Source organism: Scardinius erythrophthalmus, assembly GCF_964197995.2.
Source record: "Scardinius erythrophthalmus genome assembly, chromosome: 7".
In the NCBI taxonomy this organism is placed as follows: domain Eukaryota; kingdom Metazoa; phylum Chordata; class Actinopteri; order Cypriniformes; family Leuciscidae; genus Scardinius; species Scardinius erythrophthalmus.
The window spans coordinates 31,768,487-31,884,897 of record NC_138227.1 but is presented as its reverse complement, the minus strand read 5'-3'; the positions used below and the strand labels follow the sequence as shown (position 1 = coordinate 31,884,897).

Below are 116,411 nucleotides of genomic sequence, written 5' to 3'. Positions count from 1 at the left end.
AGCAGTTTCTTGTTAATATGACATGTGGACTTAAATTGATCATGCTCTTGAGCACAATATGCAAGCAACATGCAGTACATTCAATAGCTTTTATTCTATACATATTCCAGTTTCATTCTACATCTTGTAATTTGTCAAGAGAATGAAAGCGGCGTTTTTAAAGAATGCTCATGTGCTCTAGTACTCCGGGAAGTGAGGTAAGAGAAAACCCACAATTAAATCATACATCTGGAAATAAACCAAAACAATGGAGATCAAAAGTAGTCCTTAGACACCATGTTCATTATTTACAGCAATAATCTGAGAATAAATAATCTTTGACCGGTTAATTAGTAGAAGTTATCACTCCACCACCTGAGGGACATGATAAACAACTGCTCTTTATTGTTGAACCAATGTGGTTTGAACAACAGTTTTGGCACAAAGTTACTACGGTTTGGGGAAACAGTCATAACAAGCAGGTTGATTTCTCCAAAGATGCAGCGTACTATGGTAGTTGCGCAGCGAGTTATGTTGTTGTACGGGAAAAGCACATCAAACTGTTTATTAGAAACTGGATCACCCAATTAATTAAAAAACAATTCATTCATACTCAAAGGAATGATTCATTCACCAATTGGACATTGCTATTTTTCTCACAAAGGAAAGATGTCTAGATTTTCAGTGAATTACGACCAATACGATTTTGGTCGGTTCTTACAGTCGTGTGACTTTTAGACTTGGAATGTAGTGCACAAGTTGTATAGATCACTTTTAATACACTTTTATGGTGTTTTGTGTGATTTTTAAAGCTTGAAAGCATCGGTCTCCATTCGTTGTAATTGCATGGAAAAGAGCGAACAGCACATTCATCAGAATTTCTCCTTTTCAAAAAGTTTTTGTGTTCCACAAAAAAGGTTGTCATACGCATTTGTTAAAGTTGTTCCTTGAACAAATGTAACGGAGGCAAGCTAGTTAGGTTCGAATCCCGCTCGGAGCGGGTTGAGTAGGACCAGTTATATTGGTGCCGTGACCCGGATGTGAGTGAAGTTTAGGAAGTTGGTTAACAGAGGCCAGCTAGTAAGAGCTGTGCGAGTAAACCTCACTCCCCTGGCCTCAAGAGGCACACTGGAGACTGCGGTCTTTAGCATCCTTGTAAGTGTGCTCGCATCCCATGCTGGAGACGCAGGTTTGAATAGTTTGAGTTGGACCGGTTTGACAAACATGATCCTACATTAGAGAGAACAGAAAAAGGAACATTATTCTCCTTTCTTTACTTTAATACTTTATTGTGTCCATCACAATGTTGTGCATTATGATGTTTCACAGGCCATTTTGAAATGTACCTTTTTGTACCTTCTACTCTGATGGATTTGGCTCTTGGGCTTGCGCTGAGGTGAAAAGTCTTCAACCTTTGCCTATGGTCTCAAGCTTTTCCAAAGATTGATCAGGACATCATGTATACCAGTTTTACTAGGAATATCTGCCTTTTTTCAAAGGAAAGCCACCCACCAGCAACCTTCTGTGCAAGCCGAGGCATTACTGTACTCGACACACTCAACAGGAAAACATCTCTACAGGCAAGTTTATGATGGACATGTCATTCAAATGAGGTAAATACTTTGTCATAGTTATATGGTCTAGGGGGTTAAATGTTGATGCAAACGTGATTTTAACAAGTACTTACACTTTTTAAGGTGGTTCATCCACATGTTGTAACCACTATACAAGGATGCTAATATTAGCATGGACTGACAATTCAGTAGTGTAAATGACTTGCAAAACTTCAACCTGCCGTCTTTACCTTCGTCTTCTCACTCATGTTTGTGAGAGAAAACAACCCTCATGCCTTCATCTCAGCTATCCTTGTTTACAGAAATCTCCGGAATGCATTACACTGTAAGAACTGCCTGTAAACTTGACGCCATAGGTATCAGTCATGGCTGTTTGTGTCTCTCTTCTCAGTGTGTATCATAAGTCTTCCGGTTGCTCTAACCCAGATAATATGCTTAAACTGCATTCACATGGACACTACTGAGGGCATTTGACCTACTTTGTAGAGACTTGGCTGCATAATATTAAACTGAAAGGTTTGCGAAAGTACTACAGAACATAACGTTAGCATTTTACGTTAGCAATGCGCTATCATGAGTACCTCACTTCTTGAAATGAAAATGCAGGCCTCTACAGAGATTTCTTGTTTATTATAATACATTCAGGGTCTCAAAGCCATGGTCTCAATACAGGAAGTTCTCTAGTTGTGAATAAGAACCTGAAAGTATTCAAACTGCACCTGTGCTTATCTTCCCTGAATGTCCCATAACAACTGTCCTGTATATTAGGTGGATCATTTGAACATACTTACGCACTTGCATTCTTGCTGACGTTGAGGTAAAAGTCTGGATTCAATCTTTGGGAACAGTAGAAATGAGTTAGGAAGTCACATTGTTCATGAATGTTCCATTATTTGATGTATTTAGGGGAAAATATACACGTTTTATTTTATGTCCAAGTGTACTTAGTAGTGCAGCTATTAGTGATTGCATTTTTATGAGTTGCTCAAATGACCATGATTGATTTTTATAAGAACATAAAATCATTATTTCACGTTATTCAGCCTTAACATTTGTGCAAACATAGAGCAAAAATGGCTGTTGCCATTGCAAACCATGATGGCTGATGTTATACCATTGTACTGGTGAAATTATTTCCTGCTCATTCTCAGAGAATCATTACCTCCCGTCTCAGTCAGAGATCTAGCTCAGGTTAGGAAGGTGCGTCACAAATGTCATTTCACAGTACATAATAATGTAAACTAAATGTACTGTATCTACAGTATATAATGTAAACTAAATGATACATTTGAAGGTTGGTGTCAATGTAATATCAGACTTGTAAATGTATTTCACTCAGCAATTCTCTGAATGAAATATTGAAATTTCAAACCAACTACTTGATTGCCGAGGAAAATGCTACTCTGTCAAGGTTCCTTGGGTGTGCGCTTGGATTATTTTCATCTCTGCTTTTGACATATAAATGAAAGGAAATCTTCATTTAACCAGGTTATGAAATGCACTGAGTTTTGTTTTTGTTTTTTTCTGTGTGTGTCCCATGGACATGATTATGGAATTTCTGAATGTTTCTTCGTATTCTTAAAGGAATAGTTCAGCCGAAAATGAACATTTACTCACTCTCAAACTCGTGTTATTTTTGTCCACAAAACGAGTTTTGAAGAATCTTACCCTTGTGGAAAAGAAGTGCACTTAATTGTATTGAATGTGCGCTTGTAGTGTACTTATACTAATAGTGTATAAGTGTATACTACTAGTGTAAAAATAATAATAATTTGGTACTGGCAGAAAATATAACAATTATAAAATAAAAAGCCACTTAAGTGTACTTAGAGTGCTTTTCAATTACTATTTTTATTAGCACACTTACGTGCACTTTTAAACATTTTACTTTAAAGTACATTTTAAATCATTGTTTAAAATACATATTACAGCACATACTTGATTATAACGAACTGTAGTGTGTTATTCAATATTACATTTAAAGTTAATATATTTAAAATTGAGTTAAACTTTATTTTAAGGTGTCAGTATTACAGTGTAATTATACATTTAAGTACTGAGTAATAAAAATTAACTACATGTACTTACTATAGGGGTTAGGATGAAGGTTTGGTTTAATTGTATGTAATTATGCATAATTTATAGTTATTACTACAGTAAATACATGTAACATGTGACACTGTAAGTACAAATATTACAAGGATTGCCAATTATTTTACATTTTAGCTTATCATAATTAGTTTTAGCTTGTCCATAATTTCAAAGACAATAGAATTATTAAATGATATATAAAGATGTATTTAAGTCCTATTTAAGTGAAAAGCTATTATGCATTTTTATTTAATTGCAAATAACACGCAATTAACTGTCTGAAAACATATCATTCAGTTAACTCTTAAAGGAGAACTCCGGTCAATTTTAACATTGAGCTCATTTTTTTGTACATTTGGAGTGCTGTCAATACAGAGAACAACGACAAAAATCGGTGTTGCCTACACCGAGTTATTCTATTTTTAAAATTTGCACCCTGTTGACTTCAATAGGGCAAGTAGTAAACCTGCTTTTAGCCTCTTAACATCCTTGATGTGTCATTACAAGTGCACAGAAAATGTGAGTGATTCCTTCCGAGTGAACACGAGTGGATCTGACTGCAGTAGATGTGAAAGATATGTATAAAAATGAAGTTAATTCAGCCAGCGCTCATACCTTTGTTTACATCCTGTTTTCGGTGGAACGCCATAGTAATCGATTGTCGAGTTCACGTGCGTGATCATTGGTAACTAAACCTATGCGCGTGAACTCGACAATCGATTACTATTACCTATGACACTTAAAGGATGTTAAGAGGCTAAAAGCAGGCTTACTACTTGCCCTATTGAAGTCAACAGGGTGCAAATTTTAAAAATAGAATAACTCGGTGTAGGCAACACCGATTTTTGTCGTTGTTCTCTGTATTGACAGCACTCCAAATGTACAAAAAAATGAGCTCAATGTTAAAATTGACCGGAGTTCTCCTTTAAGTATATTCATTTAAAGTGTGTTTTTCCATAAGTAGCCTACTCTTTTTATGCTAATGTATACTTCTTTTTCATAAGGGAATGTAGCGTTTTTCCATACAACAACATTTCTTAGTTCATCATAAAAACCAACATAAACATCATAAAATGTAATACATACTGTATGACTAGTGTGCTACGTTCCAAGTTTTCTAAAATCATACTCTGAACTGGCATTGTATCGGTGAAAGCTGCATCAAGACTTCAAAATTCTTACGAGTTTGATACAATATAAAGGCCGTTCACACCAAGAGCGATAACTATAATAATAACTATATGAGTGTCCACACCAATGAACAATATTGTTCTGTTTTTTCTAAGTGCGCACTGCAGTTTAGTCGTCCGTCACTTTAAATGCTCGAGCTCTTTAAAGCAGGATGGATTCTGATTGGCTGTCGATGTTTTTATCGTTCATCAGCTGGAAAAATGGTTATAATTTGGGTGTAGAATCTTTTATTATTTTATATTTAGAAAGAACTACATCTTTATCGTTATAATTTTCGTCCTTGTTGTGAATGGACCTTAAGGGTGACTAAATAATGACAGAATGTTTATGTTTTGATGAACTATTCCTTTAAATGGAATAAAAACACTACTGTCAGTTATTAAATATTTAAGGGAGGATTGTACCATGATTGTGTTAATGAAATGTCCTCTTGTTTTTTTTGTTTTTGTTTTTCTCTTCTCCTAATTTGTGTTGTACAGCTTATATGAGCTTTATGTGTGATCTATGTTACAACACGTTATTGGAAAAGCATGTCTTAATGCTGTGATATGCAGTCATTTGTTTGATTCAAACCTTGTTAGTGTAGCTAATCACTGTTGCGATGCATTCAAAAAACTCTTTTGATGATTATGTTGCACTTTATTGCACTTTGGGTTTAAATATTAAAAGATCATGTAAAAGCATCCTGTTTCTACTTTTAAATTAGCTGAAAGTCAGCTACAAGACTTTTGAAGTCTGTTAAAGAGTATATATAAATGTAGTCTGTATATATAAAGAGTCTGTATAAATCTAACTATATTACACCAGTTAATTTAATGGATAATGGCTGCGTTGTTTCTCACTGAATTCTCTTTCACCGTCACCATATTTCCATATAATACATTACACCACAAGCACATAATCTAAGAACATAATCTGGATTCATCAATTGTTTTTAGACATGAAATGCTGAATGATATCAATGGGCAAGGGGAAGATAATGGTGGAGTTTCTTTCTGCTGCGATTGTGTTTAGAGTCTGGAGGTATCGCAGCTGAAGAGCTGATGGAGACTCAGACATCACTAGAGACGCTTCCTTCAGGGCCCGCGAGGCGTTCATCTCACCCTCAGCTGCAATCACCTGCACACACACATAACAGTAATACACTTGAGATCCCTGAAGGCCCTTAGAGCATTGAGAAATCTCAAGACAAACATCTTAACTTAAGGGGAAAGTGGGTATTTTTTGTCATTTAAAAACCATTTTAAGGGGGTACAATATGGGGCCTGAAAACAAAACAAAAAATTAAATAAATAGTTTAATTTAATAGTTTATAAATAGTTATTAAGTCGAAATAAACTTATTCCATAAAATAAATATAATGAACAACGCAAAAGAATTTTGAAAGTCAAACATATTTCCTCCCTCACGCACGTTATCACGTCAGTCAAAAACTAAGGCTGGCTGTCGTGGAATATTAGAACTAAAAACATCAACACTCACTTGACACCCAGTCACTTCACTGAATATTATCCGGCTAAGAAATAAATAATTATTACCTAACAATCCATCTGTTTTCAAATTCACATTATTTGACTATCACGACATCAATGTCTGTCAAAAAATAACGCGCACAATACACGGTAGTATTTACAAGAAGCAGAGATCCAGGGAGTACACACTTTTCCTGGAAAACCCACACTTTTGAATGCGTCATCGCTTTCCGAGAAGAGGGAGAAAATGGCAGCTTAAGCGGCTTTAACATGCTGTCTGTCAGAGACGATAACGTGCATAATACATAACGTACTCAGATTTGGGAAATTAACAGGTGATTTTTATAAAATGTATTGTGATCACTTCTTGTTTAAAATATTAAGGCAATTATCAAAGTTTGATCAAATGTTTAAAGGGATGGTATAATGCCCTATTCAGAAAATGTAATATAAGTCTTTTATGTCCCCAGAGTGTGTATGTGAAGTTTTAGCTCAAAATACCCCACAGATATTTTTATATAGCATGTCAAAGTTGTCACTTTTTGAGGGTGAGCAAAAACGCACAGTTTTTGTGTCTGTCCCTTTAAATGCAAATGAGCTGCTGCTCCCAGCACAAGGGGCGGATCTACAACAGCTTATGTTCTTTTAAGTTTCAAAAACGTTTAGCCTTTTATGTTCAACCCGGAGTCAGACATTGATGGAGAAGTGACAACATGTAGAATGCGACAGGACATTTCTGAATGGTTAATTGACGAATTTATGTAGCTTATGTGTAGTTATCTTCTAGTCATTGATTAGCATATTCTGTCATGATAATCTATAAATCGTGTTCAGGGGGCGGGGTTTATGTAAATTCTACGGTTGGTGATGTCACTAACCCGGGAGTAATGTCCTGTAGTCCCTACCAGCCGTTTGTTGTAGTCCTTAAAAAGTGATTTCTTTAAAAGCAAATATCTCCCTTTGCTTTGAACTTTGTCTTTGAGCGTTGTAACTTTGCAGATGTTGTTTATGCTCAAACAGCAACATTACACACTAACTAAAGATAGAAAAGTGAAATCATAATCAACCACCCCTTTAATTTTCCAATAAAAGATGACATTTTTTACATGATTTGTTACATTTAATTAAATGGTAAGTGCATAGTATAGTTTTTGGAAAATCTGTTAGGACACAATCATTATCTTTATGGTTTATTTATTATGTATGCTGCCATTGTGTCTGGTGTGGATTGCATGTATTTGCTAAGACAATGCACTGCAACAAAACAAGGCTTCTTCTTTTACCATGTGTTATTGAAACTAAATATTCACTGTGCGCACCATTGTGTGATATCTTTGTTTCGCTTATTTTTACAACCCACATTCCCTTTATTTGGGCAGTATTGAGTTGACTTTCATAATGAAATACATAAAGCCCTGCATTAGAGTTGGTCTCACCTTGGCACGGGCTTCTCGAGTTGCTTCAGCCTCTGCAGCCATGGCTCTCTGGAGCTGTTGCGGCAGTTTAACATCCTTTATCTCCACTCGCTCCACTTTAATGCCCCACACGCCAGTGGCCTCATCCAAGGCAATCTGTCATCAAGATGTTACAAAGCTTTCAGGATCTGTGAGTATGATATACCCTTCTCAGGGGGCAGATGCTTGGGTTTAGCTTTACAGCTGAAGCATGAGTTTAACAGCAAAGAAATAATCCTGGGTGTCCAAAATGGCTCCTTATACCCGTGTGCACGGCACTATTCGCTAATTTAAAGCTGCAGTCCGTAACTTTTTTGGGTTAAAAATTATCCAAAATAACATTTTCAGCAAGTACATAACCAGCCAGTGTTATAATGTTTTTTAATTCCAGTGGTACTGGTGGATTTCCGCGGGAAATTCGAGGATGTCTTTGCGTCATTACGTCACAATCTGTACACATAAAGAAGGAGTCTCGGCTAGTAGGCTATATTGCGTGTGAGGATGTTGGAGGTGGAGATTTATAGCCTTTTCTTACAGCCCTTGATATAATTAAACTTATCAATTTGATGGCGGTGACTGACAGCCGCACATTCTCCTCAAAACATTGGATTCATCCACGCTGTGCCGTGGCACAACCCACGTAAAGTTGATAATTCCCCTAATAACTGCAATTGCAGATTTCAAACAGAGATGGCGACAAAGAGGAAAAACTACGGACTGCAGCTTTAAAATGTAGCGATTTTTTTTTTTAAAGCTTTTGCTGCTTTTTATTTAGTTGGCATGAAACGGAAGTTGTGATAGTGTTTTCTTCCCTATTGTGACGTATATCTGAGAGAAATAACTTCTCGAACAAAAACAAATGTAGGATGGGACTTGATATTGTCCATGGGGAATAGATTGGATGGTCGTGGTTTGCTATTGGTCGATCTCATGTGAGTGACAGGTGGCCCCGCCCTCGCGCCAGGAAACACGTCACCAGAGAGGAGAGTTCTTGTACCTGCATGCTAGATGAGATGCCCTCTCGGTCAGACAGCAGCTCAGACAGGTTCTTTGTGCCCAGGACATTTCTCAGGGTGGTCTGTGCCAACAGCCGTGTTGCGTGGTCTGCATTGGACACGTTGATCACGGAACAGATCGGGTCAAAGACACGAAAGTACACCACACCGTCCACAACCACAGTCACAGAGTCCTTCGTCAGGAACTGTTCTCACATAAACACATAGATGCTCATCAAATCCTGTTGATTTAATATTCTATTGGCATGACTGTTTTATTTGGCAAACTTTGGGTTGTCATAAGGGCTACATATCTGTAACCAGTGTTGGGGGTAATGCATTACAAGTAACGTGAGTTATGTAATTAAGTCACTTTTTCAGGACTATATTGTATACAGTATGTTACCTCTTGAGCAGGAATATCAAATGTCACAGTTCTCAAGTCCACCTTCCTGAATGTATCAGTACATGGCAGCACAAAGAAAATTCCTATAAAAGAAAAGTATAAACATTCAATGTTTCAAATATTCAAATGTAGAAAATGATATATATTTGATCAGGGATACTCTTTATTAATGACTAATTACATTATATAAATATGCACAGTCATGCGAAAAAGAAAGTACACCCTCTTTGAATTTTATTGTTTTACATATCAGGACATAACAAAAAATCATCTGGTCCTTGGCTGGAGCCTACACCATGATGGGAGTCGAACAAACTCAGGGTTGCAGGATTAGTTTCAAGTTGACGAAACCAAACCAATTCAATCAGTCTTTGTACAATTACACTGAATATCAACTTTCCCTGTCCACTCAGACTTTGATCCAGAGTTTATGGAGTGCACAAGAAAGTGTGACATCAGTAGCAAACAGCCAATCACATGCCTTGAAACATAGGGAAACTGGCGAAATGTTCCACTCACGATGGTCATGGGAACTTTGCAAAACAGCGGTGGCCAGAGAAGGATAGCATGCTGATACATCCATGCCTTGAACTTCCCTGGGAGTCCTGACTTATCCACTGTTGATAGCCATGCTTTCAGCTCCATACTGTGCACAGATTGACAGCAATATTGTAACAGTGGTCTTGCATTCCAAATATTCATTGCTTGATGACATCATTGATCCAATGTGAAAATCTGTGAAAAACTTCTATACATGGATGTCAATTGAGGTGAAAAAAAAGTATGTACAGTAAAGTATGATGAATATGTTAGTATAAGTATGATGAATATGTTAGTATTCTATTTTATAAACAAAAATTTAGAGTAAAATGTAGTTTTTATACACCAAAAACTATCTGTCCACGTATGTGGACGTCATGCATTAGTGGAGTCAGATTGCATAAAGTCTGATTTGATTTCTGTAACCTGCTAGTATATCTGTTCTATTTGTTCAAAGATGTATTATATTGTAATAAAATAGACATATCAACATAAATAACCATTAAAATTAATAATAATAATAATAATAATATATATATATATATATATATATATATATATATATATATATATATATATATATATATATATATATATATATATATATATATACACACACTGCCCTACAAAACCAAAAGGCAGTAACTGCATTTTTGGTCAAAAATTTGTTATTATCATTTTCATGACATTCAAGGCATCCTTTGTTATGTGACAAAACATCTTATCTCAAATGTGTGTCGTTTTGGAGAAAAATGGTAATAGTTTTTGGAGAATTTGTAGTTACTGCCTTTTTCCTTGGTATGGTGCCACGTTTTTGGTAAGTAATACAAAGCAAGTTTACAAAGCAAGAATACAGTAACGGCAAAAAAGGGGTAAAATATCAAATTAAATGAGGATTGATATGTACAAAGAATAAGCTAATATAAAGTAACAAAACAGCCGCATGTCCAATAATCTACCTACAACTACTTAGGCTGGATGACAGGATAACTTTAAAGTCATTTTTCTCAGTTCTGCACTCTGCGTAGTTACTGCCTTTTTGCTTTAGTATATATATATTCACTTTTTCACTCTTCAAAAAAATAATAATAAATAAATAAATAATAAGAATATATAAAAAATTATATATATATATATATATATATATATATATATATATATATATATATATATATATATATATATATACAGTGCAATGCATAAGTGAATACACCCATGCTAAAGTTGACTAAAAAGAGGAATAAAAAATCATCTTTTGGAAATTGAACTTAATGCCTTAATTTAAAAAATTAGGAAAAATCCAACTTTTAAGGACACCAATTTTCTTTGTGAATGAATAATGTATCGTAAATAAATAAATGTTCTTCCTTAAAATACATGGTGCATAAGTTAGTACACCCCTATGTTAAATTCCCATAGAGGCAGGCAGATTTTTATTTTTAAGTATTTTTATTTTTTATTTTTTTTAGGATACTATGCATCCTGATAAAGTTCCCTTGGCCTTTGGAATTAAAATAGCCCCACATCATCACATAGCCTTCACCATACCTAGAGATTGGCATGGAGTACTATCCATAAGATCATCTCTCAATGCAAATCAAACTAGCTATTAGGCTAACTGAAATAAAACCATGCCAATCTCTAGGTATGGTGAAGGCTATGTGATGATGTGGGGCTATTTTAATTCCATTTTAATGGGTCTGTAATATGAGCAGTGATTTGCCCATATTGCTACTAGGTTTCCGCATATATGTAACTACCGTTAAAATTCTTACAATATTATTGTTTTTAATAACTGAGCTGATATACATAGCATAACATTCCATAATAAAAACCCAATGTGCTATATTGTCATCTGTGGCTTTATGTGCCATTTTATGCCTTTGTTGCATGGTGTCCACATACGTGGACAGTTAAATAATTTTTAAATAAAAATTGCATTTCAATTTTAGCATCATAATAAAATAATAAAAAGAATCTTAAAAAAAAAATCTAGATAATGTTTTCCATAATTCATGCATGAAAGGTTAAGGTCCCGCCACAGCATTTCAGTCGGGTTGAGGTCTGGACTTTGACTGGGCCACTGCAACACCTTGATTCTTTTCTTTTTCAGCCATTCTGTTGATATTTGCTGGTGTTCTCGGGATCATTGTCCTCTTGCATGGCCAAGTTTCGGCCAAGCTTTATCTGTCAGACAGATGGCTTCATATTTGACTCTGGAATACTGTGGTATACAGAGGAGTTCATGGTCGACTCAATGAATGCAAGGTGCCCAGGGCATATGTCTACAAAACAAGCCCAAATCATCACCCCTCCACCACCGTGCTTGACAGTTGGTATGAGGTGTTTGTGCTGTGTTGTTCTCATCTGTCCAAAGGACATCGTTACAGAAGTCTTGTGGTTTGTTCAGTTGCAACTTTGCAAACCTTAGTTGTGCTGCCATGTTCTTTATAGAGAGAAGAGTCTTTCTCCTGGCAACCTTTCCAAACAAGACATAATTCTTCAGTCTTTTTCCAGTTGTATACTGACAGGAGCTTTAACATTTAACATATTAACTGAGGCCTGTACAGACTGAGATGTAGCTCTTGGGTTTTAGCAGTTCCGGACTGCTACTTACCCTCTTAATTCCTATGGAAGCAGTAAGGTGTAGCTTTTCACACATGGCTTCTCCATTTTGGCCTAGTTTTTGTTAAATAAATAATTACATGGTGTAATATGTCATGCGTTGTTGTTCATCTGAGGTTGTATTTACCTAATTTTAAGACCTGCTAAAGACCAAATGATTTTTGTTATTAAGTCCTGATACGTAAAACCATAGAATTCAAAGAGGGTGTACTTTCTTTTTCATACCTTCAACACTAACAATTTTGATTAATCTTATGTGTCCCATTTAACACCTGGATCCCGTTAATTTGAAAAATTGAAAATGAAAAGCTTTTTCATACCAGGTCCTTTTGGTTTCTTGTCCACAATACGACCTAATCGAAAAATCACGGCCCTTTCATACTCCTTCACAATCTAAGAGTGAGCCAATGAATACATTGTCCATACAATCAGTCATAATTTACATAGATGATAATTATTGTGTTGAACAAGACATTGATTGTATATAGAAAATCGTCTTAAAGACACACCTTACCTTGATGCACATAAAAATGGTAACAGGAAGCAATCCAATGGTGAAAATGATGGCGATTAAGATAATGAACCAGCCGAAGCATCCCAGTGAGGGCGGTTTATCATCTGAAAGACATGGAGCCAAACATTTTGAAGGACTTTTTGTTGTTGTTGTGGGAGATCATTCAGAAATCAGCTTAGCTGCAATGATAATGATGTTACACTCAACCCTGTTACAACTTTTCCCCAATCAATCAATCAATCAATCAATCAATCAATCAATCAAATGTAGACACTTTTCTACAGCACGATAGAAATACAAGTAATAAATTATATTCAATGTTTTGTTCTCTTGGCAGCATTTGTCAGCTCAGTCTTCAATCATGTTACTCAAGTAAAAAAAACACAAAAAAGTTTAATAATATTTCTTTCAAACTAGCTAGCCCTTGCTAAGTTATCTTAAATGTGACTAAATGTGCAACCCTATTACTAATAACAGTTTTGTTGTTTTGTGTGTTTGATTTTATTTTTATTTTTTTGCCTATTTGAAATTGATGTCAATTGCTAGAAAATTAAAAATTAAGTTTATATATTAAGAACAGAAAATGTTCATAATCTTTCATTTGACCTCCTGAGTTGGAGGAGAAGGTCCTACATCAGTATAACTGTATAACATATACATGTACAACTGAAACGCATCAATTAAATGTATAACTGAAACACATTTAAACTTTATTAAAGAAGCCTCTTGAAGATAATGCCCAGATATTGTTTAATCAATGGGATATTACATTTCATTTAACCCTGGATTACATGTCAGGTAAACATATCAAATTCCACAGAGACACCTCTCCTGACTCACGTGTGCTTACGATCACGTGTATACAACATGTATTAGCATCACTGTCCTTAGGAACTGAGTCATGTACAATTGACGGTGACATTATTGCATTTTTGTACAATAAACATAAACTCTATTTTCATGTTAATGGCATTGTGAATTGTTACAATCACAGTTTTTTTTTTTTAAAAGGAATGTTTTATTTAATATTGTTTTAATAATGTTTAAGTATTTTAAAAAATACTTTGTTTAAGATCTAGAAATGTAAACAGGCATACCTTTTATTATATGTCTGCCATGCTCAGTCTCCCGGTCTTGAACTCTGATTACGGTGGTCATGTTGAGGAGCGACACAAGTGTAAGATGTGTTATGGAAGACGGCAGGTAACAGAAGCTTTTAACGTGTACTCACCTTCCCATGAGGGTGTGTCCTGCTTCCCGCTAGACCACAGTACTGGAGGAGGGGAGCATTCAGACTCATTTGATATCAGATGTGACTGTGAATACCATGAACCTGAATATTGTGTAGTGGGAACTTTATAATTCAAAGATTTCTGCACCATCACAAGGAAGGAAATATGAGATGTGTAATCACATAACATACCATCATACATGAAAAATGCTGATATATGACCAGATATGACCTGTGTATTATGCCTGCTAAACTAAAAATCATATTATTTTGCTGTAATTGCTGGTTAAAGTGTTCATGACATAGATTTTTATTTTATTTTATTAAATATATATATATATGTGTGTGTGTGTGTGTGTGTGTAAAAACTTTTTTGTTTCTAACGTAACCTCGGTTCCCTGATAACGATAATGAGCATTGCATCAGTTTTGCTGACGCTATGGGGAAACTCTCTTTCTCTGAATACTGAAGACTGATTGGATCATGTTTGTGCACCTGCACAAATTCAAATGGCACATTTTCGCTGACGAAAGGTGAACGGCAAGAACAAGCCGGCCGCTGCACAGATGTCACCAATGGACACCCCACTTGACCACAACCAGGAGGAGGCCGTTTCCCTGGTGACGTGGGCCTTCACTCCGATAGGACACAGCAAGCCCAAGGAACTACAGGCCAGTGGTTTTGCTTCCACTATCCAACGAGACAGTCTCTGCTTTATGACTGACAGCCCCTCCGAAGCACACAAACAGCTGCTCTGATTGCCAGAACTGGCTAGACCGCCCAATATATAGTCTGAGGACCCAGACTGGGCAGAGCAGATGTAATGACTGCTCATCCTCAGAAGCAGGAAGAGCAGAGAGCATTATGACCTGAGCTCTGAACAGCGTGGAGAGTATCTTGGGGGCGTAGCCTCGCCTTGTTTTAAGGACGGCTTTACTGTCATTGGATCCAAGATAAGACTGACTGCAGGTCACTCTTAAGCGTAAGGGGGCGGAGTTCAGCCATCAGAAGCGGCTTGGACAGGGGGTCTCGAAGCACCCTAATGGCTACCACATACACTTTGAGCACAGCATTGGATGCATACACCATCTACAAGCTCTTGCAGAAATTACAGTATTGGCGCAATGCCACAAGATGGGGGATCTACATTCCGGACCGAGAGTACCAGTCAGAAAAGACAGTTAAGGACACATAGGCGAATAGTAGTGGGTGCCCTCGCCTCAGAGATAGTGTTCATGATGTTCTGGGAGAGGTGTGAAGGCTCCCGTTGAAGGGCCACAGATGGAGGCTCCACAACTCGGGTTGGGGATGCCAGATCATCCCTTCCGCTTGGGAATGGAGGTCCCTCCTTAGTGGAATTGGCCAGGGGGCTGTTGCCAGCAGTGGCACCATCCTCGGAAACCAACACTGGTTCTGCCAGAGCGGGGCCACTAGCGGGGCCGAGCATCTGTTCTCCCTAATTTGGCTGATGACCTGAGGGAGCAGAGCTACCGGATGGAAGGCATACAGGCGTGAACAGGGCCGCTCGTGGGCCAACACATCCTGATCCTTCGAGAAGAACGCTGGGGAGTGGAAGATGTCTTTTGAGGCAAAGAGGTCTACTTCCACTTGCAGAAGATACTCCAAATCATCTGTACCGTCTGGGGGGTGGTCTCCCTTCCATTAGAGACCGTCCATCCGGGACAGCATGTCTGCTCCCTTGTTCAGAGAGCCATGGCCTCACTGAGCGGAGGTTGTGCTGAGCCCGTAGGAAGAGGCGACTCACCAGCCTGTTCAGCAGGCATGACCCAAGTCCCCCCGGGTGATTTATGAAGGCCAGCACTGTCATGTTGTCCGATTGGACCAGGACGAGGTGCCCTGTCCGTTCTGGCTGGAAGGCGTTGAAGGCCATGAAGACTGCCATCATCTATAGGCAGTTGATGTGCCAGTTAAGCATCGGGCCCGTCCATGAGCCAAACACTGGCCTGTCGTCGCACAGGGCACCCCAACCCGATTCGTCCGTCACGACCTCCTTCCTTCTGGAAACCGAGCCCAGATCCACACCTGACTGGTACAGACAGGGTGATTTCCAGGTGACCCCCTGAAATTGAGGTGATGCCACCGACCCCGCCCTGACCGAATATTAGCCACAAATAAAGTGCCAAAGTGCAAGAAAGTTGCAAAACGCTTTCGGGTTCAACCCTTCATCAGTGCAATGCAGTGCAATTTTACTTGGCAAAAATATCAAAATGTTTAATAAATATAAAAAATGTAAATGATTAATTTAGATTTTTTTATATTTAATGAATATTTAATCATATCAAGTCAAAATGACTGCAGTTTACATGTTTGTAAAGTCGTCGAAAGACATTTATTTGTGTGACAATGCCCATGTGGCATTATGAGTGTATTTTATGTCAAAAACATGGCATGCGTAGAAGTAAAATACAGTATTGTTTGTTCACAAATTTGTTACACACATGACATGACTATTCAGCCGATTCAGCCAACTATTCAGTTGTTCAGATATGCATAAACCAAGACCTCATTAAAAGGAAACTAGTTGAACAATAAAAGCAGAGCTTTGGGTCTCTGGAGAACCGAGTGTAACATGCAGTCAAGAGCTACTCGCCATAGAGACAGGCTGTGTGTGTGTAAACCACAGATCAACTCGATGGAAACACTGAGCCACCATTACAATATATGTATATGAATTTGGCCATTATGACATAAGCTGCATCCTGTACTTTATGGACAAAGGTATTTTCTCTGTATCCTTTGCTGCCCATTTAACACAATCTTCTGGTTTCAACGGTTTCTAAAACTTTTTTTTGCGCTATATAATTAATATAATTTGAACATATATTTAAAACAACTACTTAATGCAACTCAAAAGTTTTAAAATAAATATTTGTATAACAAACAAACAAAAAGGAAAGTTCTAGCATGAGACCAGCAGATATAGACACTTGAAACTTTTTGTATTTTTAGTTTTCATGTTAATTTTAGCTCAGTTATTAGGAATTTCGGTATGTGCGTTTATCATGTTGCTAGTTTTTATTTATTTATTGCTATTTAGTTTTTTTCCCAGTTTTTATTTATTACCAGTTAATAATTTTAGTGCTTCAACTTCAACTTATTTCAGTTTATTGCCAAAGCAACATTTCTAATTTCTGTTTAGTTTTGTTAAGTTTTTCCAACTACTATTTATATTTTATTTTATTTCAGCTTTATTTCAGTTAACAAATGTTTATAATAGTTTTAGTTAACAATAATAACCCTGGTTTGAAACAGATTGATTTTCAGTTTTTTTATTCATTTAATATTCTTAACAGCACTTAGGTGGATAAAATGTCCAAGAGGCTTGTGCTCTGTGCAACTGGAAACACTAGATATGATTAAAACATTTCTGAAAAACCCCAGAGACTGAGAGATGAACTCAGTGATCAAACTTTTGCATCATGATCTTGCGACTGACTTCATAGGCCAAAAAGAGAGCTCCGTTGGCAGGAAAAGTTCGGATCATAGTCGGGGTCAAACCAGAATACAAAGGCGCCACTCCTGTAAACAAGACACCAGAATATTACATGCTGCAATTCAAGAACAAATTGTTTTGTTTCATCATATACAAAATCTGATTCAGTTTGAATCATGAAACTCGTATCGTGTGCTATATACTGTATCTCATGACGACGTACTATACTGATACCGTTAACAAATGTTAAATTTATTTTTAAATGTTTTTCATTGGAATATCAGCCCAAGCATGTTGAATAATAAAGTGAAATCTAGCTAAAAAACAATCAAACACTGATTTACACTGCTCACAAACGGACTCTCGAGGAAAACAAAGAAACGATAAAAAGGTAAATGTCGGGGAAAACGTCCATAGGACTTGATAAAAACAAATGTTCCAACTTCTCATCAACAGTTCTCATCGCAGCATCAAACCACTGCGTGGAAGGTGTGGTCAGGAGAAAAAGTCCATCTAACTTACATTTATTCACACATTCAAATTATGTCCACAAATTAGTAGAATGAGAATCTACTTATATTTTATTAGTAGCGCAATCAAACTTAAATATTTTAATTAAATTGTAATTAGATATCAAATCCGTGCTAACAGTGTACAAGCATCAGAATTCCATCTTACTTTCTGGCCATATAAATATCAGCAACTACACCAAATTGCATATTTTGCCTCAGTTTGGTCCTCTGAATGAGGGGCCGTTTACACAACATCATTTACTTTCATTTCCACAATAATGGCATTTGGGGCTCTTGAAAATGCTAGCTTTTCAGGCTTTTTTTAAGCTTTTTTTTTTTTTTTTTTGCAAAATGCAAGTTTTTGAAAACGTTATACATTATCATCACCGTGTAAACCACAAAAACACACATTTGTGAAAACGGTGACGTCATGCTCATGAGTATTAATTGCAGTCTATCCACCTTATTTTTTCAGGTAAGCGTGGGCGCCATTTGTACGTTTAATGTGTCTGGCTTCCGGTGTCATTCGCTTCCAGTTATTTTTAGCTGTACAAAACTGCTCGTTATCCTGTTTGATATTGCAACCTGGTATTCCTTACTATAATTTTTTATGTATTGTCTTAATTATAAACACACTGGTTTATAGCGCAAACAGTTTTACATTTACTGTAAACACATATGCACATATACAAAACACAATTTCTTTTTATAATTTGTAAAAATGTTCTATTATTTCAAATGTCAGGCTTTAAGGGTTAAGTGTATCATGACATCATATAAAATACATGTTCTGTCAGAAATGGTTTCCTGAGAATGACCCATTAAACACCAGTAGCATCATGCAATAAACATTCAAATCAGGAAAAAGGCATTATGATTTTTTTTTTTATTATGACTAAAAATGCTAATTATAAACTGGAAACACATATCTATTCAGAGGCTGTTTTCTGTGTCCTTAAAGGGATATTTCACCGCTGGAAAGATGAATGTTTATTTAAATTGGGTCATTTATGTAGTAGAAATGTGAAATTATTTTAGAAGTTGGTGCCTTCTAGACTGAGAAAAAACAGAAAATGTATTTTTGGCTCATGTGGATGAAAGACAACAACTCCCAGAATGCACTTGCTTCGCTGCCCTACGAGGCCACTCCCAAGCCACGCCTACCGGTTACAGAGGGCAGTATCGGAAGAAATGATACAACTAGGCTACTAGTTGACTTGAAACTGAGAAGACGCCGTTTTATCGTGAGATCCCCCTATGGGCGGGTTGAAAACATGTGGAACGAGCTCCTCCTACTGGCTGTAGTCTCTCGCCTCTGGCCAAAAAAGCCTCCGATGATGCAAAATGACGATATTTGCGTCATCTGAGGTTTTTTTACCAGACACACAATACAGAAATCTCTCATCTCAGGGGGACATGAGGGAGGGAAGCACGGCCATTTGAAAATACTACCAGGTTTCTACTGATGCAAAGCTTAATGCTAATTGGTGAAGTATCCCTTTAAGCCATTAGCCTAGCAACATGCAAGCTAAAAGTTTCCTGTGCCAAGAAACAAGGATAAATGCAGAAATCTCACCCTCATTTCGTAAAATCCCCATAAGAGTCTTGAGGAAACCTTCCTGCTTCCCTGCTAAAGACAGAACCTGGATGCGAGACTTCACACAGTCAATGGGATACACGACCAACCACAGACAGGCTCCGCCGAAACCACCACTGAACATCAACGGCACCACACCTGTCAGAAACACACGGATCGTGAGGAGCATTTCTTGCTAATTACACTGAAAAAAGTGAAAAGCCTGTGTCATTTATTTAAAGTGCATTTTAGTATTGGTCCTATTACCCATTACCCCATTATGTCAGTTTGACTAAAAGTAAATAACACTCCCCATCACTGCTGGTCTAGAATCAGGTTTCTCCATAAGCATATTGGCAAAATCTATTTTTTTACAATGTGTTTTTGCAGTGGTGAGAAATGTAGCCAATCACAGACATTTTTAGTGGTCATAGAGGAAAGCAGTCTTTGCATACTTTCAAGGCAATATATAATCCATTGAGAATTTGAATAATTTTGAAGAAAGAACTTTGCTGCATATATTTATGGTAAGAAAACAAACTAACAAAATTCTTCAAAAGTGAAACTTTAGCTTTTGTTTGAAATTAAGTTGTAAAAAGGCCAACAATTATTATATTGACCTACATTAAGTTACATTCTGGCTTATGTCTAAAGACAATATATTGATTAAATTTGGAAAACTGAAAAAATGGGAAAACATAGATTTTCTGATTTACTCAATCATTGTCATGTAAATGAACGGCCAAAACGCATAAAAAGTTGTGTAAACTGTCTCTTAATTGTTTTTTTCTTTGCTTTCAATTAATGTAATTAATTTGCAAATTGAAATCTATTAAGGCTCCGTTACACAACGATGATGTACTTAAAAATGGAAAAGCTTATCCTTTGTGTTTTTCGTGTACAGACGACAACGTTGTCAAAACGATCCCCGTTCATACGGATTATGAACAAACGCTGTATTATTAAAGGTGGTATCAGTGATTTCAGGCCCAAAAATATTTTTATCACATTCATCTAATCTTTCCTAACGATCCGCTAGATGCCCGCCCCATATGCATGCCGTCAAAAAACCGCGTCTCTGTAGGCAGCCTAGGCTCTGAGATCTGCACACAAAAACAAATGGTTTAGCCAAACACTCAAAACCAAAACAAATAGTGTTCCAACCAATCACCGACAGGGGGAGGGTGTTGTGAGGTTTTGTGCTTGTGCACGGCTGCACGCGAAGTCAGAGCTGAAGAAAAAGCTGGCTCAAAACCTCACAACACCCTCCCCCTGTCGGTGATTGGTTGGAACACTATTTGTTTTGGTTTTGAGTGTTTGGCTAAACCATTTGTTTTTGTGTGCAGATCTCAGAGCCTAGGCTGTCTACAGAGACGCGGTTTTTTGACGGCCTGCTTATGGGGCGGGCAGCTAGCGGATCGTTAGGAAAGATTAGATGAATGTGATAAAATATTTTTGGGCCTGAAATCGCTGATACCACCTTTAATGCCAGGCCAGTAGTTGGCGATGTCACTTTGTAAAGAAACACTGAACACGCGTGACGTAATTTTTTTCATAAATTTGCGTTTTTGCAGTTTACATGGAGGCGATAACGGTATCATTTGCACATTTAAACACGTTTTCAAAACTTTGCGTTTTCAGGCCCCCAAAACGCCGTAGTTGAGTAAATGAATGGCCAAAACACATAAAAAGTTATATCTTATAATGCATTGATATGAAAAAAAAAATATATATATATATATAATTGATTAAATTAAATCCTGCCAAGTGGCCATATAAAATTATTTTGAGACTATTTAATTTAGTCACTACAAAACATTCTTTTTTAAATGAATAGTCTTCATAATAAATAATATTTTTACTTTGTATAAATGTTTTTGTCATTAAATCAAAATTTAAGGTTTGAATCAAATAATAAATCTAATCTGAATATAATAAATTACAAATTATTTGGGCCCTATGTTAACGATTTAAAGGGCACCTATTATGCAAAATTCACTTTTACATGGTGTTTGAACATAAATGTGTGTTGGTAGTGTGTGAGCAAAACTACCCTAGAATGATAAAAATCCACCCAGTGGTTTTTTTACAATCTCAATAAATCATAAGCACTGTCTCAGAATGAGCTGTTTTCAGATTCGGCGCAATGTGACGTAGAATTGCACAGGCCCCTCCCACGACTGTTGAGTGACACTTTAGTTTGAGCCTAGACCCGCCCTGAGTGAGCTGGACACAAAGTCCGCCATTGTTCGACGCTTGAGCAGCTGTAGACAAGAATGTCTCCTAAGCGACTGAGGTGTGGTGTTGTTGGATGTAAGAATGAACATAGCAGTCTTCATTTACTCTCGTTGTTACTCGAGGATGGATCTGTACTGTTTGTGATCCAGCTTACAGTCTCCGGAGCGACAGGACTAACGTGACTGGACACGGCAGAAATGAAAGTGCGAGCGCGCTCTTTATGACAGCTCTTCGAGTCATTTTACGGATATAAGGTTTACCAGTTTATTTAGCACCCACTGAAAAGCTGTGTATATTTGTTTACTGTTAGTTGTAATGAGTGTTTTGTGTACTTCGCGCTGTGTATGTTGATGATAATGAAAGGGAGAGAGAGTTTATGGATAAGACTTTAATGCGCACTTCTTATACTGTGTTTATTCAGCTCTTACAGTGATTCTCTGGTGTAAAACTAAGGCTTCATCTTTTGTGTGATGTACAATAAACTTCACTGAACTCATCAGTATATTTTGGTCATCATTCGGACAGGGTCTGCCACAGCTTGTATTAATAGTGGATTAAAGCAGATGACAAGTAAGTTAAAAGTATACCTTTTCTATCTCAATACAGCATATATTTTCTGGCTCTGTGGGCATTATTTTCCGACTCCGAGTCGAAAAGATCACCGCAACTGAGAGTTTCTGTTCTGATATTGTCCTGGCTCTGAGCGCGAGCTCGTGAGGCTCCGCCCCCTGTGCGTGGAACCACACCTCATTATCATTTAAAGGAGACACACTAAAACAGCGCGTTTTTCTGAGCCCCAAAAAATGACAATTTAAACATGCTGTAAAAAATGATCTGTTGGGTATTTTGAGCTAAAACTTCACATACACACTCTGGGGACATCAGAGACTTATTTTACATCTTGTGAAAAGAGTCATAATAGGTGCCCTTTAAGCGCATGGTCTAAAACGCACGGCGCAAGTTCACTTACGGCGTGTCCGAATCCACTTTTGCAAGTTTAACGATGGGAAAAATGGTTGACTCTATTCTTTTGAAGAGTCATGGGTGTGTTTTGGGCGTAACGTGCAATAAACCAATCAGAGTCTCATCTCCCATTCCCTGTAAAAGCCAGTTGCGCTTGCGCCAAGGCGGATTCGGTATTTACATGGCGGAAAAACTGAATGCTTCTCCAGAGAGGAAACGGATCTGCTCGTGCACGAGGTTAAAGCTTAGTTGGTCCAAAGTATAATTTTTTGCAAATGGAAATGTCCAAGCTGTTCTTTTCCATACACTGAATAAAACTTGGACATTCTTCAAAAATATCTCTTCTTCTCCGGTCTCCCACACATGAAAGAACGAATGACATGAAGGTGAGTATGGTGTTCCTCTCGTGGGCTGACCTATGTGCTCTTTGTCTCTGTCCATGTGGTTGGCAAACATGGAACGGCTGAGTTCATATCCTCCGAAGAAACAGAAGTATCCAGGTACCTCACGGACGATAGTGGTGGTCAGACCCTGATAGAAACCCAGAGGACCGTTTGTCCGCAGCACATTTCTCACAACGGACCACACCGTGCTGAAAGACAGAGAGGAACTTCAACAAGATATGACAACTCTAGATGTTCCATTAGTTAACATTAGTTAACTACCTTAGTTAACATTAACTAAGAATTAACAATATTTATTAATGAACACCATTTATCAATCTTAGTTCACAGTGGAATTCCTGGTAAAAACATTTGATTTCTTATTTCAATTGAATGACTAAAAAATCTACATTGGAGCTTTAGTCTGAATAAACTCAAATAACATTGTACTTTAAAAAAAATTAAAACTAAAATACTTCTAGTAATGACCAAATTATTTGATTAACCCTTTATCATCCCTATTAAAATGGACATAATGTTACCACAGGCCTCATTTCTCATTTTCAATTACCAAAACCTCCTCTGTCCACACAGACCTTTTTTGTCCGCTGGCAATCTTGCCGGACGCCTCCATTTCATGCATGGCCTGCAGTCGGCATTTAACCAGTTCAGTGGGGCATAAAGCCAGAGAGGAGAAGACAGAGGCGACAGAGCCTGAACAGGCTTTCTGAATATCACTGAAAACACATAATCACACACACTTATTATGGTTAATCCTTTCAGGTCAAATCAAATGTAATATGAACGACTGGATTTGTATCAAGACATATGAGCCATTCCACCGAATGGGTGACATTTATGTCCCCAGAACATCATATGTAAAAAATTGCATGAAAATTAACTCTAAAATACATTTTATTATTAAGCAAAATGTCCTGCATATTAAGCTAACTACAAATTATAAAATTTATAATTAAAAACATTAATAAAAACTACATAGAACACAAAAAAATAGCATTTTCTGCATGTCCCCACTCTCTGTCTCTAAACTTTGCCATGAAATATAATGATTAAAATCCTTCAGAAATCTTAAGTTTTGGGGATTGTTGTATGACTTAATATCCAATGTATTTAAAATGTTTGTTTATTTTTATGAGAAAAAAATATTTTATCTAATATTTTAGATAAAATACACATTTTAGTCATGTCCCCGGGTTTTCACTCAGTCCTGTTACCCTAACACATCCCCCCCTCTGAAAAACTTGGAATATTCCACAAGACACATTTTCAACAGGAAGTTGCATCATCTTGATCTTCTAAAGGCAATGGGAAGATCATAAGTTAGTCCTCTTATTTTAATTTCTGTATATTTGATGAAATTGTAACTATGACTGAGAAGGTCAATCTCAACATACTTTCCTGTTACCTAAATAATTTCTTAGAATGTATTTGTTTATTTTAAAGATATTAACTTTTGTTAAGTCACTAGAATTTGCTCAGTGTCCTCATGCTATTAGCATGTATGCTATGTGGCCATATGTCATGTATTTGAGAACTTTTTGCTTAAAAACTCAATCCTGTTACTTTCAGTCCTGTTACTTATATGAAAAAATAACAGGAGTGAGTTAACGTAACAGGAGTGAGTAGAGTCCTCTGTTTTGATGATTTAATACTGTAAATATTATTTCTCTTTCCACCTCATTTGCTGTGAAGTACTACTAGCATATAGTACATCACTTCAACATAGAAATCTAATGCACACACAGTCATGTACACTCTCTCTCGTGCACACACATATGGACACTCATTCCTGTTACCTGTTCCTCATTCCTGTTATGAAATAGTTCATTCCTGTTACCAAGTGTTCATTACTGTTACTATTATTTATTTATTTTCTAAAAAAATAAAGTTAAACCACTTTTTTTATCAGTTTTGTTTGGTCCATCATTTATACAATTGTTTAATAAATGAAATTATAAAAAAAAATTATAAACTTGAGGCTTCGGTCTTCTTTAAAATGAAAAAATGGCTTTGTGTTTTTTATTAAAATACACTTTGCCTTAATATAGTGATTTTTTTGTCACAAATATCAGTTATTTGAACATATAACCAACAATATCTTTAAAATAAACACTTTCTTGTGGGGAAAACAAAGGAATAATTGACATGCTTTTAAACATGCTTTTTAAATGTCGCATGAGTTTCGGTAACAGGACTGTGAAAACATGCATCCATCTTCTGCTTAGAAACCTTGTAAAAAATTAAATAAAGTAGCCTGAGATTGACCAATACACATTTTGAATAGGTAAATATTTGAGTATTAGATTCAGTGTTGAAAAAAATAAAAAAATTAAGTTTAATTTTTAAGAGTTACAACAAGCAAATGTCACCCATTCGGTGGAATGGCCCATATACCATTTCTCAACAGTGACAACCAAACTAAACGGCTACATTTTTACATTTTCTAAAGAAAACAAAATCACATCTTTAAATGAAAAAGGATTAATACTGTCAAATTATATGAAATAGTGATGCACATGAAACATCATCAAAGATCAGTAGAAACCTCGGTTAGTTTTCACGCCAAGAGTTCAAAAGATAACCTCCATTCTATTTTTTGAGAAAAAAATGTCTAAAATGATTTTAAATATAATGTAAAAGCGATTCTTCATTTTTGATGTGGCGCCGAACTATAACAGATGTCCGGGTTTTTTAAGCATATATTTTATGTGTTAGAGGTTGAAGATACTGCCCAATAGTGCAGTCAATTGGCTTATTTTGTCGTAAATAAAACTCAAAGTATTGTGGTATTTCGACACTGACACGCCCCCAACTCGTTAAGATTGGAGATTAACGAAAATCCAGATCTTCCCACCCGTATTTATGACTTTGTGGTAGCATTCATGTGCATTCAACTCAGAAATACAATCTATCTGACATGACTTGAACGCACCAAGACACCGCCGAATCGTTGGCATTTGGGAATAAGATCGCGTGGGTGTTTGAATCGAGATGGCGATCTTTTAACGATTAGTCGTGCAGTTCTAATGTCCATACTACTTATGAATAGGATGTCTACATCATAAATAGTATGTGGAGATAAAATAAAAGTGTGGTGATATGGTTCTGATCCCTCAAACCTTATGTGGAAATGGATGAGTCCTTATATGGTCAGAAATGGTACTTGGATGTTTTCTAGTGGAAAAGTTTGGTACTGCGCCCAAACAAAATCTTACTGAAAGCTAACCTAAAATTTGGAACACTTGGAACTTGGAACAGTGGATTTTCTTGCCATTTTAGAGTTGACCATGTTTTGTTAAATATAAATATCATAAAACTTTTATAACTTTTAACAGTTTTTTTAACTTTACAGCTTTTTTGCAACCTTTAAACTTAAGTCTGTGCTCCAAAGTATTCAAGATTTAGAACAATTTAAGTTGGAAATGTCATTTTCAGAGTATGATTGACAGTTAACATATTAATTATAATGACCATCATACCATAATTAAATTAGTGGACATTTTTTTCAAAACATTTTCAGTATATTAAAAATTCAGTTTTTACTTTAGTAAAAAAATAAAAAAGTAGGACTACGTTTTTAAGTCTATGGTATTTTTGAAGAGCCTATATACGATATAGTAAATATCGTGGTTAAAAATATGGTAATTTAAGTACCATGGTAGACTATATCAAAGTACCATAGTATGGCCATCTGATCCCATTACTGTACCATAATGTACACAGTATTTTTTCAAAGACGTGACAAGAAAGAAACCCCTGTGTTAACTCTAAATATGTAATGTTTATGGAGTCAAGAAAGGCGTTCTGAACCCGCTGGCCGTGGGTCACATGACACAGCGTCTGTCCTTGAACATTGAATTGCATCATGCATATTGAGTAGAAGACTAGTGAAACATAAGCACATAAGAATTACTGTACAGTATACTGCAAAACGGGGTAGTGGAGTGTTCAACGCTTCAACACATACCATATAAATAACTCAGACAGCACACGAGTCTAACAGAGCTTTTTTTTTTACCGCTAGAGGCCGAAAAGTTACATACCTTTAAGTAATATTTTCACGCTCTTCTCATCATTTGACAAAATATTGTGTTGACAATTGATAAATACCATGGTTTTTATTTGTTTTCTTCACACAAGCCTTACACCAGTGATATATTACAACTTTATTAAAATGCTAAAAACACACAATCAAGTTTTTTTCGCCCTCTCAAACGATTATTTTTATTGAAGAACATTCAGTTCTTGAAACTTCTGGAATTACAAAATGAACTGTGCTAAATTTACACACACACACACACACACACACACACACACACACACACACACACACACACACACACACACACACACACACACACACACATATAGGGGTCCGGTCTTTGAATGTTTTGTTGGGACTTTTGGGCACATGGAGTCAAAGAGGTTGAGATTCACTCTTCACTTACACTTGGTAATCTATTTGTAATTTCTAAACTAAACTGTTTGGAGTAGTTCACTTTATCAGTAAATCACTTTAGAGAATTAACAAATCCTTTTCGAACCAAAAAAAAAAAAAAAAAAATACAAATGGGTTATCTTTAATTCACTATTTGTTTAGATTTTCGTAGTTGTTAACATAATAATTTAAAAAAAAATGTAATCATGGATTTTCATAGTTTAAGTGCCCAAAGTTTAATGTTGATTATAAAACGGATAGTTCCGGTCCTTGATTCTGATTGGTTGAGCCACGTTCAAAGCCGTTGTAAATTACCATAGACTGTAAAAAATATGGACAAAGCATCTGTAACGTCACCCATAGACTTTCTGAAGAACGGTTTTGAAGCCGTTTATGGGGGGTATGGGCGGCGCCATCTTGGAAAATCTTGGGAAATCCTAACCCCACCCACCTTCTGGCCAATCCATATATGGGTAAAGGACGCAGCGCGCGTCACTCAGCTCGCTCTGCTACTCCGGTTATCTCTGTTTATATTTTAGGCAACGAAATATGTTATAAAACACCATACTAACTCTTTTCGTTTTCATTTAAAGAAATCTTAAACATTATAGCCACACAAATGTGGTTCAGGGAACGCGTATTGATTATATTCACTGCATATAACGTTTGCCTATTTATAACAAAACAAAATATAAAACACAAACTTACCTCTTTTCGTTTTAAATATAATATAAAAATATTAAACATTTTAATATGGTCCAGGCAATATGTGCATTTGTACTAAACAACAGATTTTGCAGTAAACAGCATTACAGATCATATTCGTTGTATTAAAATTTAAAATGACAAAACTCAACCCAGTCTCTTTTTGTTAAATTTCAGTTTTATCCATATTAGCTATTATAAAAGTATAAGTAAAAGGTACAAGAAGCTATACAAATAAAGCAAACAATTCAGTCAAACATACAAAGTCAGCGCTCTAGTCTAACCATACAACGGTAAAGTTAAATAGTTTATAAAGTTATGAAACTTCCCCTCAGCCAAAACGATTGGCCAGGGAACAAATTATAGATTCACGAGACCAAATATCGCCCGTTAGATATACACAAGACGAATTATATCTCATGTTTAACCACTACAGAGACGCCAGAGTCAGCAGCAAACGTCAGAACGACTAGCCGAGGAAAGGCTGGTCCAGGCGGGGTACATCGCGCCAAGCGCCCGGTCATCGCTGGATCTCACAACTTGGATAAAATTTTCCTAAATCTTTATAAATAAACCACAGATTTGAGCTTTAAACAACTACATTCTCGCCTGAAAAACTCTTAAAACTACATTTCATGATACAGAAACATTAGTATTATATTTCAACTGTATTAAAAAATGGCGCTTCTTATGTTGTCATTCTCCTTGGCGCTGCCTTATCAGCTGTCAATCAAGCTGTCAATCAAAGTTAACCACGCCCTTATTTGTCATACATTTTATATCTAAATACGATCTAAACTAACGAGTTAGAAAAAAATTCACAGCCCTCACAGTTGTCAGGCACTCGGAAGCTATCGAAAAATACAATAAAAGTCCATGGGGACCAACCTGTGAAAACATGAATTTGTGCTGTGAAAACTGACATTTTAACATGGGGGCTATAATGGACATTTGCTCCCGTTTGGGACCTTCCTCTAGCGGATTTTCGATGTATTGCAGTTTTTCGCACTTCCGGGTAGTCTTCATTTTTCAGATTAGAATGTTGCCGCTTGTAAATTACTCAACAAACACACATGTACCTGTCACCGCATTACATTAGTATCACTGCGCAACTGCCGATTGTGATTCTTTGTTGCTGATTATTGTGTTGCTTAGCAACCTCTTTGGAACTACATTGTTTGGCGGAGTAATACATGTGTTTATTTGTTGCTGGTGTTTATTTTATGAATGAAATATATATTAGAATGAATATTTTTATGGAGTAACCGTTTTATAAAAGCAATAAGCCCCTTGAAGCCGTGTTTTACAGTGAATTTAGAACAGCTAAGGGGGTTTTAGGTTTTCCGTGCCTAACGACGCCCCTTATCTGCTCTAAATTCACTGTAAATCACGGCTTCGTGGGGCTTATTGCTTTATAATACCTCACCTGAGCTCTGTGCTTCGGTCCAGTCCTGAAACAAAGCGCACGACATTCTGGCAGAAGCCGTAGCTCATGAAGAGCACAGCGTTTTCAGCAATGTTGGCTATGAGGGCAGGTGTGGTCCCCTGATAGAGGCCTCGCAGTCCAACCTGTTTGTAGACAGAGGCGAAGCAGTGGACAAAACCTCTGTACAAGCCGGGGAAAGTCTGCATCTTCACCTTGGCTGTATCGAAGGGCTGCCCGCTAAACACACACGCAATCCCACCTCACAAAAAACAGGAGAGGAAACAGAACATGCTTCAATGTTTTTAAATAACTGATTCTATTGTGTTCCTTACATTAACAAAATTTCCCATCAACGTGCTAAATTTGTGCAATTCAGACTGGTGTAAAATACACTGCATCATGGCAGCCTGGCAAAATGACTCTGATGAAAATTGGGATTTTTAAATCTAATCCTGGTATATTAATGCAGACACAGGAAATGATGAATAAAGGCTGTTACCACATGCTCCAGCTGACAGATCAATGACGGCTTGAGTGACAGGATGTGGAGCCATGGTTAACTTCTGCAATATTGCATCACTTCCTGTGTAGGAAAAGTGCAGAAAAAAGTTTAACTCAAGATTCTTCCTCATTACCATACACGTCTGCCATCTTTCAAACACACACATCAATACAGAAAAAAATGTAGCCTAAACTATTACACACAATTTTTAGCATAAATAAATATACATACAGTGTGTGTGTGCATAATATATGTATATATGTATATATATATATATATATATATATATATATATATATATATAGAAAGAGCGAGAAAGAGAGAGAGAGAGAGAGATTTATATATCTTTATATATATATTTATTTATATATTTATATATACACAAACACACACACACACACACACACATAAATTTATACACTGTTAATCTATACATGGTTAAAAATTAAAGAATAGTGCAAATGCTCAAATTACAAACAAACCCATGTCAACCCCTGTAATTTTACTCAATAATTTGTCAGAAGTCATGCTTAATGTAACAATTCTATTGGAATCAGAATTCATGTAGAATCAGACATGTAGAATTTGCATATATATCACTCTTTTTATCTCATCAGTCAAACAGGTTTGCAAAAAAGGTCTACAATTGTTCACTATTCTGTTTGATCCATTCGAGTAATTCACTCACACACACTGTTTTCAGTGGTACCCAAAACATTTCGGGACACTTAAAAACGAAAACGCTGACTTTTTGGGACTTTAGCTTATTCACCGTATCCCCCAGAGTTAGATAAGTCCATACATACCCTTTTCATCGCCGTGGCCTTCAAAGGCCTTTCGCATATAATTTGTCAAGAAGCATATAGTGATCGACCATATCAAAGGCCTTGGTGAGATCTATTCAGTATTGCACCAGTCGACATGTTATTGTCTAGGGAAGATGAAACGTCATTGGTAAATTTTAGAAGAACAGTAGTCTTAGAGAAGTTTGGTCTGAAACCAGATTGATTTGGTGACAAAATAGAGAAATCAATAATATATTTGAATAATTGTTTAAATATTAGTTTTTCAAACACTTTTGCTTTACTACTGATGATGGAAATCTGTAGTTGTTGAGATCAAGCGCATCGCCACCCTGGAAGACTTCCACACTAATGGAACCACAGAGGTGGATAACGGTAAATTAAAGAAATCTGATAAAGGAAATGCCAGTACACGAGCTTAATAAACTTAATCTCCAGGCCATCAGGATCAGTACCATTACCTGACTTTAATTCAGAGATTGCCTGCTGAACGTCAGTAGGATTTATTATAGCAAATGAAAAGGAGCTCCTCTTCCAGACTAGAGTAAGAGAAATTAGAAAATTGTGAACTACAAATAGAGGAAAAGTGTTGGTTAAAAGCATTGGCAACCGCGGAAGGATCACTGATAATATCATTGTTAACTTGGTAGCAATGCTTTTAGTAGAATTGTTGAATAAAAAATTAAGACTTTTCCAAAACTTCTTAGGATTATTGAAGTTATTAGACAGAGAATTTTAATAACAATTCGATTTAGCATTTCTTGTTTTAGTCGTACACGTATTTCTTAATTGTTTATATACAGCCCCGTCTGCTGAGACCTTTGACAGGCGCTACTTTTCCCGTGCCGTATCTCTTTGTTTAAGAAGATGTATTAAATCAGCATCAATCCATGGTAAATGTCGGCCCTTAACCTTTGCCTATATCCAAGGGGCATGTTTATGAATTACTTTAAGAACTAGAAAATTCCAAGCATCTCCAACAAAAGGAATAAGGTAAAACCTATTCCAATTTATATCTAATAAATCTTGGATAAAAATCTCAGTGTTAAGATACTTTGCCTTACCCTGATCACCTTGGTTGGTAGGCAAGGTAATCTAATTTTCCATCCACAGAAAACCAATTCTGTTAGAGTCGGTGACAAAAAACCAGTCCAACAAAGATTTGGATCTGTGGTCAACCCGAGTGGGTTCTCTAATTAGTTGAGTCGGATTTAAGCTTTCAAAGACATTTCTATCATTTAGAGATGAACGATCTAACCAGTTAATGTTAAAGTCACCAAGGATAATCATCTCGTTTGAGCTACCCACAGATTTAAAGGGGTGGTATAATGCCCTTTTCACAAAATGTAAAATAAGTCTCTGATGTCCCCAGAATGTGTATGTTAAGTTTTAGCTCAAAATTCCCTACAGATATTCTTATATAGCATGTTAAAATTGTCACTTTTTGAGGGTGAACAAAAACGCACCGTTTTTGTGTGTCCCTTTAAATGCAAATTAGCTGCTGCTCTCAGCACAGGGGGTGGAGCTTCAAGAGCTCCTGTCCTTTTACCTCACACCGACATGCACTGGAAATGTCAATGTTTATGTTCAAACTGGAGTCAGACAATGATGGAGAGACTCAAGAAGAGGTGACAACATGTAGAAGCAACAGGACGTTTCTGAATGGTTAGTTGATGAATTTATGTAGCTTATGTGTAGTTATCTTCTAGTCAGTGATTAGCATATTCTGTCATGATAATCTATAAATCTTGTTCCCGGGGGCGGGGTTTATGTAAATTTTAGGGTTTGTGATGTCACTAACCCGGGAGGAATGTCCTGTAGTCCCTACCAGCTGTTTGTTGTAGTCCTTAAAAAACGATTTCTTTAAAAGCAAATATCTCCCTTTGCTTTGAACTTTGAGTGTTGTAACTTTGCAGATGTTATTTATGCTCAAACAGCAACATTACACACTAACTAAAGTCAGAAAAGTGAAATCATAATCAACCACCCCTTTAATAGTATATGCAGTGTATTGACTGAGTTTGGAGGTCTGTAGATGTTCCCTATCTCATGAAAGTGCGTATCGCACGAATGATATTTCTCATATCATTTAAATACGCCAAAACGAGTTTTTGCGTACATATGATACGCAGTTTTCGCGTGCATATGATACGCACTTTAGAGCAAGATCGTGTTGGTTTATTTACGTGAGAACTGATTTTTAACAATAAGACATTCAAAGTAAACAGGGTTTTCCTTAGGGGCTATAAACTCGGATAATAAATTTGAGGAGATATAAGTGCTATATGACATAAAAATGGCATTCCGAAAAACGCCAATTTTAAAAAAAAAAAAAAAAAAAAAACGAAAAAACTTGCGGGTTTTTTCATTCCACTGTCAGGGCTCATGATTTCAAAAGCAAAAACACGTTCTGTGTGAATAAGAAGTGAATATTTGCTTACAATCCATTGCACAAACAAAACTTCATTATGTTGAACAATGAATCCAGCTAACAGGGAACGTTCTCAGAACTTTAGCAAACATTCTGGTATTTTTCTGTTCTGTTATGAAAAAAAACGTTCCTCCAATAACGTTAATATAACATTAGTTCAGAGTTAGCTACCTGGTTATGCTCTTAAAACGTTAGCACAAAAAAGGTTATTTATTGCTGTAACATTTTATTTCTGAAGCACTTTGGACGTTCGTTAAACGTTTTTCAAATGTTACTACTTGAGCACTTACTAAGAGAACATTCAAAAGTGTTTGCAAAAAGATCAAATGGAAATATCTAGTTACCAACATTCTTTAAAATATCTTATTTTGTGTTCAACAGAAGAAAGAAACTCATACAGGTTTGGAACAACTAGAGGGTGAGTAATTTAAATTTATAACCCTTTATTTGCATTACGTTTTCTTAATTTAATGGGAACGTTGGCAAACCGTTCTTGGAAATATATATTTGTTTTTCTGGGAAGCAGCTCTTTATTGCGTGCTCAGTTTGCGAACGAATCTGTCCTGCAGGTAAAGACAATTTATCCATGACAGTATCAAAATCTGGACACTATTTTTTAATGGGCGGACGTCTGTGGAAATACCACACATTGCAACGGTATGTGAATTAATACAGTTTTGAGAATGATTAAACATACACACGTATAGAGAAACAGAAACATTTTGACCATATTACACACCACAGAACATTGCATACGTTTAGTGCCTCGGCAAGACAAGGATATTAATATCTGACCTGTGAGATCTCTATTAATAGCCAGCTATCTTAATCTTTAAACCAGATTCAGAGGGAACCCCACCCTGAACCTTCTCATCATGTGCCAAAATTCACATGCCAAGATCATAATGTCTTAGCAACATTACACTCAGCTGTTGCAATATTACTTATGTTCTGCATGATCACACAGTCCATGTATTCTCACACTCACCCGCCCTTCCTCAAGCACCCAGACACTTCTACAGACTAATGTGGTGCAAGAGCCTCGGAACGAAGCGTCCTGTGAAAATCAAAGAAGTATTCTTTCTACTGACGCAAAAACACACCTGAAGCCTGCAAACGCACACTTCTCGATCACACCCCGCCACAGGTGTGTACATGGCCGGGCAGGGGGTGTGTGTTGATGCGGGGGCTTCCTGGAAATAAGACAAGGCGGTCTTTCGTGTTTCTGTCATATCCTGCCTGTCATACTCAGAACAGAAGCCGTTGACTCATAATCAAGATTGTAACACAAGGAGATTTCATCAAACGCGATGTTCGAGCAGCGACAGTGAGGGATTTAATCCACTAGATGGCAGGATAGCCTCGAGCAAATGCCAGTTATCTAAGCATCTGCACAAACTTTTTTTCAGATTAACATGAGGTCCTGAATTCTTACAAACAAACGAGTAGGCTACAATATGGTCATTTTGTAGGCTATTAATGTAAGAAGAAAAAAAAACTGTCACACATTAGTTTTATACTGGAAAAAGTAATCAAATCAATAGATTGATTTAATGCATTGACATATTACATCATACAATTATTCCAAATTTCATTTCAGATTTTCATTTAAAAATCAATAAACTAAATAACACAACTGAATATATTTATTCAAGCATGTATTTTACTACACAAAGTGGCATGGGTTTTGCGTATTAATGAAAGAGCAGGCTATACTGCAAATAAATAAAGCCTTAATTATTGTATTTATAATAAATCCACCAAAATAAATGAGAGATAAATAGAAATATATTCAATGACCTCATTGGTTCCCCCTTATGTACAAAATAGTTAAAAATGTAAAAGAGATAAACACTACGGTTCATAAGATCTGCTGTTTCCAGAATAATTCGCATGTTATATAACAAGCTTTCCTTTACTATTGTGTTACAATATAATTAAACAAACCAAAAGAACTGCGTTTCTGTCGATACAATGTAGCTGGAAGCCACGCGGTCAAAACGAGTGAGTATTTCTGTTTTCATAATATCCAAACTCCGTGAAAGTTTGTTTACTAGTTTTCAAGAGGACGAAAACACGGCTTGTTTCGCTTTCAAAAGCGCGCCTGTGATTGGCTCTCGGCGCTTGTCAATCAAAGACGGGGGCGGTGTCAGGTGACATATGATAGTGAGTTCCAGTAAAGCGCACTTAGTTTTAGTACACAGACATTCAACAAGCGACAGCAAGAGCACTATCACACACTACTGGACTGGACTGGATTACAAAACTTCATAACAAACGTCAGTCTGATGCCGTTCTACCCGCGCTGTGACCTTTCCGTCGTTTCCAATGTGACTAAGTCAGCTTAAAGTAGGAACTCATTTCCTTTCTGTTATTGTTTCGCGTTTCACGTCATTTTTTTCTTTTCTTTTGACAATCATATGTGACATTTTAAGAGGCAAACAGTATTGCTGGTACCATGGCTGACGCAGCCCAAAACCAGATGGTCGAGATCGACCCGGACTTCGAGCCACTCTCCCGACCCCGCTCCTGCACTTGGCCGCTCCCGCGACCGGAGTTCCCTAACGCGGCCGCCGCGGACTCCAACACCTCGTCCCCGGCCCCGTCCGTCAAGCAGGAGCCCTGCAGCAATGCAGACTTCATCAACAACCTCAGTCTGCTGGAGGAGAATGAGGACTACCCCGATCAGAAGCCTCTCATGCTGTGCGGCGACTTCCAGTGCCAGGAGAACTGCATCCATCAGCAGCAGCAGCAGCAGCAGATCCCGAGTCACCAGCAACAGGTGCCCGTGCTCTCCTCTCCGGTGGCCGCAGCCGCAGCCGCGCAGCGCAAGAGCAGCTCGTCCCGGCGCAACGCCTGGGGGAATATGTCATACGCGGACCTGATCACCAAAGCCATCGAGAGCTCCCCCGAAAAACGGCTCACCTTGTCTCAGATCTACGACTGGATGGTGAAAAGCGTCCCTTATTTTAAGGACAAGGGGGATAGTAACAGCTCCGCCGGTTGGAAGGTATTTATGTTTTCATTTTGTTGGTCTATGCGTCACCCAGTTGCGCCAGGAGTTTTGCGTTTTTACGCGGGCATCTTTTCAAAACAACTTTTAACGCGTCTTGGTTACCATTGGCTCCCATTGAGTTGCGCTCCCTTCCAGCTGTTTTGAAAACAAAAAAGATGTTGTCTCGTTTCAGGGTTGATTTTTTTTTTTTTTTGGTGCATCCTTCACTTATTGTTTTAGGATTGTCATGGGATTGTCAATAGTCTCCATTCACTGTTGTGTAGGACAGATGATTGGCTCTCATTACAGGCAGCGCGTAGTGAGGTGGTTCAGCGCAGTCAATAGTTCAAGTGTTGACCCTTGTCACATGACAGGTCCCGAGGAACAAGTGTTATAGGTGCTTGTGGACTGCCAGGGCTTGTAGGATCTTTCAACATTTACAGGTAGAGGTCGTTGGAGTTAGGACAAGATCAAGATTTGGACCCAGACCATTGCCAGAGCCCCTAAAGTTGCAGTCACATTAATGAAATTTCAAGGGCAAAAGGGTGAACTGACTATTGTCAATATTGTAGCAAAGCTCACAATTCACATAAAGATGTCACTTTCAAACAAACAGCTTTTTGTTGGTTATTAGTGAATCCGCATGACTATAATCCTTTAAATTTTGAAATCTTTCGCCCTCACGCAAAATTCCCATTCGCGTTGATTCCTATTAAAATGACTGGATTTCACCCTTAAAAATTTGCAGAGCAACTGTATCTTATCTCAAATCACATAGTAGGAATTCATCGACACCCTCGTAACTGAAATAGTTGTTTTCCCATGGGATCTAATTTTTTTTTCTATCAGAACAGAGAATCAGGTTTCCGCCGTATTTTCTATTTTACAAAAAAAATAAATAATTAAAAGATCAAATTCATACGAAATTCAAATGAAATGAACACTCTTTAACTAAAATAGTTGTTTTTTCCTGAGATCTGGTTGAATTTATCGCTGTAGATTCTTTAATCAAGAGAATCAGGTTTTCATCTCATTATTCAATTTTCTCATGAGATCTGGTTGAATTTATCGCAACATTCATTTATCAAGAGAATCAGATTTTCAATTTTCCCAAAAAGAAAAATGGAAAGTTCAGATTCATACGCAATGCATACGAAATCTACACTTCGTAAATAAAATGGTTGTTTTATCATGAGATCTGGTTGAATTTATCGCAACATTCTTTAATCAAGAGAATCAGGTTTTCACCGTATTTTCAATTTTCTTAAAAAGAAAAATTGAAAAATGAAAGTTCAAATTCATACAAAATTCATACGAAATCGACACTCCTTAACTAAAATAGTTGTTTTCTCGTGAGATATGGCTAAATTTATCACAATATTCTTTAATCAAGAGAATCACCTCATTTTAAATAAAAATAAGATGTATTATATAATATAATTTTAGGATAAACTATCCTATTGGCATTGTCAATAAAAAAATAAAAAAGTTTAATGGGGTAAATAAACTTTTTGGGCTCATAAAAAGAAGTGAAAAGAAGTTTTATTGCTTTTCATACACAGGAACTAGAGTTGGACATAAGCAGTGACACATAGTGTGAAAGTATAAAACAGCTTTGTCATGGTTATATCTCATCAAGATTAAGACAAAGCAGAAGATGCGCGATAAGGAGGATCCTAATAAAGGTGACCTGCTTTTACCACCGGTATGCCTGAACAACCCTGGCAACCGGAGAAACAGGAAAACAGTGGTTCTCATATCCATGGAAACCTCATTGTTAAGTGGGTCCAAAGTTGTGTTGTTAGGTGTAGTGCATCATCACAAAACACGCTATTAATATCCGCGGGATTAACCGTCAATACCCCTCAGGTATTTGCCAAGTATGCTACGCGTGCAAGTAAGGATCCGCCCCGCACTCTGATTTATTGTGTCTGTGTGCCAGCATTCCACAATTGTCATGCTTTTGTGCGTCCCTTGTGGAGGCGTAGGCATTGATGACCCGAATACGCATGCGTGTGCCTACCTCTGACGACACATTACTCTTAGTAGCACGGGCAGCACTCTGTGGCGTTCGCATTGTTATCGGAAGCACATCTGATAAACCCAAGGTCAAATCTCTGTGTGTGTGTGTGTGTGTGTGTGTGTGTGTGTGTGTGTTTGTGTTGTGGTTGTAAAACTGATATGATCTGTTGAATCTGTGCCGTGATTGGATGCTCAGTATGTGACTCATAATGGGGCAATGTTTTTGAGAAACCACAGGAAATTTCCCGCAGGAACTGTTCAATTTTATTCTGATCTCATAAACAATGTGGCGCTGGTAATGATCAGTTTCCTCGGGGGCTTTTCACACACACGCATCTGACCGTAGATCAGCTTCTGTCAGTTCAAACCAGTGTGCTGAAAGGAGGGAGAGGCTGAGAGGAGTTGAACATCACTGAGTCGTTTTAAGTCATCTGGAAGAGTTACTGTAGAGATAGACGTCATTTAGTTTTTTTGTTGGGGAATGACTAATATAATCCACGAGTGTTAATGTGTTTAAGGTCGCCTTGTTTATTCGTACTGTTTATGTTGACTAAATGGGGTTAAAGTGAGCATTATATAGTGACTTTGTCAGGTCACTTGGCCACGGTCTCCATCCTGGATAATGCAGCTTTTTCATTGACACTACGAACATGCAGGTTTTTGTGTGTGTGTGTGTGTGTGTGTGTGTGTGTGTGTGTGTGTGTGTGTGTGTGACAAACAGTAAAAGTAGTATCCTACAGTGTGACATGCTCCACTTCAATTATTTTATGATTTTAAATATTTATAATTATTTGTATATATATTTTTAATAATAATAATAATAATGAAAACAATTATAATTCATATTTATTTGTATAGAGCTTTTTACTGTGCATCTTTTTTTTATGCATCTTTACAGAAGAAGCATGTTTAAAATATTACTATGAAGAAACCAGAGGTGTCAAGGGGGAAAACAATCTTTGATGAGGTATTCATTTTAGATTTATTATTATTTTAATAAAATGTAGTATAATAATCATTTTCCATAATGTATTATTATTATTATTTTAAACGTTTTAAATTACATTTAAAATAATCAATTAACCAATTATTTAATACAAATCGAAAATGATTTTTCAAAGAAAATAATACTATTGATAATTCATTTTAGATTTAATTAAAAATGTATTAGATCAACTGTTTCATTGTTTCATTTAAATGTCATTAATATTATCATATTAATAAAATAATACATTGAGTAATAATACGTTTTAATTAAACTTTAATTAAAATATATATTTTTCATATTGCATAACCTTTAATATGAACTAGTGAAACCAAAACATTGGTTAAAATTAATAATAATATAGTAATACATATTATAATTAATAATTATATATTTTTTTTACATTTTTTGCTAATAATTAATTTTAGATTTAATTACAATTTTATTAAAACAATCATTTCATTGTTCAATTTAAATTTAATTAAAATGTTTATAATAATAATGACAACAACAAATTGATAATAATAAGACTAATTAATATAATTTTTAATTAGTTATTGACTGCATGGTCTATTTGTACTTTTAAAATGTATTTGTCATATTGCATGACCTTTAAAATGAACTAGTGAAACCAAAAAAAAATTGATTAAAATGTATGGAAACTTTTACATTTATATTGATAATTCAAATTGAATTAAAACTATTATTTTGTTGTTTAATTTACATTTGATGTTTCAAATAATAATATTAATAATAGGCTAAACTGAGAATAATAACACTTTATTAAAAAAATACATTTTTATTTTTTTAATGAACTAATTGAGAGACTGCATGGTCATTTTAAAATGCTTTTGTCATATTGCATGACTTTTAAAAATGAGTAGTGAAATCCCTCCAGGCAGTCTTTTAGCCAGCTTTGTTCTCTCCCGAGAGCTGTGTTCACTGAGAGAAAAAGGCAAGGGTGAGAGGGGCAGAAATGTATCAGTGCTGCTTCTTGCACACATGGGCTTCAGTTCTGAGGATTCGACAGTAAGTAACTTTCGGGCGGTTAATGTCACACCTCCAAAGGGTAAATTCTTAAAGCCAGGTTACCGTACTCGGGTCACCCTTTATCCAGTTCCCACAATCCACTGAAATCCAGTGTCAGTTAGTCTGAAGCACTGATGCATTTTCGTAACAAGATGTTGGCGAACTTTGTCATGTGAAATTTACAGACTAAAGACTAACTGAACATCGGTTAAATGGTCACATTGGTTGTTTAGTGAAGAAGGGAATACAGTTCAAAGTGAATACCAGACGCTAAGTACACATTCCTTTGAGATAAATCTGATGTTTACTAACTCTTAAGCTTCAGTTAAATCAATGGTTTGTCACTGTTGTTCTGTTTTGATGCCTGTTTTAATATATCTGAATATTTAAATAGTAATAATAAATAAAATGTATATATATATATATATATATATATATATATATATATATATATATATATACACTCACCTAAAGGATTATTAGGAACACCATACTAATACTGTGTTTGACCCCCTTTCGCCTTCAGAACTGCCTTAATTCTACGTACTTAATTCTACGTACTTAATTCTGCCTTAATTCAACGAGGTGCTGAAAGCATTCTTTAGAAATGTTGGCCCATATTGATAGGATAGCATCTTGCAGTTGATGGAGATTTGTGGGATGCACATCCAGGGCACGAAGCTCCCGTTCCACCACATCCCAAAGATGCTCTATTGGGTTGAGATCTGGTGACTGTGGGGGCCATTTTAGTACAGTGAACTCATTGTCATGTTCAAGAAACCAATATGAAATGATTCGAGTTTTGTGACATGGTGCATTATCCTGCTGGAAGTAGCCATCAGAGGATGGGTACATGGTGGTCATAAAGGGATGGACATGGTCAGAAACAATGCTCAGGTAGGCCGTGGCATTTAAACTATGCCCAATTGGCACTAAGGGGCCTAAAGTGTGCCAAGAAAACATCCCCCACACCATTACACCACCACCACCAGCCTGCACAGTGGTAACAAGGCATGATGGATCCATGTTCTCATTCTGTTTACGCCAAATTCTGACTCTACCATCTGAATGTCTCAGCAGAAATCGACTCATCAGACCAGGCAACATTTTTCCAGTCTTCAACTGTCCAATTTTGGTGAGCTCGTGCAAATTGTAGCCTCTTTTTCCTATTTGTAGTGGAGATGAGTGGTACCCGGTGGGGTCTTCTGCTGTTGTAGCCCATCCGCCTCAAGGTTGTGCGTGTTGTGGCTTCACAAATGCTTTGCTGCATACCTTGGTTGTAACGAGTGGTTATTTCAGTCAAAGTTGCTCTTCTATCAGCTTGAATCAGTCGGCCCATTCTCCTCTGACCTCTAGCATCAACAAGGCATTTTCGCCCACAGAACTGCCGCATACTGGATGTTTTTCCCTTTTCACACCATTCTTTGTAAACCCTAGAAATGGTTGTGTGTGAAAATCCCAGTAACTGAGCAGATTGTGAAATACTCAGACCGGCCCGTCTGGCACCAACAACCATGCCACGCTCAAAATTGCTTAAACCACCTTTCTTTCCCATTCTGACATTCAGTTTGGAGTTCAGGAGATTGTGACCACACCCCTAAATGCATTGAAGCAACTGCCATGTGATTGGTTGATTAGCCTAGATAATTGCATTAATGAGAAATTGAACAGGTGTTCCTAATAATCCTTTAGATGAGTGTGTATATATATATATATATATATATATATATATATATATATATATATATATATATATATATATATATATATATATATGAAATAAATTATTAATTTAAAATTATACATAACTAATTTATAAGCTAATATAAATTGCTAGGCTAATTAAATAAATGATTTCTTATTCATAAATTAAAAAAATAAAATATTTATAATTATAATAAAATATTAAAGTTTTAGATTAATTATATATATATATATATATATATATATATATATGCAAACAATTATTGTACAATGCAAAGGAATAATGAGATTATTAACACATTATATATATAAAATTATATATAAATTATCATTTATAAATTAATAATTAAATCAAGTATTAATTATCAATAAAATGTATTTAAATAAATTATTACATACAATATTTATATTAAATAAAATAGTAATAAGTCATTGAGTAAATTATATATAATTATATAAATACAAATTATATATATTATTTATTATATTTATTTAATGTGGAGATATATATATAATCAAATTTTTTATTTAATATAAATAATAATCTGAATATATAAATCTACAAAATGTAATATAACCTATTTTTCATTTGTCATTTTTTATTTTATTAATATTATTTAAATATGATTTATAATATATTTATTTTTATATAATAAATCAAATAAAATTAATTAAATAATAATACAATTTAATTGTCATTATATATTCCTTTTAAAATTCTGACTGTAATAAATGTTATGATATCTGTACATAAATTTACACATTTAAACATACTGTTTTCAGCATGTTTCATTTTACTCAATGACAAATGTCCTCTATTAATAGTTTATAAAACCTATAGTGAGTCAGTCATCTGTGAGCAGCTTGACATGATCGCTCTCCTCTTCTCCGCAGAGCACATCGTTTGCCATCAGACACATTTGTTCAGATTTCAAACCTGATCATTTCTGTTTTATTTACTTTGGCTATTTCAGCATTTCAACTCTTCGGTTATGAATAGGCACGTGCACTAACCACTAGTCCACACGTTCAGTCTAGGTTTGAGTTTCGTTCAAGGTCTCAACCCATGTTTCAGTTCAGATTTTGCACAGGCCCCAGCTTTGACTGCAAATGCGTCCGATGGTTCCTGTGGTGTATATCATGTGTCTGTGCTGTGGAGTGGTCAACTCGAGTGCTCTTGCATGTGTTGGGTTTGAAAGGTTGCACGTGATATGAGGTCTCTGAGTGTTTCTGAACAAACATGCCTAGACGGTTGGGCTTGATCTGTGCTGTGTTGCTCTTGCTAGATCTATGAAACATACGTCACTCTCGCAGTGTAAATATTTGACGCAGGCCGCTGTCGCCAATCACTTGTGCGCTCTTTGATGTCCCCGATCGATGTTCCTGTCCTGTGGGACGTCACACTATCACTCCTGTGATAAACCCTCCTCCAATCACCTCTTTCAAAACAATCACAAACAGTTCGGCCTCGTGAGATTCTACAGTTCATTTAGGGATGCCAGATTTTGATTGACACTTCAAGTAGCGGCCGATATGTTTTTTTTTCAGGGTTCAGTGGCAATATCATAACTAGAGAGTGGAATGACCAATAGTATATGAGATTTATAAATACACTGGTATAAAATGAACCATAATAATAATAAGTTCTCTTGGGGAATAATAATAATAATAACTAGATAAAAAAAAGTTCTCAGTTGGCTTGAGAAAGCCGGACCAGAAAGTTTGGTTTAAAAGCTTGAAGTTTGAAGATTAATAATAATAATATAGCTAGACAATGGAATGACCAATAGTATATGAGATTTATAAATATGTCGGAATGAAATTAATGGTAATAATAATAATTATAATAATATAATTGATAGTTTATGAGATTAATAAATACGCTGAAATGAGTGTTACAATTTAAATAATAAAAATGATGATGATGATAATAATAACAAGTAGTATTATTACTGTTATTATTATTTTATTAATATGGCTAAAATGTGTTTTGTAAAAAGTTTAGTGTGTGTTTACTTAAAATATTTGAAAAATAAAAACAAGTAATTATATTTGCAAACAAAAATCGTGCATTCATCATTTCAAGACAGTACTGTAGTATTCAGTCCGTAATAAAGAGTGTTAGTGTCTACAGTGAGTGGTTTTCTCTTTTTCTTTTCGGAAGTGTTGTTTAATTAATATTTATGACATAATAAACTGAACTTTAATATACCCCTTAAATGTTTATTTATTTGAATGATTCTCCAACTGAAATGAAAGTTTCAGTTTAGCTGGAAACCGAAACCAAAAATAACGTTTACTTAATAATCGATAAATTAATCAAATTTATATAATAATCAACTCTTAAACAGAGACATTGAGTTGTATAGAAACAGTTACATTGCATATAAGGCAAATGCATAAACATTAATTCATTTATTATTATTATTACTTCTTATATTTATTTATAATTGAATATAGAGTTGATAATTATAAGGCATTTTTCAGAGAGCTTTGGGTTCCGTGTGCCCATACCCGCTCCCTGTTATGTTTTCACATTGCCTCCTCCTCAGTTCATTCCCTGAAGAGCCGAGAACATTAGCTGGAACATCATTCCAAGAATCACATACTTTGGCTCAAGGAAATCTGTGTCTTGCTTATGAAGCTCCTGCTGGGACAGTGCAGTTTGGATACCAACATCCGTCCAAACGCCCTTGACCTCCCCCTCCGTTCTCACCTCCTTCCTCTCCTCTCTTCCGGTTGTCGTTTTGCGCTTACGCACGGGCCGCTAACACTTAATCGAATATGACTCTGCAGAAAAGTGGGTCGTCGGCTGTTATTTTTTAACTGCGAAAGCTGTGAAAAGCCAAAGTGACGGATAGAGATACCTCGCCCATCTCCTCGGGCTCCGGCTGCCCGACACACGCGCTTTTGCTGGAGTTCAGATAAGGCGACACTCATTAAAGGTTGCATAATGAAACGTTTACTGGAATCCGAGCGCTTCGGGCCAAAGTCTGGTGCCACTTGTTAGTCAGTGGAGCTCCTTCAGCGGAGCGTGAACAGGACGGGGGGGCGTCTCTGCCCCTCTTGTGCACTAATGTGACCTGCCTTTCCTAATGCAGACCCAACAAGCTGACGTATAAGGGCCGGTGAACATGTAATTTCGTAGCATGTTCTATTTCAGGCTTTAGTCTTGCAATAAACCTCTTTTAAAACCAATAAATCCAGCTTGAGGTATCGCTGTCCTTTCTGTCTACACCCTGTTATGGTGAATGTATGAAATGCTGAATCACTATTCCTGGCATGCGAGTAGTGGTGTGTACGTATGCAAGCGCATATGTGTGTGAAAGTGTCATGTATGAAGAAAGGAGCGTTTAGTTTGAAAGGCTTGTTTGGTTTACTTCAGACTCTTTAAAGCAGGGGAATCCAATCCTGCTCAAGATTTGGACACCCCTACTTTAAATAGAGATAGTTCTTCCAAAAATGTTTATTCACTCGCCTTCCTCTTCCATTCTTTTGTGGAACAAAATAATTTGTTATTTTGAAGAACATCCTGGTCACTATCCTAGTGAACATGAGGCTTTCAAACTCCAAAATGATTTAAAAAGCAGCATAAATGTGGTCCACATGACTCACAGAACTGTATTCCAATTCGATCAGTTTGTGTGTGGAAGAGATGGGATTCATTTTTTCACTGAAGGTCTTGACTTTCTCTCTTTGGCGCGTTCATGAAAGTTTGTGAGACAATTAGTAACAACATCTGAATGGGCAACAAATAATTGGAGTTGGATTTTGAATTCAATTAATGCTGGGGACACACTTATCAACCAGCTGAAACATTCTAAGACTGACTGAACACACACTTACAGACTGTTTCCATACACTGCAATAGATTTTAAACACCAACTGTGAACACTGACTGCACACGACTCCGCGCATATCAAATTACTTTCATAATCGGCCCGACAGTCACTAAGTGTGTCCCCGGCTTAAAGGGTAACTCTCGCCAAAATGCAACCTAGGGTCTTTTTTGTTAATCTACCCGAGTCAAACTTTTGTTTAAAAGCATAATTAGGATGGAAACTACACTTTTAAGATTGGCCGTATTTTCGTTTTCGGTCAAATTGCCTTTTGAATGGGAGTGCTTGGGGCACTTTTTGGGGCACTTGGGGCGCTATTTTTAAAACACTAAGAAGGCTCGACACAACATGTAGTATCACTAAGGGCTCTACACATAAACTCCAGCATTGAGAACATTGTTTGTGTACACAGAGTTAACTAAAAAGAAAGATTTTGAACAACTCACTGTAGCTGTGTCTGCCGGCATTTTGACAGTCAAAAATAGTCAATCTCCGAATGTGAATGAACTAACTCTGAATTTTATATGGAACTAAGCTTTATAGTCGATCTCTGAATGCAACGTAACAGGGAGGAGAGTAAAGATGGAAAGCTCTTAAAGCTTAGTTCCATATAAATTCAAGGATAATTTATTGTTTTGTCGTTCGTGAAAATCAATATTGACCTTGTATTTGAAAAAGGATTCTCATATAAGAAACAATACTAAAATTCAGAGTTAGTTCATTCACATTCGGAGATTGACTATTTTTGACTGTCAAAATGCCGGCGGACACAGCTACAGTGAGTTGATCAAAACCTTTCTTTTTAGTAAACTCTGTGTACACAAACAATGTTCTCAATGCTGGAGTTCATGTATAGAGCCTCTGGTGATACTTCGAGCACAGTTTCATGTTGTGTCGAGCCTTCTTAGTGTTTTAAAAATAGCGATTTTGATGCTATCATAGAAGTGCCCCATTCACTCCCATTCAAAAGACAATTTGACCGAAAACAAAAATACGGTCAAACTTAAAAGTGGCGTTTCCATCCTAATTATGCTTTTAAACGAAAGTTTGCCTCGGGTAGATTAACAAAAAAGACCCTAGGTTGCATTTTGGCGAAAGTTACCCTTTAAATGTTCAATGAATCAATTTATCTAGGTAGAAAAGCGGTTGGAATGATTTAGGACTCCGGAGTCAAACTGATACATGTACGTTTTCTCTTTCATTGGTCAACTCAGTGATCCAGTCACAACGATTAACAGCTAGCCTAACTGGAGAGTAAGATTTTCAGTGAATATTGACTTAAATGTTGGTATGTCACAAATCTATTGAATGGCTTTATAATATATCTCACAAGTCATATATTACAGTCCTTTTTCATAGTTTTGGAGCCAGAAAGTCCCAGTCCTCGTTTACTTCCATTATATGGAAAAAGGCCAGGATATTCTTCAATATCACCTTTTGTGTAAGCTTACATATTTGAAACAATTTGAGAGAATAAATGGGAATAAAAAGTGGTACTCCTGGAGGGCCAATGTTCCACAGAGTTCTGCCCCAACACACTTTCCTGAAGTTCACAGCAATCCTAAAGACCTTTATTAACCGATTCAGGTGTGTTTATTTAGGATTTGAACTAAACTCTGCTGGATAGTAGCCCTCCAGGAGCAGGATTGAACACCCCTGCTTTAAGCTCATGAAAACAGAAATGAGTTGGCTTGACATTTTATTTTCATGGAAGTTGAGATTGGTACCTGACCCTGTATTGCTTCAATGCTCTTGTTTACCTCTGTGACCTCAGAGAAGGCAAGAAGAACCAGAGACAAGAAGCGGAGATTTATGCTGCACCCTTCTCCAGACTGAACAGACCACTGACAGACAAAAGGGAATTAAACAAGAGCAATGTTTGATATTCTTCAAGTACCGTGAGATCCAAGGGACATATTAGCTGGCAATGATAAAATGTTCTGCAGGCTTCTGCTCTCCCGCAAGTGCTTGGTGGTCCGGAGAAATCAGACTCAAACTATTCATCGTCATTATAGAGTCTGTTCTCAAGAGCAACACAATTTCCAAATGGAAAGAAATTGTCAGAGCCTGAACTCTGACTCAAGTTTACTAACAGTTGTTCTTATTTCATTTATCAACAATGAACTTAGGCAAGGCAGTGTATTTTGAGCCGCGTTACATAGCAATCTGAGTTCCCTCACCTATGATGTAAGAGTGCACTGTGGTAAACCCTTCCAAGTAGGACAGTTCCGGCAAGTCCGCAGCCGACCTTTGAAACCATCTGCTGAATTTAAACTGGTCGACGAGGTGGAGGGGGAAGTATTTTGGGGCTCGACAGAGCCAACGGGGGTTAGCATTGCCTCTCCCCACACCCTCCTGTGCCCATCTGCCTGTCCGGGCAGTGTGACAGGGTGGCGTAACTGCCCTCGCTGTGGGCTGAACACGCTGTTATCTCGGCAGACCACTGACCGCAGCCCAGGGAAAGAACATCGCATCCTCGTGGTTCAGTTTAGCAGGGCTGGGGATTGCATGAGGAAACGGGCCGCAGAGCTGCATGTTGGCAGGATTGCTGTTTGGGTTGCAACATGCTCCCTCAACCCCATAACATATAAATACAAGGAGAAAGATGGGAAATGTTTGGACATACATGATGTCGGACAGTTTCGCCACTGATTATATGTTCCAGCAGCGATGTAGACGTTTGGAGCCTTGGGCTTATTATAAGGGGACTTCTGAAACAAAACTTTCCTAGTATGTGAAAAGCAATAAGTCAAATGAATACAGAGTATTCATAAAGCCATAACCGAAAAGTACCCTGGTGACCTACTGCTTCTGGTCAGATTTTGAAGTATGCATCCAAATGACACTATTTTCCCATGAACCAATGGAAGAGTCGTCATTATTCATTAATGGCGAGGAATGGCAACATATGTGATGCACTTATTAATATATAATATTATATTATATTATTATCAGTAGTTTTTTTTTTAAAGAAATTAATACTTTTTTTTTTTATCTTCCCGGCGCCAAACTTTTGAATATTATATTATATTATATTATAAGGGTAGGAATCTTTTGGTGACTCACGATTCTAGATTTTGAAACTTTTTGCATATATTTTTGATATTTGCATAGATTTGATTCTACTTTATTGTTTTGTGTTACTTTTCCTAATAGACTGCGGTAGATAGTTTAATTGGTCTTGAAGAAAAAAATCCCAAATAATTAAATTAGAAATTTATTTCGTTTTTCTTTCCATTTTAGTCAACCCAGTATTATAAAACAAATGCCATTTCAGCTGACTGTAATCATTACACACATGACTGGCAGTCTTCTGTAATAAAGCAAAGCAGGCAATTTGATTTTATTTTGATTTTAAAAATAGGAACAAAGAAGCAGATTACAAACAATAGGACAAATACAATAAAAAATTACACAAATTAAATAAACTTTATGTTTTTCAGTTACAGTAGCCTATGTTTATTTAACATGTAGTAAGAAATACTACAGAAATGTAATAATCAAATATAAAAATAAAACACTGTATAGTCTTCACTGTATGGTTTAAATATAAATGTATTCATATTAAAGATACAGTCAAGTGATTTGTTTTTAAATTAACATTAATGAAGCAGACGGCAACCGTTTATGAGGCTGCTGTCCCTTTAAGAATGAATGTGCAGATCTAATACACTGTTACACATCCGATTTTCTCCTAACTGTTTACCTTCATGTAGGACACAACAGACTATGTTATGAATACTCCACACAATGTGCATTTTGACTTAATTGTGTGTGTATTTGTCCGTGCAATAAGCAGTGAAAGAGAACTGAAATCGGGATCGCATGCATTTGAGAGGCCTATCTAATATATTATATTTATTTTGCTATTATATTATATTATATTATATTATATTATATTATATTATATTATATTATATTATATTATATTATATTATATTATATTATATTATATATCAATATGGACATTTCAAGGATTGGCCACCAAAAACTTGGACGTCTTGTCACCCTCGGCTCTTACCACACAAATAAATTTAGGCTTCTCCATTAGTATTTAGGTAGAAAATTACTCAAAGTTTGTAGCAGTTTTCCGCCTGCTGCGCTTTCTACAATGTTCAAAATGGTTGCGTGACTTCAATCACGCAATACTCACCTAGAGCTCCAAAAATCCAACTAAAGGAATTTGCACCAACTGGTTTGTTTTTCCTTCTCTTTGCAAGATTTAAGAGCCCATCAGATGGTGAGGGTAGACATATTGGACCATTTAAAACCAAATAGTCTTGGAGAGTGAGTCAGAGTGAGTCACGGAGTTGTTTGCTATGGCAGTAGGTGAGCACGGCACCAGCATAAGAAACTCATCTTTACTGTAAATCAACATTCTCGTTAAAGGGCTCATGTCACGGGAAACGAGATTTTCTTTGTTCTTTTGAAATTAGAAGCTACACAGATCATTTTCATGTTCAAGCGTCCTCCCTGGTTCACCTGGACCATTTATTGAAAATAAATAACAAGAAGGAATTATTCTTGAGCATCAAACCAGCAAATTAAAATGATTTCTGAAGGATCATGTGACACTGAAGACTGGAGTGATGATGCTGAAAACACAGCTTTGATCACAGGAATAAATTACATTATATTTCAGAAGAAAACAGTTATTTTAAATTGTAGTGATATTTCACAATTTTACTGTTCTTAATGTTTTTGGGATCAAATAAATGCAGCCTTGGTGAGCAGAAAAGACTTCTTTCAAAAACACAAAAAGATTATTGGTAACACTTTACAATAAGGTTCATTAGTTAACATTAGTTATACCATGGTCTGGGTGAATACTCGATTCTTATTGGCTGCAGGGTGTCCGTTAAAAAGTGATAATGTACACCTAAATAAACCGTCAGGCGTAACCAAGGAAACCAAGTTATTGTTTGTAACTTGTAACTTTAGATTTCGATTGTAAAACTAATTAAAATATAAACTAATGTTTTAAAAATGTGTTATTTGGCAAGTGACCATGGTATAAGCGGGTTAATGCCCGACGAGGTGTTCATTGTCAGGTAGTAATGGACTTCGGCGGAGGCAACCGGTTCACGCCTCGCCGTCGTCCATTAATACCTGATAATGGACACCTCGTCGGGCATTAACCCTTACTTAACAAATTCAACCTTTAAATTTAATAATGTACAAGTAAATATTGAAACTAATTTGAACTAATAAACGCTGAAGAAGTATTGTTCATTCTTAGTTCATGTTAACTAAAGTAGTTAATGAACCTTATTGTAAAGTGTTACCAAATTATTACCAACTCCAAACTTTTGAACAGTATTGTAAGTGCACTTAAATTATACAAAAGCATAAAAACATGGAGCTCTTTAAAACAGAAAAACTCTGATGCTCTTTTTGAACTTGTATGTTGGCACTTTTACGTGAATTTAGGTCAGCGCAAGATTCTGGAAATATAATTGCTGCATATAGGTGTGAATGATGAAAAGAAAATGGCTTTGCGTGCACTTTGCCGGCAGAAGTGATGTTTGTTAGTAAGCGGCTCTCATTCAGAAGCAGACTTGAGCCGTCATGTCACGTTTCCTGTGAGAAAGAAGAGCTTCATCTGCTGCTGACTGACAAATGAGGGAGTGAGAGCGATAGCGGAGACGGACGGGGCCACCCAGACTGATCACAGGGGCCACCACTCAACATGCTGCATTTCTCGACTCATTTCTGTGCGTGGACGTGAAAGAGAGAGAGAAATATGTGTCTTGATGCCAGGATTTGTGTGCGAGTATATCGTAGCCGTCACTTTTACGAGCCCGCCGGCTGCCGAGGCCCCAAACCGCAGGCATTACCCTCTCCACTGTTGTGCAACTCCTTGCCCTAAAGTGATTATACGTGGTGCCTGTCAGACTGGCCCTGCTATTATGACACATAGACACACAGTGAGCGGCTTCAGCTCTCACATACATAGACATGCCTTTCCACACACAATATTCAAACGCTGACCCACTTCCGTGCCGAAAAGCGTATCGAGTGTTTCATCTTGATTCTGTTTGGAGATTGCCGGAGAATATGGATGCGTCGGCTTTTTATCTTCGTCAGGCGCACACTGAGGGATTTCCTTTAAGGTCATTAGCATATCTAATATAATAACTCTTTCAGTTAGCAATATGAGCATCTTAGTTCTGTTTAACACATTTTACTATATTAAAATCCATTCAAATATCTAATCAGCCAATCACATGCCAGATACGCAGTGCATTTAGGCATGAAGAGATGGCAAAAAAAATGATCTTCTGAAATTCTGTGGAAGAAGGGTGATTTAAGTGATGTTTGTTGGTGCCGGACGGGCTGGTCTGAGTGTTTCAGAAACTGCTGATCTACTGGGATTTTCACACAGCAAGAACAGCAAACTGAGACCACAATGAGTCTCATGAGTCTCAATTTCTGGGCCAGAATTCGGCATTTCAACATGAAAGCATGGCCTTGAATCAATGGTTCAGGCTGTTGGCGAAATGGTGTGTGGGATATTTTCTTCACACACTTTGGGCCCCTTAGTTTAAACACCACCGCCAACCTGAGTATTACTGCTGATCATGTCCATCCCTTTATGAACACAGTGTATCATCTTCTGATGGCCTCTTCCAGCAGAATAACATGCCGTGTCATAAAGCTCAAATCATCTCAAACTGCTTTCTTGAACCTGACAATGAGTTCACTAAACTCTCCCCAGACACCAGGGGCCGGTTGATCTCAATCCAATAGAGCACTTTTGGGATGTTGGGACTTTCTATTCATCAAACAATCCTGAAAAAAAAAAACAGTTTTCAACATTAATAATCAGAAATGTTTCTTGAGCATCAGGATTTCTGAAAGATCATGTGACACTGAAGACCGAGGGCGGCACAGAATGAGTCAACATCTGAATATTGTATGTGGAAATGTATCATCTTGATTTCGTTTGACATCATTTAAATATCTTTTTCTTTTTTTGTTGTTGTTGCACACAGACAGTTTGAGTATCTGGTTTAAGATGGACCTGTGACTAAACTGTTCTCTGGCTCTTTTGAGCTGTGCGTGTGTGGCGGCTGTTTTAGTGATGGTGAATTCCTGTGTTGAGGCCGAGCCAGTTGGGCAGATTAAACGTGTGTCCACATGTGCTCTCCGTTTTGTTTCAATGAATCATTCATTTGGTGTTGGCCTGCCGACTCACTGAGGTCGATCACAACATAGTAGAGTGAAAACAAGAGGCGGGAGTTTTAAGCCTCTCCACTCGGGTTTGTTTTGTTTCTGCATGTTGTTGATGTTTTGGTGAGGAAGGTTTCCATGCGTCAGTCTCTTCCTGTCTCAGACGCCGGGGTTTCCGTGACTCATTCAAAACTTGGAGTGAAAAGCTGGATCGACCTCTCAGTGGAATGTGTGTCTGCAGATATTATTCATATTATGGTGACTGTGATTTGCATTAAATGTTAGAATAAAAATGAATAGAATTCCCCCCCCCCCCTCCAAAAAAAAAGTTCAAGCTGCTTCGTTCTAATATGATAAATATTTATTTGCATATTAAAACAAGTCTGTGTAATGAAAAGTAATTAAAAGCATAAGAGAATCTTCAAACTCTTATTAAATCTTAAATATTATATATATATATATATATATATATAATTTTGTATTTTATTTTTATGGTATGTCTATTTTATATTATTAAAAGTCATTATACATTACAAAGGTATTTTCAGATATTACAGTGATTTACTATAAAATAAATGTAAATTGAATAATTAAATAACATTGCATTATAATATTGTTAACATTACAGACATTACTAAAATATGACATTTTATGTGTTATATTTGTATAATAAGGATATTATCATTTAGAATTTGTATTTTTATTATTATTATTAAAATACATGTGTATTAAATATTAATTAATTATCAAATATTTTAATTATCAATTATTAATATGTAATTATTGTACTTTTATTCTGTAACTAATATTATAATGTCTTTAGTAATCACTTATCACTAAAGGTAGGCTATATTAAGTATAATTTCTATCAGTAGAGGACACTTCTACACCTGTGTTTACATTAGTTCTCCTCGACTCTGACAGGAAGTCATCATCAGCGTGAATAAAGTGATGTCATTGCTGATGGAGAGAGAGTGCTGGTTCCCCTGTTTCCTCTAAATCACCACCCAGGCCTTCCCTTCATCCTTCCCTTTCTCAGCCTCTTTCCTCTTCCACATTCCCGGCTCCCACACGGAACGGTCGGAATGTTTCAGCAGTCGCAGTGGAATCTGCATGATAGGGCTTTTTGGCTGACGCCTCGTGAAAAAGCCAAGAGAGATTGAATTCAACGTGCAATTAGATCTGGCCTCTGATCCGCACACGTCTTAACTTGATCTGAACCAGAACCGCTCGCGCGGCTTATGTTACTACAAATCACTGCATTTAGACACTAAAGCCCTTTATTCTTCCTCTCACAAGAACTGAATGATCAGTCACATCAGAGACAGCTCGTAAACTTCATTGGATGAACCTCACGATGACGGTGAATGTGATTTTACCAAGTACCGCATGTTCCTTGATCAACATCTTTATTGATCCTGGAACAACTTTCCAATCAACCAATCAGATTTGAGGGACAAGTTTATAGTTTATGTCAAGTTTAGGCTTAGAACCAGGGGTGCTTCGACATCAGTGTTATTCACCTATCATTCCCCTCTGATTTTAGGGAAAAGTTATGGGTAGAGTTAGGTTTAGGGGTAGGGATAGGGTAAGGACTAAATTTTAGGACAGGAATGTTATTCTAGGATCAACAAAATATGATTGATCGAGGAACATGTCTTTCACGGTGACCTCACGATGACATGACCGAAAGAGAAAATGACGCATATTTTTGTTCCCTTACGATATTTTTCCCAACAATTAAGCAAATTTTATATATTCATATATATATAGATGCGAATAATTGCGATAAATTGATTTGACAGCACTAGTTTAGGCATATTTTAAATTAGTTGTTAGATTTATTTTAAGTAGACTTTCATTTAAGTATAATTTTTTTATGTAGTTTTGTCAACTTTATTTGTTTCTATTTAGCTTTGATTTATTTTTATATCAGTTTTTTTTTTGTTAAAATATATTTTATGTCATTTAGTTGGCAAGGCAACATTTCTGATTTTCGTCTAGGTTTTATAGTAAAAAAAAAAAAAAAAAATAGTTTGTAATATTTGTAGTTAATAGTAACAACCCTGATTTAAATCTGCATGCATTAAAAGCTTCTATAATGTATAAATACTTCTAAAATTAAATATATAATTATTGATTTTTTTTTCCACATTATTTTAGTGGAAATGTACTTATTTGGTGTGGAAAAAAAATCTTAGGCTTAATTTTCTTTGAGCAAAATATAATTTCTTAATTCCTTCTTTAGATTTTGGACTGAAATACGGGTCAGTCATTTCTAAAGTCTGCGACATTTACTCTATATACGTCAATACACGTAGTATTTCCCATAAGCAAATAATGATGAACAAAGAACTGAACTTCCTAAATTTGCCCCCGAAAAAAGAACAAAATTAAAAAATGAACGTAGTGCGATAAACCCGCATCCTTGATCTGACCACTTCTTGTTGCTGAAAGTAAGTGTTCTCCTCTCCTCAGTAAATGCGCTCTCTATGCCCTCAATTCCCCTTTGGTGAATATTTCACATTCTTATACCATGACGTATTTTAAAACATACATACATGCGTCTACCTTTCAGTTTAAATACCTCTCATGAGCTCTGACAGATCCACTCATACAGAAGTCATCTGGTATGATTTCACAAAGCAGACGGACCTATTCAACACAAACCAAGCTCTTTTTCCCCTCTTACGCATATAGTGGCATGACAGACTTAAGCAATGGATTGTTAGTCATGCATTTGCGCAACAACATTCATTCAGCTGTCTATTGTACAGTGCTGACTTGAAGACTTGAAGAGTCTGCATTGTTGGCATATTTAATTGATAGTACCGACATAATTAAAAATGATGCATTTGTGAAACAGCAGCATAAGCCTCATATTTGATGCATGAGTTGAATATCAAATAGTGCTCACATTCAGAAATGCGCTTTATGTAAAGCCTGCAGGCCAACCACTCACAGGTCAAACTTGCGTGACCTCAAGTGAAGTTCAAGAATCGTCAACTGGCGTTTAAAGTGAACGCGTGTCAGAGATCACCACTCTTGATACCATTAGCATTCTTCTCAGCCTTGCTCAGAATGCAGTTCCAGCGAGGATAGGCACTGCTGCCAAAACAACCCCAATATTCATATTTGACAAATTAGGCTAGTTAACAATTAACACTCCCACTCTAAACTTTGTTTCTCACTAAAACCTTTCAGTCTAGAAAAAAAAAAGAATAAATTAATTAAATGACCAATTATTTTGCATACTTAGCCTACTGCTTGTACTATTTCTACCCATAAGGTTTTCGTTCATCTTCGAAACACATATGAAGATAATATTTTTTAATGAAACCTGAGAGATTTCTGTTCCTCCATTGCAAAGCCCTTTAACCCAAAACTCTGATGCCTCAAAAAGTCCTTGAAGACATTGTAACAGAAATCCATAAGATAGTAAGAGTAGTATGCTATTCCAAATTTTTTTAAATCAACGTGATATTATTTTCGATTCATTCGTTTTAAAGGACAGTCAAGTTGGCCGCATAAGCTAAACATGCTTAGCACTCCCGCTCTAAACTAAAGTTGTGTCCCAAATAACTCACTATACACTCAACTATGTAGTCTATGAATTTTATACAGTTGGAGTCTGATAGCCCCTTCATCTCCGCTTCGCAAAGAGTGTAGGGATGCAACAAACAATTATTCTAATGATGCACAATATATCAGCCACCATATCGGTATCGGCCGATATATGTTCATCTTTAATGTTATCGTTATTGGCCCAATAAGAAAATTTGGCTGATAAATAATGTTGGTAAATATTTCCTTCAGCTGAGACACTTCAGATGCACACTGTTCACCATGATGGTTTTTTGAATTGCTTGGAATATGATTGAAATAACTTCAAAAAGGAAAATACAGTTAAGTGCAACATGTCCCATAGGCTACATAAAATATTAATGAGAAAATGCTTGGGAAATGGCTTTTAATGGTGAGACTTTTGTTTTTGTTATCAAAAAACAAAAAAAAAAACAAATTGGATTTAGATTTATCGGCCTATACATCGGTTATCGGCTTTCAAATATAAAGAATTATCGGTATCGACCAAAATTCTCATATCGGTGCATCCCTAAATTATTTTGATAATCAATTAATTATTGACGTCTTTCTGCGGTTGAAACACTGATTGAGCAATTAATTGAAACAGGATACATTTAAGTAAGTTGAACAGTATCTATCAACATACCTTCTGATGTTCATTCATGTTTATTTCGTGCTGAAACTAGTAGTAAAGGGGAATAAAAGGTTCTTCCTCTTCAAACGTGCCGCTTAAACTGAGGCGCTATCCGTCACGCAACATTAAAAAGAGCCACAAAACCACAATCATTGTTTGAATTTCATAGTAAAATTGACAGAATTTAAAAGCTGAGACTTTGTTTTATATTTAAAAGTAACCTGCTCTGTCTGGTCTGTTGGTGTATTGTGTTTTTTTGTATTTTACATTTTTTATTGATATTACAGCAGCGCCCCACTGGTCAAACCACGTTATTGCAAGCTCTTAAAATAGGTAATGTGAGATCAAAAGGCTATTCGACAACAAAAATATTTGTCAACTATTTTTTATTGTCGATAATGTCGACTAATCATTTCAGCCCTAGTTGATTGCTTGAAGTGACCAACATTTCTCACTTCTGGGTGTTTGAAGTGCACTTTCTCTCTTTGGAATCCTTAGTGTGAACACACTCCTCACATTATTTATACTACAAAACGACATAAAATAGTGCACAAGTACGCAAATTGGGACGCACCTTATTTCTTACTAAAACCTTTCAGTAAAGCCACCCACGGTTCAAGGTTGCGTGACTGTTAGCGTCTACGGTGCTCAAATGAGGTCTCTTGCGGCCTGGCTGCAATAACACCCCAGAGGCAGACATCTGTCTGGCTATACTCGTCTACTGTACCGTAGCCTAGCTGTCGCTAACACTCGGACCCACCTATGAAACCCCACCTCACCACAAAGACATGGAATAGTGTGTCGGAACCACACAGAGTCTTTATCCAAGCACAGAAAAGGACACTTTCCCTCGAGCACACTCTAAAATATCTCCTTCCCTGGTGGCCACAAACGTGGCTCTGTCCGTGCACAGCGCCATTCTGTACAAACGTTGGCTATATGGATACTAGTGCGATACATGCAGCCCAGAGGATGCAATTAAACATCACCTTAAGTCACTTAAGTAGTTTTAATGTCTGTTAATTGTGTACTTTGAGTGTAGAAGCAGTATACGTGGCAGTGGAGGTACTTATAGTATGGTTTAGTTACAAGTAGGGGAGATGTAAGAAATGTGGTGTGAACCAAAAGGTTCAAACCATGCAGGAAGGAATCCTGAACTATCGTCATGTTCTTGTGAAATATTAGTATACTGCATACTGCACAATATAGACTGTACACTGTCTATTGTTCTTGGTTCAATGAACTAGTTAATTTTTTGTCTAATAATATATTCAAAAATAGATTAAAGTGCCCCTATTATGCTATTTTAATAAGAGGAGCATTTGCGGTTAAAAAGTATATATATATATATATATATATATATATATATATATATATATATATATATATATATATATATATATATATATATATATATATACTATATATCACGGTGACCTCACGATGACATGACCGAAAGATCGTATTTATTTAAAATACGCTCGTATATTTAAGTTCAGTAATTTCACTTTAATGACAATTAATAGGTCATTTGAATTGCCATTAAAGTGAAATAAGTGAACATGAACATAAAAAATATCATTCTAGAAGGAAATTTCAGATGGCACTCAGAGGCTTTTGCATCTGAAGTCTTCATATATATATATATATATATATATATATATATATATATATATATATATATATATATATTACAAAATGACCTATTGTTTAGCTAGATAAGACGCTTATTCCTCGGCTGGGATCGTGTACATTTGAAGCTCCATTGAAACTGAAATTTGGACCCCATTGAAGTCCACTATATGGAGAAAAATCCTGGAATGGTTTCTTTAAAAACCTTAATTTCTTTTCGACTGAAGAAAGAAAGACATCTTGGATGACATGGGGGTGAGTAAATTATCAGGACATTTTATTTCTGAAGTGAACTACTTTTTTGATAGGCTTTTATTTTGATAGCTCGACCTTACTTGCTTGGCACGTAACAAAACCTCATTGGTTCTTGCAGAAGCTCAAATGTGCTTGCGTGATGCGAGAGCAAACTTCATTGGTGACAGAATTTTTATATTTGTGTGAATAACCCTTTAAGATAGTACAGTATGCTGTTAGTATGCTGGATAGTAAGAGTGGTATGCTATTCCAAGTTCAACCAATAGGTCAAGAAAAAATCATTCAGAAATCGTGTGATATTACTTTCAATTGATTCATTTCTATAGTAGGTCAAGTGGGCCGCACTGCATTGTGGGTACAGTATTTCTTCCAGTGTGCTCTATTGCATCTGGGTATTCTATGTAAATACTTCACACCATATTCAAAATGCATACTGCAGAAATTAGTAGTATGGTAGCATTTTGTTTAGACACTTGTAATAAGTTGCTTTGGATGAAGCATCAGAAAAATCACAAATTAGTCATAGTCAAAGTAGTCATGGATCATCAAGCAGTGACTTTGTAGTAGATTTAAGGTCAGCTCTCCCCTTATATTTTGTATTTGCTTAGACTTTCCATTCAAAAATTTGCAACAGAACTTATCTCATATCAGAAAATACAAGTTGGCGCAGGGCCTTGAGTGCAGAATCACTACAGCAAACCACCATTAAAAGGTCACGTTGATGCACTTCCTGCCAATGAGAGCATCCGCAACCTGCAAAATGTGTGAGAAAAGAAGTGTGAGAAGTGCTATATCTATTTCCTTCTGAGGCCGCCCACCTTGGCCCTGGCAGCTCTCTCGGTTTGATTCATCAACTGTTTTTGATGACGCCAACCTGATTCGCAGGGCAGCCTACCTCACTTGACACCCCATGGCCAAACCGCACTTTTCCACCAGTGAACTGCAAACATAAATAAATATATAGAATTTCATAAAGAGGCAGTGTTGTTTGCGCTACTAAGAAAGGTCACTTGGATTAGCGATGGAATCTTCTCCATTGACGTTAAGGAGAGTCCTTTGAGACCAAAACAGTGCCTGTATTTATAACGTTAGCGTGTTTTCTGTCGGAACAGCTGTACAAATGCTCAAAGGAAATGACTTTTAGATTGAGGCTCTTAAAATATGGTGTGCACTACAGTCATGGAAGTTCATTGTTAGCAATGCTGTTTTTATCTTAGTGTATGCCTTCAGAAATCATTGTCGTTTGTTGGACGTGCTCTGTCCTTTTTTTCCTCCCTTTCTCCCACCTTTTCTGCTATCGGACGCCTGTGTTTTGATAAGGAAGCGTTAGCTCTCGAACCTGTCCTTTTCGGGGCAGCGTGTGCTACTTACCCTTGTGAGGTGGACTGTGGCTCCAGTGTTTTTGCGCGGAATGGTGATATTAGCTGGATTCGTATCAGTGCTAGCCAGTACTTCCTGCTCTAATACAATGGAGAGGAAGTCAACTAATAGTGCTGCACTCGACGACTGCTATGCTCTTTGAAACCCAGTGTTAAACTTTCCGCCATCCATTTGTATGCCACAACAGGGCCATCGGGGGCATAACATACACACGTTGACGCTCACGTGCATACAGTAATGCACATTATGACATTATTACAAGGTGCACTTTTTGAAATTGTACCTAAATGTGTAAAGAAACAGTCATGAAAGTGTACTTTATTTTAAATGGCCTTTTATTTCAGTAATATCATCTGCAAGTAGTTCATAAAAATATACTTTAATGCTTTAAAGGACATTAAAAGTGCACATTCAATACAATCTCAGAAAGGGTGTTAGCATGGTGTGCTAACTGTAGCTAAATGTCTGCGGTTTGCAAAGTTCACTAGTTGTCCATCAACTTGTCCATTTTGAAAATATGTGGTTTACACATCATTAGAACCAATCTTTCCTTGTTCCAACCCGATAAATAGTTCAGATATCTGTAAGACTCGACCTTGAGTAGCTATTATGTCTTTGCAGGCTAATATCAATCAGGCTAATAGAAAGCTAAACTGTAAAACCTGGAGCATGAACACGATTTATGCACAAACAAATTAGTTGCTAGTTTGCATAATGCTAAAAGACTGCCTTAGGAAACCACTGTGGTGTATCCTAGTGGGATTTTGCTCTCAAATACTGAAGAAGTGCTCTTTGGCAAGCGATAAACTGCTTGGCTAATGCTCAGCTATGCTAGCTGACAGATATTGTCTGGGATGTGTGTACCCAGAATCTTTTTTGCAGATGTTATGAAAGAAAATTGCCAGCAACCCTTCAGCCATGGCAGACCGCCTCGTCTTTTCACACAACGTATCAAAGCTCTCTGCCTCCAACAACTAGTGATGTTAATGCGCAAGAACACATTATCAAGCACCCAGTGGCGAGAATAGTGTAAATGTACTTGTGTTTTTTTTATCACTCACACACACACACATTTACTGTATACATACACTATATATGAAACTGGTAATAAGAATTTTCCAACCATTAAAACATGCGTTCTGTACAGTATGTGTGTTGTATGAATGAAATCCAAACTACTTTGGTCATGTTGTCGTCACGTGACCCACAGCCCCACTTGCGTCACTTCACTGCCAGCCACAACTCCTCTCCCGTGGCCTCGTGGGATAGTAAACCGGCTCTTCGTAAATCAGTGAAATTCCCTGTTCTTTTCGCCTACTTTTCTGACCATTACGAATTCTAACACTTTGCCTACTAGCCTATATAGTAGGGAATTAAGTAGGCATATTTTGATGCATGGATTGTGTCATTCAAAACATCACATATGATCTGATCTCCATCTCCATTTCTAATATATTCATTTTGGGGTTTTGTTAGAGAAAATTTTCCACAGATATGTTGCCATATAAAGTGCATCCAAAATCACGAACTTAGTAGGTACTACATTAGATAAAGAACTTCCCTCACAACCGTTGTTATGCGTGTAGTATAAATGCTATTCATATACTACATACACCATGTTGGCATTGTCATGTTATCTACGACATCTGTGGCGTCGCTTCTCTACCGACTTATGGCTTTATGGGATGAAAGAGTGTCAAAAATCTCGACAAAAGTAGTAAATCATCCGCCTCATACTGTGTCATGAAGGATTCAGACATACTACTCAACGCGTAGGCCTACTTCTTTTGATATTCTTTATAGTATGAAAGTACATGGTTTCGGACACAGGGATGGAATTCTAAAGGCATAGAAACTGTAGGTGTCCTCGATAAACTCCTGATGGCAAATTTTTATCACTGAGGTAAAAGATGAGAAGATGACTTTGATTTGAATCGCTCACACCATTCACATCAGCGAGAGTCCGATTGTCATACATTTGTAATTCCCCAAAAGCTGCCACCAATTTACTCTGCTCTGCATGTTAATTTTACATCAGAATGGCGGTAATGTAAGTGGAAAGAGTGGTATTTCAAGGATACCAGTAAAAATTAGGTTTCTTCCAGGAAAAATGGAGAGGAGCTTTGAGAAAATTGGATTGAGGAGTTGCACACTGGGAGCTCTGTTTAGCAGGTTTCTCCTCGCCCAAAATTTAATTAGGAGGAGCTGACGTCATCGCGTGACACAGGTTTTCTTTTGTGACAGCACGAGTATGTGATCAACTGGCTCATGAGCCGATGGCGTGTCAGAGTGGCGTGTTTGAGAGAATAAAGGGGATGAAAGGACAAAGGAGAAAATTCAGAAAAGAGAATCCAATCATGCATAGATGGTTACTGTTAAATTAAAAGCGTATTAAAATCATTGCGATGTTGTCAGACAAATTATTGCGAATAAATTGTGAATATTTTACATATCTCCCCAAATTTCACATTTATTTTGGGTTTAGCAGTCATCATTCAAAATTAAGGAATGTGGATTTTTCCATACAGATTTCCAGATTTGTCTGGCACCTTAATCTTTTACACCCTTTCAGCTCATGATCCAATGTTTTCAGTTGCTGCATCCCAATTTGCATATCCGTCCTAAATAGTATTCGAAATTAGAATTAAGGCCCGTTCACACCAAGGACGATAACTATAAAGATAACGATAAAGATATAATTCTAAAAATCGTTCTCCATATTAAAGAATAACAGAGTTCACACCACAACTATAACGATAAAGATATGAGGAACGATATCGTTGGGATCACTTTCAGAACGATTTTTTTTCAGCTGTCAAACGATAAAACACTGACAGTCAATCAGAATCCATTCTAATTTAAAGGTCTCGCGCATTTAAAATGGGGCGCTAGCGCGCGTGCTTAGAATGAAAAGACCGTTATCGTTCGTTGGTGTGGACGCATATATAGTTATCTTTGTCGTTATCTTTATAGTTATCGTGCTTGGTGTGAACGGGCCTTTTGTGTGTCCCAAATCATAGTGTTGAAATCAGTATTCCAAAGATACCCGGATGGTCTACTTTTCCGGTTAGAATTCGAAGTGCAGATCCGTGCACACTAATATTTCCCAGAATGCATTGCGCATTGGATGAGAATTCGATTAGAACTACAAACACGAATAAAATATGTTAAAAAAAACTACAAACATGGCGGATTCCGACGGTTAAGTAGAGAGGTTTAGATAAAGGGGTTTAATAATCAGTATTTAACCTGTCGAAATGATATTTATTAAATTTTATCCACTTTATATTTAATCTGTAACAACATTGTGAACTTCTGTAATGATACGGTTGGTCATTAACTTTTAAATGCATCATAACGCGAACACATGAGGAGAGTTCATTGCATGAAAGACCCACAACTGGCAGATCATCATGCTACTACATTTCTCTCTGAAACGGTAGGAAATTAAATGAAATTGAATGTGAAGGGTTTTAACTGTGACAAGATGATTGACAGGGCAGTTTAAACGGTGCATGTGATGAAAACAGTAAAAAAAAGTAAAATAACACATTATAATAAAAAATTAAATAATAAATAACATTATTTAATTTGATGGTTGATATATTATTACAATTACAGTTGTATTATTTAAATTGTGATATATTTCTTTAGCGACTTGTTTATTATAATTTAAAAAATAAAATTGTTATTTTGACTAATAGTCATGTTAATTGACTATTCACATGCCTGAAATTTGTCTTGGAAATATTCTTTCAGTATATTTTAACAGTCAATTCTGCCCAAACCACAAAACCAAGCTGGTTCATTTGTACGCCACTTTCTTCAAAGGTCCACCTTCTGTTCAGGGATTTCCTCTTGAACTGTCACATTTCCTCAGTTGCCTTTCCTTGGCAACACATAGCGGTTGCCGGGTACGTGAGGATTGTAATGACGACTGTCATTTTCGACCTCTGCGGATGATTTTTAATGAAAGCAGGTATGTAAATACAACAGGACGCCAGGCGCGTCATATTTCCCCATCCGCCTCTCCCTCGCAAGCCATTTAAGAGCTCCTTTATTGACTTTTAAAAGTAGGCCAGCGTGTATTACCGTGATTGTGCCCTGTTGGCTAAGATAGCTTATCAAAGTGCAAACACAGGAAATCAACACAAGCTCGAGGAGACACAACTGTCTCCTGTACACTCGAATAGACATTAAGATTTTTTCGGGATTGGCTAATTCACTAGGCCAAAGTGTGGCGGACGGCAACTAGTGTGCCGAATATAGTTAATTTCACCATGCCTCGAAGGCCGACCGATTCAGGGATAGTTTGCAAAAGCACACTAAATAAGATTAGGCCAACCTGGAGGAAATGGGACGCTAAATCGGTTCTCTTACACCAGCATGATCCAGGGTTATGGAGCGTGATCTTTATTTGGGAGTTAAAGGAGCCCACACTGAAGTCTCGTGTTCAGCTATTGACTGGCTGTATTGAGTTCAGCTGGAGTCCAATATTTCATTTCCCCGGAGTGGAATCCGAAACAGAGAGACAGACTAGAGGCCTGGCGAGACCTCAGCTGGAGCTGGTTCTGATTTGGGAAACATTCTGATCCCGTGAGTCAGGCGGCCCCACAGACACACATTCAGGCCAGAGTCAGTCACGAAGGCCTTGGCAACTATCACTCCAAGCGGGTTTAGTGTCCTATTCTAAAAAGGCTTTGAACATTTCACCCCCTTTCTGAAAAACACCAGCTATCTTTAGAGGAATACTCCGGGTTATTTACAGCTCAAACCAAAAAGGACGATTTAGTCCTTTACTATGCCAATAAACGTTTTTACTGCAGTATTAATAAAAGTGCATTTTTGCGTTTGAACTCTCAAACCCATTTGTCTGCTAAATTTACGTTGAAAGTGCATTACTTTAAGCAAGGGCTGCGTCTCAATCTTTATCCTTCTAATTTGCACAAAAACCTTTGCAGTCTAGTATGTGGAATCTGCATGGCCATTGTTACAAATGAAATCACAACATCTAATGAATCCACAATAATTCCAACGATAAATCCCTATCTTGATTTTGTTTGGTTAATCGTGCAGTCGTGCCATATACTGAGGAAGTTGGTGATATGCAGCCCAATTGCTGAAGACTTGATTAAAAAAGTGGATTTTAATTTAAAAAAAAAAAATTCTTCAGCTTTAGCACGCCACTTATGCAATTTACAGGAAAAACGTAACAGGAAGTGGCGAGCACAGTATGTCTGCATACTGCAAATGGAATAGAAGATTGTTTCCTTGTAACCGCTGAACTTCTGACACTCATACTGACCTGACTTGGCTTGTTAGAAACATTTGCCCCTGTGTGTCTGTGTGTGAGGAGAGAGATAGGAGTTGGATTTGGTAGTGTGTATTTCTGCTCATCTGAATCTCTGTGTGTGTATGTATGAGAGTTTGTGTGTTCACTTTAATGTGGCAATAAATCAATGTGTCGTTCTCTGCTGAGTACAGAGATATACTCGTGTGGGCGTCTTATCTGTCCCTGTCTCTTTATAATCTCCCAGTGCGACTGCATACTGGCGCTGTTCAAAGACAAAACCCGCACCCCATTTGAACCAGTAATAGGAACCACTGGCTTTGGGCACTTTGCAGGTTCGAATGTGGAGAGCGGAGTAAAAAAGCCAAACAGCTGAATGATCATTTTAAAATGGACAGAACTTGGCACGGATATTGTTTTTTCGAGTTTCCAGACTTGTTGCCAACTCAGGGAATTCCCTGATGTGCAGCCTGATGGAATGCGGTTGCATAAGAAGCAGAACTGTCAATCCATTAAACATGTTAATCAAGTTAATTACACAGTATGGTGATTAATAGAATAGAATAATGAGGCATTTATATAGCGCTTTCATATGTACTACTGTACACCCAAAGCGCTTTACACAATCATATCAGGGGATCTCTCCTCAACCACCACATTCAATTGATTAATTAATCAATTGAATTGCAATTAATCACATATATCAGTATTTGCTGTGAAGAGCCCCCAAATATTTAGGGTCTGTAAATGTATTGTAAGAAATATTTTATGCTCTCAAAGTGAAATATTATTACAATTTAAAATAACTGTTTTCTATGTGAATATATGTTAAAATGTAATTTATTTCTGTGATCAAAGCTGAATTTTCAGCATCATTACTCCAGTCTTCAGTGCCACATGATCCTTCAGAAATCATTCTAATATGATGATATGATGCTCAAGAAGATTATTATGAATTTTAAAATACACACAAAAAATGTTTTTGCTGCTTAATGTTTTTGTGGAGACCGTGATACATTTTTCAGTATTCTTTGATGAATAGAAAATTCAAAAGAACAGCATTTATTTAAAATTAATAATATAATATAATTTATAGTTTTAATTAAGAGAAATAAGTGCAATTTCCTTTGTGTCTCTCAAAGTAAATCTATCTTGACTAAGTGTTATTATGTCCATGAAGGATGGATGTTAAATGTTTTTACTAGACTTTATTACTAATGAGCACAGTGTTATGCGGACTCAAGAAGCAAGCATTTACACCTTGACGAAAACAGTCATCAAATAGTGTCATGTCTGGTTGGGGGATAAGAAAAACAACAACTGAATATGAAAGTTTGTCTGACATCAAGTGCAACACCACCACAAAGTCAAAGTATTTGTGAAAGCATAACTCATCATGTTAGCATATTAGCGGTCATGGGAGACATGACACCTCCTGAAAAGCATGAGCCAATTTCATGTGAAGACTGTAATTTGAGTTTAAGTCAAATGAGATTACCTTCTATTTGTAAAGTATTTAATTTGTTTGATTATACAAAATTATGCATTACCGAATGGTTAAATAATATACACAACATTTTTTTTTTCCATGAAATTCCCCACAAAAGTACCTTTACATGTTGTGATGTAACTCATGCTGATACTGTCTTTTAAAGAGGACCTAGTATGTTTTTTTTAACATTTTCAACTTCCTTTAGTGTGTAATGTTGCTATTTGAGCATGAAACAGGTCTGCAAAGTTACAAAGCACAAAGTCACTCCAGAGGGAGTTATTCTCTATATCAGTAAGCACTGATTCTGAACTCCCTGAAACGCCTCCATTGTAGTCTTGAATTCTCTTCCGGGAACGAACACATCACGGCATTCCTCATTTAAAGGGATTGTCCACCCAAAAATGAAAATTATACCATGATTTACTCATCCTCAAGCCATCCAAAGATGTATATCTTATTTCAGACGAACACAATCTGAGTTATATGTAAAAATATCCTGGCTCTTCCACGCTATATAATGGGAGTGAATGGGGGGTGAGATTTTGAAGCCCAAAAAAGCGCATCCATCCATCAAATAAGTAATCCGCATGGCTCCAGGGGGTTAATAAAGGCCTTCTGAAGCAAAGCAATGCATATTTGTAAGAAATATAAGCTATATAATTAGCTATAATAACTACCAGTACATAGTATATGTATAATAGAATATTATATTAAATAATATAATATAATATACTAATAAGTGCATCACATATGTTGCGATTTCTCGCCATTAATAAATAATGACGACTCCCCCAAGGCTTCAAAATGTTGCCCCCCCCCCCATTCCCTCCCATTATAAAGCTTGGAAGAGCAAGGACCTTTTTTAATATAACTCAGATTGTGTTCGTCTGAAAGAAGAATGTCATATACACCTAGGATGGCTTGAGGGTGAGTAAATCATAGGATCATTTACATTTTTGGGTGAACTATCCCTTTAAATATTGACATACGCAAAAAAGGTGCAGGGCCTGGTTGGGTTGTGTTCAGGGTTTGACATGAACTTTTTTGCTCACCAGTCACTGTAGTGCTTTTCCAAACTCAGCATTTTTACTAGCCACAATTCGCACTTGGCGGGTGTTAATGTCAAGCTCTGGTTAGCAGTGTTAGTAGTGTCTTAAAACTCGTGGTTATGGTAAGGGGCGTCACATTTCCTAAACAGGATCGAAGCAGTCGACCAATCACAACACAGTGATCCAGCTGACCAATCAGAGCACATTGTGCTTCTCGGAAGGAGGGGTTCATAGAGACTGGAACTAAACGGTACGATGCATCGCTGAAGAAATCAACTAGCTAGTCACGACTGTTTCCCAAAACCGTACTGTCGCATATTGGTCGTTCAAACACGTTGGTTAATGATGTCACGCAGGTGGTGGAGTAATAACTTCTTTTCATAAATCCGCTTGAGAACAAATTAATGCAAGATTTTTGGTATAAATTACGGACATGGCATCTGAGGACTAATTCTAATTTTTCACAGTTATTCTGCTTTTTTCCCATATTCAATCATAGGCTGGTTCTTACATACATACAAGAAACTCTGCTTCTAACCACAGGTTGAGAGCTGTCGTTCCAACCACACAACTTTGCGATGCTGTTTGTGAATGTTTGTTGGAACTATGGTTTCAGGTTGAACTATGCCGATAACAACAGAACAAGAGAGGTGCTGCCACAATGTCGAATATGTGAAAAATATCCAACTATGAAAACCTATTCTAGTAGAGCCCAAAAACAAAATCAAGGCTTTGTAAAGGGCTTTATAGGTCATAACACTGAACTTCAAGCTTATTTCTAGGGCTAACCTTTGGATTAGTTTCCACCTGACTGCTTCAGTTCTGAGGCTTGGGTTATACTTAGTATGTGTGAGACCTGCTGAGCTAGTGATGAGCTAATGACAGGTCTGGGCGCTCTCTCTGTCTCCTGCTAACCGCACTCACACATTCTTGACGTCTGTCAGCAGAAAGCAGCGCTGTCTACACCAGACATGACCCAACACGAGGCCAAGGCTCAAAACGAATGCATAATTAGACCCTCGTATTTTTCTGGACTTTGCGTTTTGAAGACTTGAACGTTGTGAGGTGCATAACTGCATTTGCTGTGGCCTTTTTGCGGCCTCTGCTTTTCTCCTGCTCATGCGTCACAACATTCGCTCCCCCACGGCTGCAAGAAACTGCTTTGAAGTTCTGTAGGAACTAGATCATCTCAGCACGCTTCATGCTCTTTTTCAGTCTTTTCTGACGCCTGATTATCATATGCAGGCTGGAGATTGTCTCTATGTCTTTCACCCAGAAGAAAAGTTCCCTCATGTGGCTACGTCTGAGTCACACCAGCCTTCTCTCCGCCAACCTTTCCTGGGGATTTTTACATTTTAGAGTGCAGAGGACAATTTTAGTGACATTTTAATTCTGCTTAAGAAGTTGTTCCTTGCTTCTCCAGGCCTACAGGTTCTGTCATCACATTCAAATCAGGCTGCAAAATCACAAATCAGCTAAAACATGATTTATGCTGCTGTAATGCTGAGTCGCCAACTTTAGAAAGTTGCTCCGTCATGAAAATCATTTTCTTGAACCGGTGCTAAACAAATTCAACACATTTATTTAGATAACTTCTTTGATTGTATTTAGATTGTTATTTAGTTTTAATAGTAATATATATATATATATTTATACATTTCAATTAAAAGTTAAGGTAAAACGGAAAGGAAAGTTCACACTACACTTTCCGTTCCATTGACTTCCATTCATAGACCTGAAACACTATACGCTCATGCGAAGAAATTCCAAATTTCAAGTTGAAGTCATGTGACCATCATGGCATTGCTTCTTATCTGAATTAAAAGAAAACAAACTGATATTGTGCAGATCCCAATTTCTGATTAAAAGCTGGTTTTTGATTCCCAGTGCGGATGCCTTCAGTAAATTTTGGATGCTTAGAGATGGAATGAGAGGGGGAAGGAGGGGTTGCAGTCGCAGAACAGTGTGGCCTTTCAGGCTCCTTGGAGGAAGGGATTGAAGTAAGGAGGGAGAGAAATAGAAATGGAACTCTGTGTCCTTGGCTTGTGGACTGGCCCGAACACATGACCTCCATCTGCCTGTGCAGCTTACAGTGACACACACTCAAACACACACACACACACACACTAATGTATGTTAGTGTGTCACGAAATTACTCACATGTTCATGTACAACCAAATATGACCGCTTAAGCCAGAAATACACTCTTCGCCAGTATGCAGACACGAATGCTTGGCCAGCGTATTGCAAGTGGGCGCACTTTGGCAGAAGCCAACCTCAATACTCGATAGAGTTACCTTGAAATATCTGCACTATTGAACTGGATGGGTTCTCTATTATTTTGTCGTGTTGCATCGTGCCGCTCACGACCGGTGTAGCAGCACAACGTATTATTTGTTCAGGTTGACTTAATTATGTTTTTGGGGTGTCACATCACATTATGGAAGGGCAGTTGTATCACAGTGAAATTTCTGTTTTCGTGTCAATCATAGAATAGGTGTGTATGAATTGCATTTTTGATGTATTTTTGAATAAATTAATAGATCAGGACAACAACAAAAAATCAGTCACATAAAATAAGACATTTTATACCCACTATAGTGCCCCTTGTGGTGACCCTGCACTGAAAAGAAATATTCGTTGAATTTAATCAATTTTTTTATCGTAAGTGGTTGCACACAATTGATTTTAGCTACATTTAAACAAATGCATTAAGTTGAACTAAAATTGATTAAGTTCAACTTAATTAATTTGTTTAAATGTAGCTAAAATCAATTGTGTGCAACCACTTAGGATAAAAAAAATGTATTAAATTCAACAAATAATTTTTTTCAGTGTGAGAATGGTGTGCGTACTTGCGCTGCGTTATAAATTATGAACACATTTCCAAATGTAATGACCTGAAGCATTTGAGTTCACATACTTAGGTAGAGTATGCATATTTAAGAAGTATCCCGGGTTATTTTCACCCTAATGTTTATGTATCACGTGTGGCGTGCTAATCATAAGCATGCTACACATGAGGTACTTAAAACATTAGGCTACAAATAACTGTTCTCTATAAGATTTATACTTATCAGGTCGTAGGGCTTGAAGGGCTGTGATTTATAGAGACATTTTAAGGCATATTTTAAGGTCTAGATGTCCATTATTTAAGGGGGCAATGGAGTGGGCAGTAGTTGAGCTCTTGGGTTTGTATCTGTGGTCTGTAGCGCTTTGTTTATTCTCTCGGGAGTGAGAATGACTGTGGCTGGAGCTGGTGCCAAACAGAAGTCTGCCAGAGGAGGAGTGCAGTAGACCAGGGCAGCTCTCTCTCTCTCTCTCTCTCTCTCTCTCTCTCTCTCTCTCTCTGGCATTCCAGTCCGCTCTGCACACACTCACATGCTCAAATACCCAACCACTGCTTCCTGAAAGACAGGAAGTGAGGCCGGCTTCCTGTGACAGTCCTCTTTCATGTGGTCACTTCCTGGTGTTTGGCTCTTGCTGTTGACTTTCTTCATTGTTCCTGCAGCAGGGGCATCAAATTGTGTGTATGTGAAATGAGTACTTTGAATATGTAATAGCAGTACATGCAAGGGTGTGATGACATGTTTGTCAGGGTTCCCACGGTGAAAGACACCCGGGAAATATCAAGGAGTTTGAGATTTTGACATTAACATTTTTGCAGGCATAATAATCTAACTAATAAAATAATCAAAAGTCAAGAGAAAGACATGGAAATTGTTATGCTTAGTTTTGCAAGAAATTGCTTATTATCAACACAATGTATACTTTGTAATAATTTCTAGAACCCTAGTTTGATCATTTATTCACTTCCAAAAACTGAGCATTTGTGAAATTTTTGTGTAATAATTTTAAACTTTTAAAAGGGTTTTCCCCAACCTAAAAAATGATTTTAAAAAATGTAATGCATAATTGTAACTGAATTTGACAGACAGTGATCATCCAGCATTTTTGTTGTATGAGAAATAAAATAAAAAATAAAATAAAAATTGGAAGCTGCATTGAAAATAATAAAGGAATATGAAAATCAAACATTAAGATAAAATTAATAATTATTTTCTTCCATTCATCAATGTGCTCCATGTAGATGAAAAACTGAATTTCAAATTAAATTTAGAAAAGTACGCCACTTGAAGTCAAACTTCCAGATGCAATTGTATGGCAGGCAAACATGGCGGCATCAACGGAAATGTTCACAGATAAAATCAGTTCCTTTTAAAACATAATGTTGGCACTTTGAAACATAGATGCATTTTATATGATCATAAAACATTATGAAAAAGTTTAGCAAACATTTGCAGAGATTGATGTGTTAACAGTGAACGATCTTCTCTGTTGACAATCACACTCCTGCAAAACAAATGCATTGCCATATTATTCTTTAAACGTCATAAATCAGCGATATAAAGTAAGAAAATTACACTTTGAATGGAATACAGCATAACACCAAGTTACTACACATATATTATAGTATAACTGCAACAACTACCGTATTGTGGGCACTGTAAAATATTTTAAAATTATAATATCTAAAAAATATATATTATATTCATTTATTTATAATTAATGAATTTTTGCCATTTTATTCAGATCATAGGACAGTTGGAAAGAGGATATGGAAAGTGGACGTTTTTTAGCTCAGCACAATATGCTGACAATATAATATATACACACACTTCCACTGTAGGTCAACATAATGATATGATTCATTTGCATAGATGACACATTGTGTTCGGAACTCGATCATAACATTCCAGAAATTGCTCCGTTTTATATAACGTCGTATCATTGTGTGTAGTGTTGTGGTATCTGTGGAATGGCAGTATTGTTGTGAACCCAAGATTATAGGATCTTCACACAACAAGAGTGATGGTTGGGGTTTAGTATCCACAGACAGGAATGTGGATTGGGACACTGTAGTTCCAGAAGAGATAGGGTATTAGCGGGCTAGCTGTGATTATGTTTGAACTTTGAACACAGTGATTAGCTGGAATGTCGAAGTTCCTGTGTTCTGCCGCCATTAATACATCAACTATTGTCAAAAACAGGCTAAAATTGTGTCGATCGGGAAGGAAGCCACAGACCTGCACACAGGATGAGCGCGCTTTGATATCGTTTGGGTTCTCTTTGTCGTTTTTTGGCCGTATGTTCTCTGTGATTTGGTTTTAAAACTCTCCCCGTCCACACTAGCAGTCAAGCATTTTCCAAAAGTTCCTCAAACACGCTGAAACATTGGAAAACATTGAAATCATCATACTGCGCATGCGTTAAATGTAATAAAAGCTCACTGAGATAATACAGAGAGACCAGAAATAATAAAGTTCTCATGCTATTCTTCCGGCACGACCATTATCTCAGCACTTACAGGTGCGTCAAGGTCTTACTCAATCGCCATGTATGGTCCAAAACGCATCTTTGCAGGAGCGTAATATGAAGATTGTACAAAGTAACATTTATCTTCAGCAACACTGTGAATGTGAATAGCACATAGCACGCACTTACCGGTATAAACATTGGCACAATATGCATCACATGGCTAAATATGTGATGTCATCATTTTTCAAATACCTAAATTTTTTCAGTTCACACTACAATGCAACAAAAAAAAACCAGCGTTTTCAAATTTATCCACTTTGTTAGAGCGTCTTCAGAAAGCTTGCAGGACAAAAATGCCGTCTCTGTGGACAGAAGGGTAGAAAAAATATATGGATTTTCTCAAATGTGTATCTGGATTAATGTGGACTCAGAATGCCACATTCTGTCCTGATATTCCCCAGTTTCCCGGGGCTCTTCCAAACCTCTTCATATATCCATCAGTGAACTGTCTTCTAATGTGGTTGTGGTTAAATTTGTCACGCTATACAAGTTTGCGGACTGGCCAAGAGTCATTTCACATGACATGCAAAGTTGTGTTTTAAAGCAGTGATGCTGTGTTTTCTGTTCTGCCATGTGTGGAAAGGATTTCAGAATTTAAGCCAGATGGACCATGTTGTGGTTAGTGGGTTCAGTTTGTACTCTTCTGCTATGGATTCGTGTTGTGCGTAGCGTGTTGTTAATTTTCAGGTTTAGCTTCCCTCTGTTAATGCGGGCACATATAGTGTAAGTCTTCATAGGATATTATCGGTCCAGTTATTGTGATAATTCCCTGTTCATGAACTATGTGATGCATGCAGTGTGATGCAATGGCAAGAGCTGTTTCTGATTGGCTGGCTTCACACAAATTCTGGGAGTCCAGCTTTTTTCCGTGCATTTTTGCAAAACATTTAGGCCTATACCAAAATTTTGAGTTTTACTCCATTTTACTTAAGGTCGAAATATGTGATTGTTTTAAAAAACTTACTGATGCTGTCATGAGGGTGTACAGAATTCCTTTCTGTGATATAATTTCCTGTTTAATGTTGGTTTTTTTTTGTCACATGACAACAGCAAAATGGCTGCCTTGCATGTTGGTTAAGGCTGCATATCTCGGCTGCCACGTCACCAAGCTGCATCGAAGGCCAGCTCAATTCGAAAGATTAATTCGGCTTATTTTGAAGGATGCATCAAGTGTGTCATCTGTGTCCTCCAATCACCCCCAATCCTTTGCACAAATTCCAATAAAAAAAATATATATATATTTGGCAGAAAATGAGTCAGCATTGAGCTTGTCCAATTTTATTATGAAATCCAAGACAAAAAAAATCAGAGATAAAGGCATTATGTAATATAATTATGTAAGGTACCGGTAATATAAATAATTTTAATATAAAGTATTTTTTCCAAATTAAGTTTCATTAGTATTTTCTGTCAATATCTGTTTTATTGTGAGCAGCACCATATGTGAAACTTAACAGCCACTGTAGGATTAATGGGTCAGATTTAAAAGAAAAGAAAAAAAACATGTCTCTGCATGTGCAACATGAAGCCTTTTAGTTCACAAACAACAGCAAAGACCATCCTAAGCTGCCATCACATCCTGTAACTATCCATTAACAACTCTAAATTAGACATAGGAAGCATTAGGCCAGCATTTCAAAAATACCCCATTTTCCACCTCTCTAGGGAAAATGGTTCTAATGATTGAGATCACCATGACAACGTAGGTAATGTGTCTATGCCAGGCAGAATGTTTACCCATGTTTGCCTGACATTACGGTATGTGAACTCGTCAGAATGATAGAAAAGTTCATAATTATACTAGACTGAATTCGCCCTAGTGCCACAACTATTTTTTGGCAAGAGTATAATAGGATAGCAGCTTTGGTAGAAATGGCTGGTCATTAAGCTTTTTAAGTGATTTGTTGCTAATTAAGTCCATTTTTGCTCTCCTGTAAAGGAACAGGTAAAGAAACAGAAAATGTTTTTGGAACTTACATTTCGAAATGGGTTTTTTGAAACAATTCCCGTCTTCCATTGTTCAGTGAACAGGTAATTGACAGGTCAAGCCACTCAAACAAACAAAGCAATTTTTTGAAATGCCAGTGTTTACTCATAGTTGTGTTTCCATGTGAAACTGTCACCTTTAATACTTTCAAATCAAAATCGTAACTTTTGGAGGAACAGATTATTTCTCTTGTACACAAATTTTATAATGTCTACTAGATAAAGTGTAGCATTTTTAAGACAGATATATATCATTAATATTAGTCTTGGTGGTTTAAACCCGAGGATTATAAAATTCTCACTAAAAATAGAATGATGTTTTTATGATTCACAGCAAAACATTGAAGGGATTCTCTGTTCTATTTGAATGCACCACTGAGAGCAATTTGTAAATATTTACAAGAATATGTTTAAAAGAATGGCCGATGTTCAAGGAAAACTGTCTCCTTTGAATGACAGAAAATGATACATATAGGTGAAGGAAAGGGTGAGTGGACGAAAGCGGAGGTGAAGAGAAAAGAGAGTTTAATAGAAAACAGATGCTGCGAGGATTTGCACTCTGCTGATTTACCGTCAGAGGGGAATTTGCGGGAACGAGGCAAACTGCGTACATAACACTCATGCTTTTTCTCCTTGCTCTGCTTCTCTTCCACAGAACTCAATCAGACACAACCTGTCCCTACACAGTAGGTTTATCCGTGTGCAGAATGAGGGGACAGGGAAGAGTTCTTGGTGGATGCTCAACCCCGAAGGCGGCAAAAGTGGCAAGTCGCCCCGACGCCGGGCCGCCTCCATGGACAACAACAGCAAGTTTGCCAAGAGCAGAGGACGAGCGGCAAAGAAAAAGGTAAAAGCCGCCACCAAACCTTGTTGTGATCTCTTTTATAAACAGTACACACTATCCATGAAAATATGTTATTTTTCTCATGAGTGCTTCTGTTCCTCTCTATATTTATAGCTGGCTCTTCAAGGTGGGCCCGAGGGGGGTGCAGACAGCCCAGGCTCTCAGTACGGCAAGTGGCCCGGCAGTCCAAACTCCCACAGCAACGACGACTTTGATGCCTGGACGGCTTTCCGTCCCCGCACCAGCTCCAATGCCAGCACACTGAGCGGTCGTCTCTCGCCCTTTATTGACGACGAACTTGGCGACTCTGACGTCCACATGGTCTACCCAGGCCCTGGGTCAGGGGCCAAAATGACCTCCACCCTCCCCAGCTTGTCTGAAATGGCTGGTTCTCTGGGTCACAGTGGCCCTGAGAATGTGATGGAAAACCTTCTGGATAACCTCAACTTGCTCTCACCTAAGAACGCATCAGTGGGGCCCACAGGAGGCCCTGGGTCAGGATCCAACCAGTCCTCACCCTCTTCGCTCATGCAGGCCAGCCCTGGTTACTCCCCCTACAGTTCCCCAGGTCTGGCTGCAGTCAACCAGCAGACTCAACAAGACTATCGTAAGTGTCTCTACGGCCAGGCAGGAATGGGCAGCATGTCCCCCATGCCGATGCAGTCTCTGTCAGAAAGCAAGTCCAGTTTTGGTCCCGGTCCAGGAACTATGGGCCAGTTTAACTGCTCAGCAGGGCTGTTGAAGGAGCTTCTTACGTCTGATGGGGAGTCTGGAGAGCTCCTGCCCTCGGTGGATACCGTTGTCTCCCAGTCAGCTGGAAGTGGTGGATGTATGTTGCCCCCCTACAGCAGTAGGCGGAATGAACTTATGGGAGTTGGATCATCTCATAGCCATGCCCTCTCTCATCCGCACAATATGCACGGACAAGCCCCACCCACACCTGTGGCACTGAATGGGCGATCGCTGCACCCTATGGCCACGATTGGAGGTGCCAGTAGACGCCTGGGAAGCGTCAAGTCGGCATTGCATATGCAGTACGGAGGCTCCAGTCATCTCGGAGGTGGAATTCCTTACTGCAGCAACGGATATGGCCGGAATCCAGGGATGATGCCCCACCTGCAACAGCAACACCTGGAGAAGCTGCCCAGTGATCTGGACGGTATGCCTGTGGAGCATTTCGATTGTGACGTGGAGTCCATCTTGCATGATACACTCATGGATGGAGAATCGCTGGACTTCAACTTCGACCCCATGGCCACCCAACAGGGGTTCCCGCCTCACAGTGTAAAGACCACCACTCACAGCTGGGTGTCTGGGTAAGGCACTACTTTTATTAAACTTAGGGGTCAATAAGATGTTTACAGGAATGTCCAAGATTTGGCCTCTTGGACAGTACAACATTTTTACGTATTTTTTGTTTCTTCACAGGTAAAAACTCTCAACTGGTGTACAGCAACACTGAGCTGCTGTCCACATGCATCCAAACCTCTCGTCAACCCCTCGTCAGGGAACGTAGCCCCTGTTACTCTTTCGCTTTCTTCAACAGAGGCATCTGAGATGAAACCTCACACTGCCAAGCACATTGGCTCAGTGCGGAGCTAAATTGCAAGGACGTTTTCCTCAGACATTGGGATTCAAACCAAGTGCCAAACCAGGTGCCTGTGCTCCATAGCCAAATTGACAAGCTTTATTTTACTGCCTTCTTCTTGCTGTAGAGAATCTGTGCTCAAATCAGGGCAATGAGAACCTAAGGCCCTTACATCTGCTGCAGCACACACTTACCAATGTCCACACCAATTTACAGGAATGGTTTTAAAGTCACATTTTCCATTTAGGGCAAACTGTGATAAGGTATAACACACAGCAGCACACCTCAAGTACATTTGATACACCTCGATACAAAAGTGTCACCCAAGTTAATAGCTTTCTTTTATTCATTGTGTTGTCAGATTAAAACCTTGCCCTGCAGTTATTGCTGAGGGCAACACATGCATGCTGTGCTTCATTGAGACTCCATGATTGGCCTTATTGGGAAGAAGAACTGGAACAGTTGTAGGCAGAAATGACTGTAAATAGATTTATTTAGAAATGGTCCTGCAGAAACAAGACCTTGATAACGTTAGGGAAATTGTTGCAGACTAGTTGAACTACGTCGCATACAGCACATCATAACACTTTCATTTCTGTCTCGTCAGCATATTTGACGTAGAGCAGATGTACAGTACTACAGTTCTAAAGAGTATGTTACTATGACTGGTGTACAGAGTTTTGTGTACAGAGTTTACACAATGATATCAACAATCAGAGCAACATATTTAATGTTGTTTTGTAAACCTGAGAGAAACTGGATTTGGTATTCTACATTTTAGTGGGCTTACATGGAAGAATGTTTCTCATCTGAATTGTATACATCTTTCCACATTTCTTGTAAATATATGAAATATATATTTCAAAAACGTATAAAGTAGAAATATTTAGTTTTTTTTTCTTTCTTTTGTATTATCATAATTATTCGTATTGCTGTTTATTATTGGCTTCAGATTTATTATTTGGTTTGAGATTTTTGTTATTTAAAGGAATAGTTCGTCCAATGATGAAAAACCTATTTACTCGTGTCATTCCAAACCCATTTATTTATTCTGTGGAACACAAAAGGTAAAAAAAAAAAAGGTCTATCAAATCGGGCATCATTATCATTCAATGGCAAACACCAGTGGTTCATTCAAATTTATCCTTTGTGTGTCATGGAAGAAAGAATGTCACACATGTTTGGAATGACAGGAGGGCGAGTAAATGATCCCAGAATTAAAATATTTGGATGAATCACTCCTCTAAGCTGTGTATAGTGTGTTTCTTCAGAGGTTTGTGGTCCTCAAAAGACTAATTTAGCATTTAGAAATGATAATAATAAAATCGTCTGTGCATTCCTGTATTAAAAAAAGATCAGGCCTGTCTTTGTAATGACCCATATAAGAGCTTAATCTAAAGATTTCCATGTTAAGAATTTTTTTGGGAAAAAACTGTTGGATTTTCTCTTTCTCTGAATTTTTTAGTGGGCCCCGGACACCACCAAAGCCTTTTACAGTGGTTAAAGTAGTTTAGAGCTACAGCGCTAGCAGACTCCTATGCCTTTGCCACCATATTGAATCTGTTGCTGTAGTAATGCTGCAGTTTTCTGCCTTTAAGAAAGTGTAGAGAGTTTTTGACTTAACATTATTTATTTGGCTGAAGGAGAAGTGGTGTGATTGTATCATTTACACTTGTATTATATTTCTGTTGGATTTCACATCTCTCTCAAATTGCAGGCACTGTGATGTATACGTTCTACAAGTTTGTGGTGATTTTCCAAGTCTGTGCTGCTTCATTTCCTTTTCATTTCTCGTTCCCTTTACCGAAAATCTCAACAGTTTTGCTGCCTTGCACTACCACAGGTAGACCTTCAAAATGTTCAAACTGGTAAAAATTGAAGCAGGCCGGGGGCCAATATCTCAGATAATTCATTGAAGACTTGAAAATATTGAAAATGACTTCTTGAGTAGTCACAGACAGTAACATAGTGTTGGCCCAGATCTGGCCCACATCTGGTACATGCGGAATCCACACGTACCAGATGTGGGCCGGATCTGGGCCGACACTATGTTACGCTGAAGACATTTTAATGCTTTGGAGAAGACTATGATATATCAGTGGCCAACCTTTAAATATTAAATGCTTAATGTTATTAGACTCTAACACTGTTTTCTAACCAGCAACAATCTGCAAGTTTTTGTTTCTGGTTTCTGTTCCTGTGGCTTTGTAACTGTGAGGCCCTAGCCATTGTGAAATCTAATTGGTCCAAAATTCCACTTTACATAACTCTATATGTAACAGAATATGATTGGCTGTGCCATAATTTTCACTTTCAGTATGAACAGAAAATTTTCTTGTCACGCCTGGTTGGGATACCGTGAGGTTCAGTCATTGGACGAAAGTCAGACATCTGTTTACTTCACACCATAAAAATATTATTATTATCAACCTCTGACCCACACTGCCTCACTCAGCACAGGGAAAAGATTGGATGCTTTTTTTACTAAAATATCACTGTGCTCAGCATCATCATGAACATGCATTTGCTTTGTGAATTTAGCTGGTGATCCCACCTATGCACATCCATGTACTTTAATGATTATTATGATTATTGTCATCTCCAGTATGTTTTTATCGATGACGAGATATTTGATATTTCATGTTTGATAGAGCTGTGGAGTCATGTTAATGTCACAGATGTTAGTTCATAGTTCTGAAGAATATGAAGTATATTTAGAGAGTAGAAGATAATTTACATGCAAAGCTTTTTGTACACTGACACTGTTATTCTTGTATTTAGAAGCAGTTTGTAGAAAACATGGACTAATGAAAAGGCAAAAAAAACAACAACTAATAATAATAATAATAATTGAAGAAATTTGGAAGAAAATGTAGCTGTTTTTCTTCAGATTGTGGAGTTTGGACCAATTTTTAATGGAAAAAAAAACCTTTAAATTAAAATACTGCACTTTGTCTATAGATGTAATGAGTTCTCTTAGAGATACGAAAAAAGTGAAGATTATCTATTTTGAAACAAACTGTTACATTTCTTAACTTATGTACAGAAATGATTTGATTCACAATCAACAGATGATATAACTAAAGGTGCAATTTGTTTATGTAGTTGAGAAAGTAATAATCTATAAGAGAGAAATGATATTTCTAAGCTGACATGCCAATACTGACATATGTAAATTATATCTTCATTCTTTAAGTTCATTAGCAGAGAGCAAACCGTTTGTGAAATGTGAGGCTACAGAGCTCTGTTTTTTTGCTCTTGATGCCGATGTTGTGCTTGTATTTCTGTACAAGAAACATGCTGCCGCTGTAAAAAGCCATGTGTATATAAATTATGTTATATAAAGAAGAATCCAATGTGACTGTCTCTCTTTATTCATTCACAAGGGTACTTTGGAAACTTTGAGGGCTTGTGGGAAATCTTAAAATCATTGTCCAAAAAGTACAGTACAGGTGTGTGACCACTTTGAAGAACCTGGAAAGAAACAAATTATTACGAAAAATGATGAAAATGTTATATTCTCAGGGATATCAACACACCTTTAACAGTTTTGACAGACTTACACACATGCTTAAGACGTACATACAAGACGTTCCTCTAAATCAGTAGCCAGACTGTCATCTGTCAGACAAGGTCAGTTGAACCTTCAAATAATCATTTGAGTCTCGTTTTGTTTTGTCGAGTACTTGAATCAAACGACATTATAAGCTTGGTCTTTAATAATATGAGTATAGAACTATAGTCATGTGTTTATATTCCCTATGATGTTTAGGAAAGTCCTGAAAATGATCATTGTTAATGTGCAAAGTCATGCACAACTCACAAACACAAAACTTTCTAAGTTTAAAAAAAACTTTTTAAAGAAGGATAATCACATTTAAATGAACTTTAGCTTCGGTTGAAGGGGACTTTATTTGTACACCTTTTTATACATCTTTTCATTTTTATATACTGTAAACATTAGTGTTCAAAGACTGAACCCAAAGTGCGTAAATAAGTCAGTAAAAGATGGAGGAGGAAGTGTCATGGTTATGTTATGGATATATACACACATATATACATATTTATATACATACATACACATATAACCAATAACGGAAATCAGTACAGGGAATAGAACATGGGTTATCTGATGAAATGACTATAAAAACAAACCATCTTGCTTGCTCCTACGCTCTGAAACTATCAAAAGGTCATTAACTTCATCCAGACTCTCCATGAACGGACTCATCTGGAGCCGTAATTGGTGTTATCTTTTCCATCACATAGTTGTTCTCCCTCACAGTCCACACATACTCCTCAAATGTTGGGGTGGCTTTCTTGAGCCATTTAAATGTAATGCTTTTTTGGCAGCTGCCATAAATATTTGTAAAATGCTTCCACCCTAAGCTCTACCAATCAGGAAAATGTTTTCGGTTACCAATACTATATTCGCAGGCGTATTTGTCACCCATTGTACATTTATTCCACAATCAAACATATACAATAATGGGGGGCTGCCAAGACAAAGTGAGTGGTATTCATCTGGTCATGTGATCTGAAAGATAGGACCAGCTTTATGTAGACAGTAGGCAACTACTATTACTGGTGACTTATGTGAAAATGCATCACTTTCAACACTACTGGTTAAGAGTCTCTTATGCTTGCCATTTCATCATTAAAAAAAAAAACTATTTTCTATTTCAACATATTTTAAAATGTAATGTATTCCTGTGAGGTCAAAGCTGCATTTTCAGCATCATTACTCCAGTCTGCAGTGTCACATGATCCTTCAGAAATCATTCTAATATGATGATTTGATGCTCAAGAAACATGTCAAAAACTGTTTTTGCTGCTTAATATTTATGTGGAAACTATGATTTAAAAAAAAAAAAGATTCTTTGGTGAATAGAAAGTTTAAAAGAACTGCATTTATTTGAAATACAAAAACTTTTGACTAGCAGTGTATTCTAAAGTATTAGTCATTTCTTAAGGTGTAAAATGATCGTCATCTAAAACTGACTTGGTGAAACTTTAAAGGAGCTCCAGGTTATATTTCACTAATAAATCCTAATCAAAGTTTGTAAAAAGTTCTCCCTGAAATAGCCCATACGTTCAGTCAGAATGAACTCAGTCACCCCAGTTCAGGCTTTGGGTTCTTTCTGGCTCCTCCTCAGCACTGAGATGTGATCGGCTTGGGGGTTTCTGGAGCCAGATGGTCCTGTGGAAAGCAATCGTGTGAAAAGCAGTGGGGATCTTTATCCTGGCTTTGATAGTAAAGAACGCCAGGAAAAAAAGTGCTTAACTGGCACTTTTTTCCTCCTTGCACTTCTCTCCAGGTCTGGGTGTTGGATTTCTATTATGGTTCAGGCTTCCAGCTGGTCCTCGTCATTAGAATGATCTTGACATCATGCCCTGATCTCTCCGCCTTTGGACAACACCCAGCCAAGAGAGTTATCTGGATCCAATACGGTTTATCCAATATACATTTCTTAAAATCCAGACAAATGAGGGTTGAAAGTGTCTCTGAGTGGGTCAACTAAGGACTAAGGGGTTCTGAGAGATGAACAGGTGGTAAAGCTCAGTGCAAAATGAGAACTGGCATTTGCTACTTTTTCTCACAACTCTCCTGAGTTTTGCCTTGCTTTCCATTCTCCTTTCCTTAGCAGTGTGGTCCAGCATTAGCTTTGAGCGGCATGTGCTGACAGAGAGCAGTACGGGGAGGAGGGATCTCCACCCCGCTGAAGGCCCCTCATGAGCAGGCTCCTGTGGAATGCACTGCGTGTGAGTTTTCCGCATGCGTGTGTGCGTAAGATTGGTGTGGACGGCAGCCAACTGTATATATGGCCCTTACATTACAGAGGGCACAAGGCAAGACAGGTTATGTGAGGACACACAGATGTGACGCTGGTACAGTCTGGAGTCTTTAAAGGTGGTTTTTCAGGTTCTTTTCAACAACCTACTGTATTATTTGAGTGAACAAAAAGAGTTCCTTCTTTGATTTCAAAATATTTTTTCTCTCCTTGGAATGTCCCACTTACTTCAACATTCAAATTTAAGGTAGCAACTCAACTTAAACTTGTAAGTATAAGCAAATCGACTGTGCAAGTCATTTCATCTAACTTTAAAAAAAAAAAAGTGTCTATACACTGTAAAAAATTATTGTTGGTTTAACTCAAAAAAAGTAAGTTGCCTTCATTTTGAGTTCACTGAAATTGAAAATTTGAGTTGATACAATGAAGGAGATTGGTTTAATCAACAGAAACTCAAAATATTATGTTATCTGATCCACATTAATGATCTAAGTTGATTTGACAAAAGAAAAAAGTTGTGATAACAAATCATGAAAATATTTTTTTAGTGTAGTTGAAACACGTATAACTTGAAGTCCCCCTATAGTCAAAAAAATTATCCCTTTGATCACCAAAATTCATATTTAAATGTTGTTTTCCTTATACGTGGTTCTATGAATATGCATATTAGCCCCGCCTCCACTCACTCACACCAGAGATCCACAAGTTGACGATCACTCGTTGATCTGATTGATTGCAAGGTAGTTTGTGACGTCAGAAACACCAGTGATTTCAAGCCGTGTTTTTGAGACTGTCTTTGGTTCACTGCAGTTTTAAGAATTAGCAATGGTGTTGACTTATGAATTTGCACATGGTTTGTCTTAAAGCATATTAAAAACACCACATAGACATATAAACAACATTAAAAGCTTGATTTTCACTACAGGGGGTCTTTAAAAAATGAAGTGGAAATTGGTTACATTATTTTGTTGAGTTAGAGTAATATAAAAACATGTTGCCATGATTTATTGACCATATCATTTATAAACCGTATAAGTTGCAAAGAGCACAGGTAGAGTATTTAAAGGTGATGTGTGTATTTTTTTAGTGCTAAAATGATTTTGCATATTCCAGTTTAATATGCTGACACCATATAGGCATTTAGAGGTCGATTCCCCTGATAACATGAAAAAAATATGTCTCTGTGGCATATTTTTTTGCATATTGCTGTGTGCAAGGGGTTTGAGAGATGTTTTCTCTTGTTTGGTGGGTGTGTCAAAAATGTCAGCCCAATAAGCAGCAACATGTATATAAACCACGTGGTATTAAAGGGATAGTTCGGCCAAAAATTATATTTAACCCATGATTTACTCACCCTCACCCTCGCCTTTTTTCAGACGAACACATTTTCAGTTATTTTAGAAAATGTCTTAGATCTTTCAGTGGTTATAATGTGCAGTTATGGGGTCCACCTCCTGCAAGTCCCAAAATGTTCATGCATCCTTCACAAAAGTAATCCATCCGGCTCCAGGGGGATAAACGAAGGCCTTCTGAGGGTAATCCGTGCGGTTTTGTCGTAAATACATATTTAAAACTTTATAAACGAAAATAACTGGCTTGCGGTAGCGGTCGACGCACGTTCACGGAGATGGATGCTGGCGTATGACGTAGGACGTAGCGTAGGAAGCGTCGTGACGTAGAACGAACGTAGAGTTTTGTTTTGCTCTGCTCTCTGGCTGCGCTGTCACGTTCGTTCTACGTCACGACGCTTCCTACGCTACGTCCTACGTCATACGCCAGCATCCATCTCCGTGAACGCGCGTCGACCGCTACCGCAAGCCAGTTATTTTCGTTAACTGAAAATGTGTTCGTCTGAAAAAAGATTGACATATGGATCTCGAACGGCTTGAGGGTGAGTAAATCATGGGTTAAATATCATTTTTGGCCGAACTATCCCTTTAAAGAGACAGCTCGCACAATGGGTCCAGATTAAGTCATTTACAAATGTGTCCGCTGCAGCTAGGTATACGCAACAATTGAAGATATTAGAATACATGTTTGTCATAAGAGTTTTATAGTAAAAATATAGCATTTCAACAGTGATCAGCAATAATGATAAGCCTAATACTCACAATAAAAATAATAGGCCTATGTCATGAAAAAATTGAAGACCGGAAGTACGTCTTTTAGTAGGGATACGGCCCTTCCGGTTAGCTTTTTACAATGGCGGAGTCCGATAGATACCGCTGGACCAAATCTCTCCGCAACCTGCCTGAAGTCACATATGACGATGTGGTTCGGATGGTAAATGAAAACTCAAGTGGAAACGTCAAAACTGAGGAAAGGGTACAAGTTCTTCTGGGAGAAATTCATTTTCAGTTACAGAGGTAAGTGTTTGAATTCCGCGCCAGTAAGGTAAACGTTTCTATGGTCACAGCGAGTTGGACCAATCAGCAGACGTTGCTGCTACGCTTAGGATTGTGGGTAGTGTAGTTTTTTTTCATAAGATCGCGGATAAAACATGTTTTTCTTAAAACAAGGTTGATTTCATACGAACTTATAGCTTCTACAGGAGCAAAAACCTTCGTTTCACAACCTCATAGCTCGTGGTCAGTCTACCTCGGATGGTTTAGACATTATGGCTGATAATCTAAATCCTTATTGAGAAATACTGTTGACCGGAAGTTCTGAATCCCTACTCCACGTTCCGGAAGCAGGAAGTGTGACATAGGCCTATAAGGTCATATAGATCATAACACAGTCTCGGAGGTAAGAAGTGGATTATCCTTCACCTGAAATGTTTGTCTTTTCATCCTGAAATGCGAGGCAAATGTTGGATCACAATAATTACAGTAGGAACCACAGTTTCCACAAGTCCCTTCTCTCGATTGGGATGTTGTCTTTTATTCTGGACGGCAAGGGCAGTGACAGTAACATTGAGTGTATTTTGCAGTATTGAACACGTATTTTTACCGATTTCATCAGGCTCCGAAACTTTTTCAAAAATAACACAAAGAATGGCCTTCTCAGCTGCCATAGTTGCAACTCTTGCGTCATCAGAACAGGGTGTTCAAGGCACCCCCGTTTCCGTTTAAAAAACGCTTTGCAACTTCTTGTCAGGGCTGAACACAGCTCTGTTTTCAGTGCAGTGGTGCAGACATTCTGTCATATTTAACTGTTTAATCTTGCACTTAGAGTGGCTCTAGTCTGTACAAATGTCACCGCTACAATGGTCGCCGTATAGGGCATTGCTAGATGTTTGCTTAAAAAAAGCCCACCCTCAAGTAATTATTTATGACAAGGTCCAAAATACCCATCCAATGGATAAAATGCCTCTAAAGCCAAGCTAGTCCAAAAGAGGGGTTTGATAGTCAACATACGATTTGCATGCCGTCTAAGCAGCAGCCTGGTCCAGTGTGGTATAAATGATGGCAGTCATTGTGTGGAAGTCAGTCTGGTGGCTGGAGACTAAACGCTGAAGTGTCTCACCCTGCTTCTCCATATGGAGCCAGTTAGAGACTCTGAAAAAGCATTCAGCCCCTAAATTACACACGCTCTGCCAAGAGCAAACGTAACTAGTGCATTCATCAACCCACTTGGAGAGAGAAAAGGATGAGGAAAAAAAGAGAAGCAGATGTAGCGGACGGTTGTAGATGAGGCGTCTCAGACTGCTGTCCTCAAATGACTCCCCACTGGAGTGACGATCACCCTACTGGGTGTGAAAGAACTCTTGGAGTCTTGGATATATTGACATGTTTCCAATTATTCCAAAGGAATAGTTTATCCAAAAATAAAAATAATCTGTCATCATTCTCTGTCTTGAAGTTATTCCAAACGTGTATGGTTTCTTTTCTTCCATGAAACGAAAATTAGTTATTTCGCAGAATGTCTAAGCTGCTCTACATCCAATTTAAGTGAATGGTCAGGTCACAAAAAAGACAATAAAAGTACCATAAAAAATAGCCCATAATTATACAAATGTACACAATTATTTGTTGAAAATACTCAAAATCAGGATCACTTACGTAAAATGAGAGTAATGAGGCACCATGTTTGAATGTGACCAAATAGCCTACAAATGAGATTTGAACGCTAAAGTGGTGAAGAGATACTTTCATTTCAACCTGTTCCTCCCACAAACCTATCATATGGCTTTAGAAGACGTAGCTTTATAGGAGTGCTTATAAGCGCTACTTTTTTTGATGCTTTAAAGTTGTGGTTCTCAAAAATGGTTGACACACACAATAAGTACCGTCCCACTTGCTACACCTAAATTGTGAGAATATCACTAACACTATGACTAAACAGTATGGTAAAGCTATTAAATAACAGTCCCAAAATAGTTTTGTTAATACAATAAATTTAGTATGTTGGTATGAGCCACCACAGTCATCAAAAATATAAAAAAGAACACAAAGTGAAAATAGTTTTGGGTTAAGGTTATGGAAACTAGTCATCATGCTAAATGCACAAAAACATGTAGCCTACTGATCCTGATTAACATAAGCAATTTATTGGTACTTTTTGCTAATGACTTACTAATTGACAACGTAACTACGACGTTGCATGCAGGCGCGTCGTTAGGCATGAAGCCCCGGATGTTTTTTTATAGCCCCGGATCTCAAAAAATTGAATTTATTGATAATTATGATTATTTTTTAATAATTTTGTATTTATTTAAAAAAAATTGACCGGGTCTTTTAATATATCCTTCGGAATCAATCATGTATTAAAGACGATTAAAATGTGTTCAAGCAGATCAAAGTTACTATGGTTACTCTCACACAGAGACGCACCACGTGAGCGATTTAGGTATCCAAGTTCATCTCCAGGATTTGCGCGCAACAGCAAACAATCTCACAGCAATTAAAAAAATAATAAAAAATAACGCAGTCAGCACCGCCGCACAGTCTTCTGTCAGACCAGATGTTGTCAGGCTATATGTCAGTAAAACTCAGAAAAACTAACTTACTGTCGTGTCAGCCGTTTGCTCGCGGCGCGCACTCTTCAATCACGCGCAAATGCGGTGCGCTCTGTATCACGCAAAATAAACTACTAGCATGTAACGTCGTGTTCTGTCGTCAATTAAGTATTGAAATAACCAAAAGGGAGATTAAAGCTGCGTCAAAACTCTATGTCGGGGCTTTTGTATTCCTTTGTAGGCTACATAAGTTACACATTTTGGCGTAGCCCTACTCATTTTTCATTTTTAATATTCTAATATATTTATCAATATTGCAAAGTCATCAAAACTGACGAAATATTTTGTGACCAAAAATGTGAAAAATAGGCCTACATCTAGCCTAAATGATCGTTCATGACATTCTTTTAACTATAAGCAGCCCAATTTGTCTAGATCTGTATTATTTCATTTGTATAATGAGCTTAAATATTGCTGCGCAGTCGTGTGATTTAGGCTGCTTGATTAACATTATTACAATGTATTCCTATCCTATTTAACTCTGATACAGTATGTAGCCTATATATATAAGGTCCTCGAATGTGTTCGAATATTTCACCAGCATCAGCCTTTTCACAGTTTGTAGGCCTATCACACCGCTTGTCTGTGTTTGCGCAACTTGCATCATTAAGCCAGTAGGTGGTGACAAGTGACTGTCTTTATGAGTGAACAATTGAAATTTGATTTAACTGATGTAATAGTGCCAAAAACATTGATTAACTCAAGAAAGAAACAAGTTGCTGAAACCAAACTTTAATGCTAAAAAGTTTACATCTATGCAAAATAATCCTTGAAAGATTTCTCATTTAAGGCCATTCCTGTTTGGAATATGTGATTGTGTATTGTCAACTATAAGCAGAAACATTTTGCATTTCCATTTTCTAGTGTGGATCATTCATTTCAACATTTATCCTCATTCTCATGTTTAAGAATCTGTTATCTGCTTGACAAATAATTTATGTATACTGCCCACTGACATGCTTTTAAAGCTATAATTGTTATCAAAAAATGTTGGCCTTCAAACACCTTAAAATGCACATATGTAGGTCCGAGAAATCCAAATTTTCTCGGGGGAGCATGCCCCCGAACCCCCCTAACTACTTCACATTTTAATGTGTGTGTCTGTGTGGTAATATGGGCTGGTGTGGCAACAGTGCCAGGACTGAATTTTTTAACCAGTCTGCCCCTGCATATAGGCCTAAAATATACATTATTCTCTGTATCGAATCATGTTATCTTATTACCCACCCCCAGCCCCTGATGTTTCAGGCTCAGCCCCTGATGTTTTTAAAACCTAGAAACGCCCCTGGTTGCATGTAATACACAGCGCGCGCCTCCGCATTTGCGCGCGCATCGCGAGCACAGTTCGGCTGGCATGAGGAAAGTTTGTTTTTCTGAGGTGAGACTTTTTATTTCTTAACAATTTACAAATAGGCCTATACCGTTAGAATAATGACACTGACATAGAGCTTGACAACATTTCATCTGGCAGCATATAGCCTACTGAATCAAGACAACGCATTTTTGTCTCAGACAATTTTTTCCTAAACTGTCTGACAGAAAATTCAGCAGCTTTCGCGCACGTCTTTCAAAATAAAAGTCTCGCATCAGTAAATAAATCATAATTACGTCGTTGTCGTCGTTTATTTGACTACTCTGCGACCCACTCAAAACGGTCTTGCGACCCACCAGTTGAGACGTTTTATTTTTTGGGAACTTGACAACCCATGTCCCCATTATTAGCTGCAAGGAAAAGTGCAGCTTGGACATTCTGCAAAACATTGTGATTTATGGAAGAAAGAAAGTCAAACACGAGAATGAGTAAATTATGACAGTATTAACATTTTTAGGTGATCTTTCCCTTGCTGGTGAGAAAGTAGTTTTGCAGTAACCGATTCCAAATCACCTCCCACTGTTTCAGCTCCTTAGGGAGAATATTTGGCTGTTAGCAACTTGTCAAAGTGAGAGCTAAACAGAATAAGATATCTAAATATCACACATCACACAGCTACCCATCAGCACTGTTTGAGCTTATATGGTGAGGTCGAAATGGTCCGTCATAGTGTGCTGTGGGAATAATGTATTTTTGTAGGCCAAAATCCAGTTCCATCGTCCTGAAGTCAACAGTTTTTTTGGTTTTGGTTTTTGGTTCAATGGCTGAAATAAGGTCTCTGTTGAACACAAGCTTGAGATATTTTCATGTTTTATTCGATGACATAAAATACATCAGTAGTAATAATTTTTAAATTTTTTTTTTCTTTTTTTCTTGCCTCCACCATCACTCTAGGGCTGCATCTGAAATCACTTCCCTAAGGTGAGAACAGCATTATATCCTAATTCACAGTAGGTGAAAAGTAGCCTACACGGATAACCTACTACTTCTGGTGAGATCCTGAAGAATGCATACGATGGACACTTTACTATCCCATGAGGCCACGAGACAGGATTTGTGAAGCTGGGGCACAACTGAAGCTGGTAGGTCACATGACAATGACAATATGATGAATGTAGTATATGGATTCATACTTTATAAAACATACTTTTTAATGACCGTGAAGTGAGTACAAAAGAAGTACCTAGTAGGCTATGTGATTTCAGATGCAGCCTAATATCATGGTTTGCATGAGGGAGTTTATATTTTCTTCAAAAAAAGATTTTTGTTTGTGTATAGTCAACATTTGAAGTGGATCAAAACCTTACATCAAAGTTACACATGAATTTTGAACAATACCTGTATAATATGTAAATATATGTAGCCTACTGTTTAAAATATTAACAGTTGTCATCAATTGGCCATATTTTCTATCGTAAAATATTGCCGTCACGTTAAAACTTTGCACCTTCTTGAGTAATCTTCTAATATGCGTTAAAAGGTTTATATGTATCAGTTCAGATGAGCATTAAAGGGGTCATCAGATGCAAATTCACTATGCTGTTTGCATATAAATGTGTCTTTGCAGTGTGTGGACACAACCACCATACAATGGAAAAAAATCCATTCACTCCTTTTTTTTATCCTCAAAAAGCCTAAACACTCTCAATAATCAAGCCGTTTGGATTTTCTGTGCAATATAATGTCATATTGCTCATGCTCCGCCCACATCTGCTGACGGACTGTCCCGCATTAGCATATTTCCGCCCTCAGCCATTTGTATACTGTCTGCCAAGGCAGCACTTTACGTGTCTTGTGTCAACACGCTCCACGGAAGAGAGGGGTGAGGTGAGCAGTTGCTCATTATCATTTAAAGAGACATGCACCGAAACGGGTCGCTGTGAACAGAGCTGTTTTTGAGGAGGTAAAAAGAGTGTGTTTTACACAACCACTGAGTAATTTTAACCAAAGTATGTTACAAACTTTACATGAAGACCCTAAAGAATCATACCAACTTTTGGAAAATGGGCATCCAATGACCCCTTTAAAAATCAGCACAAAAATAAACAATCATATATCAATAAAATAGGTTCAAGGGTGTAAACCGGTCTTTTGTGTGAGAGATTAATATTATTTTTTTGCACGTAAAACTCTTTCTATCTACCTGACTCTCTCAGTCCATGTGTTTTGTCATGGTGTGGCACGAGCCTTCGGTTCTCTTACGGGAAGTGCATGAGGCTGTGCAGACAGAGTCTCATGCTTGATCATAACATGGTATTTTGGAAATGCCACAGCGCTATAACTTAATCTGTTTCCTCTTTTGAAGACTGTGCGGTTAGGAGTCAAATTTCCAGTCAGCACCTCATGTCAGATGAACACAACAGCAAAGGTTTTATTTTTTTTACCTGCACTACTTAAAACAAGTTAATCAAGTTAAAATAGGTGATTCAAAATAGAATTTATTTTCGGGAACCTCTGCGCGTGTGAATCACGCTTTCGCATGTGCCGGCGATATTTCATCACTTTGAGATGATGCAGCATTTCTGCATATTCTAAGAAAGACTAGTTCCAAAGAAGGTCACTGAGTTTACACTGGGGAAGTGAAAGATATCTGGCCGCATGCTAATAAACCATGTCATGAAACTGTCACAAAAACTGCACAGGTGGCTAGTCTGTATGACTGAAGCTGAGAATTATTTCACAATCATTGGCAACAGTTTCAGAAATTATTGGTATGGTTATAAATATTGAATGGTTTGATCTCAATCTCAGATACACAATGTGTTTATAAAAAAATAAAATGGATTTGGTCAATCTTGTAGCTGTGATTCTGAAAACTGGTCTAATAAGACAAATCAATATTCATTATAAATAATATAATTAAGATTGATATTTTAACATTAATGAAGTGTGATTATTGATTTAAAAACACACAGAAAAATGTATTAACCATGCCCCCTTGATGTTTATAAATTCTGTTATAATGGATTTTCCAAATAGAGTAAGTACCATCTTCATGTTTTTCACATCTTCATTGATAAACCCGGGGTCATATGGTGTTTCGGCCCTTTAATCGTCATACACCCTTTCCTGTGCGACCGGCACAGAGATTGTCCAGCCAGTGTTTATACCCTTCTCCAGCCGATGCCAGGCAGATGTTAATGACCCAGTGGAGACTCTCAACCCGAAGACGCTATAATAGTCCAGAATGGTGTTTCTGATCATCTCTGGAACATGGTGTCTTTTTAGAACTGTTTCAACAAGCTTGTGTGGAATGGAGCCACAGGCGTTTGTTAGGTCTAGCCAGAGTGCCACAAGGTCTCCTCTGCTTTCCCTTGCTTCACAGATAGGCTGTGTCACTTCTCTTGTGTGCTCCAGGCATCGGGTCACTCCTGGAACGTCTGTACTGAGGTGTCTATGATTGTATTCTTCAAGGGGAACCAGTTAGACGCTGGGCCATAGTCTTGAAAAAGATTTCCCCTTCATCGCTGAGCAGCGAGATGATGCGAAACTGTTCAATGTTGCTTGAATCCTCTTCTTTCGGTATCCATACACCCTCTGCTTGCCTCCACTGAGCAGCAACCTTTCCTCTTTGCCAGATCACCTTCCATAGTCACACTAGGAGCCTTGGGCACTGCTTGTAGACCTTGCATGCTACTACACTGGGGCCAGGGGTGGAACTTGCTCTTGCAGCTCTGCTTCTTTGACCTCCTTCAGGGTGAGCTCAGAGATGTTAAATAGTCACCATTTCTGGAGGTGTCACCAGTGCCTCACATGGGCCAAGGTCTTGCTCTCTTGAGCTGTCACCAAAGGTAAGACTGAGATGGTGATTAACTTCTTCTACGGAGCAAGTGAAGTAGCCGCTTCGCTTCTGTACCAGTAGCCTCTTTGCGAAGCTAAAGAGATTGGCAATGAAAGCACTTCACTTTCGGGTCCTTTCCTTGCCCTTCCTTTGATGCCACTCAGCCCGCCTAAAGCTCTTTTCACACAGCGTTCCGGGACTGATCCCGGCAATGTTACTAGGTCCCCATTCCGGGATCGATGCCAGGAACCATCGATCCAGGATACATTTTTTCCGGGATCAATGTGCTGTGTGAAAGGGTCTTCAGTGTATGAGCCTCCTCCTTATGATGTCTCTGAGGTCTGACAAGGCAGTTTTTTCTCCTCCTTTGCCAACATGCTTCAGGAATCTGAGTTCTTGTCTAAGCTGGCTGATCTTGTGCTTCCACCGGTTAGGTCTTGCTAGATTGCTTGTACCACACTCTTCCATGACACCAACCCGTTCTGAGTGTATGCTCATTAATGAGGGTGCACATAGTCTGGAGTTTCTGGTCAGCATTGACCGTAGATGTCGCCTCCGGGATCTTGTCTACATCCTTGTCCAACTGGAGCCACTCCTTCTTATTAGCTGCAACTTCACCCGACGTTGTTTCGACTTCCTGCTTCGTGTGGGGACCTGTGTTAATGGAGGTTCCTGGCAGTGACTATGGGCCTGGCTCCTCCTCCGTCTGACCTGCTTCTGTAGTCTTAACCGCTTCTGTAGTCTTAACCGCAGAACTTGTAGTATTGGCTACTGCTCCTGTGCGTTGCTTCGCTTGTCCCCCCCTCAAACAGGCCATCTTTGTCTGGTGGAGTTTCAGACCTCTGAGGTTTTTGCATGCCTTGCCGCAGATACAATTTTCCATTTGCTTGGGTCATTACCTATGGGTCCGTCCAATTGGGATGCTCATTCCCCCCTTAATATAAATGTGTGTGTGTGTGCGTGTATGTGTATATATATTTATATATATATATGTTAGGGATGGTAAAGATTAATCAACGATCGATTAATTGTTGATAATACATTTAATAGATAAAACGTATGGATCGTCGATTTAGCAGGTTCATGCATGCAAGTGCTGCTCAGCTGCGAAACATGTAAAGCAGACACAAGGAAAAATGAAGTGCGCGCGCCGGAGTTATGTTTGGGACCATTTTACTGCTAGAGTTAAACCTTCATCATGACTATAAGTTTGCGTGTGCATTTGTAGCCTTTTTTTTTTTTTTTTTGCAAATGTAAGTGGTAATACTGTTTTTATTTTGTGTAGGTCTATCTACTATATCTGATTTATCTAATCTAGGATGCATTTGGTTAAAAATTAACGCTGTAGCAAAGCGATCGTTCATGGGAATTTGTGTTTATTTTATCTGAACCCTAATATACTGTGTGTATGTATATATATATATATATATATATATATATATATATATATATATATATATATATAGGTCTATATATATATATATATATATTCAGTGGGGAGAACAAGTATTTGATACACTGCCGATTTTGCAGGTTTTCCTACTTACAAAGCATGTAGAGGTCTGTAATTTTTATCATAGGTACACTTCAAATGTGAGAGATGGAATCTAAAACAAAAATCCAGAAAATCACATTGTATGATTTTTAAATAATTAATTTGCATTTTATTGCATGACATAAGTATTTGATCACCTACCAACCAGTAAGAATTCCGGCTCTCACAGACCTGTTAGTTTTTCTTTAAGAAGCCCTCCTGTTCTCCACTCATTACCTGTATTAACGGCACCTGTTTGAACTCGTTACCTGTATAAAAGACACCTGTCCACACACTCACTCAAACAGACTCCAACCTCTCCACAATGGCCAAGACCAGAGAGCTGTGTAAGGACATCAGGGATAAAATTGTAGACCTGCACAAGGCTGGGATGGGCTACAGGACAATAGGCAAGCAGCTTGGTGAGAAGGCAACAACTGTTGGCGCAATTATTAGAAAATGGAAGAAGTTCAAGATGACGGTCAATCTCCCTCGGTCTTGGGCACCATGCAAGATCTCACCTCGTGGGGCATCAATGATCATGAGGAAGGTGAGGGATCAGCCCAGAACTACACGGCAGGACCTGGTCAATGACCTGGTCAATGACTGGTCAGAGAGCAGTCTGAAAGAAAACCATTAGTAACACAATACGTGGTCATGGATTAAAATCCTGCAGCGCACGCAAGGTCCCCCTGCTCAGCGCATGTCCAGGCCCGTCTGAAGTTTGCAAATGACCATCTGGATGATCCAGAGGAGGAATGGAAGAAGGTCATGTGGTCTGATGAGACAAAAATAGAGCTTTTTGGGCTAAACTCCACTCGTCGTGTTTGGAGGAAGAAGAAGGATGAGTACAACCCCAAGAACACCATCCCAACTGTGAAGCATGGAGGTGGAAACATCATTCTTTGGGGATGCTTTTCTGCAAAGGGGACAGGACGACTGCACCGTATTGAGGGGAGGATGGATGGGGCCATGTATCGCGAGATCTTGGCCAACAACCTCCTTTCCTCAGTAAGAGCATTGAAGATGGGTCGTGGCTGGGTCTTCCAGCATGACAACGACCCGAAACAAACAGCCAGGGCAACTTAGGAGTAGCTCCGTAAGAAGCATCTAAAAGTCCTGGAGTGGCCTAGTCTCAGCCTCAGACGTCACGCCCTCGGAACGTTGGCTAAACGTCTGATGCATATGGTACACTTAACTGGAAACACTTCAGGAATGTCGAAGTCGTCATCTGATTGGTTGAATTTTATCGGATTTCCGGGGGGCGCGAGTGTCGCGTTTATTTTCGGTCCGCCGGGAAACAAAGCGCAGACGTTTACATGAGTGACAATGAGCATTTATCAAGATCAGCTAAAAGATGTGGTAATGCAGACGCCATTATTGTTATACGTGCACGAACAGATCAATGACTTACTGCTTGTTTTCTTCTCCTTCTTTGATTTTCTATGCTGACTGACTTGTTGCTAGCCGGTCTGTTGTTGTGGGGACATTTTCACGCCCCGAAACGTGACGCTGAACGAAACGAACTGTAATTGGTTGTTTGACATGTCGGTCAAACGTCCTTATGGGCGGGCTTGGCCAAAGAAAGCTGCTATGAATTCCAGACCTTCAGCCGTCAGTCTGAAGGTCTGGCTACGCGAGACTGGGAGTGGCCTAGCCAGTCTCCAGACCTGAACCCAATAGAAATCTTTGGAGGGGGCTGAAAGTCCGTATTGCCCAGTGACAGCCCCGAAACCTGAAGGATCTGGAGAAGGTCTGTATAGAGGAGTGGGCCAAAATCCCTGCTTCAGTGTGTGCAAACCTGGTCAAGAACTACAGGAAATGTATGATCTCTGTAATTGCAAACAAAGGTTTCTGTACCAAATATTAAGTTCTACTTTTCTGATGTATCAAATACTTATGTCTTGCAATAAAATGCAAATTAAATACTTAAAAATCATACAATGATTTTCTGGATTTCTGTTTTAGATTCCGTCACTCACAGTTGAAGAATACCTATGATAAAAATTACAGACCTCTACATGCTTTGTAAGTGGGAAAACCTGATGAAAATGCTTTGTAAGCACACAAAACACACTTTAAAAACAAACAAAAATGACCTAACGACCAAAAATATCTAAAACTCTGCTAAAATAAGTTTTCTCACACAGACAGTAATTGTCACTCCAAAGTTGCGTTTTAACATGACGGCGAGCTGCACACAATTTGAAGGTAGAGGAGGAAGTGGGTTCTGCACGGGTGCCGCGAACTGATGATTACACGTGGCAGGAACGGGACTGATGGGTGGTGCCATGCTGATATCCAGTGCCTGTCTCATGACTTGCTTCCCTGTATTTTACAGAAAAACACATTGGTACACTCAAGCTGCCCATGTTGCATGCCTCTCGAGGTAGCGAGAGTCCTCTGAATTGCTTACCATACTCTAGCCATTGCTTTTTAGATTTGTGGATTTTACTGTATTCAAGTCATATATATATATATACATGTGTAGCCTAAGTGTGTTTGTGTGATATAGTATGTATCTGTATAAAGTGTTTTTACTATATACTGTAAAATGCAAGTGTAATGTGCTACTGTAAGTGTAAAAATGCTACTGCAATAAGAAGCATTACCGTAAGTGTACAGTATTATAGTATACAGTGCACATTGTTGAAATACACACTTTCTCTGTCTATGAAATGCTTGAATGATTGAGGAAACGGTTGTTCTCCCAACATTTGGCTGCACATTTTGACCTGCCTTATCCATTTTAAGGTCACGATTGAGAATATGGTCTATATAATAGTAGTCTTTATTTCATCAGAAACATGCCTACGTCCTTTGCCTTATCTACCTCTTCTGCTCTTTTGCCTCCCTACCCTTCCATCACACATCATTACCCCGCTTCTTTTTTCCTGACTGTTGACCCTGTTTGTTTCCTTGTTGTTCTTTCATTGTGAAAAAAATTAACTCAGTGTTGTTCTCTGTCTACATGTGCTTTCCAATTGAAGACTCATGACATGCACATCTGAGCTATATTAGAGAACTGGTTGATCATTGGTTGATCGATCTAATGCTTTACATTCCCCTTCATCAGTGAAATTCTAAATTCACCTGCACAATTAATCAATTCAGGACACATTTGCAAAACAGTCTATGAGAAATGTATAGAAAATATACTTGACGCATTATGACAACTAGTTTTGTCATAATTAAGTTTTTTGCACTTGCAAGGAACTAATGCCTAGATGTTTTGGAGGGTAAGACTATTCAACACTGAACCAATATAATATATGTTGAGCAACATGACATTAGTAATTGATACTGTAGGAAACAGCAGACAACTGTACATTTGCATTATTCACAAAGTATTCACTGGTCATGATAGTATTTGTTTACTGCTTCTAAATGATGGTTAAATAAAACACTCAAAACTCAATTTGGGTGGCAAATAATTGTCATGGAATAATGTCACAATGCAAAAAATAGGATTCATTTACTTTGCAAATTAATGTTTAAATAATTATGGCTGTTGCTCATTTGGCGTCATTTCCACCACACTAAACAATTCTGGCTCTAAAAAAAGTTTCCACAAAAGTTAGTGACAACTAGGTAACAATGGTGTGAAGAGCTTGACATAAAATATGTGTGTAAAGGAAGCATTTCCATTTATCCAAACCAACTCAAATTGCTTTCAAGCTATACATCTTTTAAGTTCATCCATTCTCTGTGAATTGAACCCATTGCTAGCACCATTGTCTACTGTTTGAGCTACACAAATGCTTTACCATGATCATTATTTCCTACAGTAAAAAGAAAAACATACAATTGGCTATAAACATTGCGAGCAAAATGTTTCTAGTTTTTTATATAATTCGCTTAACAGATATATCAGTTTATCACTAATCAGTATTATAATGTATATCAGCCACCCTGCTCTCATCTGCCAATGGGAAAGAAGGACAAAAACATCCAAGAACACACATCAATAGGGAAAAAAAAGATATAAACACTGTAGTACTTGTAAATTAAACAACCAAAGCTGATGGCGCAAACATTAATTTCCCATCTGGAGCATTTGCCATCTTTGACCACCAATGTTTGTGATCGTGGCACGGCGTTCTCAATGGCAGAACCCATGGTTACACGCATCCATCAGCCCATGAGGCCAGTCGAAAGTCATGTAGATATTAATGAGTGTAATGGCGTCTGTTCTGCCTCCTGACCTCCAGTGTTTGTTTTCGTATTAATCGGGAACACATGGCGTTACCTGAACCCTCTCTTCACACTCCAACATGCCACGTGGGTGGCAAAGGATTGAAAACAACACCTCGTAGCACAGCGAAAACAACTGTGAGTGTGAGCGTGTTTCCTTCCCCTGCTTTGTTACTTTACTCCTGCACGCTCCATTCAGTAAGGCTTTCGAGCCACACTCTTGAAATAACAAGCGTGTTTGCTAATAACAAATTTATTTACCATACTGTAAAGGATATAACTTTCACCACGCCACTCTGCTCTCACGAAAGCCTTTGTCGACAGCCAAACATGTTATTCCCAGTTTTGCGTTAATGCTAAATATTTGCATTCTAAGCCAATGACCAAACTTGGAAAACTACCATAAAGTTCAACAACTGTTTTTAATTAGTGTTACACATTTATCAGAGCTTTTTTTTATACGGCATTTTGCATGTTTAAGCGCCATAATAACTTAAATGAGTCAAAGCTAGCTCTTTGTGTTCAATGTGGATGAAAAGGTTGTCTTTATTTTGTATATTATTTGCTATTTTGCAATTTGATATTCAGAGGACAATCTTGTTTTTGTTCTGTAGTCTTTGTAAAACACAGATGGGCCATTTCAAAGACAAAATTTGTACGCTACAAACATTAATCTTTGTTATAATACATCATTTAGAGCCATGACTGGCTGACTGGAAGCATCAGATGAGTAGATTTGGTAGAGAATAAATAATTTGTTTGGATGGCTCATTAAAATGGTTTATTTGAGTCATCGCGCAATAGTTTTCCCAGAAGTCTGGAATTTTTACGTGTTATTCATTTATTTGTGTAGTGAAATCAATATATATTTATAGGTACACTATGATATACCTCTCATAAAAAATTCACTACTAGGTTTAAGAGATTTAACCAGTTTAGATGGAAAGGATCTCAAGCTGACTAGCTGAAGACGTTATGGTAGCTTTACCCATTAATAGACACAGTAATACAAAAATAATGAAAGCCATAATGAAATGACCCTTCACAATAGATAATGCTTTACAATCGACTCTGTTAGAGAGCTACATATGGCAATTAATCTGTTCAGTATAACTCACCTTTTCAGTAATAAAAACACTATCTCTATTACAACATTTCAAATCTCTCAGTTCTCTCCATCTCTGAAAAGCCAAGTCAATGTTGATTCATGTTTTATTACGAGCTCATTTACATGTTTTTTTGTCAAAAGTTGCGTTGTTCATTTTCCCAGCGTGTCACCCACACTTTAAAGCTTTGCGAATCAGTTCTGGTATGTGTACCAACCAAACATGGCATTTGAATTCTGGGAACTAATGTCCCTTATGAAAAAGATGAATTGCTTAATTGCATTGAATGTGCACTTGAAGTGTACTTCAAATCTATATATTTTTAAATACTGTACTTGCAGATAATATAATATGAAGTAAAATGCAACTTAAGTGTATTTAAAGAAAACACTTTCATAACAATGTATCTTAACACACTTAAAGGGATAGTTCACCCAAAAATAAAAATTACCCCATATGATTTACTCGCCCTCAAGCCATCCTAGGTGTATGTGACTTTCTTATTTCAGATGAACACAATCAGAGTTATATTAAAATATGACCTGGCTGTTCCAATGGCAGTGAATTGAGGGTGAGATTTTGAAGCCCAAAAAAGCACATCCGTCCATCATAAAAGTGCTCCACATGACTCCGGGGCTTAATAAAGGCCTTCTGAAGCAAAGCGATGCGTTTGTGTAGGAAAAATATACATATTTAAAACTTTAAAAACTAAAGTAACTAGCTTTCGGCTATAATATACACATAATTCACCTGCTATATTTCTAAATGTACCCAATTTTTCCTGCCCCTTCTTAAAGGTGTTCATTGTGCTTACTGTGAAAAGCCCCGCCCCGCATGTTGACGGGATTAGTTACATGTTTGTGACGGTAGGAAACGGGTGATTATAATCTGCGTTTGTGAGAGTTTCTTTAGTACACTGCAGTTTTATGGAGAAAATACTTGCTTGCACATGTTTTGTCTTAAAGCATATTAAAAACACCACATAGACATATGAACATTAAAAAAAATTCTTTAAGAAAAGTTTATTTAAGTAATAAGTACTCTTTAAAAGAGCGATGTACTGTACTAGACGCATAATGTACCACTGTGAACTCGTTGCATGGCAAGAGGTGCATTTACTTTAAGGGACCGTTCGCTATTTATGGAATGGACCACCGGAGGAAAATAGGGGAGGGTCATGTCTTTTTATTCTTTGTTGAGGGGAGGGTCATCAAACTTTTTTTAGTCTAGGGGGAGGGTCATCCAACTTTTGTATTCATGAAAACAGCAACATTTCAAAGTGGCTTGTTTGGTGCATATTTGTCCATGTAGCTCCATGTAGCTCTCTCAGTCTCAGCCCCCCATCGCTAGCAGATGGGTCTGACCCAACAAAAATCCATTATAATATTCATTTTATTTTATTTTTCGTGTTCACATTTATGAGGGAAAAAAACAACGTGTCAGTTCTCGGTTATGGATGTGACCGCTCTGAAAGAGACACTAAAAGACTGCTTTAAAACTTTCACAGAGACCTCAAACAGAACAGCTGCCTTTCTTTAAAGTGAATTTCATTTTGTATTAATTGTATCTTAATTTTAATCAATGTTTCATGAACCAATTGCCTTTAATAAATAAGAAGTAAATATAGCAGACAATAGATAAACACGACATGGAGGCGCCAGCGCGTGAACTGGAGCTCGTCTCATAAATGAACTGAAACTCAGCGTATAAGGTAGCCTACTTGTCTCACAGACCTGAGAAATATATAGAAAGCTTGAAATGTGTAGCCTACTTTTTAACAGAACAATTCAAAACGAAAGAAGACAGACTTTTCTGCTTATGTAATTCCTATGAAATGTGCATTTCTCTCTGGCGCGTTCACTACTGCGAAGAATGCGAGTCAGCATCGTCAACTTCATCTTTACAGCCGACACTGACACAGAAAACACTTGTTTATTAATAAACAATTAAAATGTCTCCTTGCTATATTTGACATATTCTTTTGCCGGTTCTTTGTGACAGCTTTTATGTGCTTTATTGGCAGCGCCAGTGCCACGCACATACATGAATGTGTCACCACCGCATCAGCACCGAAAACATGGAGATTTTTTTCAAATCAAAAATCAAAAATCGTGATACGAACCGAATCGTGGGTTTGGTCTGTTACAGCCCCAGTAAGATGAGAAAGCAGAGTTTAAGTCGTTTGTCATGGTTGTAAAAAAACAATGGCTATCTGAACATCTTTGCCAAGCGCAAAACAGTACAGAAGTAATCAATAAATTATCGGGGAGTGTCATGCCTTTTTTCACAAACATTTTGGAGGGTCACAGAAAAATGTATTGCTGACGAAGGGAGGGTACCTCCGGTAGCCCCTTAAATAAAAAACGAACAGTCCCTAAATAAAAAGAAATAAATCAATAAACGTGCAGTTTTGAAACAATATGAAAGTGATATGTTTCTGCAGGATTGGTTTAAGTCTGGGTGTTTTAAATACAGGTGAATGAGTTGTAAACAAATAGCTGATCACCAATGAGAATTTGAATTTGTCTAATGCACAACAAAAAGAGAGAAAGACAGAGCACAGGGCCAAACAATTAATCCTGGAGAAATATGTTATGTTGGCTCCATCTCAGCCCATCTGCTGTGAGTCTCTGCCTCCTCAGCAGATTTCTGGAGCGAGGAGAAATAAGCTTTGAGTCGCCCACTTCTGAGACACACACAGGTGCTTCAAGACAAGAGCTTGAGAAACTGTACCGGCACTTAACCAAACCTGATACATCTTTTTTCAGCACTAGAATTACTCAAACAAATTTATCAGAGAAGCAAAAGCCATGACCTTGAGCCTGTCACAGGAGCTAAACATGACAGGAGAGATGAAGGTGTATCAAATACTTTCATTTCGTTTGAATAGAAATGTAAAAGTTGTTACACAATATTTTGTGCTGATTTAACAGCGTAAATTAAAGGGAACATGAGAAATCAAATTTTCCCTTGATCTTTTGACATGTAAGAGGTCTTTGTACCATTAAAACATCCTGCAAGTTTCAGAACTTAAAACGTCCTCCTTATTATAAACAAACTATTTATTAAATCAAAACGGCTTGTTTTGATATTGCTGGATCTGTGATGTCACATGGGACATTGGCATGGGCATGTAAATTCTGTACCTCCAGAGGAACATCGATGAATAGTCGGTTCATCATCACACCATAGGCATTTAAATATATTGTATACAAAATATCAAATAATTATCATATGCAAATAGAACAAATCTCAACATCAAACTCTTATATAAAACATTTTCTGAATGAATGAATAAATAAAATTTTATATAAATAAAAAAATGAATTAGCTCTTAAAATGCGAGTGGATTGTACACATGCTCTGAACAAATATTAGATGTTGGGGTCCCTGGTTTAGAGGTATTATAGCTTTTATTTGTAATATTTTCCAATTTTATTTTAAATTTAGGGTAACACTTTAGTTTAGGGTTATAAAAAGCAACAATTTAAACTAAAAGTTGAGAAAATCACTATTTTGTCAAAGACTTCATCCGGATCGGATTCTGATCGATGATCAAAACATAGATGGAGTAGATCGAGTCCATCAACACCTTCCAAAGCTTCACAGTCCTATAGCTCTTCCTGGGTCAACATTTCATTTGGTAACATTAGGCAGTTTTGATTCATAAACTGTTGAATGTTGGATTATCGCGTTAGATTACATTTTCGTAAGCAATGCTTTCATCGCTCGTTTATACATTTCTGTCAATGGGGGGAAGGGTTTGTTATAACCCAAGTCATTTTCATCTAATATTTATATATTTATTTTATTTCAGACTTCTTTTGAAACATTTATAACACTTTCAGTTATCAATAACAACACTGCTTAATTTTAATATCCTATAAAAAGGCAAAAAGCCCCCAAAAAATAAACTATATCTCACAGTAAGCAAAGAAATTGCGAGTGATTATCAAGAGGTTAGTGAGTCATGGCTCCTGGGCTCAGGTCTCTCTGACCTGAGATTCTCATCTAGGCTTCTCGTGTTCCCAGAGAAACATCTCCAGAGAGAACGGCCATGGAGATTACAGCTCCACAGAAACAAATATCAGAAATTCTCTGATACATGTTGGCTGCGTCCGAAAGCAGAAAAATGGCACTTTTGGAAGCTGCATTCTAGGCATCAAGGCACGTCCGAATCCAATGTTACTGTCTCCTGAGATACCTTCATCTGATCAAGGTTTAAAAGCAGCATAGATGTATCCATCTCTGCCTTTGATATCCCACAATCCTGTGCTTTCTATTTTGTGACAGTTGAGCTAGAAAAATAAATAAAGATGGCATCGGAAAGTTGCAGTTGGTGGTCAGTTTGTGTGTAAATGTATGTTTTTGACCTACATTTTTCACTTTTGATGTCATCTCTAGTGTGAAATTACTATTGAAGTAATTAAATATTCATTTTGGTACCACCAAAGTGTCACGGTCACCAGCTTGTCACCAATTCCTCACTACATTTCCCATCATCCTCCCTGGCCCTCACCTGCATGCACTTCCCAATCACAGAGATCGCTGCGCCCTATAGACTTGTTGTACTCCTGCACCCAAGATGGCCGTCCAGTTGAGAAATATGTGGAGGATTTCCTGGAGCTGGCTTCAACAGTCTACTTGGATGATGATTTGCTTATGTTCCGGTTCCATGGAGGTTTGGACGAACCCCTGCACTCTCGATTGCCGTGGAATGTGTATGGCTGCACATTAGAGCAATACGTCCTGTATGCACTCCTGCTCAGTCGATCCGCCTCCAGAACGTCACATCCTCTCCAATGATTTACAGAGTCCTCTCCTGAATGCCTTCCACACTCTTGTCCCGTTGAGACTACTCTTCCAGAGTCTCGTCCCGTCGAGACCGCCCTTCCAGAGCTTCTTCACATCATGCCAGTCAAGCCTGAGCTTCTTCACGTCATGCCAGTCAAGCCTGACCTTCTTCACGTCATGCCTGCCCAACCTGAGCTTCATGCCACGCCTGAGCCCTCGTCTCCGGCAAAGATGGCCACCGCCTCGCCGCCCAAGCCCTCAACCAGGATGGCCGCCACGTCAGAGCCTATTCCTGTCCCAAGACCTGTTACTACTCAAAGATCTGTTCCTGAGCCTGAGCGTAAGCCCATAACTCCACCCAAGAACATTTTTTTTGGGGGGCTATAGGCCCCCGGCCATAGTGGCCAAACCGGGCTCTCACGGAAAGGCCAGGAAGGCCAATCCGCCCTGGCCTGCCAAACTGCAGGCTCCGCCCTGGCTGCCCGAACAGCCGGCTCCGCCCTGGTCTCCCTTGACCGCCCTGGAGTCTACATACCCTGCTCACCCTCCAGATGAAGACTCCAGGACTCCAGTGGTCCGCAATTCATAGTTCCTCTTACCTTCAATAAACCTGTTTCTCCTCATTACCATCCTTGTTGTGAGTCTCTGTTCTGTGACACAAAGCTCGTTCTATTTAGTTGTAGATCATTAAACCTTTAGGCTGCCTCAGAAGTCTGTCCGAAATCAGTTTCGTGAGGTACATTAATACATTAATCCTCAACCTACAAATTAATTGCCTGATAGTCATTGCCAGCTGCATAAGCTTTCGGACGCAGTCATTGTCATATATTGTATAATGTGACATATTTCCAAGTAAAACAGGATATTCAAACCATGCCTGACCTAAAGGTTACACTGCCGTGATCAGAATTTCCTATTTTGCCTCAACTTTCACATGGTTAATCCAGAGGTGTTTACCACAGGTTGTGTGTCATTGATCTCATGCGCTCTGCATGCTCACTCCGTGTTCTCCGAGCTGGAGTGTCTCTGTGTGAGCGCCGCAGGGCCGGGCCGAGCGGGATGCACAGCGGGAAGCGTTGAGCTGTAATTCAGGGGACAGATGAAGGCCTGCTGCTGCTGAATTAGAGATCCAGACTGCTGGAGACACTCTAATTTGCCCTGCCATGTGCAAAGGCATGCATGGCTCGGAGCGCCGGCCTGATCGCATGATTAGCGGGTTTGGCTTGGTTTTAAAGGGGAGGATGAGTCTATTAGAAAACATATGAAGGGGGATTTAAAAAATGGTTTAGCTGAACAAACAGCATATTGGTTGGCGGTGCTGGGGAGCTTGTGAAAATACAGTGAAAATGATTAACTCTTTCCTTGTCATTGACAAGATCTTTCAACATTTATGAAAATGCTTCCCTGCCATTGACAAGTTTATCCAGCAATCCATGATTTCACTGTTACACGGAAGGGGGCACTGTTACATACAACATCTCCAGATCCAAAAACAAATGAAGAAGATCTGCGCAATCCAGAATGAGCGCATAGAAGTTTTTTGCACGGAAATAATCTAACGCGAGTATCAAACATTAAACAGAATATATCAATCAAAACTGCCTAATGTTACTGAATGAAATGTCGACCCAGGACAAGCTATAGGACTGTGAAGCTTTGTGGGTGTTGATGGACTCGATCTACTCCGTCTATGTTTTGATCATAGTTCTGAATCTGATTCTGATTCTGAAGTCTTTGTCAAAACCTTAATTTTCTTAGCTTTTTGTTCATAATGTTGCTTTTTTTAAGATTTACCCACATTCAAGTGTTGATAAAAAAAGAATGAATGAAGCTAGAAGAATTTTTTTTTTATTCAAAGCAGAAGTTTTTTTTTGTTCTTTTTTTTTGATGCATTGAATGCATTTTTTGAAAAACGCTGTTGAAAGTGCATTGACCGAGCAGCACAACACACTTACAGCCAATCAACAGTAGGGGGCGTGACCACTCATGATGAGAGTGGAGAGAACGAGTGAGCAAGAGGGAGATTTGAAGATGGCTGAGAGAGAGACATTACAAAGGGAAGGGCTCAGAGGAATATCACTGGGAAAGAAGTGTTATGATCAGGCAAGAGCTTTAGGACCCGTGTTGATGTTAGAAAAGCTTTCCAGCGCTGGAGAGACATAAGCAGGAAGGCCTGAAAACGACACCAGGTTGAGTAGCATGGTTTCGGGTGTGTGCTGCTGGCAACTAACAATGATCTCTTGCTCTTGTGTACTGTAAGTAATCATCTTCACTTTACTTTTTACTTCTCTTCTGCTATTATAAAAGAGACGTCCACTCTTGCATTGCATGTTAGTGCATTTTGGGGGCGGAGCAATGAAGGGAGGGGTGTGTTTGTTTGGGTTGATTTCAAATATCAACAGTGTTTAACAATGATTTAGAAAAATCGCATACTGCACCTTTAATGAACTAAAATGCAAAACATAATCTGACTGTATAGTCTGGTATTGCCAATTATAACCTGTCTGAGATTCTGAAATTCTGTGGGCACTGTTTCCCCACCCCAAAAAAAAAAACAGACAGTCTGATATTTGACTCTTTAAACAAAGGTTTCTAATCTAAACATTAATGGATGGAAATTACATCCTGCTGAAATGTAAACTTTCTTCCCCCAAAAATGTCTAAAGTGCTGCTGAATTTCGCTGCTGTTGCACCGAGAACCAAGAAAGGGAAGTTGACTAAGCACAGAAATGGCAAAACAGCAGACAACAATCCTTCCTACGGGAAATTACATGTAATTAATCAGAGCAAAACAATTAATCTTGAGCTGTGGGCCTCTTGAAAGATTTTTGATTATTACTTCCACAGTGCTATTGGAAAAACAGGAATTCAGTTTGACGCAAATCAAATCACGCAGATGCTCCTAAAAAGAAAGGTTTTAGCAAGGGTTTTACAGCCTGAAGAACCTTTTGTTCTCATAGGAGATCATTTTAACTTCATTAGATGCCATTTAATCAAGGTTCTTTATTGGCTTCTATGGTTCCATGAAGAACCTTTAACATCCTTGGGACCTTTGAAACAAAGGATCTTTATAGTAGAAAAGGGTTCTTTAGATTATTAATCATCACACTAAGAAAAAATTTAACTATTTACTGAAAACTTTTAGAAATGCAATTTTTAAAAGTGAAGTGACTTTACATTTTTATAATGCTTTGAAGTATCCAAGTGGCCTCCACTCAATAACAGATACCTAACAATTACACGGATCTGAAGACCCTTCAGTCCCATCAGCAACTTCAGGTTCCTGATCAGAAAAAGGTTCTTTGCTGAACCTTATATGCTTATCCAGTATTAAATGAATAGTTCACACAAAAATGAAAGTGGTTATTCACTCCCAAATCAAATCATCAATGAAGAACCAGTGAAGTTTGATGGTGAGTTCCCACCCTTGATTTGGGCTTTGTATACACGAGTTGAATAAACCACTGGTATGGATTACTTTAAGTTACATAACTATTTTTACGAGGTGACGATTTTAATATGATTCATACGATGTGATTTTTATGGAAACATGAGTAAAAAAAGTAAGCATGAAGGTCCACCCCTAAACCTATCTGTCAGCGGGAAGAAGATGATCATATGAAAACATAGAAATGTACAGAGCCCTACACATGACATGCAGGAAAAAAATAGCAGGCTAAATCGTGCACACGATTTACTATTTCGTTCCCTTGATTTGCTATATCGTGCGCATGATTTATAAATCGATGGAACAAATTTGTAAATCGGCCGCACGATTTAGCAAATCGAGGGAACGAAATCATAAATCTTGCGCAGGATTCACTTTTTTTTCTTGCATGTCATGGGCGGGGCTCCCTACAAATGAGAATTCAATACAAAGTTCTACGGATTGGCCACCAATTTGCCAAAATGTAAAATAGTTACAAATTGCTATGAGAGTGTGCTGTATGTTACCTTTATGCCATTTGAAACGCCATTGACTTGATGAAAAACATTCTTTAAATGATATATTTTTTGTGTGTTTTGCAGAAAATAACCCCAATTTAATCCAGCTGGCTAAATGTTTAAATAAAAATAAAAATGTATCTTTTTGCTTTAGCTTTTAACTAGCAAATTAATTTTCCCTGAAGCATTCTTATATTATTTTTATCTTCTATTATTATTATTATTATTATTATTATGAAAATGGTATTTATGGTACCATTATGGTATTTTTACTTTTCTTTTTATGTGTAGTGGTGTTAGTGCCAGTGTTGTGCTGAATTCTGACCCCTGCCATTATTATTACCCCCCTGAGTGGTAGGTAGATTTAGGATTAGGTATGGAGGTGGGTTTAGGATTGGTAACCTCATCAAGGGGGGTAATAATTTGGCAAGGAGTTAAAATCCGGAGTAATTCTGTGTTTGTGTCTGTCTCGTATTCGACTATGTGACATGGGTGAATCGGTGGGCGGGGCAATGATGTAGAAGTAAGCCTCGATCTTCTTCTGCTGTGGCGGTCTTTCGTCGCACTATGATGTCATACTGATATAAAATCCGAAACGAGTTGTTTTCTGAGCTTGGTTTTTGGACTAACAAGGAAGTTTTGAGTTCTGAAAATTACAGGATATTTTTATAGTACAATGACCTCTTAAAAGATTAAGGAAAATTTGATTTCTCAATTCACAACCCCTTTAAAGGTGCAGTGTGTGATATTTAGCGGCATCTAGTGGGGAGGTTACGAATTGCAACCAACAAAAGTTACGGTGGCCGACAGGAAAAGATGTCGTCGTCTGAGACAGCAGAGAGTAGCCAGTTCAGCAATGAGGTTTCTTTACAAGGATAAATTAAGAAATGATGTTTACTTTATTATTCAGTAAAACAATTATGTTATTGCGAATATTATTGTTACTTGTTCATCATTATGTCAATGTTTTATTCGCTGACTTTAGCTTGTGTCTTTGCACAAAGAACAACATAGTGACGAAACGCGTTTGTCCGTTCAGGGCTACATGACGGCGCATTTCAATGTAAGGGGACCCGCAGTGTGTGTAGACAGAAATGGCTCATTCTAAGGTAATAAAAACATAACGGTACATTAAGTAAGGTCTTAATACACCACTGAAAACATAGTTATGTATATGATATTGCATTTCTGTTAACAGATCCTCCTAAATATCGTCACCTTCCTAAAATAATTGCCTAAGTCATTTTTTCAGGTTTCTCAGAAAACACAAAAAACTGAACCTAACTTCAGAGGCCGAGTAGACTTTCGTTCCTGATGCAGCTGCCATCTTGAAAAGCTTGTAAAATTGCCTAAGTCTCATTGTCTTTTGACTTAGGCAAAATAAAACCGCCTAAGTCACACTCTTGACATAGGCCGTTATACTACAGGGGTAGAAATGCATGATCTGTTCAACTGAGGATGTGGGTGATCAGCATCATGAGAAGATGACTTATGCAAAAAAATCATTTTTGTCATTTTGCAAATATTTTAGGAAGGTGACGATATTACACAATACACCTTTAAAGAATGCAACCATATTAACTACGTTCTGTGACTCAAAAGTACATTTATACTTCAAACAGTAAAAGCACTTTCCTTTATAGTAGAGTTCAAGCATGTCCAGAGAGGGCTGGTTAAGAATGAACGGGGTTGGGAATACCGTCTTAACACTATAGCGACATATTCCCAAGACACCCCGAGCAAAGCTCAGTTGATGGGTCTCCTCCGAGATCCACAGCCGAGACTGTTGGATCATCCTATCTAACCACTGCTCAGACAATCACACATGTCAGACAGACAGAGTTAGACATTTGAAACTGAAAGCATGTTACTGGAAATTGAAATGCGATAACTGGAGTATGGTGTATTTACTGGCAGTACATTATGAGAGGCAGTGCTGTATAGTTGGAGGAATGCTGTGAGATGAGTAATAAGAGGTGGACGGCCTCTGGGCAATCCAAGCCTGGTTTCCGTGGTGAGAGGCGTCCACAGTGGGAAAGTGTGAAGCGGGAAAGACCTGCAGCTCTAATTAGCAAACGAGGGAGACGCTGAAGTTTGGAGGTGATGGACTGCCAAAGGGGACTCGTTAGTTTGAGCATTACTAAAGAGAGCTCACTGTATTAACATTTTAAAATGTGCTCTGTGCAGTAACATCTAAATGAATAGGTTTTAGTCAAGTCTAATTATGTTGTTTCTAATGATATAATCATCCTGAATATTTTAGATTAGTCCATTTTTTATATTTTAATTACATTTTCATTTTTAGTTTTCAAAAATGTAATAGACACCAGTAAATGCACCAATTACATTACTCTGTAGTGCCATTTATTTGTTCATGCTGTCTACATTGTTCTAGCACCCAATCAGTGGCCATAAGATATTAAACTGTATTGAGTGGTTACTAAAGAAGACGCAGGTTTTCGCGAATTCTCAAAAAAGTTGCGTACACTTCTGTTCAAATAGTTTTTTTATGTCTTTTAAAAGAAGCCTCTTCTGTTCACCAAGGCTGCATTTATTTGATCAAACATAGTAAACTAATATTGTGTGAATATATTTTAAAATGTAATTTTTTCCTCTGATCAAAGCTGAATTTTCAGCATCATTACTGATCAGTCTTCAGTGTCACATGATCCTTCAGAAATCATTCTAATACGCTGATCTGTTGCTCAAGAAACATTTCTGATTACTTTTAATGATGAAAACGGTTGTGCTGCTTAATATTTTTTGTGGAAACTGTAATCCCTTTTTTCAGGATTCTTTGACGAATAGAAAGTTCAAAAGAACAGCATTTCTTAGAAACGGAAATAAACAATAAATAACAATAAACTTCGATAAATATAGTGATAGAATTTAATTAACAGTTGATCAGGAGCGAATACATGTTTCATTTCAGTTATTTACAGAAGATCATTTATTATGACTAAATCTATTTATTGCGCTTTTGAAGTGCTTTTGATTCATAAAAAGGACATTTAAGAGCAGTTTTCTGTATATATACGGCATGACCAATACAAATACTCTTGGTTGTTGCTGAGCATTTCTGTGACAAACTGCCCTTGTGAAATACAGTGGCATTTCCAAAGCACTTAAAAGCCGAACAAACTGCCATTCATGTTAAAACAAACCGTTATCTTGAAGTTAATGACAGTTATTTAGAGCAAAATTCAACTCTTCCAAAACAGTCTACATCTCCAAGCTGGTCATTACGCATTATTACACCCTCTATCTACTTTACACGTGCAAATACATTTGAAGCTGCTTTCGTGAGTCAAGCACTAAATATACAGCACTAACACCAAATGACGAGCTTCTCAAAAATGATGATCTGTATTGATTTAGCTATAATATTTTAAGCATATTTTCAATGAACTATATTTAGTTTCTGCTAAAAAAGATTTTTATGTTAATTAATGATCCAAAAATCCATTGTGATACATTGCTGCTTGATAGCTTGATGTAACTTAATTGATTTATTCTTCTCCACATAAATTATTCCCAGCTCAAGGAGCACGTTATTGTACACCACAGATATGAAACTAAAAAACAGATAAAAAAGCTTAAAGAAAAAAGGTAAATAAGGCTCAATAGAAAGTTGCAAACAATAATGTAACAATTGAAAATTAATAAAAACAACATTAGATGTTTAATAAAATGTATATGTAGTAATACATGTTATCATATATAAAAATATTATTTAATAATAAAGGTAAGCTAATTATGATATTCTAATAATACAAAATTATACTTCTTTTGCTAAAAAACTACTTTTTATTTTATCAAGCTAACACAAAAATGTTCAGCTAAGGACGGTTTCATTTGATGATTGAGTTAAAGAGAGAGGGAGAGAGGGATGCACTCAGCCGCAGTAATGACTCCGCTCCCATGAGTCTAATCAAAGATTTGTACATCTAATTGCTGTCAAGTCAGCGCTTGCCACCTGCTACGCCGTACGGCACATGTGCTTTCCTCCTCTACCAGGAGCTTTTCCAAACCAATCCATCAGCGCCTGGTTAGAGAGACATTACAACACAACCTGTCGCCACGGACAAAGACTATGGGCTTAGAATTGTTGCATTATTCCAAATGAAGAGATTGAGATTCAAAAAGATCTGATTGGTTTAGATAAACGGTGGGAGATACAGTATGTCTGCACGTCGACGCTAGAAGTGTTTCAAAATCCACAGATGCATGAAGGGATTTACAAATGCACAAGAAGCGATTCACAAATAAATGCCAGGCAGAGTTGTGTTTGTTACATAAAACACATTTGTAATAAATTTTTTTTTTTTTGCAAATCTCATTTTATTTATTTGCGAATTTTTATCATTTTTTTGTGAAACTCTTTACATTTATTTGTGGATCTTAATCAATTTATTTGTGAATTTGATACATTTTTGTGAATCTCTTTACATTTGTTTGTGAATCTCAATTTATTTATTTGGAATAATGCAACAATTCTAACCCCATAAAAGCCATAAAAATGTGTCTAGTTTAGTATGCATCACTAAGGGGGTTGCCAGGCCGATTTTATCTACAAAAAAATATAAAATGTGTATTATTTTAAGTTTAATGAATGGTAAAAATATTCTTTATATGTAACCCAATTATGTCACTTTTACATTTTTTTTTTTGTGAGTAGTAACTTAAAGTAGTAATGCTATTAACAATATTTTTTTGGATTTGTGGAAGTGTTTTACTATAATCAAGTTAATTTATAAGAATATTTTTTTTTTATGTTGTGTTGTATTGTGGACACAAGTGCATGTGCAAATGAGAAGCATGAAGAGGGAAGTTAGCTAGAGGAGAGATGTCCTAGACAATGACTAACGTTAGAATTATCTTGAATTTTGATATGGCCGACACACGACCAAAGAGACGACGGGAGGGGGAGGGGACGGGATGAGGAGGAGGGAGGGTCGAGCTGGCCTCCGTTTTGTTTGACAATACTTCGAATGTCAGCAAGAAGTGAAGTCACCCAACATCGCTTAGAGCACCTTTAAAAAAAGATACACTAATTCCCTGTGTGGCTTTTCGTGCTTTTTGTTTAGTTTCTTTGTAAAAAAAAAAAATGTAATTAAGATATTATTACCCTGGCCTTTTATGTATTCTGTCATAAATAAATAAGTAATTATTACCTTATTCCCTGCTTGGGCTTTTATGTATAAATAAATAAATTAATTAATTAATTAATTAATTAATTAATAAAAAATAAATAATGATTACCTTATTCCCTGTGTGCGCTTTTAACTGTTCTGTTTTAAATGGATAAATAGATAAGCAAATATTATTATTTTTTATGTGTTTTTTTTTTTACAAACAAACATAAATATTCACCTATTCCCTGTATGGCTTTATATGTTTTCTATTTTGAATGAATGAATGAAGTGTGTGTTTGTGTTTGTTTGTTTGTTTGTTTGTTTGTTTGTTTGTTTGTTTGTTTGTTTGTTTGTTTGTTTACCTAATCCTTGTGTGGCTATTTATGTATTCTGTTTTAAATAAATAAACATTTTAGCATGAATGCAGTTAGCTTTTGTTAGTAACTTGTAGTGTATTGCTAAATATGTAGTAGCTTTACTGCAGATTAACTGCTTTAATTTAAATGATTATGAGCTTAGCTGCAGTTAAAGTAGCTTTCCCAACAAAGACTTATGGGCTCCTTCATCACAGGGCCTGGGGGATCAGTTGTGCCCCCGACAATAGTCCCGAATTCCATTAGCATTATACAAGCTGATCATACAAAACAACAATATTACGTCCACCATTACAAAAGTACTAAATGCTTACGTAACCTGACTTAGAATTACTGTAGCATAACAAGAAATAAGACTGCACAGAATGTCCCGTTACCGTAATGAATTGCGTAACCCAGTTACACCCGTGGAGTTCTGAGTGCACTATCTATAGTTTAAGCTCTGACAACAGGTGTCTGCATTTTCCTTTGCGCACACACACACACACGCACACACGCACACACACACACACACACACACACACACACACACACACACACACACACTCTCTCTCTCTCTCTCTCTCTCTCTCTCTCTCTCTCTCTCTCTCTCTCTCTCTCTCTCTCTCTCTCTCTCTCTCTCTCTCTCTCTCTCTCTCTCTCTCTCTCTCTCTCTCTCTCTCTCTCTCTCTCTCTCTCTCTCTCTCTCTCTCTCTCTCTCTCTCTCTCTCTCTCTCTCTCTCTCTCTCTCTCTCTCTCTCTCTCTCTCTCTCTCTCTCTCTCTCTCTCTCTCTCTCTCTCTCTCTCTCTCTCTCTCTCTCTCTCTCTCTCACGCTCCTGGAATCCCAGGGAGAATCCGTCTGCTTTAATTAATACAGCCTGTACAATGTTCTTGTTGAGTCCAGGCCGCAGTGAGAGAGCTGTGAGCAGGTCTCGAGAGCTTTGAGCCCTTGAGCTGAAATACTAACCCTCATTAGACTCATACTAGGAGACTGTTAAGTAGGGCCTCTGGTCTGGAGCAGAGAATAGCAGGTCAGGGCTTTTTCTTACACCTCATCCC

At 37.6% G+C, this 116,411-nt stretch overlaps 3 protein-coding genes across 4 annotated transcripts; 1 reads left to right on the top strand and 2 right to left on the bottom strand.

Moving 5' to 3' along the window:
- Nucleotides 1-5,457: 5,457 nt before the first annotated feature.
- stoml3a (stomatin (EPB72)-like 3a) lies at nucleotides 5,458-15,519 on the bottom strand (the record flags this gene model as incomplete). Its single annotated transcript, XM_081370901.1, has 8 exons — nucleotides 5,458-5,954; nucleotides 7,744-7,878; nucleotides 8,759-8,962; nucleotides 9,163-9,245; nucleotides 12,648-12,720; nucleotides 12,842-12,945; nucleotides 14,073-14,214; nucleotides 15,292-15,519. 8 exons carry the CDS (start codon nucleotides 15,517-15,519, stop codon nucleotides 5,760-5,762), a joined length of 1,164 nt encoding a protein of 387 aa, XP_081227027.1. The 3' UTR covers nucleotides 5,458-5,759.
- Nucleotides 15,520-16,395: 876 nt separating this feature from the next.
- On the bottom strand, nucleotides 16,396-35,579 carry slc25a15a (solute carrier family 25 member 15a). Of its 2 annotated transcripts, none has more exons than XM_081371651.1 (7): nucleotides 34,513-35,579; nucleotides 30,288-30,371; nucleotides 29,789-30,047; nucleotides 23,795-23,935; nucleotides 23,232-23,407; nucleotides 19,615-19,773; nucleotides 16,396-17,612 (listed from the first exon to the last, which is right to left on the bottom strand). In XM_081371651.1, the coding sequence occupies exons 2-7, from the start codon at nucleotides 30,340-30,342 to the stop codon at nucleotides 17,491-17,493; spliced, it is 912 nt and encodes a 303-aa protein (XP_081227777.1). In that variant the 5' UTR covers nucleotides 30,343-30,371; nucleotides 34,513-35,579; the 3' UTR covers nucleotides 16,396-17,490. The 2 variants fall into 2 exon arrangements, with proteins under 2 accessions (XP_081227777.1, XP_081227778.1); XM_081371652.1 differs by having other exon boundaries at nucleotides 16,406-17,612; nucleotides 29,789-30,025; nucleotides 34,513-34,675.
- foxo1a (forkhead box O1 a) lies at nucleotides 35,047-79,731 on the top strand. The gene is made up of 4 exons (XM_081371650.1): nucleotides 35,047-36,534; nucleotides 76,609-76,800; nucleotides 76,912-78,113; nucleotides 78,226-79,731. Exons 1-4 carry the CDS (start codon nucleotides 35,983-35,985, stop codon nucleotides 78,227-78,229), a joined length of 1,950 nt encoding a protein of 649 aa, XP_081227776.1. The 5' UTR covers nucleotides 35,047-35,982; the 3' UTR covers nucleotides 78,230-79,731.
- The last annotated feature ends 36,680 nt before the right edge of the window (nucleotides 79,732-116,411 follow it).

Coding starts and splice junctions, on each gene's coding strand:
- slc25a15a (XM_081371651.1), bottom strand. CDS start 30,342: ATGGCTCCACATCCTGTCACTCAAGCCGTCATTGATCTGTCAGCTGGA. Junction 30,048..30,287: donor TCTGTCAGCTGGAGCATGTG/GTAACAGCCTTT, acceptor GTTTTTTGTGAG/GTGGGATTGCGTGTGTGTTT. Junction 17,613..19,614: donor GGGGATTTTACGAAATGAGG/GTGAGATTTCTG, acceptor TCTTGTTTACAG/GAGTGGCGCCTTTGTATTCT.
- foxo1a (XM_081371650.1), top strand. CDS start 35,983: ATGGCTGACGCAGCCCAAAACCAGATGGTCGAGATCGACCCGGACTTC. Junction 36,535..76,608: donor ACAGCTCCGCCGGTTGGAAG/GTATTTATGTTT, acceptor TCTCTTCCACAG/AACTCAATCAGACACAACCT. Junction 76,801..76,911: donor GACGAGCGGCAAAGAAAAAG/GTAAAAGCCGCC, acceptor CTATATTTATAG/CTGGCTCTTCAAGGTGGGCC.